At 43.8% G+C, this 144,179-nt stretch overlaps 1 long non-coding RNA gene across 1 annotated transcript; it reads left to right on the forward strand.

Annotated features, from left to right (window-relative positions):
• The first annotated feature begins 26,330 nt into the window (after positions 1-26,330).
• LOC115079840 lies at positions 26,331-85,689 on the forward strand. Its single transcript, XR_003853397.1, has 3 exons — positions 26,331-26,553; positions 51,601-51,843; positions 84,053-85,689. It is a non-coding gene; the product is annotated as an uncharacterized LOC115079840 (long non-coding RNA).
• The last annotated feature ends 58,490 nt before the right edge of the window (positions 85,690-144,179 follow it).

The raw sequence follows: 144,179 nt of genomic DNA on the forward strand, positions 1-144,179 counted from the left end.
ATTTACAAAAACAAAACCGCGACGATCCGATTCCCTCCCCCCCCCAGCCGAAATCGATCGTTAAGACGATCGATCACACGATTCACATCTCTACAAGGTACTGAGTACAGACTTGAGAGACACAGGCAAGGCAGGATACTGGACAGGAACTGGAACTAGTAGAGGCTGGGGCAAGTATGATACTGGTAAGACAAGGAGAGAATGGTAGGAATAGGTTGGACACAACAGGACCAAACAGAGACAGGACTGAACAAGAAAAACTAGGACAGGACAGGACAAGGACTATTTATTTATTTATTTGGATATTTTATTTACTGACGTTCCATGTACTGATCACAATGGTTTACAGCAGTAACATTCATAACTATTAATCCACAAATCTTCACAGTTTACATAGGTAATATTTATAAGCGTGGATTAACCTATTTCAAATGAAATTAACTGTTCCAATACATATTAAATTGCTTAAAGATCTAAGACTTAAGGCAAGTTATACAGGAAAATAATATAACAAATATCACATAATTGTTTCTACATTGTTTTTATGATTCTTATTTTCTCTCTTTATGTTTTACTCCTCATGCTTCAATTAATATTTCTTGTCTATCTTGTTATTGTAGTTTTATTATTCTAATGTTTTTAAGTTAGGTTATATGCATTTTGGAATAGCAGGCAAGACAATGAAGAGAAAAGATCACAGAAGGCTGGAGGCTTGAAGGCTGCTAGGCAGAAACCCAGATTCCACTAAGCAAGGAAAGGCCTAATTAGGCCACAAGATAAGGATCAAGGAACAAGAAGGCCCAGAAGCCACAAGGCAAGGTAAAGCCCATGTTGTGTCCCGCGGCCGTGGACGGCCACAGCTGCGGCCCCCTACCTTGCCTGCGGTGGCGACCCACCACGGCAGCTTCCGGGGAGGCTCCTGACTCTGTGCCCGTCGCCCCGGCATGGGTCGCCCCGGCATGGGTCGCCCGTCGCCCCGGCATGGGTCGCCCCGGCATGGGTCGCCCCATCCGGCGGCCATCCCAGCATGGGTTGCCGGGATGGCCGCCGGATGGGGAGCCGTCCCTGATCCTCCCTCGCGGTGGCCAGCAGTCTTTCCTCCGCGGAGGAAATCCAAGATGGCCCCCGACATCTTTAGGCGTGAGGCCACACCCCCTCATTAGATTTAAAGGGACCTGATCCCTTTAACTACCTACAGCTGTTCCCTATGAGCCAGAGCAGAGGAAGTATAAAAGGAGGCTTCCTCTGCTCATTCCTTTACTTGGCAATGTTCTTCGTAGTCAGGTCTGCTTGCTTCGGTGAGTTCTTGTACTTCAGATCCTTGTTCCTGGTTCCTGACTTCGGATTGGCTAGCGGTGATTCCTGGTGTGTGACTTCGGACTGGCAAGCGGCGATCCCTTGGTGTGTGATCTCGGACTGGCAAGCAACGACCCTCTGGCACTTGACCTTGGACTACTTCTGGACCACCGTCTCCAAGGGCCCACCTAAGTCCCAGCGGCCCGGGTCCCTACGGGCTCCTCCTGGGGGGACCGTGGGCTTCCAGGGGTGAAACTCCAGTTAGCCCTTGCATCGAACTCTTGACTCCTTGACCTCTCAAAGGGCCATCTAAGTTCAAGCAGTCCGGGTCCCTACGGGCTCCTCCTGGGGGGACTGTGGACTTCCAGTGGCGAAGACACAGTTCCGCTCCTCGAGGTCACGACTCTTCTTCTGCCTCCACGGTCGCCTCGTCTCCAGTGCCGAGGGTCAGCTGGTCGCATCTTCTGTCCTGCCTCGCCACCCGATGGGAGAACCTACGAATCCACTTCCTAAGGTACACCATCCTCCCGTCAGCCCAAGGGTTCACAACCTGAGCATAACAGCCCAGATAGTATACAAGACAAGGAGCAAGAGAGCAGATGGCCCAAAGGTCTCAAGGCAAGGTATGAGACTAGAGGGTCCAGACTATAGAGACAAGGGTGATGCCATGAAGAGGCATGGTGTTTCTGGCATGGCAGGGTTACATAGGGTTGAGACTTGGGCATAACAAGAGCAATGAAGAGAGGCTTAGCAAAGCTGGAGAAGAGGCTCGCTTAGGGTTTCTGCAGGCAAAGAGAAGTCATAGTAGACAGGACTAGTGCTCTGAGAGGTGAAATCGTGACAAATCTACAATGAAATTAAACACAGATACATAAATTATTCCTCTAACTTGCATAGAGATGTATAAAGTGAACTTGAAAATGGCGGCACCATCACAACACACAAACCATATCTCTTATAAACAGCTGCATTAGCATTTATAGTGACATTCTTGAGAGGTGTTTAAAATCATGAGAGGTCTAGAACGGGTAGATGTGAATCGGTTATTTACTCTTTCGGAGAATAAAAAGACTAGGGGGCACTCCATGAAGTTAGCATGTGGCACATTTAAAACTAATCGGAGAAAGTTCTTTTTTACTCAACGCACAATTAAACTCTGGAATTTGTTGCCAGAGGATGTGGTTAGTGCAGTTAGTATAGCGGTGTTTAAAAAAGATTGGATAAGTTCTTGGAGGAGAAGTCCATTACTTGCTATTAATTAAGTTGACTTAGAAAATAGCCACTGCTATTACTAGCAACGGTAACATAGAATAGACTTAGTTTCTGGGTATTTGCCAGGTTCTTATGGCCTGGATTGGCCACTGTTGGAAACAGGATGCTGGGCTTGATGGACCCTTGGTCTGACCCAGTATGGCATGTTCTTATGTTCTTATGACCAATCAAAATGTCACTAGAAGTAAAAGTTAACTAATAGGGAAACCTTATTTGTGGCTAATCAATAAGGATATCTTTAGGATATCAGACCAATAAATACACACAAAAGCATAGCTTAAAGGACAAAAATTCATAAAGAAAAATAAAAAAGCATAATTCCACCAAAGGGAATAAATAAAAACAGTAAACAATGTCCAATTTGCTTTCTTTATTTAAATCAAATGGATGGTTAGTATAAAGTTTATGAATCCAAGTTGTTCATGTTGACATAAAAGAAGGTCAAAGTCAACTTCTTATATTTTTTTTTAGGATTTCAGTTTTGAACCTTGAAGAAGACAGTTTATTCTGTCAAAACACTGGCTATGTTGGGCATTTTTTAAACTGTTTCCTCTCTCAAAAAGACGACAGCTGTTGCTTTTGCTTCATTATCGGCCACTGTGCAAGATAAGTAATTAGTTTTTGGTAACATTTTTATGTGCAGTTACATTTTGTTATAAATATTTTGTAGAGATGTGAAGGATTCGGTAAATGATGTGACATCTTAAGGATCCATTTTCAGTTGTGCCACTGAATATATCTGGCTATCTTAAAGTTTGCTGGTTATGTCTAACTGGATATTTATTTATTTATTAGCTTTTATATATCGACATTTGTGGGTACATTATGCCGGTTTACAATATAACTGAAGGAGGAAATTACAAAAAAACTAGAGATGTGCAATCGTTTATCACGAATTAGGCAATTGCAACGAAATTTCCTAATTTGTCGTGGTTCGGGGGCCCCGAAACCCGAAAAGGATTTTCCCCGAACTTCGGGGAAACTTCGTTTTTCGGGTTTGTGTGGGGAGAGGGGCACATTTTTTTTTTAATTAAAAACCACCCCAAACATTAAGATTAAGTATAATACAACCACCCTCCCCCCATCCTGATCCCTCCCCAAGACTTACTAACATCCCTGGGGGTCCAGCGGGGTCCCGGGTTCCATTTGTCCATCCGTGCCCGGTGTGCTACTGCAAGCCGTGCTCCTCAAAATGGTGCCGAATAGCCTCTGAACTACTATGTCACAGGGGCTACCGGTGGCATTGCTCAGTCCCTGTCACATGGCCATCGGCGCCATCTTGTGCTCATACCATGTGACAGGGGCTGACCAATGGCGCCGGTAGCCCCTGTGACATAGTATGGGCAAAGGCTATCGGCGCCATTTTGATTCCTGGCATCCGATGGCACGAGTGCAGGAGATCGCTCCCGGACCCCCGCTGGACCCCCAGGGACTTTTGGCCAGCTTGGGGGGGACCTCCTGACACCCCCCAAGGCTTGCCAATAATCCCTGGGGGTCCAGCTGGGGTCCGGGAGCGATTTCGTTGTCGGCTGCCAGGAATCAAAATGGCGCCGATAGCCTTTGCCCATACTATGTCACAGGGGCTACCGTCGCCATTGGTCAGCCCCTGTCACATGGTATGAGCACAAGATGGCGCCGATGGCCATGTGACAAGGGCTGACCAATGGTGCCGGTAGCCCCTGTGACATAGTAGTTCAGAGGCTATTCGGCACCATTTTGAGGAGCATGGCTTGCAGTAGCACACCGGGCACGGAGGGACAAATGGAACCCGGGACCCCGCTGGACCCCCAGGGATGTTAGTAAGTCTTGGGGAGGGATCGGGATGGTGGGGGGGGGGTTGTATGTAATGTATTAAAATGAATTTAAATGCTTGGGGGTGGGTTTTTTTTTAGCTTCGTTTTCCGCTTTGTTTTTTGGGCCGGTTTCGGGTTTCCTCATTTCGTTTTTCAAAAAAACTAAACGAGAAAACCCGAATTATACCACGAAGAATCCGAGTCAAAAAATGACCGGTAGAAAAAAACGAAGCACATCTCTGAAAAAAACCAAGGTGGGGGGAAGAGGGAGCAGATAGGAAGAAAGAAGGGGTGAGAGAAGAGAGGGAAAATAGGAAGAGGAGAAAAGGAACAGTATCTAATGGAAAACAGAGGAAACATAATATCTTGAGGAGAGCCATATGGCCTGACCAGAGTTAGCCAAATACCAGAGTTACTCACTTAACTTATGCAGCTAATGCTGCACTTCTTCAGATCACCTCTTCCCCGCTCATGGAATGTCACCTTCTTATCCCGCTAAATTCCAGCCAGATAACCAGGCTAGGATTTAGCCAGATAAGGGCTAAATATAGCTGGGTAAGCTACTGAGATGGATAACTATTATGCTATCTGTCTAAATAGCTTTTGAATATGGACATCTAATGTTTATGTCTGACCACTGCTTGTGGCCCATTGTGAGCGAGAGACTGTAGATTATACCTATTAAGCATACATTATTATCTGATACTGATCTTTTTTTTTTAATATGGTTCACTTACACCTCTAATCTTTTTGTATTTTTGTATATTATAGCAAACCATTCTCAATGCCACTAGTGATCTGTTTAAGATTCCATTATACCACGTGTACCAAAATGCAGATATGACAAAATGCACCTAGGGCAAGCATGAGCAGCACTGATAGTGTTATCACCAGGAATCATTTGGGGCAGAACCAGCAGCTTTTGAACCAGTGGCTGTGAGAGCAGCAGGCTGCAGCCATCCAGGGAGAGCCATGCCAGCTGTAGAGAACTGAGAAAGCAAAATAATCTCTATTCTCTATTCTGCACGTATTGGGGACAGGGATACATCCAACCAAGTCTGATTGGTCTAAAAGGAGACCCACCCTTGATAGCACACCTGTTTAAACCCCTAGTCAGCAGAGAGTCTCTGCTGTTAGAACAAATCCCTAATTCACTTGACTGGGTCTGTAAGTGCTGCTCTGAATCTGGTTGAGCTGTTTCGGATCTCACTCCTTGTTTGCCTGGTAAGAAAGCACTCTTGAGTCTTGAATAGTTTTGTTTCTCCTGCATACTATAAGACAGCAACTGATGTTATACTTGATACATGTTTCTTTAATTAAAGCTGTTTGAGAAGTATGCCTATTGTGTCTATTCCCTGATCAGATTGTGATGGATGGTGCTAGTTCCAACCCTAAAAATCCAACAGCTCAAGAGCATCAAGATTCTAGCCTAGCTTTGCTTGACTCTGACTGCAAAAAATAGCTAAAATGTATCACTGAAATGTGTTGTTGTTGTTGGTTTTTTATATATATACAAGTTAAATAACTTTTCCTGCCAGAGCAGAGAGAGAATATTACAGTTAGCAAGTGCTCAGCTGAGCTAAATATTTTTTGTTATTATTTTTATCTTGGTAATGGGAGTTTATGTGAGTCCAGTCAGAGCTTCAACCCTCTGCCCAACGGTGACCACACTCTGCATTCCATTTACCCAGCGATCCCGTGTTACTTCAGTTCTGGCATTTGCTGAAAGAGAAATAATTTAATACTGGTTTTCCCTTGAATTTAAAATTTAAGTTTTGTTTTTTAACATAGTTTTGGAGAATCAGCAGCAACAGATTCAGTTCCTGCTTCAGCAATTTCAGACACTACAAACTCAATATGATTAGATAACTCAGATATGACAACAGAAGTGTCAACAGCTAGAGACTGCACACATATTATTAGAAAGTAGCATCAACAGCTAGAAGTGGAATATACACTGTATTAACAGAAGTGCCACCAGCTAGAAGCTATGGTAAACATAAATTATCCATCTACTATTCCCTTGCCCCCAGAGTAGTTTGATGAAAGCAGGAGCCATTACCAAGGGTTTCTGCACTAGTGTGAGCTGCAGTTCAAACTATATCCAGAATTTTTTAAAGAAGAAGTGCTGTACTTCTTCCTGACCCCCCCAAGGCTTGCCAATAATCCCTGGGGGTCCAGCAGGGGTCCGGGAGCGATTTCGTTGTCGGCTGCCAGTAACCAAAATGGCGCCGATAGCCTTTGCCCATACTATGTCACAGAGGCTTTCGGCGCCATTGGTCAGCTCCTGTCACATGATAGGAGCACAAGATGGCGCCGATGGCCATGTGACAGGGGCTGACCAATAGCGCTGAAAGCCCCTGTGACATGGTAGTTCAGGCTATTCGGCACCATTTTGAGGCGCACGGCTTGCAGTATCGGGCACGGAGGGCAAATGGAACCCGGGACCCCGCTGGACCACCAGGGATCTTCGTAAGTCTTGGGGAGGGATCGGGATGGGGGGGTTGTATATATATACGAAAATGCTTCTAAATGTTTTTAAATGCTTGGGGTGGGTTTTTTTAAGCTTCGTTTACCGATTCGTTTTTCGGCCCGGTTTCGGATTTCCTTGTTTCGTTTTTCGAAAACACGAAACGAGAAAACCCGAATTGTACCACGAAGTATGCAAACCGAAAAATGACCCGGTAGAAAAAAACGAAGCACATCTCTACGGAAACTGGAGCTGTGCAGGACCTGAGAATAAAGCTCAGCAGGACTGGAGAATGAAACAAGACTGGGATCAGAGACAAGGGCAGATACAGAGACACAACAAGACAAGATTGACAAGGACAAGACTAGACAAACAGAGAACAACGAACACATATGCCTGAAGGAAGCAGGCTAAATAACAGGCCACAAGGGAAAACTAAGGATAAAGACTGAGAGACCGCAAGACAAAGCTAATCAGAAGGCTCGAAAGGCCACAGGGCAAGGCTAGAAGGCCCAGAGGTCAGAGACCAGTCCAAGGCAGGACAGGGCAAAGCAAGAGCTGAGGAGACTCCATGACAAGGCATTGGGCTGTGCAAGAGTTAGGGTTAAGTAGGCTGATTCATGGGATCATGGAGGCTATGACTGGAGTGAGAGTACATGTGTCTCCATGGGAATGTCTGGTGGCTGGGAGGCTGCATAACAGGCAGGATCCTAACATGAAGATTGTAAGCTCTTCTGCTGTGATGTGGTTGACGGAACCTAGTAGGTGAATTTACTAGCCCCTCATCGACAGCTGGTAAACATGCCCTGGTCTGGGACAAGCTGGAGCTTTGCCTATGCAAACTCCATTGCCTGTAGGTTGAGCCCTTATGTTCCGGGGGCTTACCTGAGGGCAGTCAGAGAGAAATTCCAGAAATGGGCTAAGGTCAGGACTGGCATCAATCAGAGAGGTACTGAATTCAGGCCGAGGGTCAGTGCTGGCAGCAAGTAGAGCATGGTCAGGGTCTGTAGCATAGGCCAAACACAGGACAGCAGGTGGTTGAACTGGGCAAGGCAAGGCTACACCAGGCAATTCTGGAAGGCTGGATGAGGCAAGGTTGAATGAGACAAGGCTGGAAGGTTGGATGAGGAAAGGCTGGAAGGCTTGACTTGCAACAATTGTCAATGAGGAAAACACTCCTGAACCTATGCAAATATACACTGCTCTTGGGAGCTTGGCTTGTGAGATGAGACTTAACAACCCCCAACTCTGACCCTGATTCCAATATCTGTGGTGTAGGAGTCTTGGACACATCATGGATTGGTGCCCTTACCCTTACCTTACCCTTGAAACAGCATACCTCTCTGAAAAGAGTAATCACAAACCATTGGTGAAATGTGGACCTGAACACCTTGTAAGAATACTGGAGTGGGAGAAAAAGTAAAGAGGATTGTCTATGCTGTGTAGTCCCAAGTGACTAAGGCATGACAACGGGGTTATGCCAAAAGGTCCGAACATATGGAACATACCTGTCGAGCTTGCATCTTTGAGATGAGGTGAATAATGAGACCTCTCATCTCTAAACTGAATAAACTGGACACAGTGGTAATGTCTGCAATATCTCAGCTGGTTGAAGTGGTCAGGTGCATATAAAGGGATATTTGTGCAGTATTTCAGAGGTTATAAGAAGGACTGCTTACGGGTTCTGAAGGAACTGCAGCAGAAGATATCATGTCAACAGAAAATTTCCAGGGTCCTATGTTTATAAGTAATGCCTTTGTCAAATAAAAGAAGAAAAGTCGCCAACAGTGGACAGATATGTATAGGGCATGTGATGAGGAACAAGCTAATTCTTGAAGAGGAGAAGATACAGCCATGAATCACCCCCAAAAAGCATCAAATACCAGAAGAAAAGAAAACAGAGAGGAAGAAACACCTGAGTACTGGACTCTTTGGATCAATATTTTGGAACTGAGGAGTTTAAGTTCACAGATACAGGATCTGAATTGACTCTGTCGGAGCCAGGCCTTCCCCATATTAAGTGTGTCATAAGGGCAACAGGGCCATCATTGAGGCCATTATCAATGGCACTGGCCTTGAGGGGTTAGACTTTCAAAAAGCTGATCCTGGTTTTTAACTGATATCTGTGATTAGCATCTTTCTTTGTTGTAGGAAATCTTGATGTGGTAAGAAATCTGGTATTAGAAAACTTTGATGTGATAAATCTAGTGTTTGGAAATATTGATGTGGTAAAAGCCTGATATTTTTCTAAAAAAAAACCCCAAAACATTTTGAGCCCAAAGGTGTGATCCATTGGGGTTCTCAGAGGTCATCCTTAAGGACTGTGAATACCGTTAGAACCAGTGGATCTAGAACCATTGGCGCTGGGATTGGTAGGTAACAACTCTGCAGGGCAAGTCATGCTGGCTGTGCAGAGCTAAGGAAGAAGTATCATTTCTATTCTTCAGGTATTGGGGGCTGGGATACACCCAGCCAAGTCTCATTGGCCCAAAAGGAGACCCACCCTTCATAGCACACCTGTTTAAACCCCTAGCCAGCAGAGTCCGTCTCTGGAACAAAAAACCGCTAATTCACTGGGCTGGGTCTGTAAGGATTGCTCTGAATCTGGTTGAGCTGTTTGGGATCTCACTCCTTGCTGGCCTGGTAAGGAAGTACTCATGAATGTTTTTTGTTTCTCCTGCATACAGTAAGACAGGATCTCATGTTATGTTTGATGCATATTTCTTTAAAGCTGTTTGTGAACTGTGCCTGTTGTGGCTATGATTTGATCAGGTCCTGACATTGTTTAGAAAGGGAAAACTGCTTGGACAACAGCTTCTACAGGGTCCTGTAAGCAGCTGGGACAACAGCTTCTATTTGCACTGTTCCTTTGGTTCAGGAGAAGAATAAGGCAGTGGAGTGACATCCTCAATGGAGTCCTGTGATTCACTGGTGGATCATCAAAAACATTGCACAACACTCTTTCCTGTTTCTGCTGATCTGTGTCTTCAGAATATCATTAGTAAGGGGATATAAAACACAAAACTATACACAGTACCTGAATGTAATATCCTTTGAAGTACCTGAAAGGCGGAATATAAAACACAAAACTATACATAATATATATATATAGAAAGACAGAGAGAGTATATAATAAATATAAAAAAACCAAATACTCCATCCACTCTGCCCAGCAAGTACCTTAAGGTAGTAACTGCCGCTCTGTGCAGGTTTACCCCCAAGCCTTATGGTAAGGGTAGTAACATCAATTAATTGGTAATAGAAAATTACAGATCAAGGTTAATCATATCATGGATTTTTAGAATCTGAGGATTTTTTTTAAACAGCCTCTCTTCTGTACTGGTGGTTTGAGTAATAGCGTCCAATCTCATCTCTCGGAGATAGAGGGAAGAAGCAGAGGTGAGATAATTAAAATGAATGCGTAATGTTGTATAATTTTACTCACTTAAATCAGATTTTGTTTAAAATTTTATTTTACTGTCATAAATATTTACAATATCAACCTGAAAGATGGTAAAAACCAAGGTAAAGAAGTTATGCATTTAACAAAGGTAAACTGAAAATTGCTTTAAATCTTTTGAACAGCTAAGATGCTATAGACCTTTTTAACAAGCTGTGTTATTATTAACTCTTACTATTAAATTATAATTCCTTCTAAAGAAGCAAAAAACATTAGGCACGGTTTCTCAGATAACAGTAAGTCCTATTTAAACTTGCTCTTTGTCCTATATTTTAAATAACTTCAATGACATTTCTGGAACTGATGCTTTGTGTTGCTTTCTGTCTTTCATGGATTATGGGAAATTCTGTCTTGTCACCTAAAAGTGAATTTTAACAGCTTGGCACGTGCCAAAACCAGGAGATAAGTGAGTATATTGGGCTGGCGCGCCGAGGGGAATTTAAAAGCTGCCAGGGTATGAGTATATCCCCCAGTACGCACACAAAAGAAAAAGTCCAAAAAAGGGACAGAGGATGGGTGTGGTCTGGGCAGAGTGTGGGCATTCTGAGATTTATGAATGAAACCGGCCTGTAGAAACTTACACCAACAGGTATGTGCTAGGGACTCCTACCCCATAAATGTAATTCTACTATGGATGGCGTATGAGTTCTAAAACAAAAAAAAAATATAGGCATGTCGGCAGGGTTTCAAGGGTTCGGGTTAAGAGAGGAAATGTAAGGCTATTAAATAGGGGGGTTAGAAAGTTCTATCACTTACCAGGGAAAACTGGGAATGAAGTGGTAAACTGGTAATTGTATCAGCATGCGTTTCTATTAAAGTCCCCCTACTTACACAGTAGAGGTGGCAATTGTGCACACAAGTGCATGCCCATATAAAATTATGCACACATCTACACACATTCAGCCTATTTTATACCGTGCATGCACATACTCATGTATGTTAGGTAACTATAATTTCTTCTCTTTTGTCTCTTTCTATATTTCCTGTGCGAGTCTGCCTATCTTCCTTCTTCTGTATTCAACCTAATAACTTATTTAAATGTCACTACACTCTAGCCAGAACTAACTTGTTATGAGCACAGACGTAGCTATCTGGTGCTGGGGTGCATTATCTTGTATGGGTTGCTAGTGTGAACCTTGAGACAGCATTGCTGTCAAGCCATGAGAGCTGTCTTTTCTTCTTTCCTTCTTTTCTTCCTCTTTTCTATTTGTTCCAGTAATTAAGTTCCTACTATCATGGCTTTAATAAATCAAAAAAGATACTATCTCCCTATCACCGTATATCTTCCAGGTACCACAATGTGATCTAGTATGTGTGCAGCCGGAACTTACCATGTACTGATAATCTAACAATTCAAATAAAAAGATTATTAATTTTACTTAGCCAAGTCTATTTTTCTTTTATCTTCTTGTGGGAAGAGAAAGTTATCTTGTTGCAGTAACTTTCTTTTCACTCATCCAGAAATGTTTCATTCCTTCTTTGTTCAGCATGGAGATTTTGTCTGAGTTTGGAATTATCCTTTTGAATTCTGGCTCTCTACCTGCCTTAGTCCAAACACCACCTTAATTATCAATGTGCTTTTCGTTTTCTGTTCATTAATCTGTAATACTGTGTTTGTTAAACAATTCCAGCTGAATCTTTTTAATGGACATATATCACCATTTCAATGGATTGGAAATCTTGAATACAGTCATTTCTCCAAATGATCTGGTTACGTTTTCCCTTTCTTCCTCCTGGCAAGAAAATTCACACTATTCTACAGCAGGCTTCAGCACTATGCCTTAGCTCATTAGACTTTTTGCAAGTTTATTTCAGGAATAAGTGGAAACAATTTGCTGGGACACAGTGAAGTAGGCTGAACTGATTTTCTGGGTGGACACAAGGTTAACATGGGTGGGACTCCAGGGGTGATCCGGGAATCTATAGACCGGTGATCCTGACTTCAGTGCTGGAAAAAATTGTGGAAACTGTTATAAAGAATAAAATCACAAAACATTTAAATAGAAATGGTTTAATGGGGCGCACAAGATGGCTACCCAAGTCTGAAGCTCTGTGAGCTCTCGCACTTATTTCCTGGAATACTCAGTTCTTTGGACATCTTTTTCTAACATACTGATTCTCCCATTTTTCTCACCTTATGGCCGCATCAAAACCGGGGAAAATAGAAGCTATCTTTGCGGCGGCTGCTGGAACAAAGTGATCTAAGCAAGACCCTCCGTTGCCAGATAAGGCCTCACAGTCAAAAAGCATGGCGTCAGCAGAAATGGTGTTAGCTGAACTGAAACAACTCAAAGACTTAATTCAACTGAATATCGATACTACCTCCGCTGTTCACAGTGATTTGCAATCTCTTGAATGGATGGGTTTCAAATGTGTCTAGATGACACTGAAACACAGGTTTCATCTCTCCTTCTCTCTACTGTGCCAGTTCCTCGATTAACAAAGGAAGTGGAACAATTGAAACAGGATGTGGAAGATCTCTCTAATAGAAACCGTCACAATAACATAAGAATCCTGGGGGTATCTGAAGGAAGTGAAGGTAATGATATCTTGCAATTTCTAATACAAATGATCCCTTCCAGCTTACAGCTCAAATTTGACCAGCATTTTGAACTGGAGAGGGCCCACAGAATACCATCGCGACCTCTCAAGAAATCCAGATATCCCAGGCCTATTATTTTTAAAGTACTGAGATATCCCCAAGCTCTCCTGATTTTTGTAGCAGCCAGAAGCAATGCGCCTCTTGCCTTTCAGGGTCATTCTATTATTTTTGTCCCTGATCTAGCGAAGACTACAGCTACAAAACATAAGGCTCTTCTGGCGCTGAGACCCCGTTTACAATCTTTAGAGGCAAAATATGGTTTGCTATATCCAGCAGAAATGAGGATCACATACAATAATCAAACTAAGTTGTTTCACAATCCGAGAGATCTGGAGGAGTTTCTGCTCTCTTTTGAACCAGCTGCTTCAATGATTATCGGAATCTTAAGAGGACTTTACTACCTTTTTTTAAGACATAACTGGACCCCACCAGTTTGCTATTATATTCCTCATATAGGGGCGGATTTTCAGCGCCCTGCTCGCCTAAATCCGCCCAAAACCGGGCGGATTTAGGCGAGCAGGGCCCTGCGCGCCGGTAAGCCTATTTTGGGGTAGATTTTCAGACGAGCGCGAACAGCCTACTTTTGTTTGCGCTCCAGGCGCAAACAAAAGTACGCTGGATTTTAGTAGATACGCGCGTATCCACTAAAATCCTGGATCGGCGCGCGCAAGGCTATCGATTTTGTATAGCCTGCGCGCGCCGAGCCGCGCTGCCTCCCCCCGTTCCCTCCAAGGCCGCTCCGAAATCGGAGCGGCCTTGGAGGGAACTTTCCTTTGCCCTCCCCTCACCTTCCCCTCCCTTCCCCTACCTAACCCACCCGCCCGGCCCTGTCTACACCCCCCCCTTACCTTTGTCGGGGGATTTACGCCTCCCGGAGGGAGACGTAAATCCCCGCGCGCCAGCGGGCCTGCTGCGCGCCGGGCGCGACCTGGGGGCAGGTACGGAGGGCGCGGCCACGCCCCCGGGCCGTAGCCACGCCCCGTACCCGCCCCCAAAATGCTGCCGACACGCCCCCGGAACGCCGCGACGACCGGGCCCGCCCCCCGACACGCCCCCCTCCGAGAACCCCGGGACTTACGCGAGTCCCGGGGCTCTGCGCGCGCCGGGAGGCCTATGTAAAATAGGCTTCCCGGCGCGCAGGGCCCTGCTCGCCTAAATCCGCCCGGTTTTGGGCGGATTTAGGCGAGCAGGGCTCTGAAAATCTACCCCTTTACATAGGCCTACCGGCGCGCGCAGACCCCGGGACTCGCGTACGTCCCGGGGTTTTCGGAGGGGGGCGTGTCGGGGGCGTGTCGGGGGGCGGGCCCGGTCGACGCGGCGTTTCGGGGGCGTGTCGGCCGCGTTTTGGGGGCGGGTACGGGCGTGGCTATGGCCCGGGGGCGTGGCCGCGCCCTCCGTACCCGCCCCCAGGTCGCGGCCCGGCGCGCAGCAGGCCCGCTGGCGCGCGGGGATTTACGTCTCCCTCCGGGAGGCGTAAATCCCCCGACAACGGTAGGGGGGGGGGGTGTAGACAGGGCCGGGTGGGTGGGTTAGGTAGGGGAAGGGAGGGTAAGGTGAGGGGAGGGCAAAGGAAAGTTCCCTCCGAGGCCGCTCCAATTTCGGAGCGGCCTTGGAGGGAACGGGGGGAGGCAGCGCGGCTCGGCGCGCGCAGGCTATACAAAATCGATAGCCTTGCGCGCGCCGATCCAGGATTTTAGTGGATACGCGCGGCTCCGCGCGTATCTACTAAAATCCAGCGTACTTTTGCTTGAGTCTGATGCGCAAGCAAAAGTAGGCTGTTCGCGCGCCTCTTAAAATCTACCCCATAGTTCTCAAATTGGGATCATGAGAGACCCTGGCAGTCTGTGGTCTCTTAGTACATGCTATGTCTTTTTTTATCCTAGGGAGATACTACTTTGTTTTTCTTTTTCAATTTTTTCATCAAAATCAGGCCATTTTTGTTTTTTTCCTTCCTTTGCATACTGGCTAATTAAGCTTCTTGTCAAGGAGCGAGGGATTCGGGATGCCTTTGGTCTGCCCTGAGGCTCTTTTTGTATTTTTATTTTGGCAACACATGTTATGGCAATGGTCAAGCCTTATTATGCATTTCTCGAGATATAATTTTCCAATCCCTCTTGTCTATTTTGCAGATATCTTATTCATAACTGATTCATTTTAATTGCCTGTATATAACATGTCTATTACTACTGTTGTTGTTTTAATGTTATTTGTTATTAGTATTTATTCAATTTTCTCTAAGTTCATTTTCCTGTTCCATGTAAGACTCACATGTTAAGTCACTCCAATGTTATATGTAAACCGAAATGATTAGCAACATTGTTGCTAGAATTTCGGTATATAAAAAAATGTTAAATAAATAAATATATCTTGACTTTCTCTCTGGCACTTTTTTTACGTTCTAGGTCCTTTTTTTTTCTATCCCATGCTATGGACTCTTCATCTATTTCTTATTATTTATTTATTTATTTATTTATAGATTCTTTTATACCGCGGTACGTATAGACATACATCACCTCAGTTTACAGTGAAACAATAAATTAGCAACAGGCTTTACATGTAACAGTTATTAACATGATATTTACTGGCGGAGGACAAGCCCAGCCACCATGATGATTTGTGCCTTCCTTTATTTTTATGGTGTCCAACATCACTTCATTCAAGATAGTATCCTTAAACGTCAATGGCTTTTCGCACCCTATTAAATGCAAAAAGGTTCTTAATTATCTGCATACTTTACAAGCGGATATTGCTCTCATTCAGGAGACTCACCTTTCTACTTCTGAAACCCTTAAGCTTCAGCGCACTGGGTGGGACAAGTTTTTTTTAGCCAAGCCGTGCATGAAAAAAGAAGCACGCCATTTTGATTCACAAAGATCTAAATGCAAAGATATCTTACCACTCTGCCGATATTGAAGGCAGATGGAATATTATTCAACTCTCCATTCACAATGAGCCCTTCACTATTATCAACCTATATGCACCAAATATAGACAATCCTGTCTTCTTTCAAGACGTATTTGCACAGCTGCAAGAATTGGATTCTTCTCAATGCATTATCGTTGAAGACTTTAACCAACCTCTGGATCCTGTATTAGATAAAACAACAGAGGCTTGCCTGACTATTTCCAAATCTACTTGCACCCTACAGCATCTTACCACTACGCTTGGTCTTTCAGACCCTTGGTGCTTATTAAATCCCACAGGAAAAGACTACACTTTTTTTTCATCGACGCATTCTTCGTATTCACGCATTGATTTTTTTTTAACTTCCAATTCCTTAATCTCTAAGATAACCTCTGCAACGATTTTCCCCATCCTAACATCAGATCATGCAACTATCACTCTCACCTGCAATCTCACTCACTCAATTAGTATCAACAGACAATGGGGTTCAATCCGACGCTTCTTGCGGAATCTGAATTCTCCACTATGATTGAACAGAAGATCTTGGAATATTTTCAATTTAATGCCACTGATGATATTTTGGCTACTTCTTTAAGGGACGCTTTCAAGGCTACAATACGTGGAGAGATTATCAGCTATTCCATTTGAAGGCGTAAATTTCAAAAATCAGAATTGAATACTCTCCAAATACTCATAGAAACATAGAAACATAGAAATGACGGCAGAAGAAGACCAAACGGCCCATCCAGTCTGCCCAGCAAGCTTCACATTTTTTTCTCATACTTATCTGTTTCTCTTAGCTCTTTGGTTCTATTTCCCTTCCACCCCCACCATTAATGTAGAGAGCAGTGATGGAGCTGCAACCAAGTGAAATATCAAGCTTGATTAGTTAGGGGTAGTAGGGGTAGTACTCGTCACTTCTCTTGAACAGGAACACATCAAATCTCCTTCTCCTTCTTCTTTGTCTACATTGGTCAAAGCCTGATATCAATATAATCTTCTCAGCTCCCAAGTTAATCTTTACACCTGTCACTCCAAAGCGCAATACTACACTGGCAATTATAAATGCGGTCACTTATTATCCTCTTACCTTAAAAAGAAATCTAAGAAAAAATGCATCGTCAAGATCTTGTCCTCTTCTAATGAGCTGCTGACTAATGAAGCTTACATCCTGCATCCTTTCCGAGACTTCTATGCTACTTTATATCAGTCGTAAGTTTCTTTCTCTCAAACCTCGCTGCAAAATGTTTTCTCTACCATAGTTCATCCTACTTTGACACCTGATCAGATGGATACATTGGATGAACTGATTTCTTCTGGGGAAATTGCAAATGCTATTTCTTCTCTTGCTCCTAAGATAGCTCCTGGACCTGATGGATTTACCTCAAACTTTTATCAGGCATTCAAGAAGACCCTTGTTTCTCATTTACATGATTATTCATTTTTCTTCTTTTCTTTCTCAAGGTGCCTCTCCTTCTTCTTTCATGCAAGCTTGTATAGTTGTGCTTCCAAAGCCAGGTAGAGATGAGACACATCCAGCTAATTATAGACCAATTTCTTTATTGAATACTGATTATAAGATATTCACTAAAATTCTGGCTACTAGACTCTCCCAAGTTTTAGGTATATTGATTAATCCGGATCAATCTGGATTCATCAAACATCACCTTATAGCCAATAATACCCGTCTCTTTTTGCATATCCAACAGGCTGTCTTTTCTGCTCCAGCTCCGGCAGTTGCAGTCTCTTTGGATGTGGAAAAAGCTTTCGACCGGTTGAGTGGCCTTTTCTATTTGCTACCCTTCAGTGGTATGGTCTCGTTCCAAAATTTGTAGCTTGGATACAATTTTTATATACTTCTCCCACAGCTTTTCTTTATATTAATCAACAGATGTCTCCCTCTTTTCCATTATATAGGGGGCACTCGTCAAGGCTGCCCTCTTTTCCCGCTTCTATTTAATCTGGCTTTGGAACCATTGCTTTCGGCTATAAGACAAACTGCTATCAATCAAGGTATACAAATCGGTTCCGAAATTTTTAAGTTATCTGCATATGCTGATGTTGTCCTTCTGTTCTTACTGGATCCTTCCAAGTCACCCACATATATTTGACCTCATTTCAGCTTATTCTTCTATATCTGGATATAAGATTAATTGACATAAAACTGAACTCCTTCTCCTGAACTATTCCACCTCTACAACTGACCTCACACAATTCCCTATCCAGAAAGTGACACATGGCTTGAAATATCTAGGGATCAGATTTTTTACAGATCCAGCGGTAACAATAGCTCATGGTGAATCCAATATTTTGCAAAACTTAAAAGATCTAATATTAAAATGGTCACCCCCATATCTCACCTGGTGAGGCAAATTAGACACTATAAAAATGGTCCTTGCGCCCAAAATCACTCTGTCCATGCTACCCATTTTTTTTCTCTACAGATTTTTACAAGCAGATTGATAGATTGCTAGTTAAATTTCTTTGGCAAAATAAAGCATCCCAAATTGCCCTCTCTAAATTAAAAGCTGCCAGAAATAGAGGTGGAATTAATTTTCCTGACTTCTAAGCTTATCATCAGGCATTTATTTTGCAACAAGGATATCATTATTTTAAGGTAGACCAGATACATAAAGAACAACCTCATTGGGTATCAATAGAATAATATTGTATAGCTCCCTTTCCACAGTATTGTTTCCCCGGTATGACTCTTCCATCTCGGATTTCTGCCAATCTCAAATTAAGGTCCTTGCACAGAGCTTTCACAGAATTGGACTTGCTTAAACCAGCTCACACTCCTTCTTGGCACATGTCAAACCTAGCTCCTATTTGGTACAATCCTTTAATTATGATTGGGGGTCATCCCCTTCATTGGCCCTTATGGCAAGGGAAGAATATTTGGTTACTATCCTCTGTCCTACCATCCTGCCACTATTTGCCATTCAATCAAATGAAAGCTTTCTTCAATTTACCTATTACTCAATTTTATGCCTGGTAACAGCTAAGGACTGCCTTGTAAGATACTGTCTTATCTCAATTTTCTCTTGATAAGTCCCCTTATCTTTTGACCTTTTATCAAGAATATGGGAACAAAGGTCATCTTGCCTCTCACCTATACAAGCTCATTAAAAGCTTTTCAGTACAGCTCCCTATGCAGTCTTTACAGCCGGTATGGTACTTAGATCTTGGTCTGGAACCTATTCTTCCATGTGGGAATATATATGGATGACTTCTATTCGCATCTCGCTCTCTTCCAGTTTGTTACAGACTTCCTTTTTTATCACGCACAGAGCAGTTTGGACTCCTTGGAAGCTTCACAGGGCGGGTCTCATATCTTCCCATGCTTGCTGGTCCTGTTCAGCTGCCAAGGCCACACTGAGTCATGTGCTCTTCTCTTGCCCTTATGTGAATAGATTTTGGCAACAGCTCTGGGCTACAGCCTCCTTAATTTTGAAGTTGGTTAAGACCATTTCTTACTCAATATTAATATTAAAAAGAACTGATCAATCCATACAACTTCCCCTCCCTCATCATAAATTACTAGATGTTTTCTTAACAATTACCCAACATAATATCATGTCCAACTGGAAGTGTAGCGAGTTGCTATCTGAACATATATGGTGGAATACTGTATGTTTATATTCTAAATATGAGAAGGCAATGGCAATTAAATTTGGTAAAGCTTGTGTGTCTGAGGGAGTCTGTGAAAGAAAGCAGGAACTTATGTGTGTGTGTGTGTGTGTGTGTGTGTGTGTGTGTGTGAGGGAAGGAGGAAGGAAAGAAACCAGAAGAAAAAGAACTAGAAGATAGACCCTAAAAAGGAATTAGCAAATAACCGATAAGGAAAAAGTGGGAAAAAAGAGACTGGGACCAACTAATTAGAAAAATACAAACATCAGACAACAAAGGTAAAAAAAATATATTGGAGATTTTAGCAATTAGAATATGCCATCTTAGGGAATGTGCATTTCTTATTTTGCCCTTTCTTCAATATTCCACTGTTCAGAGATAGTTTCTCAGGCTTTCTATTTTAGTTTTGTCTGCATGTTTCTGTTTCTAATTTGGAGTCTCTTATTTCTTTATTAGGTAAGGATCAGTCTCTGTTTTGCCTGTGTGTGATGTATTAATGTTTTAGGGCCTGGTGTAGTATTTGCATTGCTGCATTTTTATAAGGTTGCTGTTATTTGAATCCTGAGAATCAATGCTTTGACTGTATGATATAGCAAGGTTCTAGATATCTCCTTTTTTGCAGGAGTTTGTGCTATTTCACAAAATGTTTAGCAATAGAGGAATATCTTTTGCTGAGGTGACACCAGAATTTGAATTTTATTTTTCATGTTGGTTGTTAGGGATGTGAATCGTTTTTTGATGATTTAAAATATCGTCCGATATATTTTAAATTGTCAAAAATCGTTAGAGCCGCGATACAATAACAATTCCCCCGATTTATCGTCAAAAAATTGTAAATCGGGGGAAGGGGGAGGGCGGGAAAACCTGCACACTAAAACTACCCTAAAACCCACCCCGACCCTTTAAAATAAATCCCCCACCCTCCCGAACCCCCCCAAAATGCCTTAAATTATCTGGGGTCCAGAGGGAGGGTCCCGGTGTGATCTTTTACTCTCGGGCCGCCGGCGCCATTTTGTTTTTTTGTCCCCCGATGTCAGGAGCATAGGAGATCGCTCCCGGACCCCCGCTGGACCCCCAGGGACTTTTGGCCAGCTTGGGGGGGCCTCCTGACCCCCCCAAGCTGGCCAAAAGTCATTGCCGTGGCTCAGTCTGGTTTAATTTCACAATGCGCATTAGCTCTGCTCCGGCCGTCCCAACTCCCTCCCCCCCTTCCCCGGCGGTGGACGGACTGGCTCGGTGACTCTTCTACCCTTTCCTCCTCCTATGTGTAACTGTCTGGCAGTCCTTACTCCCTCCCCCTTCCCCAGCGGCGGAGGAACGGGCTGAGTCGTTTCTTGGAGCGGCGACACATCTGCCCTTTCCTCCTCCCCTCTGTGACACCCAGCATGTAGCGCAGAGCTCTATGGTCCGCACATGCACGGTAGAGCTGCTCTCTATTGCGCATTTGCGGTCCATCGGTCAGAGCCCATTTATATTGTAGATAGCGTGTGTTGCTTTTATGTCCAACAGATGGCGCTGTTTTTTCCAAAAAGCATGTTTTTACCTGTCACAGGTGTGACATCTATATAATATAGGTATATAAAAACACACGAGTATTCGAATGCAATGTTGTATCAAAATTTCAAAGCAATCGGTGAAGAACTTTCGGAGATTTAAGATTTTGAACAAACAAACAAACATTTACATTTTTATTTATATAGATTAGTTGGATCTGTATGTTTTCTTTGCTTTTTACATGATATACTTGAGCATTTATAAACTGCAATAAATATAAATTAAATTAATACAGATTAATAAGGAATTTTTAATGCTGGAAAGTGCTTGAAATAATTAAGGTAAAATGTTTTAAAGTTTCATGCATGATGCATAATGGCTGTTGCAAACTACTTAGAAAGCCATTGTAGGGTGCAGTATATGGCTTTATTTATTAATAAGAATACAACTAGTAGAACTCAGATCTACATAAGATTTGCCATACTGGGTCAGACCAAGAATCCATCAAAACCAGTATCCTGTTTCCAACAGTGGCCAATCCAAGTGCCTGGCAAGTACCCAAGCATTAAATAAATCTCAATCTACTATTGCTTATTAATTAATAGCAGTTTATTGATTTTTCCTCTAGGAAACTATCCAAACATGTTGTAAACCCATTTCCACTAACTGTTGTAGCCACATCCTCTGGCAATTAATTCCAGAGCTTAACCTTGCGCTGAGTGAAAATGAATTTTCTTTGATTTGTTTTAAATGAGCTACTTGCTAACTTCATGGAGTGCCCCCTAGTCCTTATATTATCTGAGAGAGTAAATAACCAATTTACATTAACACTTTCAAGCCCTTTCATGATTTTGTAGACATATATCATATCCCCCCCACAGTTGTTTCTTCGCCAAACTGAACAGCCCTAACTTCCTTAGCCTTACCTCATAGGACAGCTGATCAATGGCACTTATCATTTTGGTTGATCATCTCTGCACTTTCTCCAGTGCAAGTATATCGTTATTGAGATGCGGTGATCAGAATTGCTCTCAGTATTCAAGATGGAGCGATATAGAGGAATTATGACATTCATCACTTTATTTGCCATTCCCTTCTTAATTCCTATCATTCTGTTTGCTTTTTTGACTGCTGCAGCACACTGAGCCGATGATTTCAATGTATTTTCCACTATGACGCCTAGATCTCTTTCCTGGGTGGTAACTCCTAAGACAGAATCTAACATTGTGTAACTACAGCAAGGTTTATTTTTCCCTGTATGCATCCCTCTGCACTTGTCCACATTAAATTTCATCTGCTATTTGGAAACTAGGGATGTGCAGAGCAAAATTTTATGTTCATATTTTTTATGTCCGAAAGGGGGTCCCACTTGCGGCCAATATGGACATAAAAAAAATCCAATGAGTTGGGTATATGTACATATGTGCAAAAAAAAAATTTAAACCCCCTCACCCTCCTTAATCCCCCCCCCAGACTTACCACAACTCCCTGGTGATCGAGCGAGGAGTGAGGACGTCATTTCTGCAATCCTTGGCGAGAAGCATGTGACGTCGGTGGCACGTCGAGTGACGCGGCGTCACGTGATTCCCAGCAAGTTCGCGCCGGACGGCTCGTTCGGCCCAAAAAGAACTTTTGGCCAGCTTGGGGGGGTCAGGAGGCCCCCCCAAGCTGGCCAAAAGTTCTTTTTGGGCCGAACGAGCCGTCCGGCGCGAACTCGCCGGGAATCACGTGGCGCCGCGTCACTCAGACGCGACGTCACATGATTCCCGGCAAGTTCGCGCCGGACGGCTCGTTCGGCCCAAAAAGAACTTTTGGCCAGCTTGGGGGGGCCTCCTGACCCCCTCAAGCTGGCCAAAAGTTCTTTTTGGGCCGAACGAGCTGTCCGGCGCGAACGAGCCGGGAATCACGTGACGCCGGCGTCACTCGACGTGCCGCCGACGTCACATGCTTCTCGCCAAGGATTGCAGAAATGGCGTCCTCACTCCTCGCTCCATCACCAGGGAGTTGTGGTAAGTCGGGGGGGGGGATTAAGGAGGGTGAGGGGGTTTATATTTTTATTTTGGCTCAACAATCGCGATTTCCCACATATCGAACATATCTATGTTCGATATGTGGGAAATCCGATCGTTTATGTCGAATCAATTTTTTAAGTAAAAAAAAAATATGAGTTGCGTTTTACTAATGCGGTCAATCCGAATGCACACCCCTATTGGAAACCCAATCTTCCAGTCTCACAATGTACTCCTGCAATTCTTAACAATCCGCTTGAGATTTAACTACTCTGCATAATTTTGTGTCATCTGCAAATTTGATCACCTCACTCATTGTACCCCTTTTCTTGATAATTTATAAATATATTAAAAAGTACCAGTCCAAATACAGATCCCTGAGGCAATCCACTGTTTACCTTTTTCCATTGTGAAAACAGACCATTTAATCCTATTCTCTCTTTCCTGTCTTTTAACCAGCTTGCAATTCACAAAAGGATATCACCTCCTATCTCATGCCTTTTTAGTTTCCTTTGAAGCCTCTTATGTTGGAATTTGCCTTCTGAAAATCCAAATACACCACATCTACTGGTTCACCTTTGTCGACATGTTTATTCACCCCTTTAAAATATGTAGATTTGTGAGGCAATACTTCCCATGAGTAAATCCATGCTGGCTGTGTCCCATTAAACCATTTTATTTTTTAGTTGAAATGTAATCGTTGGATGTAATTGTATATTTGTTTAATTGTTCAATCTGTTTGATGTAATTTTCTGATCCTTGTTCTGTGTAAACCGAAGTGGTATGCACTAGTGCATGAACTCCGGTATATAAAAGCCTTTAAATAAATAAATAAATATTTTTATTGAGATTGTACAATTTACAAAAATAAACAACAGGCCAACCGAATAATCAACAAATACACAGTACATAGCATGTGATCTGTCATTACAATGCACATAGTCAGACAATAAGAATATGATAGGAAAGAATACGAGAGCAAGGAAAGACAGAAGAGAAAAACTAGAAAAGAGGTAGAAGAAAGAGAGAAAATAAAAAGGAAAGAAAATAAGAAAGAAAAGGGGAGTTATACATGCAAATGAGTAACACATCATCTGAGGAATGAGCACAGTCCACAATAGCAGAATAGTTATAACAAAGCTATATAGTCGTCTAAAGGCTTCCACACCTGTGGCCATTTAGTAAGTTAAGACTTAAGATTATGATTTTGAATTGTATGAAGAAGATAGAAATATAAATTCTGTGATAATAGTGTAACGATAATTGATTGTAATTTTAATGATGTAAATGGATGAAAAAGTATGAATGTGATAGTTTTTATTTGTTTAGATAGGGATTTGTGTATTTATATGAATACACATTGTTGTATTTAACATTATATTTTCTCTATGAGTAGGGTCACTACCATACACTCACACACAAGCTCTCACTCTTACATGCTCTACCACAAACATAATCTCTCACTCTCATTCCCTGGCTCCCAGTTTCACACACACACAGATGCATACCCAGTTTCCCATTCTTATACACACACACCCAAGCACCCATTCTTACCCACAGACTGATGTACACTCAGGTTCCCAATCTCATTCACATATACACATGCCCAGGCTCCCATTCTCACCCCCCACACACCCCCAGGTTCCCATTCTAATCCACATACACACCCAGATTCCCATTCTCACCCACACACACACATACCCAGGCTCTCATTCTCACTCATTCCCTGGCTCCCAGTTTCACACACACACAGATGCATACCCAGGTTCCCATTCTTATACACACATTCTTATACATAAATTCTTATACACAGCTCCTATTCCATTCTTACCCACAGACTGATGCACACTCAGGTTCTCAATCTCATTCACATATACACATGCCCAGGCTCCCATTCTCACCCCCCACATACCCCCATGTTCCCATTCTAATCCACATACACACCCGGATTCCCATTCTCACCCACACACACACATACCCAGGCTCTCGTTCTCACTCACATATGCACCCAGGCTCTCATTCTCACCCAAACACCCCCCCCCCAAGCTCCTATTCTAATCCACCCACAGACACACAAGGTCTTTTCATTAGGCATAGCCAAACTCCTACTTCTGCTGCTGCGGGGCTGGGATCCCACGAAAGCTTTATAGCACCAGTCCTCTTCTTCACCATCGTGGGATGGGTTCCCATGACGGCCTTGCTGCTCTAGTCTTTTTCTTTGCTTTCACAGGTATGGCATTGCATCTCCAGTCTTTGGCGGGATGGGATCCAGTAATATCATTGCTGCTCTGAGGTCAGACAGTCATGGTTGAGTGGGCCTACCCAGGCCCAGCCTTAGCTATGCCACTGCTGGGACGTACATCCCTTGTGATTTCTTAATGTATAATCCCCTCAAAAAGAATGTCATTTATTTATTTATTTATTTATTTATAGATTCTTTTATACCGCGGTACGTATAGACATACATCACCTCGGTTTACAGTGAAACAATAAATTAGCAACAGGCTTTACATGTAACAGTTTAAAAAACAGTCATATTCTCAACTTTTGTTTTTAATTTTGTTGTGAAAATGTTCACATTCAGTTTTTAAATTCCGAGTCCCACCAGAATAGAACAGGTACATTCCACATCCCTGAACATTGAATTATTTTTTAAGTATACATTCACTTCTTCCTTACTTTTGTCTCTGCATTTTTTTATTTTAAAAATCCCATTCACTGTCTTACTTACTCATACTTTAACAATATTACTCTTACTGGATTCCTCTATGAACTCCGCAAAGTGGTATGAGTCTGGCCATTAATATTGCTTAATTAGAAATGTAGGGAAGTGTTGTTTTTTCTACCTAAAAGGAGTGTATCAATTGATTGGAGAGGTTCTGAGAGGAAATTAGTGAGAGAGGTTTGGGGTTCCCCCCCCATGTGGTCACAGCAAATGGTGTGACTTAGCTGTTTATCATCCCAAAGCACCATCTGTCTTCATGGGTTTTTAGTTACAGTTACAAGCTGATAGGAGCCCTCTGTCTCCTGCTTGCTAATTTTTCCTGATTTATGGGAAAGGAGTAAGAAAGTCTTCCCATTTAGGGGACAGCCACCTGCTGACTCTTTTGTCCAGCCTTTAAGCTTGCTTTTGACTTTTTAAATACATCTTTGAGAATCCCCTGTGAGAGCCGATCCCCCTTGCCGCAGTAGATTGGGCCATCCCTGTATTTGAGGATGGACTTAGGGTAATGAAGACTTGCAGCGTGCTGTATCTCCTTCAGAGGAGAGACCTGACAGTGGCCTGATACAGAAGAAACATATTTTGCATTATTTCCTCCTGTTTGGTGGGAAGGGAGTTTTATTCCACCCTTCCTGCTTCTTGATTGATTTTTCCTTTTTTTGGATTCAAAGAATGTCTTTGTTCCACTGGGATTCAGTAACCAAACCACTGGGAGAGTGGAGTCTTTCATTCTGAAAGAAACAGAGCTGTGGAGGAATTCATCTGGAGGAGGGGATCCCGTCCAAGGACAACTACAGGAAGGAAACTAAAGGATACAATATAAAGAGCGGGAAGTACTAAAGATACAGTTTTCGATTGGTGGAGGACGGAACTAACTTCAGTCTGATAATTCTGGAGAATTGTGAGTAATTGGGAAGAAGAAGGAATTCAGTGAAAATAAAGTGCTAGCAATTAAAGTAGACTTTGCTAAAGAAGTGGAGTCATAAGCTTATTAAATCTGTCTGCTGCTTTATTATTTATTGACTTTGATTGAAATCCGAATTGGAGCTGTAAATATTATCAAGTCATTTATTTATTTATGTATTTAGACATTTTATGTACTGCTGTTCCAAGTGAAGATCACAATGGTTTACATCATGATATCAATATTATAGGTACCAATTACATTCACTTGATGTGTTCATATATGAAACATTTTAGGTGAAAAACACATAGATTGACTAAGGCGACCGAGGGAGGAGAGATATAAAGGGATGAGGAAGCACTTATAATAAAAGGTGCTAGCAACAAAAGATGCTGGAGGGATATAAAGAAGGGGGTTTAGAGAAGATGTTTCCAATATATTTATTTAGGTTGGAAAGAAAGTGTTGATGAGTTCTTTAGTTGGGTTCATCGAATCAACTATCAGTAGAGGATTTGGAAACCACTACTCTTCTCATGTATGTTTATTAGAATTGATAGCTACCAGTGTTGTGCACAAGGGATGGAAATGGTTTATTGCAAAAGGGAACTGGGTATAAGAACTATTGTTTATCCCCGCACTGGAATCTTGGGACTCAGAGGGTGAAGCAGGGACTGAGATGCAGTGAAGGAGTGCAGTGCAGAAAGAGTCTGTCCCTTTTCTTTTTCCTATGTGTCTTTGGGTAGAAGTAAAAGGATCCGTCCGGCCCAGGGGTTAAAGAAATTTTAAATATGGCTTATAAACTTTCAGGGAACACAGACATGTCACAGCCTCCAGAATCCCTCTACTAACCTGTTCACTAATAAACACCATGGCTCTAGGCCCGAAGCTGTTTAGGTGCAGCAAAACTTGTACCTGTGAAAATGCAAATCACAGAGGACCCATCACAGAGGACCCAATGATATACATGGAACTCTTGTGCTGCCTGTGATTGATTCTTCCCCTTTTATCCCATAGACTTCTATTGACTTAAGTCACTTCCTGTGTCTCATCATCAGACTTTAGTTTCTAAAACATTTTAAAACCCTCATTTTGAAATAAAAATTACAGAAGGGTCTTACCTGATGCTTCCTCTTATCTAGCCTGGCGTTCGTTTAATTACTTTTTTTCTGGCTTCCTCCATGGTCATTTCAGTTGATGAAACCCTGTGGTGACATCACTTCCTGTCCCTTCTCACTGCCACACTCAAGCTGATTCAAAGAAAATAACAACAGCCATAGCCTTCCCAATGCTCTTATTTTTTCCCTGGAGCCTTGTTATCATTTTAAACTAGAAGCAGGTACTGACTCTCACTTGCAATGCTTCTCTCCCCTCCTCTTGCTGCCTCCATCTTTTTACAATGGGCTGCATGGACTTTCCTCACTTTCACTTCCAGCCCTCCATATGTTTCCAGACTTCAGGCAGCAATCAAAGAGATTAAAATATTACAGGCACAGTGGGAGGCTGCCTTTGTCTCAACCTAGCTTGATGGACTTGCTACCTGTGTAACATCAAGTTAGGTTGAGAGAACATTGTACAAATCTCATCTTTGTGTGAGTTTCCTCACTCTGAAAGACATCAAATCTTCACAAGAGAGCACTGTTCTGTTCATACATCTTACTCTGCATGTCAAAGTGGCCCCTAACCCCTACACTACTACTTAAATCTCAACTCGAGTTATTAGGTGGGTCTCCTATTACTCTCTCTCTCTCTCTCTCCCTCTCTCTCTCTTCAAACACTGTGATAAATAGACTATTATCATAAAACACACCCCTCTTCCTTTTGCATGCAATAGGTTTTTCATTTTTTCATTTCATAAAATTTATTGATCGCCTAACACAAAGTAGGCCTAGGCGATGAACAAAAATACATACATAGTAAAAACAATAATAAACATACACTTCAGACAAAAATGTGTGTTTCATAGAAACTGGAGAAAAGTACTACCAAATACTGGTATCTATGTCCCTAGATCAAGTTGTTTATTCGTCAGTTGACATTAACGAGAACTCATAGCAATTACTCTACTCACATTATTCTCATTTTTCTAATAACCATGTTCTCACATTCTTTTCTCTGATAACTGAATTACAAATACTTCAGGCTATTACATATCATAAGCACGATGAAGTTTGATGAATCTAGCCCTACGTTATCTGGATAACTTTAGAATTTCCTCAGAGCAGGTCTAAAGTGATCCTGCCTTGTGTGGCCAGATAACTTATCGCTTAACCAGATATCTTCAAAATATATCTGATTAAGTGGCACTATGAAGGTTTTTTTTTTTTTAAAGTGTGACCATGGGGTCTTCCAGCCCAATTTCCACTCCTTCCACCATAAAACTTTAAAAATATTGCTCATTGAGCGCCCCCCCCCCTCCCAAACCTTCTGAAGGGCTTGCCCCCCTCCTGCAACCTTTTCCTACTCCATCCATTCAACCCGCCCACACAATACTTGAATCATGCTCTTGTTTGCTGGCCCGGGATCATAGTGCGCTGTGATCCCAGGTGTCTCCAGGGTTTCTTTGGGCAGCTGTGCTAGACGCGTAAGCTTCAGCATGCCACCTAACCAGATGTCTTTTGATATTTTACCAGGTTAGAAGCTTGGGTTTCCTCTTGGACTCCAGACTTGCCTCTAAGCTGCATTCTTCCAGTTGCACTAATCTCAATTATTGCAATGCTATATGCGTCGGATGACCCAAGAAACTCAACCACCACCTACAGCTTATTTAAAACACCGCTGCCAGAAAATATGGCCATATCACCTCTCTCCTCAAAGCCCTACGCTGGCTCCCTATACATTACCTAGTAGGGATGTGAATTGTTTTTTGACGATTTAAAACAATCATCAGATATATTTTAAATCGTCAAAAATTGTTAGAGCCGCGATACAATAGCAATTCCCCCGATTTATCGTCAAAAAATCGTAAATCAGGGGAGGGCAGGAAAACCGGCACACCAAAACAACCCTAAAACCCACCCTGACCCTTTAAAACAAATCCCCCCCCCTCCCGAAGCCGACATAGTGAGGGCAAAATGGCGCGGGCCGTATTGCCAATATTCAAAATGGTGCCGGCGCTACTTTTGCCCTCACTATGTTGACCTAGTGAGGGCAAAAGTAGCGCCGGCGCCATTTTGAATATTGGCAATACGGCCCGCGTGCAGGAGGTCGCTCCCGGACCCCCGCTGGACTTTTGGCAAGTCTTGTGGGGGTTAGGAGGCCACCCCAAGCTGGCCAAAAGTCCCTGAGGGTCTAGCGGGGGTCCGGGAGCGATCTCCTGCACTCGTGACGTCGGGTGACAGGAGCCAAAATGGCGCCGGCGCTACCTTTGCCCTGTCATATGGTAAGGGCAAAGGGCCACCGGCGCCATTTCTATTAACGCAGCCGTGGCCCGAGAGTGGTAGATCGCGCTGGGACTCCCCCCACTGGACCCCAGGTAATGTAAAACATTTTGGGGGGCTTCAGGAGGGTGGGGGAGGGTTTTAGGGTTGTTTTGGTGTGCCGGTTTTCCCGCCCTCCCCGATTTACAATTTTTTTACGATTTGTTACCCAAAAAAACCATGACGATCAGATTTCCCTCCCCCCCCAGCCAAAATTGATCGTTAAGACGATCGATCACACGATTCACATCCCTATTACCTAGCAGTGTTCAAAATCCAGATCTTAAATACAAGGCCCTCAAAGATCCAGCACCTGCCTATCTGCACAACCATCTCTCTACCTATACACTCACACCCACTCTCTGTACTCACTACCTCAACTGCCCCTGAAACTCACAACCACCAGGAAAAGAATATTCACAGGCTCAGCCCTTACCCTCTGGAACTCACTTCCATGTGAAATCAAATATGCTCCAGATCTGCTCACATTCAGGAAATCCCTGAAAATCTGGTTGTGTATATAAGCTAGGGATGTGCAGAGCAAAATTTTATGTTCATATTTTTTATGTCCGAAAGGGGGTCCCACTTGCGGCCAATATGGACATAAAAAAAATCCAATGAGTTGGGTATATGTACATATGTGCAAAAAAAAAATTTAAACCCCCTCACCCTCCTTAATCCCCCCCCAGACTTACCACAACTCCCTGGTGATCGAGCGAGGAGTGAGGACGTCATTTCTGCAATCCTTGGCGAGAAGCATGTGACGTCGGCGGCACGTCGAGTGACGCGGCGTCACGTGATTCCCGGCGAGTTCGCGCCGGACGGCTCATTCGGCCCAAAAAGAACTTTTGGCCAGCTTGGGGGGGCCTCCTGACCCCCTCAAGCTGGCCAAAAGTTCTTTTTGGGCCGAACGAGCCGTCCGGCGCGAACGAGCCGGGAATCACGTGACGCCGACGTCACGTGATTCCCGGCAAGTTCACGCCGGACGGCTCGTTCGGCCCAAAAAGAACTTTTGGCCAGCTTGGGGGGGGGCCTCCTGACCCCCTCAAGCTGGCCAAAAGTTCTTTTTGGGCCGAACGAGCCGTCCGGCGCGAACTTGCCGGGAATCACGTGACGTCGCGTCTGAGTGACGCGGCGCCACGTGATTCCCGGCTCGTTCACGCCGGACGGCTCGTTCGGCCCAAAAAGAACTTTTGGCCAGCTTGGGGGGGCCTCCTGACCCCCCCAAGCTGGCCAAAAGTTCTTTTTGGGCCGAACGAGCCGTCCGGCGCGAACGAGCCGGGAATCACGTGACGCCGGCGTCACTCGACGTGCCGCCGACGTCACATGCTTCTCGCCAAGGATTGCAGAAATGGCGTCCTCACGCCTCGCTCCATCACCAGGGAGTTGTGGTAAGTCGGGGGGGGGGATTAAGGAGGGTGAGGGGGTTTATATTTTTATTTTGGCTCAACAATCGCGATTTCCCACATATCGAACATATCTATGTTCGATATGTGGGAAATCCGATCGTTTATGTCGAATCAATTTTTTAAGTAAAAAAAAAATATGAGTTGCGTTTTACTAATGCGGTCAATCCGAATGCACACCCCTAATATAAGCCTATGGATTACAGCCATCCCTGAAACTCCTGGAGAGATCACTGTTCCTTACCCCTCCATCAGAATCCATATAATCCCGCTCTGCATTGCTATCAGATTTTGAACTGAATATTATAATCTGCTTTCCTAAGTTTGGTTATTGATTGATGTATTGTATTCTATTGCTAAATTTTTTACTGTACTTATTACCTGCTGCACATGCTATTCTTTGAGGATCAGTCCTTGTTCAATTTAATTTACTTCCCAAACCCTCAGAGTAGAAAAGTGTGATCATAAACAAATGGATGATGGTAAACCTAATCAAATAATCAAAAACTGGCTGATTTAGGTTTAAAGTTATCAGCTACATTTAGCTAGATATATCATTAATAAGGGATATTCAGTGTGATGTTTATCCCACTAATTATCTGGGTCAAGTTATCCAGTTAACTGTAATCGATAACTTGTCTGCTCACTGCCTTCTGAATATTGGGCTCTAACAAGCATGTCTGCTTTATGTATATGAATCCAGTCCACAGAACTTGTGTATTGTAACACTAAAATCTGTATGGGTTAATTTTCCTTGTCACAAAGCATTAGTTAAAGTGCCCCCAGGGCCCATCAAGGTCTCTCAGAGTCCTTCCCAAGGCCTCCCCAGGACTTCATGAAGTCTTGCACCTCGAGGAGCATAAGGCCTCGAGGAGCATTAGGTCTCCCTAATGCTCCTCGAGGCTCCCTCAAGGCTTCCACAGGTCTCCCCTAGGCTAACAAAAAAAAAAGCTGTTGACCCAGTAATCTGGGCCCTCTATGACACCCCAGCCCTCCCAAGACGTTGGCAGCGCATGGATCACCAGTGACCTCTCTTATTCCAGGGGCTCTAAGAACCCCCCCAAAAAAATTGCTGGAGTCTGGGTTCTCCTCAGACTGCCCTGAAAAATATTGCTGGAGGCAATGAAAGCCCCAGCCCCCACTTACCCCTTTCACTAGGGTCCAGATTATTGAAAGCAGTAGGAGGGCTGCCCTGTCACCTCCCGTCGATCCAAGATCCCTGTAAAAAGGGGGCCAGCAGTTGCCAGAGATGTCAAAATGGTGCTGGTCTCAAGGTTCCCAGTGCCATATTTTTGTACAGCTATACAAACAGATGGCTGTAAAACAGAATTGACCAGCCAGCCTTGAAACAGAAGCCATTTTGACATCACCATGGCACCAGTCACAAAGTGGCATTTCTCTAGCCCCCTTCATTAATCAGGATCCCAAGAAGGGGGAAAGGGGTAACAAGGGGCTGGAGGGGGATCAGAGGGGACATGAAACCTGACAACCCCCCCACCACAAATAATTAAAAAATAAAAATTTGGGGGAGGGGCAGGGGCTGAACAGCCCTATTATGTATTTTATTTATTATGCATGGACATTTCATATTCTGCCTTTTGCCAACGTTCATCTCAAGGTGGATTACAATAAATTTAAATGAACCGAGGCATTAGGACAGCTTACAGTCAAATCTGAATTTGCACTGAGAGTAGTATTGGGATCCCGCACAGGAAACCCATTTCTTTATAGCTTGGAATCCAAGTTGCTTATAACACAACAGAGCTTGAAACACATCAGTGGGAGGATGGAGAGCAAAATGTTTATAAACATGAAACCTCCATCGTGCGTTACTGCTCAATTATTCCTGCTCCAACCCAAAAGAAGAGAAAGTTTTAGATTCATAAACCCTATCCATAAATGTAATCAATAATGTAACTCGGTAATTATGGAAGATCCTAGCTGAATGCCATAAAAGAAAACTACTTGTTGAGTTCACAAATGCGTGTGTGTCTGTTGCAGCTCTGGACTTGGTTTAATACACCCAATAATTTAATTAGATAACTAGGGAAGATATTAGTTGGACAATGTAAAAAAAAAGAACCCCATTTGTCAATTACAGTAACAAGGTATCACAACAGTTATAAATATAGCAGGAGGAGGTGCAGGGAATCAAAGCTTTGATGGAAAACATCCAAACAATTCTCAGGAGAAAGTCAACTTGAGAGAGGAAAAAAAAAAATTCTTCAAAGAAAAATGATGAAAGGCTTGTGATAATTTGTGTAGTATTCTGAATCGGCTCTGTGCTCTTCCATTTCCTTATCACAGCACATCAAAGGGAAATGGAGTCCAAATGATGATGGATTTAAGACCATTTGTATGATCACAAATAACTTTTAAAATTCATGTCTGCTCTGTCTACACAGCATAATTAAATAGCCCTGTGTATTCTTTCCACTCTCTATTGTTTTTAATGTCTGTTTTCAGGATGCATTCCTCTGTCCAGGTGGCCTAGGTGGAAACTCATCACAGAGTATCATTTGCAGAGAACAAAATGTACTTTTGCCTCCCACACATTGGCTAGAAAGAACCAAAGTACTGAGATTATCACAATTTTTGGGTGGGCTCAATTGATGGCAAAAATCAGCTATTCAAATTGTCAAAGAGCCTTCCAGAATTGCATGTGTAATAAACCCATTAACATTTTAATCAAGAAGAAAACTACTGTAATAGCATCAAATTGGCCATGTAATTAAAACAGCAAAATCTGATATATGTTATTCTTTGATATAACAGCCCTAATTCTGTAATAGATTTCAGAAAGTTGACTTCTATTCTGGCATCCTGACAAAAGAACAGAATTCATAGCAAGTGCCTGCTTAATTTCCATTTTTCAAACCTAATTTCAATTTTTATTGCTCCGTTTAAATATACTAATTAAAGTGCTATTAGGGCTTGTAAAGCTTTACTGAAGAAAATAAAAAAAAAAATGAAATTATGTATATTTCATTAGATACATTTCTTATTTAGGAACATTGTATTCCTGTTCTTTAAGCTTGAATTCTTATTAAGCAAACTGTAAATCACTCTTACTTCATTAGCTTAGTCTTTGGGGAAAACCCACTTTAATATTTTAAATGTGTACTGCTAAAATTACTTGATATTTCCCTGAAAGATGATTAAAAAAAAAAAGAATTGGAGTTGAAGTTTGAAACAATTCATTGGTAATAAAGTCTGGCAAATCAAAAACATCCTATTGCTTTAGGCAGTAATAGATGTTACTTGCAGCATGTTTTTGACAGAGACTGGGGCAAGTATTTTGAAATGCAAATCCCAAGAACTCTAAATGAAATTGGCATGTGCTGTATTAACACTACCTTAGAAAGTACTTTCCAAAGAAGTTGTGCTGTAAACATGCTGATTCAAGACACATACCTGGATAACTTTAAACCTAACCTATTCCAATATAAATGGTTTAGTTTTAAAGTTATCCAAGTTAACTTAGGCCTGGATTTTCTAAGGTCGCAGAGCTTAGAGAATCCGGCGGTAATGGGGGGCAGGGGGCAAAGTGGGGGGCGGGCCTACGAAAGCCGGTAGCGATCACATCTCCGCGGTGCGATTGCTGCTGACTTTTGCACCCAATAGCGCCATCGTAAAAAGTGGTGGTATTGGCCACCAGCGAAGTTTCCGCCACATCTGCCCCGACGATGCCCCGACTCTTCCTCTTCCGGGACCGACTCCGCCCCAATCTATCTATTGCACGCGAAAAGTCCCTTTTGCCAGCTTTCCGATTATGGACCACAGAGGGAACCATTTTCAAAGGATTAGGCTCCTAGTGGTTAATTTTTAAAGAGTTTAGGCTCAGAATTTTGGGAGTTAGGCTCCCGTATTGGCTCTTTTGAAAATATACCAGGGCTGAGTACCTAAACTTAGGATTCTAGGGGTCAATTTTCAAAGGATTTAGGATTCTTAGTTTTGGAGCTAGGTCCCTAAATTGACCCTTTTCAGTAGGAACAGGGGTGGAGTTAAGGCAGAGGAACAAAGAGGGTCATTCATCAATTCATGTTAGGGCCTCATGGCATGATAAAAGAGGTCTAACACGCAACCTTTGTCCCATCGCACATTTGTATGCAAATATTATAATGAGTATGCAAAAGCTTGCTTTTATGCCAATGAGGGACTCCTACCGCATGTCGCAAAAGTTTAATGCACACTAACGTGGGATTTAACATCAGAAATAACACATTTATTTTTTTTGGCAGTAGAGGATAAAAAAATTTTTTATTGCTGGATAGCCACCATAATTGCGCGTCATGGATAATATGGTGGCTATTATCCTGAGTGATAAAACAAGGGCTTTTCTCACACACCTACACAGCCCCGCTTGGCCAAATAAAATAACCTTTTCTTACCTGCCCTGACTGCCTAAATATTCTATATAAGTGGAAAGTGTACTAGTTGTGAGAAGCTGGTGCTTCACTGGCCTACTTATGTGATGGAGGCGGGAATTGTGCGCACATGTATGCACATTTGAAATAGGGCACACATGTACATGCTTAGCGCCTGATACCATGTGCGCATATACTCACCTATACTATAATGGCGGCTGTGTTGTATTACTTAGGTGCATACAGACTTAGATGGTGAGCCTACTGGGGACAGGAAAATACACAGAGTACCTGAATGTAATCCACTTTGAAGTGTCTGAAAAGCAGAATATAAATAAACAAGCACACAAATAAATAAATAAATATCCATGCATGGTATCAGATAGCCTGAAAGCGGGTACTTAGGCACCCTATTTGAAATGTACGTGCACACGTATGTGCAAATAACTCTTCTATCACATAATTGGGGTGGAGGGTGTTAGAGATGGGGTAGGAAGTCATGTGGATTTGTTCTGAGCTGCAAGGCTGTGGGGGGGGGGGGTTGAATGGAAAGAAGAAGGTGAAAATGGCAAATGTTTTATTGTTTTTCTGATTTGCCTCTGGAATGCATAAGAGACTCTGCACTAACAGTTGGTAACTTTTATTAATAAAATGTTTTACACTAAAAGGGACTCGCTAACGTCATTGCAAGTTTCACCAGTTTGTTCCCACTTCACCCAGGCTAGGGATAGGACTTCCAAATCTACCTAGTTTATTTGTCTTCCATTCACCCTGTTAGACCCAATCTATAATAGTCCACTGACTAGTCTAGATTTTTTTTATGACTTGCACACCATCCATAGCAATAGTAAAGTTAAGAGGCAGGGGATCCTGGTGTGAACTTGTGCTCCTAAGTATAATCACGAATATCTATTGGCCTTTACCCACACGCCTACCCCCCACCTCTTTTTCAATACTTTTCACATGTGCATGTAGCGGTAGATATGCGTGTACGTAGGCAGCTTTGAAAAACCACTCTAAGTGTGCCAGCCTTACTTGTGTGCGTATCTCCAGTTTTGATGCGCAACACGCTAATGCATCGCACACCGGAATATTTATTTATTTATTTATTTATCGAGTTTTATATACCGTCATTCGGTTTTGCCATCATAACGGTTTACAAAATACGAAGGTTACAAGGTTAAGGGGGGATAACAAGGGTTTCAAAAAGGTTCAAACTATAGTTAACAAAGGGGTATCATTTACAAGTTAGTTACTGTTCCATTTTATGATTCAATTCTTAGTTATAATACATAGTCGTGATGAGTCTCATTTTTTTCTTCAGGTTAGATTGGAGGGGGTTGGCGTTATGTTGTTCATTGGGTGAGTTGGTATGCTTTGTTGAACATCCATGTTTTTAGATCTTTTTTGAAGGTTTTTAGGTTTTCTTGAGTTCTGAGTTCAGTTGGGAGGGAGTTCCAGAGTTTTGGGCTACTCAGGGAGATTGCTCTCTTTTGGGTTGAGGTGAGTTGATTGGAAAGCATAGATGGTGTTTTTAGAAGTCCATTATTTGTTGATCTGAGGTTTCTGTTTGGGGAATATAGTTTTATAGTGGAGCTTAGCCAGTTTTCTTGTTTATCATATATAATTTTGTGTAGACTGGACAGTACTTTGTATTCAATCCTGATTCTTATTGGTAGCCAGTGTAGTGATATAAGTGTTGGAGTGATGTGGTCATGCTTTTTAGATCTAATGAGGATTCTTGCAGCTGCGTTCTGTAGGATTTGGAGTGGGCAGATACTGCATCTCACAGCACAAACAATTATCACGGGTTACGATTTTTACCTATGCGATGTGGAATAGGGATGTGAATCATTTTTAAACAATTAAAATTATCGTCAGATAATTTTAAAATCATCCTAAATCGTTAGAGTGCATGATACAATACAAATGCCCCCAATTTATCATCAGGGGCATTTGTATTGTATCGTTAAATAGGGCATGGGAATTATTTGGGGGAGGGTGGGAAAACCGGCACACCAAAACAACCCCTAAACCCACCCCGACCCTTTAAAACCAATTCCTTACCCTCCCCCACCCTCCCAAACCCCCCAAAAATGTTAAATTACCTGGTGGTCCAGTGGGGGAGGTCCCGGCGCGATCTCCCTCTCTCGGGCCATCGGTGCCATTTTGGCTGCCACTAATTAAAATGGCGCCGATGGCCCGATAAATAAAAAAAACCCACTACCCTTTACATCGACCCCCCTTAGCCTCCCCCACCCTCCCGACCCCCCCCCCCCCCCAAACCTTTTAAATTTACCTGGTGGTCCGGGGGGGGGCGCGGGGAATGATCTCCCGCTCTCAGGCCATCAGCTGCCACTCATAAAGATGGCGCCGATGGCCCTTTGCCCTTACCATGTGACAGGTTATCCATGCCATTGGCTGGCCCCTGTCACATGGTAGGAGCGCCGGCCATCTTTACTCATCAGCCCCTATTATATAGTATAATAGGGGCTGATGAGTAAAGATGGCCGGCGCCATCTTTAAAGATGGCGCCGGCCATCCAGTGCTCCTACCATGTGACAGGGGCCGGCCAATGGCATGGATAACCTGTCACATGGTAAGGGCAAAGGGCCATCGGCGCCATTGTTTTTTAGTGCAGCTGATGCCTGGAAATGGGAAATCGCTCCCCAAGGCCCCCCTGGACCACCAGGTAAATTTAAAAGGTTTTGGGGGGGTCGGGAGGGTGGGTCGATTTAAAGGGTCAGGTGGGGGGTTTTTTTAACGGCGTGGGCCTCCTTAAAAAAAAATTAGCGATGTGAATTGGAATCGGAAACGATTCCAATTCACATATCTTAACAATAAGATTTCCCCACCCCCCCAGCCAAACCTGATCGTTAAGACGATCTGGCACACGATTCACATCTCTAATGTTGAATGTCAAAAATTTTCCTAGCCATGCCCCTTTTTTATTGCAGCCGCTAACGTACCATATTATTGTAATAAATTTAGCAATTTGATGAATCTAGGCCAAAATTTGGTGCTTAGCACTGATTATCAGAAAATAGCAGGCATAAATTTAGGAGTTTTAGAACCCTACATTTATGAAAATTTTCAGTTGAAAACTTAGGCTCTTAAATTCACCTGAAAATAGGTGCCTGAATTTACTGGGTGATGCATTAAGCTGTGGTAACCCAGTAACAAAGTAATGATGATGACAGAAAAGGATAAGATTGTCCATCAAGTCTGTCCAGCAAGCTTCTTATGGTAGTATCTTCCTGTCTATGCAGGATACCCCTATGTTTCTCTCAAGGACAGTATCTGACTTTCCTTGCAGTTACCCCCAAGTCTTATGATAAGGGAAGTAGTATTTACAATTAAAACCAGACAACTATCAAACCCATAACAATTTACTGCTAGTAATATTTTTATTGAGTGAGGAGCTTTTTTGATACTTCAGACAATGCTGCTTGACATTCTTTACTTTGGGAATTGGACATAGAAGCCAACCTGTGCTTTTTCCCTTATGTCTGCATGTCAGTACCCCAGATCGTAAAAGTCATGGCCCATGTTAATTGTTGTCTATAACACATTCCCCTCACCCCCACTTTCAAAATAGGCAGTGATGTTCTAGTTGCGTCAAAAGCATCAAGGCTATTGATTGAGGCCGGGTAGTAATCCCCATGCATTCTGTTAAGAGTAGTAACTGCCATTCCATTCAGGTTACCCCCATGCAACCTCTTCTTTATTTCCATTCTCTAGCCATTAGGGATCCACACTGTTTATCCCATGGCCCTTTAAATTTGTTGACTGTTTTCTTCTACTCTACCTCCTCAGGAAGGGCATTCCAAGCATCTATCACCCTATCTGTGAAGAAATATTTCCAAATGTTGGTTCTGATTCATCCCCCTGAAGTTTAATTTCCTGATGCTTAGTTCTACTGTTTTCTTTTTGATGGAAAAGGTTTGAAGTTTGTGCATCATTAAAACCTTTCAGGTATCTGAAGGTCTGTACATTATCTTCCAGGGTATACATATTTAGATTCTTCAAACTCCTCTCATGTCTTCCCATACAGACCACACACCATTTTGGTGGCCCTTTACTGGACCACCTTCATTCTGTCTCTATCCTCTATGCTCTAACATGCATTTAATAATGTATATTCCACAATATATTTTATATATCACTCGACAGACCACTATCGCAGCAATATCAAATTATATGCGATAATTTGCATTGCTCTGCCTAATTTACCTCCCTTATTGTAATAACAAGATTTCTATGTATAAGTAATCCAAATGCATGCAAATAAGTCATTAATAGTCAATATAAATATTTTATTGAGGCGGACGTTCTTCAAGCAGACAGTATTGCTTTTCAAAAATTGAAGAAAGAAGATGTTCTTCTTCTTTATAACATAAATATAACAAGAAAAATATTCTTGTTATATTTATTACCATGTTATAATGTAAAATATTCTTATATCTATTTAATACCATGTTATAATGTAAAATAGGGCTGTTACCACCCTATTCCTTTAGTTATCTGGAAACCGATGTGATATCTCGATCGAATGTCGGTATACAAAATAAATAAATAAATAAATAAATGTTGGAAAGCCGGCTCCTAGGCCTCTAGGCCCAGCCATGGTATCAGGACTAGGTCTAGGTTTTGGCGACGGACCAGGTGTCAGGCTGGGTCTCGGTGCTAGGCCTGTTATGGTTTAGTGGTGTTTGAGTGGATTCTTGGGTACTGTGGAAAATGACCACACCCACGGGGAGGAGCTCTGTGGGGAACCACAGTACTGGGCTAGACTCAGGATGCACAAACACAGAATTAGATATTTTATTGTACAGCTTGATGTATACCACCAGAGGTGGCAGTAGTGAGTTGATCCAGAGGTAGCAGTCTCGGGACCCTCGGCAGAGGGAACCCGTCTCACCCCGTTGGTATATGGGGATTCTGGTGTAGGTTTCCCAGCAAGGCAATGCTGTAGATGAGGCAGACTGAGAGTTAGATTACTCACTAGATGGCAGCTATAGGTTGGTGATTCCTCCAGGAAGAAGTAGATGGTACAGGCACTGAGGCAGGGAGAGAAGGCCAATAAAGAGTGAGTACCTGATCCCAGTAAGGCACCTGAAATAAAGCAGAGGGCTCCAGAGGAGCGGGTACCCAGGTTAGAAAATACCCCGAAGGGCAGAGAGAGAGCTTCCAGTGGCAGCACGGAAGCAGCAGAGTAGCTTACACCGGATGAGTCCAATCCTTGCTAACTCAATGAGCTAGCAAACAAGTACAGGCTAAATACTTGGATTGCGTGACGTTACTTGAGGGGGATGCCCCCAAGGTTCGCGCTATAGCTGGAATAAAGACGTGGGTAGCACATGCGCTCGCACCCTAAGAGGCCCTTGGGAGAAACATGAAGGTAGGCAACGCCATAGTCGTTCCAGGGACACCATAGAGAGCAGCTAGCAGACATGGCAGTAGCCATCTTCCCAAGGCTAGGGGGAAGAGCTGAGAAAAAGGTGAGGCACAAGGGTCGAAGCCATCTGAGACCGACGGATGCAACAAGGCCTAGGCATCAGCAATGGGACTTGGCCTGGAATCTTTTGAGTTGTGGTTAACCTGAGGTTGCTGGTGATTATCAAAGAAAGAATAATGCCTATCTAGTCTACCCATCCACATCAACTGCTCATCTTTACTATCCCTACCACTCCTTCAGAGATCCGCTGTACCTGTGCCATACTTCTTAAAATAAGATACTGTTCTTGTCTCTACCACCTCCATCATAAGGCTGTTGCATACATCCACTACTCTCTTTGTAAAAAAATATTTACTTAGATTATTCTGAGTCTACCCACTTTTATCCTCATCCCACCAACTTTCTCTATACTACCCTCTCCTTGCTCCCATCCCCCTATAAGTCACAGTTCACAGACTTTTCACCCTTAATCTACCCTCAGCTGAGTCTCAAATCCTGGAATCACAGCTGTAGTTTCTTTCCACATGCTGCCTACAATGTGTGTGTTCCAGACTTACCTCTCCCTTACCTGCAGGCTTACTGAAGGGGGGTGTCTAGAGTAGTAGAGAGGACCAGAATGTTTTATTGTTTCCTTGGAGACTCAGAAATCAATGCAAATTTCCTGAGTCTTTGGGCGAATGAAGTATTCCTAGGTGTGGGCCTCAGGTTGGGCCCCAGCACTGGGCCTAGGCCTAGACCTTGGTGATGGGACCCATTCCCCAGTGCTGAGACTCAGCCTAGGTCTTAAGGATAGGACCTGGCCTTGGACAGGGCCCCAGTCCTGGACAAAGTCCTAGGTCTCCACTATGGGCCAAGCCTCATGGCGGACCCCAGTGCCAGATATAGTCCTATGTATCATTGACAGACCTAGGTCTCCGCACTGTGCCTAGTTTAGGCCTTGATAATGGAAGAAGGCCATGGTCTGTCCTGCCAGAGGCTTAATTTTTAATTTTTTTCTAAAAACACAAATTAAAAAATCACCAAAAATGTTCAGGTGTTTTCAGAGGAGTGTATTTTCAGTTTGTTCCATTGAGAATAAACCGAAAATGGCCTTATTTGTTGAATTTTACACATTTTGTTTCAAATGAATACATATCCCTCATGTAAACCTTTCAAAAGCTGAAGCTTAATGAGATGCAGAGCTGATACATGGTAAAAGATCCACACTAAAAAGAGCACACATCATTTACCATGTACATCCTGCAGATTTAAATCCTCCTTCCTAACTGACCAAAATTGCAAGATCCATTTAGCATAGAAGAGCCCACCCCCCAGAATAGCACATGACCTTTCTGATCCAAATTCCCTCTCCTTAAAAAGCCAACAAAGGCTATCTAGGTAGCATTCCATGGAAGAAGAATCCACCAAAAAAACGACAGCTTTTCCAGGCCCTCCCCATCCAAAGTCACCATTGTATTTGAACAGTGCTGCGTATGTCATATAGCACTATAGAAGTTTGTAGTAATAGTAGTAGTAATTCATTGGAACTGGCCCCCAAAATATTCACCGGCTGAAGAGATGATATGAACCTTCTTCGGTACCATAGCACACCTCCTGTTGCTGCCCCTTCTCCTCCACCACCAACTGTCAACTCCATGCTTTCCACCTTGCTGTGTAATATGCCTGGAATATTAAGTTGGTGCTTCATGCTCCCTCACTGGTTATAGAAATGTATGGCCATACTACAAAAGTATGCTTTCTGTGCCAGCAGAAGTGCTAAAGGGACATCACTTTAATGTCCTCCGCAGATGGACGGCATTATTTTTCAAACACTGATGCAGGTGAGAGCAACTGGCCCTTGCTCCTGCCCCCGACACTTGAGCTGGAAAGCAGGAAAGAGGGGCTGAGATGGGAACTCTCCAGCTTTGGCACTTGTCAAGGAATTGACTCCAGACCAACCCCAGACCTAGACCTCCATGTTGGGCCTGGCCCAGGTCTAGACCTAGGTGTTGAGCTTGGCCTGAGGCCAGGACTTGTTGCTGGTCCTGGCCCATTTTTAGGCCCAGCTATGGGAAGGTGTTTGGTCTGGAAAGGCCAGCCAAGGCTGCCAGAGGCCCATGTTTTTTTGTTTTGCGATTTGTTTGTTGTTTTTTTAATGCATTTTTCAGTTTGGCTAAAGAAACGAACTGGAAAAAAAAATAACAGAATAAAAATGAAAAAGAAAAAACAAACCAAATTGAACATTTTGGGGCTGCACATCCCTAATAAATACTATCATATTTTAACTTCTATTTTGAAAAAGGCTAAAAAAAATTTGAACATCAGGACCAATGATTATATTGGGGCACAAGTATTGGCATAGTTAAATACAAGTGCCAGTTTGTTCATGTATGAGTTTCCCATTCATCTAGTTATTTAAATATAATAGCACTTTGGGAGCTATCATCAGGGGTGGGTTTTTTTTGTTTTTTTTATACAAGTTATTTTGTGGACTTTATCCATCTGATAACAGATGAGAAACAATAGGTACTTTAGTAAATATGGCCTTCTGTGGATATGGGAAAAGAAAGCCTAGGTAATCAAGCTCTTTCTCTAGTCATATTAATATTTTTCTTCTGCATTGACCTTTTCTCTCTTCAATATACTGGGAGTGAGCCTTATTTCTCCAATTTACCTTGTCTAGTCTATCACAGCAATCATTCTTTTTTTTTTTTTTTCCCTTTGTTCTTTTCTTGTTTTGTTTTTGCATGCAATTGAAATTCCAGCATTGTTGTTTCTCACTCATTTGCGTAAAGGTATTGAATTAAAAAAAAAAATCAGTTACAAAAGGATGCAGCTTTTCTTTTTGTATTCAATAGCTTTAAAATATTGGTTAAGTTCATGTGGATCCAGTCAGGCAAGCATCGGTGGTACACGTGTCTTTCGATTAGAAGTGAAATGGTAAATGGGATGAACTAAGATAGATATGGAGGAACACCAACTGATCCTGGCATCCTATTACAAGCCTCAAGATGTCTTAATTCATTAACATATTATTTCAGCCTGCCAAAGCTTGAAATGAGATGCAGTGCGCAGCCCGTGCATTTATCACTGTGAGGGACACCTCCTGCCATCACTTGTTAGGTAGAGTGCACTCGTAGCCCTTAGAAGTCCAGTCTTATTATAGGACTCAATCTGTTTCTACTAGCAACCTTTGCAGTGACAGCATTGTCTCCATCTGTGCCCTCACGAGAGAGTGTAAATCTTAGCATTTAAAAGTTCTGAAATATTTTGCAGATGGAATGTATTTCGTTTCATAGGGATTGTTCCAGCTGGTGCACTGCAACCTAGTGTAAACTGCTACCAGCAAGATGGGCCTTGCCTTCAGCAGGACTGTAAAAAATCAAATCTCAGCAATTCATCACCCCTTATAACTACAGGAGTTTCATGACATGTTAGTGCAGACTATTGTCCTGGAAACTTTTTATGTGCAGTACATTAAGGGCCTGATTTGCTCAGGCCTTTTTCCTGTCCTGTGTAAATGGAAATACGATTTAGTAAATCAGACCCTAAGTTTGTCTTTTGAAGTCCCTTGCGCGAGTATTCCTTTCAGTGGGAGGAACAAAGGTTATTTTCACACTGTTCCAAGTTTTCCAAAGTTTTGGATTCCAAACACCTTAGCAATTTTTATTCTAGGAATTCATACCTCATGCTATATGCATCTTCATGTATGCTAAACTAAACAACAAGTCAATGTGGTTTCATACATAATGGGGCAAGGAAAAATTAGCGTGCACTAAATTAAGATAAAACTAATAAAACAACAGGAATAAAAGACAAAAATGAAACAAAAAGTCCCTAAAATGCTTTGCTTGCACACCCTAGTCATTTTCACTGATCTGCCTAGGGCTAAAGTTTGCAAATACAAAGTTCACACAAACAACTGGACACATTTTCACAGTGTGCTTATGCGCACAAGTCTGTTTTGAAAATTTGAGGATATGTATGGAAGCAGTGCCAGCATGCACGCCTGCTAACAAGCAAGGATAAATGTGTTTCTGTAGATTTATGTGCCACTTTTGGAAACTGAAAGTATGTATGTTAATGTTTTCCTCACCCTAACTCCATCCCCATAACACTGCTTTGTAAAGCCTGTAGAAGCATGCACAAAGCCAACTTATGCACAAGCCTTTATGTGCACTGAGCCCTGACTGATTTCAAAAAAATGCCACTTATACACATGAAAGAGGGCTTTATGTACATAAATCACTTAGAAAATGAAGCCTTTAATAAATAATATGATTTGAATTAACACATTGATAATATGGGGGAGGTGTAGTTACTGTAAGTGTCTGGGGTAGTCAAGAAAGCAAAATGTCAATTCAGATGTGGGTCTCCTTTTCATAAACAACCCCTGACAACAACAAGAGATCAATGAGCCCAAATGTCCAGAGAAACATTTTGCAGGACCCTGATCATCTGCTTGCAAATGAGACAGCCTCTCCGCCCCAGTGTATCTCCACACACATTAAGAATAACTTCCTATGTGAAACAGGCTTTCCCTGAATTAGTGTACACCCCAACGCCATAAGACAATTTCTACCAAACCTATCTTTATTAGGGATGTACAGGGAAAATTAGTTTGTTTTAGTTTGTTAATTTAATTTTGGGGGTACCACAATTCGTTACATTAGTTTCAACCTTCAGAAATGTTTTAATTAATTTGTTTTACTTGTTATTTGCTTTATGGTGAAGTCAATGGGGGAAGACCACTGTAACAGAAAATTGTGCCAGGGACTCGGCCCAAGTCTGCGTCTCATTATTGAGGCCTAGGTAGTGATGTCTGGATCGAGGCCAGGTCCCAGTCACCAAAGCCTGGGCTGGAGTCCAATGCGGTGAGAGTTCTATTTCTAAGGCTTGTAACAGCGGGGGCCAAGACGAGGGTGAGCCCTGTCACTGAAGTCTGGGACTGAGTCTAGAACAGATGCCAGGGCCTCAACATGGGCCAGTTACCAAATATTGAGTCTAAGACCCGATCACAGGGCCCAGCTGAGGACAAGTGCCTGGGCCTGACTCAAGACTGGGTCCCAGTTTCCAAGGCCAAGGAGATAAAGCCTAGTCGCTAGTCTGAAGCTGGGACCCAGCCTAGCCAAGGTACCATCTCTGAGGCTTGGGCCTGGGCCTAGGACTGAGCCTAGCAGAAGTGCCCAGCTGAGTCCAGGTTCCAGTCGCTGAGTTTGAAGCCTAAAGGCCTAAGGGCAGGAATTGGCCTAAGGCCAGGTCTCAGTCATAGAGGCCCAGGTCTAGGCTACATCCTAATGAGTCCAGGTCTCGGTCACTGAGCATGGGACCTAGGGTCTTGGCAAGACCATAAGCATGGCAAGGTTGCCGAGACTCAGACTTATGCCTAAGTCTAAATACAATGCTGTGGATTGGCCAGAGGTTGTATCTCGAGGGTTGAGGCCCGGGCCTAGGCACAGATTTGACACCAGGGGCTGGATATGACCAAGCCTTATCCAGACCACAATGTTGGACCCTGGCTTAAGTCTTGTGCCTAGTCCTGAGATTCTGTGACAGGCTCTGACGTTGGGCTGGATCCCTGGGATGGGACTAGGCTGAGGCCTGGTCCCATAGAAGACCCTTTTTCTTTTTTCGCATAACATATATTCCGAAAATTTTTCAGGTATATTTTTCCAAGGCTAATGTTTGGTTCACATGAACAGAAAATAGCCTCAACTGATTTGTCATTTGTTCAAAATTGAATGCACAGCCCTAATCCTTATAATGTCATCTCCAAGAAGACTGAGGCAGGAGTGAGTAAACTAAGGGCAAGCACTCTCCAGAGCACTTCTGGTAACTGGTTCCCTCTTGGTAACTACTCAAATTGAGAGATCTAACCACACACTCCTTCACTGAAAAAGAAGAGCAATATACCCTTGCCTTTACCCAATGCTTATCTTAGGGGCTGATACATAATGATCCCGTTGAAAGCGGGCACTGAGATTTAGTTGTATCAAGATAGAAAATCCTATAAAACATTTTATTCTAATAAATCATTTAATTAATCTCTGTCCTTAGAAATAAAATTTGCATAAGATTGATTTACCCTGCCACTCATCTTCTGAACCATACTTTGGAAAACAGAGGGGAGATATTTGAGTTGTCCCAAAAATATTCTTTCATAAAAGGTTGCGTTCAGGAGATATTCAGGTCTGACAAAAATATATTCTGCAGGGTTCAGAAAGGAGTTAAAATAAAAATACCATAGACATTATGGGGTCCACTTAGCAAGATAGAGTTAAAATAGGCAAAATATAAATGTTTTAAATAAATAAATATGGGGTCAATATTCAAAAAATGTATCTGGCTAAAATCAGGTTTAAGCTAGTTAAACCTAGTTGGCTAAAAACACACTCCTGCTGACCGACTCAATATATCTAGTCCAAATCACAAATCAAACAAATTCAGTGAATCTAAAAAGGGATGAGGTGAGCGGCAATTCTAGTTGGTGTTTGAATGCTGTTGGTTAGTATGATATTCAGCCCTAACTGGCTAGAAGGGCAGCTCTGGTCAGCCAGATTACAGCCCAAAATCTTCAGTCTCTTATTTGGCCTTCACAACCTCCTTCTCCCTGAAGTTCCAATGTAATAATTATCTGCTTCTGTCTGCCTTTCTGATCTCTTTTTTTCTTTTTGTAACTCTTTATTTAAAAAAACATTTCGGGCATACAATAAAAGGAGCAACTCTCTGCATAGGGCATCATCAAAACATATCAGTTTGCAGTACAGTAATATACATCAACATATAGCACAAATCTCAACACAAACAAAAGTCGTTTTCTGCAGTATTCCAAATAAGGACTCCCAACTATGCTCATATTTGTGGAGACTGTTGTTTAAATCATATCAATATTTTTCAATATCAGCAATTTCATGCATCTTATTATGCCAGCAATCCAATGAGGGGTTCATTTCCGTTCTGATTTCTTAAACAAAGTTATCCCCATCAACTTCCCACAGATCTTATTGCTGATTCTCCCTTCCATTCCCTTTGCTGCTGAGTTTTTTTTATTTTTTTTAATGAACCTTCAATCCTCCAGTGTCAGGTTTTCAAGCTGCACAGGTGCGTTTGTCAAGAGTCAGAAAGAATCTGGATTTACATTTTTTAACTTTTGAGATTTAATTATTCACCTTTCCCAAACCCAAGCTCAAAGTGAGTTACAGTTCAGGTGCTGTAGTTATTCTGAGGTGGTATGTAGTATTTCAGCCTTAGTCTTCTGCTTTCAAAGCCATGACTGCCATATAATCTACTCCGACAATCTCCAAAAGAATCTTCACAATGTAGTACATCTTTTTCTCGGTCTCACTAGTTCCAGGTCAAAACACTTTATTGATTGATTGATTGATTGATTGAAATCACTTATGATCCTCTACCTTCAGCAAAATGATGGGTGTGGAGTACAAACAAAATATATAATATCATTCAGCACACACATAATATAAAACAACAAAAAAATAAAAACAATAACATCATCTTGCATACACCTGGTTCTTTTTCCTAAAACAATAATAATCCTCTTCCATTCTTAACTGAACATCTAAAGTGTTCCACAAAGAAAGTCCTACAAATGGAAAAAAAAACTTTTTTTTCTTGTTTCCTGTGTTCAATATTTCTTAAAATTAGGCACATTAAGTAAATTTTTGCCTCGAGAGCTACATCTGCTTTGATTAGATCACCTAAAGGATATCCATCCACATTAAAGGCCTTAAAAACTAATGTTAACAAAGAGGTAACCAATGTAATGTTTTAAATGCTGGGGTAATATTGTTTGCTCATGATAACCCACTCCCGTCAGCATCTGTGTTGCCCTGTTTTGTACAAGCCATAAAATCCACACAACACTTTAGGCAACCCAACAAATAAAGTATTGCAACAGTCTTATAGTCCACAGCATGTAAATCGGGCCTCTAAATAAGTGGTTTCAGTTATTGCCCCCATGTAAGATTAACAAACCCTTGCAACATGTGGTTTCACGATTGAACCTGTATCTAAAAAGTTCCCCCAAACTGCAAGCGGCTGAAACAATAGGAGGCACATGATCTTGAACTGAATTGTAGTGCCAGCCTTCAAATCTAAGCATTGTCTGCTTAGTAAAAGTACTACAGTGTTGCCAACCTGCCCTACTTCTAAAATGTACTTTACTGTGAAAAGAACTGTGATCATGCACTGTATATATATATATATATATTTATTTATTTTTTTGGCAATTATCACAATGACATTCCGATGTTGAGATGACTAGAATTAGTAAGTTCCAAGCAGAACGTTTTTTTTTTTTTTTACAAAGGATGACTGACTTCCCTTGATGGCTTGTTACTCCCATCTTAATGAAATGCAGCATTCTTTTGGTCCTCTTCACTACTGCAGTGCTCTGACTTTCATATTTCAATTTGCAGTTCATTATCACTCTGATGCCCCCTTTCCTGCTCTGTGCTGGTTGAATCCATTAAAACATTTTTTTTTTTTTGGTTGGGTTTTTTTTTTTTAATGTAGTTTAAGAAAAATGAAATGAAAAGATGAATGGATAATTTTCTTTTAGAACAACTGTAATATCTCCAAATTAATAGTTATCTGATGATTAGAGAGACATATTTCTTTTAATTTATTTCCTTCCTTTGCTGGGCAGGCAAATCCACTGCACTACAATGAGAGTCATTATTCAGTGTTAAGTCAATGTACATTGATTTGCCATTTCCAATTTATATATGTAAAATACTCTGAAATAACACCATATTAGTACTGCAGCATTGCTGCTACAGCAAAGATTTGTAGGCATGCATGCTGAATGTCCTCATAAAGTGCTGTTACAGAACTGGAACCTTTTACCATTGGGTTAAAACCAGAACAATAAAAACCCTAACAGCAGGACACCACCTAACTGCTACTAATATGCTTTTGTTAGGTAACGTACATAGGACTTACCTACCATGAAATAGAAAGCAATGACCAGTTTGCAAAACCACGATCAGCTGGCCTTGCTTCAGGGTCCTTTTTAGCTAAGTTCAAGGCTGGGGGGGCAAAGCCCACTCTGCCACCATTAACATGCTGGTGGGCTGGCATTTGCTTACCCTTCCTACTGGGTAGTCCAGCAGGGTTGGGGTAGAAATCCCTAGCCTTGAGGTTCCACGGCTGTTTATTTGTGAAGAGATGGGGTATGTGCACTGATTGGCAGTGCTGATAGGGTGTGGGGTGTAGATTGGACTGCAAGGGAGAGAAGTTTGGCGACTTTTCCTTCAAATGTCCGTTGGAAGCCGTTGCTTTCTCCCTCTCAGCGGTGCAGGGCTCGTTTGGCACACCTTGCATGTGTTTACCTTTTTTATGTTTTTTTCTGTGTCCATGGTACGGTCCTGGGGGGTGGGGGGGGGAGGCAAAGACAGAGGGCCTGCAGTAGGCATTGAGGGGCAGGAATTCCATTTGTCAGGTGAGATGAAGCGGTCATGGAGAGGCAAGTGGGGTGTGGAGCAGGCCCATTGGTGGCGAGTGAGGTAAATTCAGGGGTAGATGGGCTGATTCTGCATTTGGGTGTAGAGGAAGGTTTGGTGGTGACAGCAAGAGTGAGAGTGCATGGGGGCTAGGAGTTTTCGGTGTGCACGATGCTGGGGAGTGTGCGAGCGGGGTGAAGGCTCAGTTGAATGGTGTCGTGGGTGCGTCAAGTGCAGCAACAATTCTGGGGCCTAGTGCTCGGGCCGTGGGAGAAGCCAGTGCTGTCATCAGTCGGGATGATGAAGATAGGCGATCTGTTGGAACTGGCGAGCATGCAGAGTAGAGATGAGATAGTTGTCCCAGTGGAGTACACTGCTGTAACGGGCGAGTGGGTCCGAGGTGGCGCGTTGGAGGAATTAAAAGATGTAAGGGGAAGATCAGGGAGTTGAGCTTTCATGCTGGACAGAGAAGACAGCTGGTGGGCACCTCGGGGAGACCCAAATCCAATGGAGCTGCTCCATTGGATTTGGGTTCCTTTTTGGGGTCCGAGCACTAGGAATGACTTCCAGGGAATCGGGAGTTTTATGGTACTAACTGCTAATTATGTAGGGTGTGTGGTATCAGCCCAATTGGCCTGAATGGTAGGGTAGCTGGGTCTTCTCTCAGGCTGGCAGGGGTTTCCTGGGGGGAGCTCTGGGTCAGCCTCAGGGATGAGTGGTAGTGGGAGGTTGGATTGGGATAGTTTGGGGAGGGGGTTTGGGGATGTGGGGTTTTGGAAGGAGGTCAGCAGGGCTGAAGTAGGTTCCTTGTATGGGGATGTGTGATGTTAGCCCATGGGAGGTTGGGGGGGAGGTGGGATGCAGGGTGGGGAGAGGATGTTAATCAGAGCAAAGTTTCATGGCAGGCACAGGCTCAGATGCAGGAGTTCATGGTGCTGGTATGTTTTCTTCTCCCAGGTTCCAGTGAAGTCAGTGAACATCCAGGTACCTCCCAGCAGGAAGCTTTGTGGATCTTGGATTTCCCTGCAGGCACTGCAGTAGGTTCCAATAGAGCTGACCAACAGCAGAACTTGTGAACGGCATGGATTTCAGAAGGCTCGAATGCAACTGACTGGCATCAGAGCATGTGGATGAAGAGCTGCAGGAATCAGCATAATATCATTGGCAGTAGAGACTGGGCTGAGCAGAGGTCAACGGAGGGTGAGAATTCCAGGGGTACTGGTAAGGCCACACAAGGGGGTGGAGGGCACAGGGTAGAGCAGTGGCACAAGGGGGTGTGGATGTACATGGGAGCAAGGGGGCAGCAGATGGGATGGAAAAGTTCCAGGGTGGCATAAGTCATCATCTCCTTCCTCACTGTCGGGCTCTGTGAAGCTTCGACCAGCAGAGTGGAGAGCTGAAGGGGAGGTCCGGACTAGGATATGGGGCCCTCTGCTTTAGAAGTGCTGACAGCGTTGCGGGAAGGCAAGGCATTCCCAAGGGTTTGCAGAGGAGGATCAAGAAGCACATATATAATGATATTTTTCAGCTTTTGGAATATAGGAGGGGAAAAGAAGGGGAAGAAGAAGGATAAGGATAGCATGGCTCCTAAGAAGTTTCCCAGGAATGTGGTGAATTGGGTCTGATGTTGTCTTCGGCTAGTGATTGTGGTGGGGCATTTCGATCCCACACAATATGGGTCTTTGTTAGCATACACTGACAACATTTTAGGCACGTTTAAGGACTATGAGGGGTGGGCTTTGTTGAAATACGACAAGCGGTTTCATGATAAAATGGAGGGGAATTGCTTTATGATGTGGAGCACACATAATATCAATCTGCGGTTAACACAGATGACAAACAAAGGGCATAATGGGGGTAGTAAGGTGGACAGGGGGTGGGAACAGGGAGGTTCCTTTCGAGAAAAACAGGGAAGTTCCTTTCGGAACCTGGGGGATTTGGGAAATCAGGAACCCCTGTTAGGTTATATATGGGTGGTGCAGATGTGTGGTGGAGATTCTTATTTCCCAGCTGTAAGTTCCGGCATGCCTGTTCTGTATGCGGAGGGTGGCACCTGGCTACCAAGTGCGTATATGTTCAGCCAGGTGTGTGGGGGAGAGGAGCTGTTATTATTACGTGTGTTTTAGTGGATCCTTGGGTGCTCTGGAGATGGCCACGCCCATGGGGAGGAGCCCCGTGAGGAGCCACAGCACTGGGCTAGACTCTATATACAAAACACCGGAATTGAACTATTTTATTATACAGCTTGAAGATAGCCACCAGGTGGCAGTGGTGAGTTGTAGTCTCAGGGACCTCGGCAGAGGGAGCCCTTCTCTCCTAGGTGATGTCAGGAGGTTCCGCAGCAAGGGTTACTGTGGATGAGATAGATGAGATATTAGAGTACTCACTCGGTGTTAGCTGTTATGGATGCGATTCCACCAGATAGTTGTCGTAGGTACAGGCACTGAGGCAGGGAGAGCAGGCCCTCGAGGAATGAGTACCTGTTCCCTGAATGGCACCTGAAAATAGAACAGAGGGCCCCTGAGGAGCGGGTACCCAAGTTAGTAGTAAAACCCCGAAGGGCAACAGGGAAGCGGCAGAGTAGCGCAGACAGGAACAGTTGAGTCTATTCGAGCCTTTGCCAACTCAATGAGCTAGCAATCTTGAGAAGTAGATATACCTGGATTGGCGTGACGTCAGATGAGAGAACACCCTTGAGGTTCGCGCCTCTGGGCGTACTTAGACGTGGGTTGCGCGTGTGCGCGCACCCTAGCAGGTACCTGGGAGGAGCAATGGCATACGGCTGCACCATAGCCATTCCGGGGATGCCAGAGAAGTCGGCTTGATGATGCTGCAGTAGCCATCTTGTCCAGGTAAGCGGGAGGAGACGAGATAGGGGTGCAACAAGCGGGGTGAAGCCATCGAAGACCGACGGATGCAACAGTACCCCCGTTCAAAGGGCATCCACATATTGACCTACCAGGTCTAGGTTTTTGCAAATGTAGATGATGGAAATCCTGTAGCATCTTCTTATCCAAGATATTGGACATAGGAGTCCAAGAGTTGTTTTCTGGGCCAAAACCATCCCAAGACAGGAGGTATTCCAATACTCTGCCTTGTTTTCTTACATCGAGAACTGCGTCAACTTTGTATTCCATGTCTTCTTCTGCATCTACTGGAGTAGAGTTGGGTATCTCGTTGCAAAATTCACTGAGTATCACTGGTTTCAATAGTGAGACATGGAATGCATTGTGGATCTTTAGAGTAGCTGGTAGCTTCAGACTGTAGGTGAGGTTGCCCAGTCATCAGAGAATGGGAAATGGCCCAGCGAAGCGAGGAGCAAAACGAGCTGAAGGATGTTTGAGTCTTAAATGTTTTGTTGAAAGCCAGACCTTGTCATCAGGCTTGAAGTCTGGAGCCTTGCAGTGATGAGCATCGTATCCTTTATTGGCTCGTATTCCTGCTTTCATAAGCATCTCTTTAGTCTGAGTCCAGAGTTGAAGGATATCTGTAGCAGTTGTTTGAGCTGCTGGGGACGACACTGATAAGGGAAGTGGCAGTGGTGATAGCGGTAGTCATCCGTAGACCACTTCAAATGGTGTTGATCCAGTGGATGTTGCTGGATGAGAGTTTATGGCAAATTCTGCCCAAGTTCACTCCAATCATTTATTTATTTTATTTATTTAAAATTTTTATATACCGGCATTCATGTTGCAAACACATCATGCCGGTTTACATATAACAGGGGTGTACAGTAAACAATTAAATAACCTATTTGTGTAGAAGGAAGCAGTTACAAATAACAAGGTAATAGAACTGGGAGGAGAGAAGAAAAGAAAGAGAATAACATTAGGTATAGGTATTTACATTAGTAATAACATTTTTACATGTGGAAGTGGTAGAATCTGGCTGAATAGAATTAATCGGTGTCCGGGAAAGCTGTCGGGTGTTCATGTAGGCATGAATGAGCTGTTTAAGTGACCTGTTCATCTTTTATGTTTGGCCTTTGGACTGAGGATGATATGCCAATGTAAAGTCAAGGGCTATATCGAACTTTTTGCATAATGCCTTCCAGAAGTTAGCTGTGAACTGAACTCCACGATCGGAGACTATATGCTTAGGGCAGGCAGAAGATGTGCGTGATGAATAATCAGGCGAGTTCCATGGTGGTGGGTAAGCCTGGGAGAGCCAAAAAATGTGCCATCTTCGAGAACCTGTCAACAATTACCCAAATGGTGTTGTTCCCTCCTGATAATGGTAAATCTACCACAAAGTCAGTGGCAATATGTATCCATGGTTCTTCAGCGACCGGTAAGGGTTGGAGGAGACCCCATGGATATCCTGGTGGCATATTCTGTTTAGTGCAGTTTGTGCAGGAAGCAATGTAGGTGAATGTGTCCTCTTTCATGGTGGGCCACCAATAAAAGGTTTGCAGCTTAGACAACGCCCTTCATTGCCCAGGGTATCCTGAGAGTTTGGAGTCATGTGCCCAAGCCAATAGCTTTTTCCTGAGGTTCTTGGGTATGATTGTCTTTCCTGCAGGCACCAAATGGGTAGCTGCCAATATGACCTTCTCGGGGTCAATGATGTGTTGCGGCTCTTCGGGTACATCCTCGGAGAGGAAGGAGCGTAAAAGAGCATCAGCTCTGATATTCTTGTCTCCTGGACAATACTTGAGAATGAAGTTGAATCTGTTGAAATACAGCGACCATCTTGCTTGTCTCTGGTTCAGGCGCTGTGCGTGGCAGAGATACTCCAAGTTCTTATGGTCTGTGAAGACTGTTACTTGAAGTTGCGCTCCTTTGAGCCAAGGGCGCCATTCTTCGAATGCCATCTTTATAGCCAAAAGTTCCTTGTTTCCAACTCTGTAATTTCTCTCGGCAGGAGAAAAGCGACGGGAGAAAAATGAGCATGGATGTGGGACCTTAGAATCACCAACCTGGCTTAGTACTGCCCCTACGCCAAGGTCTGAGGCATCAACCTCTACGATGAAAGGTTTTGAGGGGTCTGGATGTTGAAGACATGGCTTGGTTGAAAAGGCATCCTTCAGCTTTTGGAATGCAGCAATCGCTTCGGGAGACCAATTAGCCACGTTGGCACATTTTCTTGTCATAGCGGTCAGCGGTACTGTGAATGAGAAGTAATTCTTGATGAAGGTCCTGTTGGTGAAACCTAAGAAGCATCTGAGAGCCTTTAACCCAGTGGGTTGTGCCCATTTCTTGATACTCTCCAGCTTCTGTGGGTTCATTTGAAAACCTTCTTTGGAGACAATGTAGCCTAGGAAAGCCACTAATTCCTTATGAAATTCACATTTAGACAGCTTAGCGTATAGATGGTTCTCATGAAGCCTCTGTAGTACTCTCTTGACATCTTCTTGGTGAGTGGTGATGTCTTCTGAGAAGATTAAGATGTCATCTAAGTAGATAACACATTTATAGAGGAGATCTCGGAAGATGTCGTTCATTAAATTTTGAAAGACGGCCGGAGCATTGCATAGGCCGAACGGCATCACTAAGTACTCGAAGTGGCCATCTCAAGTGTTGAAGGCCATCTTCCATTCATCGCCAGCTTTAACGTGAAGCAGGTTGTTTGCTCCTTTCAGATCCAGTTTTGAAAAGATCTGGGCTCCTTGTAGTCTATCAAAAGGTTCTGAAATTAGAGGCAAGGGATAACGGTCCTTAATAGTTATTTCGTTAAGGCCTCTGTAATCTATACAAGGACACAATGTGCCATCCTTTTTCCCACAAAGAAGAAGCCTGCACCCACAAGAGACTTAGACCGTCTAATGAAGCCCTTGTTGAGATTCTCCTGAATGTATTCAGACATGGCTTTGTTCTCTACCACAGACAAGGGGTACACTCTGCCCTTGGGTGGCTCCATATTCAGCTTAAGACGAATGGCGCTGTCATAGGGTCTGTGAGGCGGAAGTATATCTGCAGCTTCTTTTGAAAAGACATCTTGAAAAGATGTGTATTGAGGTGGCAAGCCCAGCATTACTGGTTGGTAGGCATACAAGGTAATGGCTTAACCTCAGTCAGGCATTGCTTATGGCAGTAGGGACCCCAACTTGACAGTTCCAGAGTGACCCAATCAAATTGGGGCATATGCTGTTGTATCCACGGTAATCCCAGTACTATGTGGTGCATAGCCTTCTCTAAAATAAAGAAGGATATGGTCTCCGTATGGAGAGCACCAGTATGTAGACACACTGGTTCGGTACACAGTGTTACTTCTCCTGGCAAGGGTTCTCCAAGATGGATGAAAGAAGTAGAGGAGGCGACAAAGTGGAAGTGGGGATCCTAAGATGTTCCACTAGTCATTTAAGAATAAAGTTATCTCCTTCCCCTGAGTCCACTAGGGCAAGAGTCTGGTACTGTAGAGGACCACAGATGAGAGATACAGGAAGAGAGAGTGGAGGAGAAGGAGTGGTGAGACCTAAGAGAACCCTCATGCACCCAACCGGTAAGAACCAACACTGCTGATCCTTACCCACCTCTGTCTCCCCTTCCTGCTTGGTGGCACCGTGGACCTGCTTTAAAGCTGTGCTGCGGCTTGGCCTCTCACTGGGGTAGGCTGGATGTGCAGGATGTACAGTGCCGGGGGTCTTTGGATGTGTTAGGAGGAGCAGGGAGTGCTAGGGCTGTGGCCGCCAGTGGACTTCACACGGTGGCTTTGGAGCCAAGCACCCCTCTCTGTGCACCAGAATGGCATGGACACGGCGCTGCACCTGAGCCTCCAGCTCTAAATGCAGGACCTGTTCTGCCTGCTCGGTCGAGAGGAGCAACATCAGAGTGAGCAGATACCGGAGTGCCACCCGATCTCCTCATCCGCCACTCCATACTTCTGCCGAGCCCGCTCTACCTCCTCACTGGGAAGGAGCTGAGGAGCACCAACAACCTTGTGACTGCCCTCTTCATCTCGGGGGACTGATGTTGGAGCCCTGGCAGTGGGGCGAACTGCATGGGGGTGAACTGCTCTGTCTCGTGCTGGCAAGATTTGGATCCAGGTAGAGCTGAGTGTGAAGGAGGAGGGGGTTCTTGAGCTCAGTGGCAGGACAAATCAGGGATTTGGCAGTGCAGGATTGCCAGCACAAGCCCTCAGTTCTAGCTGTCCAGTTACCAGGTGTCTGTGCCTGAGAACGAGCTGGCTGTCACCCAGGTTATCTCCCTAAGGGCGGTTGTCCCTGATGAAGGAGAGGTGGGCCAGCTGGAGTACTTTATGGATGCACTTTTTGATGGCTGGTACAGTCACTACTTTCTCAATTGGGAGATAGGCAGTATGAGCACTGTGTAGGCCCTGGACTGGGAGGCTATGAACTCGCACATGCTTTGGGTGAGTTCTGTGGATGAATCTGCCACCTACCTCACGGTCTTGGGCACCAGCCTGTGTTCGAGCAGACTGAGTACCGTGAGACCATCCAGGAGAACAATTTGGTGGGCTATGAGGTCTTGACCATCAGGGCCACCGATGGTGATGCCCCTTTCATTGTCAACATGCTTTACTGGCTGTTCAACAGGGATAGGGACAATGCTGTTTTTGAGATCAACTCCAGGTTGGGGGTAGTGAGAACAAGAGCACCTGTAAACCGCGAGTCTGAAGCAAAATACCAATTGATTGTGGAGGCCATTGAGCAGAGCAAAGATCCTGGTGCCAAGGGTGCCACCGCCACTATGGAGGATGAAATGACAACTATCCACAGTTCAGTAAAAAAAAATAAAGGTACTTAGCACAGGTCCCTAAAAATGTGCCTGTGAACACTCAGATCCTTCAGGTGCTGGCCTCTGACAGGGAACGGGGCAACAACGCTGTCATCCATTATAGCATTGTCAGTGGTAACATCAAAGGTTAATTCTACATCCATTCTTTCACTGGTAACATTGATGTTATCAACCAACTGGATTATGAGATGATCAGGGAATACACCTTGGGGATCAAGCTCCGAGTTGGTAGTCGGCCCCACGCTTATCAACAAAACTGGTGTGGCGCAGGTGCAGGTGGTGGGCGTAAATGACAATTCCCCCATTTTTGTGAACTTACCCTTCCAAGGCCACAGCCCTTGAATATGTGCCTGTTGGCTATTTCTGTTATCCATATCCAAGCTAATGATACCGATGCTGGGGACAATGCCATATAGAGTACCAGCTGGTGGTCATCTCATCTAACTGTCCTTTCCAGATCAATAACAACACAGGCTGGATTACAGTGTCTCAGGAGCGGGACCATGAGACTATGGAACACTAAAGCTGTAGTGTGGAGGCCAATGTGGCCATCACTGTGTTGATTTTGAATGACAACAATCCTACCTTCACTGAGAGGTATACCACCTGCGTCTGAATGAGGATGTAGCAAAGGGTAGCAGTGTGCTGACCCTCACTGCTGTGGTCAGGGATGTAAACAGATCACCAGTGGCATCACTTGGAATCACTTTGCCATCAACAGCCAGAGTACTGGAGGCTTGATCATGCTTATCTTGCCCCTGGATTATAAGCAGGAGAGACAGTGCTCACTCTCACTGATTCTGATGGTACTCTCTCTGACACCATGCAGGTCTTTGTGAATGTCACTGATGCCAATACTAACTGGCCATTCTTTCAGAGCTCTCACTACACAGTGAGTGTATGTGAAGACAAGTCAGTTGGCACATCCATTGTAACCATCAGTGTCACTGATGAGCATATGGGGGAGAATGCCAGGATAACTTATATTATGGAGGACAACATTCCACAGTTGCGCATTGATCCATACACAGGCACCAACACCACCCTCTTAGAACTGGACTATGAGAACCAGGCCTCATACATCATGTCTATGACAGCAAGAGATAATGATATCCCTCAAAATAAGATACTACTTATGTGGAAATTCTGATCCTTAACACCAATGAGAATTTTTTTAGTTTCTGCGAGACCGCTACCAGGGCTCAGTGTTTGATGATGTGCTCCCATCCTTACACTAGTATGACCAAATATCTTTGGGACTATGTCCTCAATGAAAGAGGATGAAAAAGGTTGATGGAGATGGAGATTTCTACATTGAGCCCACTTCAGGCATCAGCAGAGCTTTTCACAGTTTGGACTGTGAGAATGTACCTCCGTACAACCTGAGGGCCTATGCAATGGATGGGGGCAGCCTGGTCCTGACGGCTCTGGTAGATGTGTATATCACTGTTCTGGACATCAATGACAGTCCACCTGTCTTGAGAGGGATGATGTGGTCATCTATGTGGAAGAAAACAGCTATGTTGGGTCCATCACTGATAGAATTTCATCCACTGACTCCGATGAAGGACTAATGGTTAGATCATGTACCAAATTGTTGAAGGCAATAGCCCTGAAATATTCCAGCTAGATCTGTTTAATGGTGATCTGACAGCATTGGTAGACTTGGACTATGAAACTAGGACAGAGTATGTGATTGTAGTTCAGGCCACTTCTACCCCCCTGGGGAGTAGGGCCACACTCCACTTCTGCCTACTTGACAGGAATGGCAATGATCCTGTACTGTAAGATTTTGAAATAATTTTTAACAACTATGTGACCAATAAATACAACAGTTTCCCTTCTGGGGTCATTGGGAAGATAAGCCTATGACCCAGATGTCTCCATGCTCTTCTTTACTCCTTTGCTCAGGGGAATGAGCTGAATATCCTTTTATGGGATTCTGCTACAGAGAAATTGAAGCCAAGCTGAGATCTGGACAACAGACCCTTGGAGAGTGTCAATTTCAGTGATCCCTGCTCAGAAAGCTGGCACCACAAGCAGAGCTAATCTGTAGAGAGGTCCCAGAATAGCTATGGTCCTTCTGAACCAGACAGCACATGAAATGTAGTGAGGATCGCTTACTCCATCCAAATGAAATGCTTATATATGCAACTGCAACAGAGTGAAGGTATTCCTCATTTCGAATGGCTGGTCAGGTCACCAGGTTCAAGAGGATCTTGTGATTGGCTACACAGTGCATGCCAGGCAGTGGGGACTGTCCAGGAGCATGGTTTATTCGCACCTAGCTGCTTTAGCATTCTTCTTAAAACTGAAAATGGGCTGCACAGAGTAGTATTTTGCTGTAAAGGTGTAATCAATCTGTTAGCGATGTGCTAGGGAGATAGCAATCTGTTATATATCTGCTGCTTGAGTTAACAATCTATTATGGAGGAGATGCTTGATGCTTGATGGGAGGAGCAATCAGATAGGCGGAGCAATCTGTAGAGAAAGCTCTGTGAGGCGGGCTCCTGGAAAGGGAGGAGTCAGCAATCTGATATCCTTTTGGGTGGATCCCTGGGCTGATGGCAGATGACAACGCTCCCGGGAGGATACCCCGAGAGGGACCACCAGCTAGGCTAGAGCATGGAGACAGACACACATTAGTTCTTTTATTAAACAGGTTTTTGAAACCACCAGAAGTGGCAGTAGTGAGCTGATATGCCCGGCAGGGCTGTAGTCCCTCAGGTACTGGAACAACGATCCCAGGATGGCTGAGCTGTTGAGAAACTGTAGAAAGTGAGTAGGCAGAGTAGGCAGAGTTCATGAATAGAACTAGATGACAAAACTCACGTAAGGTCTCAAGTAAGCTCAGGAGCTGGAAAGGATTAGGCCCTCGAGGAGCGAGTACCTGGTTCCAGGTAAAGGTCTGAGAGAGCGATGGTAACTCACATTTGTTTGTAACAGTGATAGCTTCCAGGCAGTAGAGAATCTTCAGAGTGTCCAGGAACATGGGCTCTCGAGGAGCCAGTACCGGTTCCTATCTGTAATCTGAAAATAAAGAAAAGAGCGAGTCCCCCGAGGAATAAGTCCGAGGAGGCAGAGTAGTTTGGAACGAATCCCTTTGCGTTTCCTTGCTAACTCGATTTGTTAGCGTTTTCAAAGACTTTTAAATATTGGAAGCAGATGACGTGATCTCAGGGGAACGCCCCTGAGGTTCGCACCCTTGCTGGTACAAGAGTCGGCACGCGTACCTTAGGCATCAGGACAAGATGGCAGAGTTGCAGCGTCAAGCCGGTCCGGGGACAGCGGAGGTAGATGGCATGGTAATGCCGTGGTAGCCAGCTGTCCATCAGACCCCGAGGGAGTCGCCACAGAGGTAAAGAGGGTGGAGTGAGGGCGTCGAGCAGCAACGGACGCAACACAAGGGGAGTGATGCTGGGCTAGGCCAGGGAGTCCTTACCTTGGCATGACATGTGGAGACCGCTGACCCATGACCTCCTGTTACTGCTTTGTCATTTTCTGCCTGTGGTAGCAGCAGATGAGTTTGAGATTACTCTTTTCTAGGTTGCCTTCATGCTAGCATTCTTTGGAGCCTTGAGCATTCGTGAGTTTACAGCGCCATTGTGGAATACATCACAACTATGGGGCTTACTGCTGGAGGTCGTCAGTGTTTTGAACGACATGCTATGCCTAAGACTGAGACAGTCCAAGACTTATCAAGGGCTTACTGCGGGAGGACATCAGCATGTTGATCAGCATGCTATTCTTAAGATTGAGACAGTCCAAGACTGATCAAGGAGCATGGGGTCATCTCACCAATTTGTCATCGGTTTAAGGTCTAGAACCATGCCCGGTTGCAGCTGTGACTCTATGCTTAACTCTACACACAAAAAGGGGGATAGCTTGTTCTTACTTCACTGGGATAAAGCCTCATTAAGCAGATACCAGTTTTTAGCAGTCTTCAAGAACATTTTGGCAATAGCAGGGCTTCATAGTGAAAGTTTCGGCACTCACTCATTGGAGCTGCTTCTAGTGCTGTCAATGCCTGTCTCCCACAGGCTGTCATAGAGCAGATGGGTTGATGGTGGTCCAGAGCTTTTGCGTCATGCATTGGGCTGGGTGATGGTTCCCCCCACACTCACATTGGGTCTGGCATATACCAAAGCTTAAGTTCTTCTTTCACTTGCAGCTGCCATCCGTCGTGATGGTGATGGGATCATTGGCCACTCATTCATCACGCATGCACGTAAAAGCACTGCAAGTGGGAAATTTGGCCACAATCTTGGGTTATTGTGAAAAGGCTGGACCATCAAGTGGCTGGCTCAAGGAGGCTTGCGTTGGTAACAAATCTGGCCCATGCAACAGAGGCTGGGTCAAGGAAGCATATGTTAGTACCAACTTTGGCCTATGTTGAAGTCGAGAGGAGTGGATCTTGCACCTCCAGACCTTATTATCATACACCTTGGTGGTAAAGGATGGTTATCATTTGAGGCTCGAACGGAATGATGTGCAGTGTGCAAAATTGTATGCTCCGGATGGAGTGCATTTTTCAAACATGGGAAAGGATTTGCTTCTGCAGGATATTCAGAGGTAGTTAATGGGTGGATACATGAGCTATAGCCGTTTGTATAAGGAAAGCCCATCCTGCATGGACAGAAGGTTATTTCTTGGCCCGCACATGATGGGGCCCCTGTGGCAGTGGCAATCAAGTCCAGGAAGGCTATTGCAACATGGGAGGCCTTAGAAGGAAGCAGGTAGGTGCTGGTAAGGAGGAGAGGGGTGGCCTTGTGGCCACCACTTGGCATTTGGTCATGGATGATGAATGTCAGGCTCAGGGAATTGGGCCTTGACAAATCGATGGCAAGGCACGTTTGAGAGGGGCTCTGGTGGGTCCTTCTGTGTGGCGGCCGGCCCAGAACCCTCTGGTGATGGCAGTCAAAATGCCTGTCCAGAGCTCACTATGAGTGAGACCCTTCAGTTCCACTTGGGCAGAAGGAATCTGAGATATCAGCACCTGTCCGATGGTTGAGAATAGGCCATGGTGGCATGAATCGGCACCTAAATTAGACTACCTGTTAGGGTACTCTAATAAATGAATGTGGCCATTTCACCCAAGTTAAGATTAATGTTTTCCTTGTGTGTGTGGTGATGTGGTATCCAGTCAGGATGGGTGGGGGTGAGGTAGAACCATGGGTGTGCGGGCTGCCTGGTTAATGGCAAGAATCAGTACTGCTGGAAGATATTCCTTGAGCAGAGCTGTAAGCTAAAGCTATTTTGGAGGAAGGAGAACAGGATACTAAGGAGTATTTCACTGAGTACCCATTGCAGGCACCCGGAAGCTAAGCCATGACAGAGTTGTACCGCTCCAGCCCAGGAGACCAGAGAGCTAATCCTCTACAGTGGGAAAATAAGTTCACGTAACTGACTAACTAAATAATCCTAAATAAAACTCCTCCTCCTCCCTCACTCGTGCCTGCAGCTTTATAGACCTAAAGATTAAGCTATTGTCTAAGCTTACTATATTCGCTCCTTATGTTAAACTTTGTTATGTTAAACTTAGTTATGTTATAATTTATTATGTTAAGCCTATTCTTTTGCTCTCTACTCTCCCTCTCTTTAAACCCTTGTTCATTGTAACTGTATCTTCCTAGTTAATTGGTTACCCCTTGTTTCAATGTAAACCGGTACGATAAGACACTAGTCTTGAGTATCGGTATATTAAAAGAATTTTAAATAAATAAATAAATAAATAAATAAACAAATGCTGCTCAGAAAGTCTCAGGGAGCCTAGGAAAATTATTGAAAGCAAAGAAGCAGCTACAAGAAAAGCTGGCCCAGCATCTAGGATATGAGAGTATATCACATATTAAGAAAATCAGAGAATGGATAACTTATCTGGCTAACTTTAATCAGCATAAATGTCTGGCTCATTTGGGTATATGTAACCAGATAACTCTGAAATGTAACTATGTTTGAATATTCCTGATTTGGTTTGAAAATTATCCAGATCCATGTTCTCGGATAACTTTATCCTAAACTGGTCATATTCAAAAGAATTAGCCAGTTAGGTAGTAACTGAAGGAAGACAAAGCAGCTGTGAGGATCTGCCTGCCTGATCCCTTACCCCCCACCCCAACGCCAGTGACAGTAAAGTCGGGCCTTGCACCTGATCCCCCTATCATGCCTCCCTCCACCTACGATTTCTCCAAATAATGCTTCCTCTGGGTCTTCTCCTCACCTCCCCTCCTGCCACCTACTCCACCCCACTCCTCCTGTTCCACCCTCAGCCACAAATCATGTGTGGATAGTAAGAGGTAATGACCAAAATAAACATTAAATAGCAGAAAAATAGAAATAAAAGTAAGTGTCATACATTTCCAACAAGAAATGGCATACAATCATGGTTAAGATCTGCAAGGACCTTATACTTCAGAAGAAAGCTTTTAATCTTCACTATGCTATTGAACCCATATAAAATAAGGATGAGCATTCATTAAAAATGAAATGGCAAAATGCAACAAAATGCCATTTTTGGTTCATTCCAAATGAGACAAAATGAAAAAAGCCTCCCACAATAATACTCCAAAATGTCTTGGTATTTTTATTTTCATACATTAAAAAAAAAAAGGTTCTCCTCTAATGAGACAGGCCTCAGCCAAGGCTGGGCCTAGACCTAGGCTCGAAGTTGGGTCCCATCTCCAAGGCCTAGACTGAACACCAAGGCCTGGCCTGAGGCCAGACACCATTGCCAAGGCCTAGACCCAATTCTGGGGACTGGCCTAAGTCTGTGTCCTATAACTGAGACCCAGGCCCAGGCCCAGGCTCAATGCCAGGCTTTCAGGTCTGGTTCCAACCACTAGGACCAAATCTGAAACTGGGGCCCAGTCCATCACAGAGTAATGGGCAAAGGCCCAGTCCTGATGCTGGGGCCAGGCCCAAGGCTGGGTCCTAAAACAGAGGCCCAAGCAAAAACCCAACTCTGATGCCTGTGCTCGTCTAAGACCAGGTCCCATTGCTGGTGCTCAGAACAAGACCCAGGCCCTTGTCTAGGGATTAGGCCTAAGCCTATGGCCAGGCCCATACCCAAGTTTGGGTCCTAGCCTCAGACTCAGGTCTGAGGCTAGGACCAGGTCGTAAGAACATAAGACTTGCCATACTGTATCATACCAAAGGTCCTTCAAGCTCAGTATTCTGTTTCCAGCAATGGCCAATCCAGTTCACAAGTACCTGGCAGGATCCCAAAGTTAGATAGATTCCAAGCTGTTTATTCCAGAGATAAGCAGCAGATTTCTGCAACTCCACCTTCTTAATGGTTTATGGACTGTTTGCCAGGAATTTGTCCAATCTTTTTTAAACACAGCTACATTAACAGCTTTCATCAGATCCTTTTGCGATGAATTCCAGAGCTTAATTGTGCATTGATTAATAAAATATTTTCTTCTATTACCATAGCTTTTGTATTACCTAGTAACTTTTGTGTCCCCTAATCTTTGTGTTTTTTTTAAAAAGTAAACAACCAATTAATGTTTACTCATTGCATTCCACTGATCTTATAAACCTTTTCATATAAATTTAATTTATTTATCCATTTTATATACCATCATTCCAAATGAAGATCACAACAGTTTACATCATGACATAAATATTATAGGTAGCCAATTACATTCACTTGGGGGTAGATTTACAAAAAATGCGCGTTTGCGTACTTTTGTTGGCGCACCAGTCGCAAACTAAAGTACGCTGGATTTTAGCAGATACGCGCGTAGCCACGCATATCTGCTAAAATCCAGGATCGGCGCGCGCAAGGCTGCCGATTTTGTGCAGCCGGCGCGCGCCGAGCTGCGCAGCCTGCCTCCGTTCCCTCTGAGGCCGCTCCGAAATCGGAGCGGCCTTGGAGGGAACTCGCTTTCGCCCTCCCCTCACCTTCCCCTCCCTTCCTCTATCTAACCCACCCCCCCCGGCCTTATCTAAAACCCCCCTACCTTTGTCCGGGGATTTACGCCTCCCGGAGGGAGAAGTAAATACCCGCGCGCCGAGACGCGACCCGGGGGCGGTTCCGGAGGGCGCGGCCACGCCCCTGGACCGCCCCGGGCTGAAACCACGCCCCCGGGCCCGCCCCCGAAATGCCGCGTCCCGCCCCAAAACGCCGCATCGATCGGCCCCGCCTCCGACACGCCCCCGACAAAAAACCCCGGGACTTACGCGAGTCCCGGGGCTCTGCGCGCGCCAGCAGGCCTATGGAAAATAGGCGCGCCGGCGCGCAAGGCCCTGCTCGCGTAAATCCGGGCGGATTTACGCGAGCAGGGCTTTTAAAATCCGCCCCTTGATTTGTTCATATGTCATATCTCCAAACTGAAAAATCCTAACCTCTTTAGCCTTTCCTCATAGGGGAATTTTTCCTCCTCTTTATCATTTTAGTCTCCCTTATCTGTACCTTTTCTAATTCTGCTATATCTTTTTTGAGATGTGGTGACCAGCTCTGCACACAATATTCAAGATCAGGACTCACCATGAAGCGATACATGGTCTCACAATGTCCTCTTCCATGTAACATCCTCTTCAAATGATGCTGTCCACTGGAAGGACATGCCACAGTGACAACACTGTAGTGCCTTCCTCCCGAGTGGATCAACAATATTGAAGTACAGCCATACATTTCAATGGCTGTTCATCAAAATAGTGCCATCCACTCGGGAGGAAGGCATTGCAGAGATTTCATTTTGGCATTTCCTTCCTGTGGATGGTATCATTTGAAGAGGACACCAGACAGAAAGGAACATTGTGAGGCCTGATCCTAGGCTTTGGACCTGAACTTGGGTTTAGGTCAAGGCTTTGCCCTTCATGACAGGATTCAGCCATGGCTGGACCCTGGTGTCTGGCCCAGGCTAGGCCCAGGCCTTGGTGACAGGATCCATCCTCAGGCCAGGCCTTAGTATGAGACCTAGACCTAATACTTATCAACAGTTCCCAGCCTTAGACTAGGCCCCTGTGTCGGGCCTAAGCTTTGGTGACCACAGTCTCCAATGTATTGGGCCTAAGAACCATGCCTAGGCCTCGGTTCCAAGACTCAGCCTCAGATCAGGGCCCTTAAGCCATGCTTCAGCACCACTCCCTTTTTTAAATTTTACAGTGAACACAACAGGGTCTAAGGATTGCTTCCCCTTTTGACTTCAGTAGAAATTGAGAAACAAATGGAACACATTTTTTTGTTGTTGTTGTTTTTTACGGACCAAAGATAGGCAAACTACTAATCAAATGGGCAAACTGAAATATAAATATGCTTTTGCACATTCCTAGTATAGAATATAGCAAATGTTTTCTGGCCCTTTCTGACAGTGAAATTACAAAGAGATTCCACACTAAATAAATTTCCCTATCAGTTTATAATCCACTTCCCAAGTTGACATCAATTCTAATTCCATCAAATGGTGCATCTGATTTTTTCCACATTGTTAATTCTATTGAAGTCTTTTCTAATCACACTACAATCATGTTAATTCTATTGGTGTCTTTTCTAATCACATTGCATTCAAGCACACTTACCAGAGAAAAAGGTTTACACCATTCCCCATTCAAAATAATATTTTCAGCATAATTCAACCATGTGTAAATAAAGGGACTTCAGAATGCATAAACCAGTAGGTTTTACAATATCATTCATTACTTCATCCCAAAATATTGAAATAAATGAGTAAGACCATGTACAATAAATATAAGAACATAGGGGGTCATTTACTAGACGGATCGCACGCGATACCAAGATGGGGCGGAGTCAGCCCCGGAAGAGGAGTCGTTGGGGTGTCACCGGGGCCGACTCCGCGAAGACGCTGTGGACAATGAAAAGGTAAGGGCCTTTTCGTGTCCTATTTCGCACCCAATAGCTACACCTTCTATGGTGGCACTATTGGGTGCGAAACCAGGTGCGATCGCTACCAGCTAGCGCGACCGCCCCCCGTTTCAGCCCCCCACCCCTCATTACTTAAAGTATCGCAGACCTGCGATACTTTAGAAAATGAGGCCCATAATGGGGTAACAGATTATAGGAATGCGCTTCAGGACAGTATATCTGCTTTGCATGCATCAGCAGGGTAAACATGGATTTTGTATGCAATTTAAATTGCATCTGTCTGAGAGGGGAAGGGGGACACTCTCTGCCAAGGCTTTCAACTGAGTAAAACCTCTTCACAAAAGATTGGTTGAAATCTCAAAATCAATACCTAAATGTAATCCACTTTGAAGTGGCAAAAAGTAGAACATAAATCAAATCAATAAATAAATAAATAGAACCTTCCATTTAGCTAGAAAATTGGACAGTATATTCGAAGGTTCCATCTCTGAGAGATCATTACTTTGAAAGGGCATTCCAAAAAAGTGCCTCTCTTCTCTTCAGTAATGGAATCAATGTCATGCTTTACTTGCAGGACGGTATAGAATTCTCTGATATGCTACTGAAAATTGGATTTAAGTCATTCAAATGTATGAAGAAAGCCAAAGCCTGACATAAAAAAAAATCTCATAATGCATCTTATTCCATTCTTCTCCATTTGTCAAGGACTTTACATTGCAGCCCTGGAACAAAGTTGAGACTCCCCTGTGTTGGCAAAATCCCGATTTACGATTTACACGATATTTAAAAAAACAAAACCGCGACGATCCGATTCCCTCACCCCCCAGCCGAAATCGATCATTAAGACGATCGATCACATGATTCACATCTCTACTAGAAACACATTATAACCAGTTATATGGCTCCAAAATCAAACAAAATACACTTGACAACTTCAGGCCGAATCTCCCACACCACCCACCCCCAAAAAATAATTCAAAACAATGCAAGGGAAGTGCCCAATCCTCCCTACCTCCAGCCCAAAACATGTAAAATAAAGCAGAGGACACTGGTAACCCAAGGCTGCCAACCCATTCTTCCATAGTTTTAAATGTGAATCTCAGTCCCCCTTTAATACCCTCCTCCCCACCCACCTGCAACCTCCAATACAAGCCCTCCACCCCCAGACAGCATGGACCTCTCCCAGATCACTGAATCCCCTACCAGGAGCATGGTAAACTTCCACCCATTCCCAGCCCCCTCCAGCATTGATCTGACTGCATTGCTGAAAGTGTACTACTCAAGTGATTAATCAAAGCAAAACAGGGGCACGTGCAAGAAAAAGTACATTTGTATATTTCTGAAAAATAATATTTTATATCATTTAAGACATGCAAGAGACTTCAGTCTAAATTTTTTTATAATAGTTATTATCACAATCTTACAATTTAATGTGTTTTACAAATATGTATTCAACAAATATTACACGATTACCATTGAGGGATCATCATGGAAACACCCCTGCACAGGTCATGAATATCACAAAAGATCTATAACAACATGTAATTCATCATGGGTTGTTTATCTCATACAATGTCCTTGCCCACTTCTATACGTGGGACGCACCAACAGAAAAATCAAAACTCGACTCTACGAACACCGCAGTCGTTTTAATACAGTCAATCTTGAGGCACCTATGGTCAGTCACTGCACACAGGCAGGTCATACTTTCGATCAACTTCAGTGGACCATTTTGGAGCAAGTATCCCCCAACCCCCGTGGTGGAGATTTAAATTCAACTTTAAATTACCGTGAACGATGGTGGATCTACACCCTAGCCACTCAATCTCCTCAAGGCCTCAACGACACTGTTGAATGGTCTTCGCTCATCTAGCAGTCTAATTAAGTGTCTTAAAATCAATTAGCTTATCAATTGGTCCCGCTCTTTTCGGTAGGTACAAAAGCGATTTCAGCAAGATGGCGGATCCTGCTGTTCAGATATAGCTGCAGCCACGTAGCAGAACCCAGTTGGCAGTCTCGGGAATTGTATGTTTTGTGCAGCAAATAACTCATATTATGATGGTTAGGGATGTGAATCGTTTTAGGACGATTAAAATTATCGTCCGATAATTTTAATATCGTCTTAAACCGTTATGGAACACAATACAATAGAGATTCTAACAATTTATCGTTATAAATCGTTAGAATCGTGAGCCGGCACACTAAAACCCCCTAAAACCCACCCCCGACCCTTTAAATTAAATCCCCCACCCTCCTGAACCCCCCCCCCAATGACTTAAATAACCTGCGGGTCCAGCGGCGGTCCGGAACGGCAGCGGTCCGGAACGGGCTCCTGCTACTGAATCTTGTTGTCTTCAGCCGGCACCATTTTCCAAAATGGCGCCGAAAAATGGCGGCGGCCATAGACGAACACGATTGGATGGCAGGAGGTCCTTCCGGACCCCCGCTGGACTTTTGGCAAGTCTTGTGGGGGTCAGGAGGCCCCCCCCAAGCTGGCCAAAAGTTCCTGGAGGTCCATACGGAAAATGGCGCCGGCCATACGCGTATGGCCGGCGCCATTTTCCGTACGAAAACGATTCGCGGCGGGAAATCACTCCCTGACCCCCGCTGGACCTCCAGGAACTTTTGGCCAGCTTGGGGGGGGGCCTCCTGACCCCCACAAGACTTGCCAAAAGTCCAGCGGGGGTCCGGAAGGACCTCCTGCCGTCCAATCGTGTTTGTCTATGGCCGCCGCCATTTTTCGGCGCCATTTTGGAAAATGGCGCCGGCTGAAGACAACAAGATTCAGTAGCAGGAGCCCGTTCCGGACCGCTGCCGTTCCGGACCGCCGCTGGACCCGCAGGTTATTTAAGTCATTTGGGGGGGGGGGGGTTCGGGAGGGTGGGGGATTTAATTTAAAGGGTCGGGGGTGGGTTTTAGGGGGTTTTAATGTGCCGGTTTTGCGATTTTACGTTTTTTTTGATTTTTCACGATTTTTCACGATATTTTACCCCCCCCAAACGGCAACAATACGATTCCCTCCCTCTCCCAGCCGAAATCGATCGTTAAGACGATCGAGGACACGATTCACATCCCTAATGATGGTAATCACCAGGTTTCTTGAAGCGTTTTCTGTTTCATTACAGATTTGGTAATTGCAGCCCCTGAAGAAGGTTCACAGAAATACGAGCCATGTCGGGCCAACACCAGTGCGATATCCCTGCTGCAAACCTCGCTACGATAAGTCTAAACTTTACTGCCTTTAAAATTGACATAAGTGTGTCGAAATATAATGCTAGCTAAAAATATGGGAGATCAACTTCAAAGAGACCAATAATCATAACGCAGTGACGGTCTCAAACACACTAAATGACCGCACAGTAACTGAGTGGCATATCGGGGCTATTCCAGACAAAGCCCGCCACTACATATGAGGTCTCCCTAAGCATTAAATTTAAACTATTTCAAGACTACAGGGCATCAGCATCCCATTATTATGATGATATATTGAAAATTATAGGGGTACAAAATAAAGCATTTTGTGATTTGCAATGACATGTTCATTTGAGGTAATTGCGGTTTTAAACATAAGGGTGGAAAATAGAAAGGTAGAGTTTTTTACATAAGGGTAGAGATCAGAAGTAATGGTTTTCTGGATATTGGTAGTGCTTGAAAGTAGGTTGTAGGTGAGTAATGAATTTAATCAGAGTCTGGGAAGGCTTGTTTGAAAAGCCACGTTTTGAGTCTTTTCCTGAATGTTGGGAGGTAAGGTTCCTGCCTTATCTCCATTGGGATAGAGTTCCAAAGAGGAGGTCCTGCTGTGGAGAATGCTCTTTCTCTGAACGTTATGTGATGGGTGGTTTTGGAATGAGGTACCTGAAGAGAATCTTTATAGTGCTCTCTTATGGGTCTGGAGGATGTGAGTTTTTTGAAAGGGATTTGAAGGTTGAGCGGAGCGATTTGTTCGATGGCTTTGAATATTGTGGTGATGGACTTATATAGTATTCTATAATGAATCGGCAGCCAGTGTAGGTCTTTGAGAATTGGGGTGATGTGATCTCTTTTCCGAGTATTTGTCAGAATTCTTGGTTAAGTGATTAAAGCCGTATTAGAAGATAAGATCAAATATCTCTCCTGAACTATAGCATTAAAAATGCTTTTTAATGTAGTCGCTATTTGACTTAAGAGCAACCTGTATAACTGAGCTGAAACCATTGAACCCTGTGGATTTATAATTCTTTATCTCTCCAATGTTTCTGTTAATTTTTTCTTCAATTATTGTAGAATTACGTTCTTCTAAATCTTTAGAATCTCTTGATAGATCAAAGTTTTCAGAAAAGGGCTTACTTACCACAGAGTAATCAGAGGTTTCAGAATACAGACTGGAAAAATATTACCAGCACATTTCTAATTTGGGAGCTGGAGGTATAATTGACTCCATTCATATCTTTAATTATGACAACAAAATTGAGGGCTAATTTCAGCCACTGTGGGGCTCAGCTAATTAGCCAGATTACATATCCAGCTAATTAGCAGGGTATATTGAAGCAGTGCGGCTACCCTAAAGTTAGCTGGCTATGGGCCTCATTTTCCAATAACGCAGTGGTAACGCATGAGGGGGCGTGTCCCATGCAAATAAGGCATGTTTCCTGCAGCGGGAAAACATTGTGCACCTGTCTAGGGCATAGGCACTATAGCAAGTCTCTCTCTCTCTCTCTCTCTCTCTCTCTCTCTGGCACACAATAACTGTTTCCTGCTTTACATATACTCTGCCCCCTGAATTATGCATTTGCAAATTGTGTTAACTCCTTGGAAAATGACCCCCTATGTGACAAATTAAGCCATTTTTGTTTCATTCATGGTCCCCCCAAATGAATGGAGGGCATCAATGAAAATGATAAGTTCCCTCTCCATTCAGTTTTGTTTCTCATTCTGTTCTATAGGAAATGTAAAACTGCAGGTGCCAGCATGGTTGGTTTTTTTTTCTGTTCGCATAGCAACCTGCAAGTGATGTCACAGTTTCCCATTCATATCTACTACAAAGGATAAATAGGCATATAATGGAGTAAAAAAGCTTTCAGAAAATCAATCTATACTCCATAAAAAAAATTCAAAAAATATAAAGGTGAAATTTAAAAGCCCGGTGCACGCATTAGTTAGAGGATGTGTGAATAAGTCGGGCTTGTGTGCGCCAAGCAGATTTTAAAAGCCACCCAGGTACATGGTTATCTCCCACAGCATGCACATCTCCAAAGATTTCAAAAAGGGGTGAGGCATGGGCTTGGTCTGGGATTTTAGGGTGTTAACCAGAGAGGTATGTGTGTATACATCTGTGCCCCAGTGCACGCCAAATCCCCTGCCGCGTACATAAGAACATAAGACCATGCCATACTGGGTCAGACCAAGGGTCCATCAAGCCCAGCATCCTGTTTCCAACAGTGGCCAATCCAGGCCACAAGAACCTGGCAAGTACCCAGAAACTAAGTCTATTCCATGTTACCGTTGCTAGTAATAGCAGTTGATATTTTCTAAGTCAACTTAATTAAATTTATTTCTGCTATTGTGCAGGTATAAGTTATGAACTAAAGAAAACTAAGCAGATCTGCGAAGTTTTAAGGATTGGGGCTAGCTGGAGGATGTGAAGGGAGGCTATTAGAATGGGGGCTTTTTTAAGACCTATCTGTTAACTGAGTCAACTGGGGATGAACTGATAAAACTAGGAATGGTGAAAGCATGTACCCCTTTAAAAATCCCGTGTTATGCGGTAGAAGTGGGATTTGTGTGCCCATTCGCATACCCACTTAAAATTCAGCCACATCCCTTGGAGGTGGAAGAGGAAGGAGATTATCTGGCATCGCTGTTGCCATCATTTCCTGCACAGCTGAAACCAGGGATAGAGAAAGCAAGCCTGCCCTGACGGAGCTACAGGGAACTTCCGGGGCCTGACGTCATCAGGGAGGAGTCAGTGGAGAGCTCCTCAAAACCCGACCCTCTTGTGGCACGCAGCCGACGCTGGCGCGCCACCCACGTCGTGCACGGCTTTGCCCGGGACTTTTGGCCAGTGGTGATATATTTAGATCTCCTCCGCCTGCAATAGTAATTATTTTAATTTTTCTTTTTCATATTAGTATATCTTTCTCCGAAGCCTCCAAGCAGGAATCAAAATATTTAAATACAGGTAGTTGAAAACTTTCAAATGTCCTTGTTATTAATTTCCTTTGGTATTTAAGAATGCCACACACAAAAAGGAAGGGGAAACTGAGAGAGGTGACTATTACATCCTCCCCAGTGAACCCCTTCCAGTCAAAAATTGAAAGTTTTTTCAACACAGTCCCTGGAAATACTCCCGTTGTAGGAGGCACTGTTGTATCCAATACTGAGCTTGATGTGGATTCACCAGCCTCAGTCACTTCATTGAGTCCGGAAGTGCTGAATACTCCTTTCTCTCAATGTGGAGATAGACCATCTCCACTTAGAGTAATTGAGTCCAACCTTGAAATATCTGGGGAAGAGGTTCTACAAGAAGGAGTTGGAGCAGGACCTTGTAAACGAAGTGAAGGAGAAATCTCTGAAACACGTAAAGATCTGATCGGTGTTGGAGTCCCAGATTTAGCTGCCATTGTACCGTGCCCAATAAAGTGGAAAAGCCTTCAGTAATTATGCTTGATAATGTCTGGACTGCGATAATGACCCTAGAAAAATCTATATCCACTTTGACTAACATAGTAACAGATGTGCATAAAAGGATGTTGAAAATGGAACAACAGAATGAGACACAGAGTATACAAATGAAAGAACTGGATCAGAAGGTAGAACAAATAGAAAAAATACAAAGTGGACTAATACAAGGGGAAATAGTTCAGCAGAAAAAGCTGGAAAGAATTGAAAATGAATTGAGGAACTTGAATTTGAAATGGCGCGGGCCATCCAGTGCTCCTACCATGTGACACGGGCCGGCCAATGGCACGGATACCCTGTTATATGGTAAGGGCAAAGGGCCATCGGCACCATTTTGATTAGTGGCAGCTGACAACCCGGGAGCGGGAGATCTCTCCTGGGACCCCCACTGGACCACCAGGTACCTGTAAAATGTTTTTTGGGGGGTCGGAAGGGTGGGGAAAGCTAAGGGATTAGTTTTAAAGGGTCAGGGTGGATTTTTTGTTTATCGGCTCGGGCGCAGCCCATAAACAAAACTGCGATCGGGCTGGACGAAAAAAAAAACACGATGTGAATTGGAACCGGAATCCGAACCGATTCTGATTCCGGTTCCGATTCACATCTCTACTAAGAATCTGATTTGGGACATGGTAGGTGAATAAGGGTATTTGCATAATAGTAAATAGCAGGGTAAATTTTATTCCAGTTTAAGTAAACATTAATTTTCTTTGAAGTATGTTCAATCTAAAATTTTGATTCTTGCCTATATTCATTGTAATAGGATGTTTAATAATGGGACAAATTCAAAGTTTAATATTATTTCCTAAGAATTAAATGACACAATGTTTCCTTTTTTTCTTATTGTTAAGTATTTTGGTTTTAGAAGTATTGTAAAGTTAGACATCCACAATGTATTATGGCAATGTTTTGTCATGAATTATAAAAATCAATAAAGTTTAAATTAAAAAAAAAAAATTCAGCCACATCCCACATGTGCATGCAAATGTGTGCTCACATGCCAGTTGAAGGTTACTGTCATATTTTATAACAAAAATGCTTATCAAAAACTTACCTTTACATTTATCTTTTGTATTTTTACGTATAGAAATATAGCATAACATTCTAGGGACGAGCATTCATTTTTTGATGAATTAAAATATCGCACGATATTTCCTAATTCATTATGTATTGGGGGTCCCCGAAAATGATAGGAAAACCCCACAAAATTTTGTGTGGTTTTCTTATTGTTTTTTTTTTTTTTTGGGGGGGGGAGAAAGGGCACACAGAAAAAAAAACCAAACCAAACCCACCTCAACCCTTCAGATCTAATTATTTACAATCCCCCCAACCTCCTGACCCCCCCAAAACTTGTCTAAAGTCCCTGGTGGTCCAGTGGGAGTCCCGGCAGCAATGTCCCCCTCTCGGACCATTGGCTGCCACTAAACAAAATGGCATTGATGGCCCTTTGCCCTTACCATGTGACAAGGGCTATCAGTGCCATTGGCCAGCCCCTGTCACATGGTAGGTGCAATGGATGACCCATGACATTTTTTAAGATGGTGCCAGCCAGCCATTGCTCCTACCATGTGACAGGGGCCGGCCAATGGCACCGATAGACCCTGAAACATGGTAAGGGCAAAGGGCCACCGGTGCCATTTTGTTTACTGGCAGCTGACAGCCCGAGAGCGGGAGATCATTCCTGGGACCCCCGCTGGACCACCAGGGACTTTAGGCTAGTTTTGGGGGGGTAGGGAGGGTGGGGGATTATAAATAATTAAATCTGAAGGATCGGGGTGGGGATTTTTTTTCCAGATCGGGACAGCCGGAAAAAAAAAATGGTCAGAACCATGGGAAACGAAATTTCCCGCGGTTCTACAAAAACGAAACTTGAAACGATTGCCGGTATGATACCCATCTCTACAACATTATATTCTCTTTGTAGTTTCATATACTTATATTTGAACACAATCTAGTACATATAACACATTTAATTCATTCACAACAATATTATCCAACTGCAATGTTTTTAATGTCCCACTGTCAACCAGTGTTTCCAATATCACAATGTTATCCAACTCTAATGTTCCTAATTGTCCACAGTTGTCCAACGTTGACAATGTTTCGCAGAAAACATGGCTGTATCAGGGATTCAGAAGAGCATTCAACAAAATGCAGTCTTTATCTTTTAATCCTTGTATATCTTTTCAATTTCTTTAACATGACCATTGATAATGTTGAAAATATACGGCCCGATTTTAAAAGGGTTACGCGCATAAGTTATGCGCGTAACCATTTTAAAACCCCCCTGCACGCGCTGAGCCTAATTTGCATAGGCTTGGCGGCGCGCGCAAGCCCCGGGATGCGCGTAAGTCCCGGGGCTTCACTGGGGCAGGGCGTGTCGGGGGGCGTGTCGGGGCCGACGCATCTTTCGGGTCGTTCCGGGAGGCGTATCAGGGGCATGGTGCCTGCCTGGGGGCATTTCGGGGGTGTGGCTGAGGCCTCCAAAACAGGTCCTGGGCCAGGGAATTGCATGCCAGCAGGCTGCTGGCGTGCGCGAGTTACGCCTTCTTCTGCTTCTGGCAGGCGTAACTTTTAAAACACAGGTAGGGGGGGTTTAGATAGGGCCGAGGGGGTGGGTTAGGTAGGGGAAGGGAGGGCAAGGTGCAGGGGGTGGAAGGAAAGTTCCCTCCGAGGCTGCTCCGATTTCAGAGCAGCCTCAGAGGGAATGGGCAGCGCGCGCAGGGCTCGGCTCGCACAAGGTGCACAAATGTGCACCCCCATGCACGCGCCGACCCCGGATTTTATAAGATATGCACAGCTACGCGCGTATCTTATAAAATCTCGCTTACTTTTGTTTGCGCCTGGTGTGCGAACAAAAGTACGCGTGGGCATAGATTTATAAAATCTACCCCATAGCCTTTAAGTCTGCAAAGACCATAAATACAGTCAAAATAAAACACTATTTTTAATAAATATTACCCAAAAATCATATTTCTTAGATATAAATTATTATTCTAACATCACTTATTTTCTAATTTTCTCCATTACAAATCTGAAACATAATATAAATATGAATTGATAAACACTTTAAACCCCTTTATGTTTTCTATGATCTAATAATTTTATGGAACTTACCTCAAGCTGCTTCTTTTTTAAAACATCATGTTGTTCAAAGTGGTGTAACCTCTACCACTCCATAGTGGTAGAGGTTACACTCCATTTATTTATTTAATGCCTTTTCTTTCTTTTTTTTATTATTTCTTTCTTTATTTTACATTCATTTGTCAAGTAACAAACTTGGGGGTGGATTTATCAAAATGCGGTAAGTACCGCATGTGATAGCAAAAGGGGTGTGTTTTATGCTAATATAGCCAGCGCAAATTGTGATACCATTTCCGATTCTGCATTCAACCACTGGGGGACCATTTTTAAGGATCCCAGGAGAGAGAGAGAGAGAGAGAGAGAGAGAGTAGAGGTAGAGAGTCCATCAAGCTAGGTTGAGAGAACCTTGCCCAAATCTCATCTTGGAGTGAGTTTCCTCACTCCGAAGGCCAGCAAATCTTCACAAGAGACCACTGTTCTGTTCGTAGGTGTCACGCAGAATGTCAAAGTGGCCCCTAACCCCCTACACTCTTACCTAATCCCCACCTCGAGTTACTAGGTGGGCCTACCATAGGGATACAAATACCTGCCTATGGGCCATGACATTACAGCCAGTATCTCTCTCTAGGGGTGTGCATTCGGATTGACCGCATTAGTGAAACGCAACTCTTTTTTTTTTTTTTACTTAAAAAATTGATTCAACATAAACGATCGGATTTCCCACATATCGAACATAGATATGTTCGATATGTGGGAAATCGCGATTGTTGAGCCAAAATAAAAATATAAACCCCCTCACCCTCCTTAATCCCCCCCCCCCGACTTACCACAACTCCCTGGTGATGGAGCGGAGTGAGGACGCCATTTCTGCAATCCTTGGCGAGAAGCATGTGACGTCGGCGGCACGTCGAGTGACGCCGGCGTCACGTGATTCCCGGCTCGTTCGCGCCGGACGGCTCGTTCGGCCAAAAAGAACTTTTGGCCAGCTTGAGGGGGTCAGGAGGCCCCCCCAAGCTGGCCAAAAGTTCTTTTTGGGCCGAACGAGCCGTCCGGCGCAAACTTGCCGGGAATCACGTGACGTCGCGTCTGAGTGACGCGGCGCCACGTGATTCCCGGCGAGTTCGCGCCGGACGGCTCGTTCGGCCCAAAAAGAACTTTTGGCCAGCTTGGGGGGGCCTCCTGACCCCCTCAAGCTGGCCAAAAGTTCTTTTTGGGCCGAACGAGCCGTCCGGCACGAACTTGCCGGGAATCACGTGACGCCGCGTCACTCGACGTGCCACCGACGTCACATGCTTCTCGCCAAGGATTGCAGAAATGACGTCCTCACTCCTCGCTCGATCACCAGGGAGTTGTGGTAAGTCTGGGGGGGGGATTAAGGAGGGTGAGGGGGTTTAAATTTTTTTTTTGCACATATGTACATATACCCAACTCATTGGATTTTTTTTATGTCCATATTGGCCGCAAGTGGGACCCCCCTTTCGGACATAAAAAATATGAACATATAATTTTGCTCTGCACATCCCTATCTCTCTCTCTCTCTCTCTCTCTCTCTCTCTCTCTCTCTCAAGCTGTCAATTCAGACATCATAAATGGCAATGAAACCTTACCTCACAGCAGCTAATGCATTTGAAAGAGGTGTAGTTAAAATCAGCATTACAGCTAATCTACCCCTAACTCCTCCTATTTTCAGAATTTGCATCGCACCATACAATATGGTATTTTCACATGCATTAACAGGGCTTTATGCATGCAAAAACACCTTATCACATGTTGAAAAATGACCCCCTTGAATTGAAAAAGCAAAATATCACAATTTAACAATTCCATACCTAAAACAAAATATTTGAGCTTGGAAACCCAAACTCACAAATAATTTCCACACATATCCAGAAATGGAATATAATCAAAATATACATATATAGCTTTGCCCAAGCCCACAATATGATCCAAGACTTTCTCAATCCCAAAGGAAAAAAATTACCGTATTATTGGTAATAGCTGGGAAAATACATTCTATTCTTAAAGGTACCTAGACATAGTTATGGTGTTACTGGGCTCACATTAACAGAAGAACTTAATACAATTTTCTTTTTATTAGATAAAAAAGCAATTAATTGAGATGGTTGATAGAAAAGGAAGGATACTCCCTGATGTTTAACAAGGCATTTACACGGATATTTTAACATGAATAGTGAACCTATCTCAAATACTTGTGGTCTTAACATTAAAAATTGTTGTCTCCTTTTCTGTGTGTTTTTCAATAAATCAGGAAATATTTGCACTTTATGCTTTAAAAAAGCTCACTATGATGTTGAAAATACCGCTTAAAAATCCATTCCTTATCTGTATCTAATAGGAAAGTTATTACCACTGTCGAAGTTTCAGCCGTTTCTTCATCAGATTGTTCTAATATAGCTGATAAGTCCATTTTAGGGGCCTCCCTTGGTGTCAATACTTGAAAATTATTATCTATGTGACCTTTTTTCTTTGGTGGTATGTAGTAAGCTTTCACAATTATGGGGTAGCGTTTCTTCAGTAATCTTTAAAACTGCAATCATGTATCTCCTCCACATATCCTTCGGGGCAACATATGATATCTTAGGAAAATTTATACATCTCAAATTTTTTGCACGAAACTGATTTTCTAAATTCTCCAACTTAGGGCCTTATTTTCCAATATCGCATTGGTAACGCATTAGGGGGCGTTACCAATGCAAATGAGGCTTCTTTCGTGCAGTGGGGAAACATCGTGTGCGGCGATGTTTTCACCATTCGCGAAAACATTAGCGCCGCACGCGATGTTTTCCCACTGCACGATGATTCTTTCAGGGTTTTATCGCGGTGCATGATATTTGCCAGTTTCATGTATCGCGGTGCACTTTTGGAGATAGTCCCAGACGAGAGAGAGAGAGAGAGAGAGAGAGAGAGAGAGAGAGAGAGAGAGAGAGAGAGAGAGAGAGAGAGAGAGAGAGAGAGAGAGAGAGGAGAGAAACTTACTATAGTGCCTATGCCCTACATAGGTATTTGAATCCCTATGGGAGGGCTACCTACTAACTCGGGGTGGGGATTAGGTATGAGTGTCGGGGGTTGGGGGCCACTTTTGCATTCCACATGAGACCTACTGACAGAACAGTGGTCTCTAGTGCAGATTTGCTGGCCGTCGGAGTGAGGACGCTCACTCCAAGCGGAGATTTGGCCAACATTTTCTCCACCTAGCATGTTGTTGCCCAGGTAGAGTGGTCCATCAAGCTAGGTGGAGAGAACGTTGCCCAAACCACTTCTTGGTGTGAGCGTCCTCACTCCGACGGCCAGCAATCTGCACTAGAGACCACTGTTCTGTCAGTAGGGTCTCATGTGGAATGCAAAAGTGGCCCCCAACCCCCGACACTCATACCTAATCCCCACCCCGAGTTAGTAGGTAGCCCTCCCATAGGGATTCAAATACCTATGTAGGGCATAGGCACTATAGTAAGGTGCTCTCCTCTCTCTCTCTCTCTCTCGTCTCTCTCTCTCTCTCTCTCTCTCTCTCTCTCTCTCTCTCTCTCTCTCTCTCTCTCTCTCTCTCTCTCTCTCTCTCTCCCTCCCTCCCCTGTCTGGGACTATCTCCAAAAAGTGCACCGCGATACATGAAACTGGCAAATATCATGCACCGCGATAAAACCGAAAGAAGCCTCATTTGCATTGGTAACGCCCCCTAATGCGTTACCAATGCGATATTGGAAAATAAGGCCCTAAGTTGGAGACTTTGATTTTCTTTCATTAATTCCTGTTGAAGATTGATACCACTCTGGATTTTCACCTCAGAGGCTTGCAAAAGCTGTTTGCTCTCCACAAGCCCCAATTCCACTTTATCAACTTGATTCTCTAAAATCGTTACAGTTCCAGTAAGATTAGTTACTTTAGTTGTAATATTAGTGTTTAATGTTTGAATAGCCTCCCAGATAGTTTCCAATGAGAAAGCTTGAGGCCTTACCAGTTCTTGAAATGATTCAAATTTCTGTACAAGTCCTCCTTTCTGTTGGAGCTGTTCCTCTCTCATTGTGTCTAATCCCGACTCCCTTTCAGAGTGGCTTTGAGGTGAGTCACTTCCCCCTGCAAACACCAGCTCTGGAGAAGGGTTCCACGATGCACCCATTCCTGGTGCCTCCGTTTCCCCTCGGTGCTGCTGGTCGTGTCTCATCGTGGGATTTTTGGGTGGTGACCTTTCCTCCGGGGACAATGATGTACAAAGTTCAGGACCGAGTTCAGGCACCTTTTCCCCCCGAACTTCGGTCAGCGAACCCACAACCGGAGCAGCTCTTTCCCGGCAGATGTGAGCGTCCATCGGGCCCACTACAGGCTGGGTCTGGGGAGGCTCCGATGCTTGACTCTCCCTTGCCCTCCTTTTTCGGGCCGAATGCGGCATGATCAAGAATTCAATTACGAAGGTAGGAGAGACGCTCACACACATCTTACCCGAACACCATCTTGGATCTCTAATGGCTTTTCTATACCGATATTAGTAGATACATCATATCGGTTTACATCAAAATGCAGGTAGAAAAATTACATCAAACAGGGACTGGCAGTGGACTATAGGAATGTAACAAGAGTAAATATAATATACAGAAAAGCAGGAAATCCAACTGAGAATAAGTTAACATATTAGAAAATGGGTATTGATTTGGAGGCATAATATAAGCAATGGATAGAGGGAGCTGGGGTTCTATTTAAATATTAACCCTCTGAGGCCTCTCCGATTTCGCGTATCTATTAAAATCCGTGTATCTATTAAAATCCGGCATACTTTTGTTTGCGCCTGGTGCGCGAACAAAAGTACTTAAGAACATGCCATACTGGGTCAGACCAAAGGTCCATCAAGCCCAGCATCCTGTTTCCAACAGTGGCCAATCCAGGCCATAAGAACCTGGCAAGTACCCAAAAACTAAGTCTATTCCATATTACCGTTGTTAGTAATAGCAGTGGCTATTTTCTAAGTCAACTTAATTAATAGCAGGTAATGGACTTCTCCTCCAAGAACGTATCCAATCCTTTTTTAAACACAGTTATACTAACTGCATTAACCACATCCTCTGGCAAAAAGTTCCAGAGTTTAATTATGCGTTGAGTAAAAAAGATACACAGATTTTAATAGATATGCGAAATCGGAGCGGCCTCGGAGGGAACTTTCCTTCCACCCCCCCACACCTTCCCCTCCCTTCCCCTACTTAACCCCACCCCTCCAGCCCTATCTACCCCCCCACCTTTGTTTTAAAAGTTACGCTTGCCTAACTCACGCGCGCAGGCCGGCTGGCTGGCGCGCAATTCCCTGGCCCAGGAGCTGTTTCGGAGGCCTTGGCCATGCCCCCGAAACGCCCCTGGGCCGGAACCACACCTGTGTCTCCGCCCCCGAATGACGCGCCGCCGCGACACGCCTCCCAACACGCCTCCCCCCCCCCCCCCCCAGGAAAGCCCCGGGGCTTATGCGCGTCCCGGCGTTTGCGCGCGCAGGGGGGTTGTGGTAGGTTTTGGGGGATTACGCGCATAACCTATGCGCGTAACCCTTTTAAAATCTACCCCTAAATGAAGTTATCATAAGTGCCATATTCACAAAACTGGTTGCATCCCTTTGTGGGCAAGAGCCAGATGACTGTAAGAGCACATTATTTTCTGATACGATTTCCCATAAATATTTTGATATTATTTAAATGAAGAGAGTGTGAGAGATTGTTTCCTCTAATACTGTGGTTTGTTTTTTGTATGCTTACATAGAAAGGATTTATAAGCCTGAGGAGAGAAATATTTTTTGAGTTCACTAGTCTGGAGATCCCATCTTCCACTCAAAGCAGCAGAGGAGCAGGAAAGCCACTGCAAAGGGGGTCCACCTCCCAAGTTAACTCCTCAGGACTTTCCCCTCAATGAGGCAGCAGGTCAGCAGTCCCCACCCCCATAACAGTCCGCTAGAAAGAAGAATGAAAATCTTTTGCATCACTGTCCCAGGACAAGAAGAAAGCAGCATCAAATGTGATAATGTAGATCATCAGGGAAATGATTGCCCTAGTGATACCTTATTCCATATTGTAGTGGCAATAAAGGAGTTGATTGAGGGCTGGTGCTAGGCTGGAAACAAATGACCATTTCTGTATTTGTGTTGTTGTTGTTACAGAAAGAGGGAGGAACACATCCAGAGAAGTGGGAGATGGTGCTTCCAGGGGATCTAATGCTTTGCACAATTGCCGCACTTGAAAATAAGAAACTCACTGAGGACCAAGGAAGGCAGCTGCTTTGTCCTGCGGAAACTGATAAAGATGTGTGAAACAATAGTGGGACATTTTATCCAGAGCATAAAGGGTGGGAAGCAGCTTGTATGCCAACTTAATCAGAATGTAGGCACCAGTTACAAAGTTTATTGTAGTAAGATACACCCATTCATGAGTTGTTTTTGAAAACTGAGCTTGGTGTGGATTATCCCCTGTTTCATTGGGATCGGTTACACAAGACATAGGCAGTCAAGTCTTAAACCCCTTCAAAGATGTGATGAACAACCTGAATTCAACAACAGCCATCCTGAGTGAGGTTACTGTCATAATCATATCCAGGAGGAGCAGTTATAGGGCTTCTGGGAGGAACAGAGACTAACAGCAGTGTTGGTGCTCATGAAATAGTTGTAGTTAGAACTGCAAAATTAGCTAATACCCCTCATCCAGCTGGATCCTTATATGCTGGATGTACTGTGTGACCTGACCAATGGGTGAAAGGGATTATAGGCATCTAGTTTGGCATTTTTGTGGCTGATGCCCAGCCTTCTCCTCCTGCCCTGCATCTCTCTTGGCTCCAAGCCTTGTTGTGTTGTTGTTCCACAGTTGCTTCCAGGCCTAGAAGCAACTAGTTATACTGGGGTTATACTGGGGTGTTTTGGCCCCAAAAAGAAAAAGATAAACAAGAGGAAAACCTTTTTCCCTACTCCTCTCAGGATACCTTGGGATCTTGAGCTTTGCTGCTGTTGCTGCAGCTGCCACCCTGCCTTGTCTGCTTATGATGAATTGCCTCATTTCTGATTCAATACCTGTTATTAGGCTACTGTTACTTTCCAACCTGCTCTGCCTGTCTTTCCTCTCTCTTGGTTCAATGCCTTGCTAAATTGATGCCAGTCCTTTTGATGTCTTACTCTGCACTCTGTGCTTTGGGGTTTTGATGCAATAACTCTTGCTGTTTTAGGCCTCACTCAAGGTCTGGAGTGTTGATGCCATTTCCTTTGCTCTCTTTTTCCTCACTCAGTGTCAGTATTGATGCCACTCCTCTTTCCTCAATCTGTACTCTGCACCTAGCAGTTTATATGCCATTCCTCCTGATGTGTTATGCCTAACTTAGTGTCCTTTAGGTATTCATGCCACTATGCTTACTGCCATAACCTATCTCTCTGCCTTAGAATGTTAAAGTCACTCTTCTTTCTGTCATACACCTCATTCTATGCCTTGGGGTTTTCATGCCTCTTTTTGTACTGCTTTCCTCTCTTTGGGGTCCTTGACGTCTTTATACCACTGTTTGCTCTATTTTGCCCCTTTCATGTTGGCTTGAGATCATCCTTAGCTAATAGGTATGTATAGATCACCAACCCAAGCAGTGCAGGTAAAATTGATATATACTTTTTAAAGTGTTTGCAATAAAACTGTTTTAAAAACACAGCTTGTGCATGTAAAAAGTTAGTCATTGAAGAAAATTCTTTGTGAAACTATTCACTTAATTGCACTATTATATGGTATTCACATTTTAATTATATTAGGTAGACCTTCATTGGTGAAAGAATGCAGAGTCAAATACTGCAGCATTTTGACTAAATTTCGCCTGCACCAGGTATTTGTTTTCTAAGTTGTTAATGTCAGATGAAACGTATCATGCTGTATCTATGCAAAATAAATGCATGGAATGCCCTCCTGTAGGAGAGAGTGAGGGAAAGAACAGTAAAATAATTCAAAGGGCTATGGGGAAAACATAGATGATCCCTGCTAACTAGGGAATGGAAATGAAAAATTGGGGTAACCTTTCTACTGCACATAGAGATAGTAACTTTTAAATGGGTGTGTTGGCACACATGTACAAATGTGTGTTGGCACACACCCAGAGACACAGCAATTTTATAACATGCCATGCACATATGTGTGTATGTTATAAAATAGCCTAGGTGCATGTAGGTGTGCACCCAGTTTTTACAAGTGGGTGCACACAGCCACATAAAGGCAGGTTTGATCCACGCAAGTGGAGGAGTTTTATAACAGTTGTGCTTCTATGCTATGAGCAGTTTCACTAATTTGTCCAAGTCTAGAGCTAGGTTCTCCAATCTTCCTTGGTTCTTTAGCCTGCACTCCCCCAGTTACCCCAGACTCTTTAACCCCTTCAGGGATGCTTATATTTTATTTTTTTTATTTACACCTCCTCCATAGCAGAAATAAACGTTTGCGGCACTGGATCTGGGAGTGCACTAAGACATATAGGCACTTGCATTCACATCTCTTGGCCCTGCCCAAGAATTCCTATGCCTCACCCACACCATTCCACTGTTTTGTTCAAAATGAGATATTCCTGTATCGGATGATATACGCGCATGGAGGCAGCTTTAAAATCGAGTGGACACGTGCATATCTTACATGTGTACATATCTTACGATTTTGGTGAACGCCCAGCTTTTTAAATTCACCGTAAAGTTTATATTGTGACTCGGGGGTAGCATGTATGGAGCAGAAGCTGATATTACCCTAAAAGAGAAGAATCTTGCTGGAAAGACTGAATGGACCTTTTCGATTTTCATTTGCCATCATTTGCTATGTTACTATGTTAAATATTTTAACCACCCCATCCTTTTCCATGTTGGATGTCACAGAACAACATTGGTCCACCTACTCTTCTTCCATGTTCAATCTCATTAAGATGGGGTTCTTGCAACATTGGTACCTGAGAGTTATAGAAATAAAAATAGAACATGACAGAATATAAAGACCAAGGCTTGCTTTGTTCCAGGAAACACATTTTTAGGCTTGTCATTTGAATAGTGTTGTTGCTTTCTGAAATTCAAATGCAATCACTGAAGAAAGAACCAAAGCACACCTGTGACTATATATTTTTATAATTCATATTCTTAATATTACCATTAAATTGTTTATATGTTTTACTTATTTTTACTTATTTTTTAATGTTTTATTTCTATTAATTTATAGTGTATATTTTTATTCTCTATAATTTTGTGCAAATGGTTCTTTTGTGTTTTAGAGATCACTGGCCCCTAATTAGGAACTTCTGAATTACCTTTATCACTTTATCAGTTGTATTTCCATTCTTGCCTACATGCTTTTTCTGCTTAAATATGTACTTCACAAACTTGTTCTTATGGTTTTTTTTTCCTTTTTTTGGTAAAGAAAGGTGTTCCCATTATTTATAATTGTTTTATATATTCTTTGTTTTATTGATATACCAATTGTTCAGACCGTTTGATTTATTTTATTTGTATTACATATTTTTTAAATTCATTTTTATTTAGAAATAAATTCATAATGGTAGAAAGCATAATATATATATGCAACAATAATGTCCAATACACTGGTCACTTAAAATATTCTTAATGATTACACTCTAGTTTTCCTTAGTACTTCAACAATTTTATGTTTGTTATTTTTTGTTTTTATTTTTTATTAATTTTTATTTTTATTAAAATATTAATATGATTTTACCATCCAATCATCAATCAATTCATACAGACATAAAATGTCTACTGTCATTTAAGAAAGGGAAAACCTCAGACAGCTCACACATCAAGATCTCTTTTTCATTTTCTTGATGTTTCACATTTCTTGATGTTTCACTCTCCCTCCTTACTCCCCCTCACTAGCATTTAACTATACATATGTACACTTGCCTCCTCATACTGTAAATAAGCCCTCATATGCTAATTCCTCAAATGTACATGCCTCGTTTACTTTGTTTATAAGTTATTTTGCATATTTAACCCTCACTTGAATGCAAAAAGTTGTAATTCTGCTCGTTGACTCTCCTCCTTTGTATTTCGCATATTACCCAGTTGGCCCTTCCCTTGTTCATTGTAATTTCCTTTCTCAGTTACTTGTAAACCGACATGATGTGTCCTACGAATGCCGGTATAAAAAAAGTGTTAAATAAATAAATAAAAATGCAAATCTTATAACTGCCATCACTAGTAATAAACATTTTCAGCCCTTTTATTATTTTCATATATTTAATGTAAATACTTTTGATGATTTTTCAATCTCTATAGTCAAGATTGGAAAACTTTAAAAAGGACATGTGTCCATGCTGTGAAGGGTGGTGTGGGTGTGTACCCTGCTGTGACATAGTTGACACAGCCTCGTAGGCAAACACCAGCAGCTGGTGAACATGATCTGCAGCAAGACAGACTGGAGCTTCACCTCTACCAGCTACCTCCCATACAGTTTGAGTCCTTGGGTTCTGGCAGCCAGCAGGTCTTAGGCTGTCCATAGGATGGTGGCTAGAACAAGAGTCCAAGGTTGGGCAGGAGGCAGACAAGGGTAGTCAGGTCCAGGCAAGATGTCAAGTCCAGGCATCAGGCAATCGTGGTCAGGTCCAGACAAGAGGTCAGATCCGGGAGTCAGGCCAAGTGTGGATGAGGACACATGGAAAATACTGGATGAGATGGGCAATACAAGGCAATGCTGGACCAGGAAGCTTGGACAAGGCAAGGCTGGATGAGGCAACGTTGGATGAAGAATCAGGAATGCAGGACACAGGAACCAGGAACTCAAAGGCAACACACACTGCTAAGGGAGGAAATCTGTTGCTGAGGCAAGCTAGTACTGCGAGGCACTTGCTTAAATAGACAGTTCAGCTTGATGTCATAGGAGGGCACCACTCAGCATTTCCCACCACAGGGATTGTGTAATGTATGCAGATGTGTGCGCACGTGCCTAAGGGACTGTGGCGGGAAGAGAGGCTGGGCGGCGCTCAGACAGCCGGATGTGTCCCACCACCTAGGGGGTGAGTGAGGTAGCTCGCAGAGCCCTTCCAATGAGCCGCTAAATGTAACTCATGCCATTCCCAGTTTCACCAGTTCATCTACCAGTTTCCCTATTTAATAGCTAGGTCCTCCAAACCTCCCCTAGTTTGATAGTCTGCACTCCCGCCACCCCCCCCCCCCCCACCACCAGTTACCCCAGACCTTTTCAACCCATCAGAAACTGCTTTCTTTTTATTTTTCAACTTGCACCTTGTCCACAGCAGAAGTAAACTTATGAGGCAGGGGATCTGGGCACACACCCAGGCATGTATTTACCCGCACTTCTCTTGACTATGCCCTGAAATATTGATGCCCCACCCAGTCCATGCCCGCACCACACCTTTTTTTTTTTAACTTTTGAAATGTGCATGCAACGGGGATATATGTGCATCTGGGCTTCTTTTAAAATTCGGTGGACACATGCAAGCCCGACTTGTGCATATGTCTCCTGATTTCGGTGCACTGCAGGCTTTTAAAATCCACCTTTAACAATTCATTTTGAGTGACCAATGTGTTGGACATTGTAGTTGCTTATATATATGTCTGGTAATTTATCAACCAAGCATAATATTAGAACTCATAACTCATTGCATAAGAAGAGCATGTAGACAGCAATGTCAGATTAGAAAGACACATAAAACATATTCTGATAGTAATTTTCAAAAAAGCATAAGACAATAAAGGATTCTATTTTGAAATTAGTTGTAAAATTTTCACCTGTATTGCCGAGACATGGCCATGTCAGGTTTTGTATTATAATATGATATTGCATAAACTCTGTTTTTATTTTGCCTGTGTGTATTATATTGATTAATTTATTATGTATTCAAAATGCAGTAATTTATATATATATATCTTCTTTACTGCTTTTTTTTTGTATAGTTCACTATCATTGGCTTTAGCAGTATATTCATTGATTTGCCCACCACTCAGATTAGATTAACGGGTTTTTGGTTATCTGTTTCTGCCCTGTCCATACTTCTTTGGAATGGGACTTTATCAGCTGCTCCTCCCGTCTCTCAGAACCTTCTGTCTCTGTAAATTTTCACAGAAAAAAAAAATATTTAGCTGTGCGCTTGGTCAAATAAGTTCTTAATTATTTACTATTTTACCAAACTGATAGCCCAGTTGCTTTCCTACATCATGTCATATAGGAAATCTGGGTGTGACAGCCAAATCTTCCTTATGGGGTTTGAGGGCAAGGCATAAATGTGAAAAACAATAACCCTGACAAATGAGAATGAGAGCTTGTGGGGCCTCTCTCGTCTCCTGCTTCATGGCTTCCCTCCTACTCTTCTCTTTCCTGCACTCTTTCCTTGCTCCTCTCCCCAGCATCTATGACTGTGGGCAATGTTAGGTCATACTGTAACTAGGATGGAGGTTCACATGTGCAGGATCAGTCAGGACCAAAAGAAAAATAAAGTATAAAAATAAACCCCCTAAGACATTGTGCCCAGCTCAAGCAGATACAGAACTCATTTTTATGTGATTCAGATTCCACTTTTTCGGACCCTTCAAACACGTGGGCACCAACGACATAGGAAAATGTGGGAGGCAGGTTCTGGAAGCCAAATTTAGGCTCTTAGGTAGAAAGCTTAAATCCAGAACCTCCAGGGTAGCATTCTCTGAAATGCTCCCTGTTCCACGCGCAGGTCACCAGAGGCAGGCAGAGCTCCGGAGTCTCAATGCGTGGATGAGACGATGGTGCAAGGAAGAGGGATTCAGTTTTGTTAGGAACTGGGGAACCTTTTGGGGAAGGGGGAGTCTCTTCTGAAGGGATGGGCTCCACCTTAACCAGGGTGGAACCAGACTGCTGGCGCTAACCTTTAAAAAGGAGATAGAGCAGCTTTTAAACTAGGACAAAGGGGAAAGCCGACAGTCGCTCAGCAGCGCATGGTTCGGAGAGACGTATCTTTAAAGGATACTAATGATGCATTAGAATTAGGGCATCCCGACAGTGAGGTTCCAATAATTAGAAAAGTAGTCCAAGTGCCTGTAACTAAAAACTCACCTGAGCTAAAAAATTCTAACTTATCCCTATCAATTAAAAAGCAGAATAAAAATACAATCAAAAAACAAACTTTGAAATGTTTGTATGCTAATGCCAGAAGTCTAAGAAGTAAGATGGGAGAATTAGAATGTATAGCAGTAAATGATGACATAGACTTAATTGGCATCTCAGAGACATGGTGGAAAGAGGATAACCAATGGGAAAGTGCTATACCGGGGTACAAATTATATCGCAATGACAGAGAGGAGCAGTCGGGAGGAGGTGTGGCGCTTTATGTCCGGGATGGCATAGAGTCCAACAGGATAAACATCCTGCATGAGACTAAATACAAAATTGAATCTTTATGGGTAGAAATCCCTTGTGTATCAGGGAAGACTACAGTGATAGGGGTATACTACCGTCCACCTGGTCAAGATGGTGAGATGGACAGTGAAATGCTAAGAGAAATTAGGGAAGCTAACCAAATTGGTAGTGCAGTAATAATGGGGAGACTTCAATTACCTCAATATAGACTGGGTAAATTTATCATCGGGTCACGCTAGAGAGATAACGTTCCTGGATGGAATAAATGATAGCTTTATGGAGCAATTGGTTCAGGAACCGACGAGAGAGGGAGCAATTTTAGATCTAATTCTCAGTGGAGCACAGGACTTGGTGAGAGAGGTAACGGTGGTGGGGCCGCTTGGCAATAGTGATCATAATATGATCAAATTTGATTTAATGACTGGAAAAGGAACAGTGTGCAAATCCAAGGCTCTCGTGCTAAACTTTCAAAAGGGAAACTTTGATAAAATGAGAAAAATTGTTAGAAAAAAACTGAAAGGAGCAGCTACAAAAGTAAAAAATGTCCAAGAGGCGTGGTCATTGTTAAAAAATACCATTCTAGAAGCACAGTCCAGATGTATTCCACACATTAAGAAAGGTGGAAAGAAGGCAAAACGATTACCGGCATGGTTAAAAGGGGAGGTGAAAGAAGCTATTTTAGCCAAAAGATCTTCATTCAAAAATTGGAAGAAGGATCCAACAGAAGAAAATAGGATAAAGCATAAACATTGGCAAGTTAAATGTAAGACATTGATAAGACAGGCTAAGAGAGAATTTGAAAAGAAGTTGGCTGTAGAGGCAAAAACTCACAGTAAAAACTTTTTTAAATGTATCCGAGGCGGAGAGCCTGTAAGGGAGTCAGTTGGACCGTTAGATGATCGAGGGGTTAGAGGGGCGCTTAGAGAAGATGGGGCCATCGCGGAAGGATTGGGTGATTTATTTGCTTCGGTGTTTACTGAGGAGGATGTTGGGGAGGTACCCGTAATGGAGAAGGTTTTCATGGGTGATGATTCAGATGGACTGAATCAGGTCACGGTGAACCTGGAGGATGTGGTAGGCCTGATTGACAAACTGAGAGTAGTAAATCACCTGGACCGGATGGTATACACCCCAGAGTTCTGAAGGAACTAAAAAATGAAATTTCAGACCTATTAGTAAAAATTTGTAACCTATCATTAAAATCATCCATTGTACCTGAAGACTGGAGGATAGCAAATGTAACCCCAATATTTAAAAAGGGCTCCAGGGGCGATCCGGGAAACTACAGACTGGTTAGCCTGACTTCAGTGCCAGGAAAAATAGTGGAAAGTGTTCTAAACATCAAAATCACAGAACATATAGAAAGACATGGTTTAATGGAATATAGTCAGCATGGCTTTACCCAGGGCAAGTCTTGCCTCACAAATCTGCTTCACTTTTTTGAAGGAGTTAATAAACATGTGGATAAAGGTGAACCGGTAGATATAGTATACTTGGATTTTCAGAAAGCGTTTGACAAATTTCCTCATGAGAGGCTTCTAGGAAAAGTAAAAAGTCATGGGATAGGTGGCGATGTCCTTTCGTGGATTGCAAACTGGCTAAAAGACAGGAAACAGAGAGTAGGATTAAATGGGCAATTTTCTCAGTGGAAGGGAGTGGACAGTGGAGTGCCTCAGGGATCTGTATTGGGACCCTTACTGTTCAATATATTTATAAATGATCTAGAAAGAAATACGACGAGTGAGATAATCAAATTTGCAGATGACACAAAATTGTGCAGAGTAGTTAAATCACAAGCAGATTGTGATAAATTGCAGGAAGACCTTGTGAGACTGGAAAATTGGGCATCCAAATGGCAGATGAAATTTAATGTGGATAAGTGCAAGGTGATGCATATAGGGAAAAATAACCCATGCTATAATTACACGATGTTGGGTTCCATATTAGGTGCTACAACCCAAGAAAGAGATCTAGGTGTCATAGTGGATAACACATTGAAATTGTCGGTTCAGTGTGCTGTGGCAGTCAAAAAAGCAAACAGAAAGTTGGGAATTATTAGAAAAGTAATGATGAATAAAACGGAAAATGTCATAATGCCTCTGTATCGCTCCATGGTGAGACCGCACCTTGAATACTGTGTACAATTCTGGTCGCCGCATCTCAAAAAAGATTTAATTGCGATGGAGAAGGTACAGAGAAGGGCTACCAAAATGATAAGGGGAATGGAACAGCTCCCCTATGAGGAAAGACTAAAGAGGTTAGGACTTTTCAGCTTGGAGAAGAGACAACTGAGGGGGGATATGATAGAGGTGTTTAAAATCATGAGAGGTCTAGAACGGGTAGATGTGAATCGGTTATTTACTCTTTCGGATAGTAGAAGGACTAGGGGACACTCCATGAAGTTAGCATGGGGCACATTTAAAACTAATCGGAGAAAGTTCTTTTTTACTCAACGCACAATTAAACTCTGGAATTTGTTGCCAGAGAATGTGGTTCGTGCAGTTAGTATAGCTGTGTTTAAAAAAGCATTGGATAAGTTCTTGGAGGAGAAGTCCATTACCTGCTATTAAGTTCACTTAGAGAACAGCCACTGCCATTAGCAATGGTTACATGGAATAGACTTAGTTTTTGGGTACTTGCCAGGTTCTTATGGCCTGGATTGGCCACTGTTGGAAACAGGATGCTGGGCTTGATGGACCCTTGGTCTGACCCAGTATGGCATTTTCTTATGTTCTTATGTTCTTATTAAATTCAGCTGCAATCGGTGTTTTCCAATCCCCAGCAGGTTTATCATCTAAATTTGTACCTGAAGAATTGGAGGGGGGGAAGTTACTTACCTAAGGTCACAAGGAGCATCAGCAGGATTCAAAGCCTGGTTTTTGTAACCCACTGATCTAACCTCTGGGTTACTCCTCCACTTGGGAGTCAGGAGAGAAAAGTAGCCAAGTAAACATATTGTCTAAATACACATATGGTAAACTAATACAGCAGAATACAAAGAGTGTTGATATTGAGTGACTGCCAATGTGTATCCTGAGCCCTGCAAAGCTGTAAATAAAAAATCTGCTGAAGGGATTAGAGCTACGGCCCTTTAGGGTCGCTGTTTCTTTTTTTTTAATCACATCCTCTGTAAAACTTAGCAACATCTCCTGCACATAAATACTCACATCTGATATATTTACACTTCATTAGGGACCCATGCAAAGAATCACTCTGATCCATACACCTTACAGGAGATGATGGATAATGAGACAAACTAAGGATGATTCCCAGGCACATACTAGCTGAAAAAACATCATATAGTGCATATAAAAATAAAGACAACATTCTTTTCATTCAGTGCTAAATTAAAGTTTAAGCTCGATAACATTTGTATTTTGTTGGGGGAGGGGGAAGGGATTTATCTTTCAAATACATTTTAATTATATCTAGCCAATATATTTTAGGGATGTGCTATGATTTTAAAATGACAGGAAAGAATCAACAATATTAGTTATATACAATATGGGATGAAATTTCAAAAGTGGCGCAGGGTTTGTGCATGTAAAATTGGCACCTGTATGTAGAAGTAGCTTTTGTGCGTGGTAAACTAATTTTCAGAAGGTCAAAAATATGCACTAATTTACCATTTCTTGCAAACTTATGTTCCAGTACAGAAGAGGGCATTTCAATAGCATTCCAGGGCAGGATTTGGAAGTACGCACACAAGAATTTTGCAAGCTGTATACACAGGGACGGTAACTTTTTGCGTCGACCGGCACCCAGGGATGTGGGAATTTTATAACTTGCACATGTACTTGCACACATTTTTTAAAAATAGCCTGGCTGCTCACACATGTGCGCCAAATTTTAAGTGAGTGCATGCATGGACGAGCAAATACCACTTCTACCATGTAAGACGAGGGATTTTAAAAGTGGCGCTCACCCATGCCAATGTCAGTTTTCCAGTTTGTCTACCAGTTCACCCAGTTAACAGAGAGGTCTTCCAAAGTCCTCTGATTTGATAGCTTACCCCTCCTTCCCCAGTTACCGCAGACCATTTAAACCCCTCAGAAATGCTAAATCCTTTTATTCAATAACTTACACATCATCCATAGCAGAAGTAAAGTTACGTGGCGGAGGACCTCAGCATGTACCAGTATGTGTAAGTATTTTCATGCACAACTCTTGGCCAGGCCCTAAAATGCCCATGCCCAATCCAGACCATGCCCAATCCCTGTCCATTTTTGGAAAATTTTAAAAATGTGTGTGCAGTGGGTTTTACGCTCATATCTGGATGCTTTTTAAAATACTGTCAGACTTCTTCATGCATCCCCTATTTCATGTGCATGCCAGGCTTTTAAAATTCACCTTAAAACTTCATGCTTTAAAACCAGCTATTTAAATTGTGAAAGTCAAATCACACTGTGAGGTTGATTATCAAACTAGGGTGTGTGCGCACATATATATGAGCATCAGCACGCAAGCGAGGATATGCTAAGAATTTTTAATCATGTGAGTGCTGACACGCATAATGGTGAAATTTAAAAGCCCAACATGCGCATCAATCAGGGGATGCAGAAATATTTATTTATTTATTTATTTATTTATTTATTTATTTAAAGTCTTTTCTATACCATCGCTAAGTTATATACCATCGCAATGGTTTATATGTAGGCACATAAGTAAGTTTGGAGTAAGCGTACTATAGTACATTCTAACAGGTGCCATTAATTTTCGGTTACGTTAAATCATAAAAATACATACAAATGTTTAGTGATGTAGGTTCTGGCCAGGTGTACCTAGAAGGTACAGGTAAAAAAAAAAATAATTTACTGTGTTATTTTATTACATTCATTTTGTACTCAATTTGTTAAAATATTGTAATGCACATTTATGCGAATAGTGCTGAGTGCCAGTGCTCTTCTGTTTATTCCAGTGTATTTTCTATTCTCCGGTCTCTTTATAAAAGGCTTGGTTAAAAAGCCATGTCTTTAGACTTCTCTTGAATGTTTTGGGGTCTCTCTGTAATCTGATCTCCAAAGGCATTGTGTTCCAGAGTGTGGGTCCTGCTAAAGACAATGCCCTTTCTCTTACCTGGGTTAGTCTCGCTGTCTTGACTGAGGGAATGGTTGAGAGCTTTGTTTGCTGAACAAAGGTTCCTGAGTGGTACGTGTACCCGTAGTGCAGTGTTTAGCCAATCCGATTTTTCATCATGTATTAGTTTATATATGGTGCATAGTGCTTTGTATTTTATTCTTTGTGCTATGGGTAGCCAGTAGAGATGTGAATCGTGTCCTCGATCGTCTTAATGATCGATTTCGGCTGGGAGGGGGAGGGAATCGTATTGTTGCCGTTTGGGTGTGTAAAGTATCGTGAAAATCGTTAAAATCGTGAGCCGGCACACTAAAACCCCCTAAAACCCACCCCCGACCTTTAAATTAAATCCCCCACCCTCCCGAACCCCCCCAAATGCCTTAAATTACCTGGGGGTCCAGCGGCACACTAAAACACGGCAACTAAAACCCCCTAAAACCCACCCCGACCCTTTAAATTAAATCCCCCCCAAATGCCTTAAATTACCTGGGGGTCCGTAGCGGCGGTCCACAGCTTAAATTACCTCTGTAGCGGTGGTCCGTAGCTAAATCGGGGGAAGGGGGAGAGCATGAAAACTGGCACACTAAACCGTGTAGTCTTCAGCCGGCGCCATTTTGCAAAATGGCCGCCGCAAAATGGCGGCGGCCATAGACCAAAACGATTCGATGCAGGAGGTCGTTCCGGATCCCCGCTGGACTTTTGGCAAGTCTTGTGGGGGTCAGGAGGCCCCCCCAAGCTGGCCAAAAGTTCCTGGGGGTCCAGCGGGGGTCAAGGAGCGATTTCCTGCCGCAAATTGTTTTCCGTACAGAAAATGGCGCCGGCAGGAGATCGACTGAAGGAGGTCGTTCAGCGAGGGTTCCTGACCCCCGCTGAACAACCTCCTGCAGTCGATCTCCTGCCGGTGCTATTTTCCGTACGGAAAACGATTCGCGGCAGGAAATCGCTCCTTGACCCCCGCTGGACCCCCAGGAACTTTTGGCCAGTTTGGGGGGGCCTCCTGACCCCCACAAGACTTGCCAAAAGTCCAGCGGGGGTCCGAAACGACCTCCTGAGTCGAATCGTTTTGGTCTATGGCCGCCGCCATTTTGCGGCGGCCATTTTGCAAAATGGCGCCGGCTGAAGACTACACGGTTTAGTGTGCCGGTTTTCCTGCTCTCCCCCTTCCCCCGATTTAGCTACGGACCGCCGCTACGGAGGTAATTTAAGCTGTGGACCGCCGCTACGGACCCCCAGGTAATTTAAGGCATTGGGGGGGGGGGGTTCGGGAGGGGGAGGGATTTAATTTAAAGGGTCGGGGGTGGGTTTTAGGGAATTGGTATTGTATCGTGGCCCTAATGATTTTGACGATTTAAAATATATCGGACGATATTTTAAATCGTCAAAAAACGATTCACATCCCTAGTAGCCGGTGAAGTTCGGCCAGACTTTGTTATATGGTCTCTTCTTCTTTTTCCAGTTAGTATTCTTGCTGCTGTGTTTGTAGAACTTGAAGTGGTCTTATTGTTGTATTTGGGAATCCTAGAAAAAGTGCATTACAGTAATCAGTACTGGTGAAAACTAGTGCCTGAGCACTATTCTGAAATCTGCAGGAGTTAGTAACGGTTTAAGTTTTCTGAGGATCATGAGTTTAGCATAGCCTTCTTTTATTTTAGCGATATGTGTTGTTTTAGATTAATTTTGGGGTCCATTATTATTCCAAGGTTCCTTACTTTTTCCGCTAGTTCTATTTTCTGGTTGTTTTTAAGTATAATTGTGGTTTGAATTATTTTGATAATTTTTCTTTCTAAGTGTAGAAATTCCGTTTTTTCAATATTGATCACTAGTTCCATTCAGTTTAATAGTTGTTTTATGATGTCTAGGTACATGTTAGCTAGGCTTAATGTTTTTTTCTATTTTGTCGTCGATTGGTAGAATTAATTGAATATCATCTGCATAAATGTAATGTATGATTCCTAATCCTGCTAGTAGATGGCATAATGGAAGCATGTATATTTATTTATTTATTTATTTATTTATTTAAAATTTTTATATACCGGCATTCATGATACAATCACATCATGCCGGTTTACATAGAACAGGGGTGTACAAAGAACAAATGAGTAACCTATTAGTGAGGAGGAAGCAGTTACAAATAACAAGGTACTAGAACTGGGAGTAGAGAAGAAAGGGAGAGGATAACATTAGATAAAGATATTTACATTAAATTAACATTTTTACAATGGGAGGTAGTTCAACAGGCTGCAGGGTTAATCAGTGTCCGGGAATGCTTTTTTGAACAGCCAGGTCTTAAGTCTTTTCCTGAAGATTGGGAGGCTGGGTTCTTGTCTGAGGTCTGGTGGGATGGAGTTCCATAAAAGGGGGCCGGCTGTTGAGAAGGCCCGATCTCGTAGAGTGATGTGTTTAGTAGTTTTGGCTGGGGGTACTTGGAGGGATCCTCTGAGTGCGTCTCTGGTTGGTCTGGAGGAGTTATACTTTTGGAAAGGGATTTGTAAGTCGAGTGGGGAGTGTTGATGAATGGTTTTATGTATTATGGAAAGAGATTTGTAGAGGATTCTAAAATGAATCGGCAACCAATGGAGATCTTTTAGGATTGGAGTAATATGGTCCTTCCTCCTGGAATTTGTCAGTAATCTTGCCGTAGCGTTTTGTAACATCTGTAGGGGTTTAGTGTAGGAGGAGGGTAGGCCCAGAAGGATAGAGTTACAGTAGTCGATCTTAGAGAAAATGACAGCTTGAAGGATGGTTCTGAAATCTTGAGTGTGGAAGAGTGGTCTAATTCTTTTCAGAACTTGAAGTTTATAGAAACAGTCTTTGGTGGTTCTGTTGATGGAAGCTTTAAGGTTCATCCGGTTGTCTATTAACACTCCTAGATCTTTCACATGTGTAGTAGTGGGGGTGGTTGGAAGATTAGAGATGGAGTTGTTGTTATCTGAGGAGATGAATAGTAGTTCTGTTTTACAGGAGTTTAGTACTAGGTTTAGGTTAGATAGGAGGCGTTTAATTTCGAAGAGACAGTTTTCCCAGTGATTCAGTGTTTTTGTGTAAGACTCTTTAATGGGTATTACGATTTGGATGTCGTCAGCGTAAAGGAAATGTTTGAGGTTGAGGTTGGAGAGGAGTTGGCAGATTGGTAAGAGGTAGATGTTAAAGAGGGTAGGTGACAGGGAGGAGCCCTGAGGGACTCCTATGGGAGCGTCCATTCTTGAAGATTCTTTGTCCTGTATCTTAACCTTGAAGCCTCTGTTGGAAAGAAAAGATTTAAACCATGAGAGTGCGGTGTTTGAGATGCCTATAGAAGCCAGAATGGAAATGAGAGTGTAATGGTTGACCGTATCAAAGGCAGCTGATAGGTCTAGTAGAATCAGGAGGAAGGATTGGCCTTTGTCAAGGCCCATTAAGATGAAATCAGACATAGAGATGAGGAGGGACTCTGTGCTCAATGATTTGCGAAATCCGTATTGTGATGGGAATAGGATTTTATTTTCTTCAATGTAGTCGGAGAGTTGAGTGTTGACAACTTTTTCTAGAATCTTGGCTATAAATGGGAGATTGGCGATGGGTCAGAAGTTGTTAGGGTCTTTGGGGTCCAAGTTGGGTTTTTTAAGTAGAGGTTTGATGGAGGCCAATTTGAGGTCGTCAGGATATAGACCTTGGGTGAGTGAGCAATTTATGATGTCCGTTAAAGATTTTGCGATGGAGTCAGGGATAGCCAGGAGCAGTTTGGTGGGGATGGTATCCAAAGGATGGGAGGAAGGTTTCATTCTTCTTAAAAGAGTTTGTAACTCTAAGATAGAGATGGGTTCAAGTGTTTCCAGACCATTGTTATTGATGGATGACTGTTGAAGAGACTGGTACAAAGTGGGGTTGGTGGGCATTGTGGGCAGTTGTATTAAAAGGCTGTTTTAATATGTTAAATATGTTAATATGTTAATATGTTAATATGTTAAAAAGGGCTGCGGACAAGGCTGATCCCTGCGGTACACCTGTTTCAAGATTGAATTTGTCTGATAGTGTGTTGTTGATCTGAACTTGAAAGAACCTATTTTTTAGATATGAGCTGAACCAGTTTATTGTTTTGTTGTGTAGTCCAATCTCTTCTAGTCTTTTTAGTATAATTTTATGGTTTACTGTGTCAAAGGATGCTGATAAGTTTAACATTATTAGAATGTATTGTTTTCCACTATCAAAACCTCTTAGGATGTTGTCTGTAAGTGAGAGGAGTAGTGTTTTTGTACTGTAGTGTTTGCGAAATCCATGTTGTGACGAATATAGTAAGTTATTGTTATCAAGGTGTTCCGCTAGTTGTTTCTGTACCGTTTTTTCTATTAATTTGGCTAATAAGGGTAGATTTGAGACTGGACGTTTTAAAAGCTGCCCAAGTATGAGCATGTCTCCCGCTGCATGCACAAATAAAAAGTTCCAAAAACAGAGGTGGGGCATGGGTGTTCCTTGATTTTCAGCTTCAAATTAGCACGTAAACACTTATGCACAGCGCATGCCAGAGTCCTCTGCTGCATAACTTTACTTCTGCTAGGGATGACGTATAATATAGAATATCAAGATAAATATACAAATTGGTGGGGTTTTAATGGTCGGGACCAACAGAAGGAAGGGAGGTATTAAACTGGAGGGGTTTGGAAGGCCTATCCCTTATCTGGGCAAGCTGGGAATGAACTGGTAAAACTGATAATAGTGGTACACATGTCTTTTAAAATTCCCCACTTATGCAGTAGGCGTGGCATTTGTGCACAAAGGTGCACATCCACTTAAAATTGCGCACACATGTGCACACAGTAAGGCTATTTTATAACATGTGCACATATGCGTGCGTATGATAGAAAATGGCTGCACACCTGGGCGCAGATCGACGAACATTCGCACATTTGCACCTGCACGCCTGTTTCAAAGTTACCATCATATGTTTTCAAATGCACCATCCACATGTAAGTAGGCTTCTAATTTAAAGTGGTTACTCGAGCACAGCTAGCACACGCATTTCTTCAATAGGACCATGTCGGGTTTTACACACATATGTCAGCAAATTGTAAAACATACTCATGTGAGGCACATTCCCAGTTTTATCATTAGTCCATAAGTTGTCCAGGTAATAGTGAGGGCTTTCAGACCCTCTGGTTCTTCATCCTGCATGCTGCCCAGTTCTCCCAGATGCCTCACCCTGTCCTATAAGTTCTAAAACTTGAGATCTACAGTCTTGCTCCTCATCAGGAGCAGCAATAAAGTTATGCAGAGATCCAGCATACACACACTGAGGGTTTTTGTTTTTAAAATTAGGATTTAAGTGAGTAAGGTTGGCATCACCATAAATTGCCCATGACTCACCCATGCTCTGCCCCTCTTCCACCTTCGTATTCCTCACACACACATGGGTACATACGCATGTAGTTTGCAGCTTTTTTAATCTCTATTGTTCATGCATGGCCCGCATATGTGGGCATTTTTGCACAAGCAAAGCTTTTAAAATCAACCTGTATGTATACAGTTTTTGGGTGAGGGATCTGAGTGATGTGATAGAGAGTCTGGGTGCAGTCTGCATTTGATATCATTGATCACCATCTAATCCTTGACACGCCGTACTCATTTGGATTTAAAGACTTCAGTCATGGTTTTTTTCTTATCCCTCCCATTGTACTTTTATGGTATCCTCTGAAGGATCTTCCTCCACTGCTCCTCTTCTATAGGTCAGTTTACCTCAATATTCTGTCCCTGGTCCTCTTTTCTTTACTGTCTATACTTCTTCCCTTAACACTATGATCTCATCCCACAGTTTTCAGTACTGTTAGGATGATTAGTCCCAGATATATTTACTTGTTTATTTATTTAAAGTTTTTCTAGACTGACATTCATTGGGAACATCATAGTGGTTTACACAGAACATAACTACAGCTTTACAATGAACAGTGCTGAAACAAGTAACAGCAAGGAGAGGGTTGACTAAAATAAGGGAGGAACTGCGTACAAAATTGAATAAATACGGTAAATGAATAACATGGTATATAGGAGAAAAATAGTATTTACATATTAGCAAGGCGCAGGAAAAATTGCTCAGAGATATGACATGGTTACGGAGGAATTGAAGAGGCCTTGCAGGAAAGGGGAAGAGGCTAGGGGGAAAGGCTGGAGCGTTGCAGAGAAAGGAAGATAAGTAGCAGGGTTAATGCTGGGCGCATGTAAGAGTGGGTCAAGAGAATGCCTGTATGAAAAGCCAAGTTTTTAGCTTTTGTTTGAATTTTTTCAAACAATGTTCTTGGCGTAGGTCACTAGGCATAGAGTTCCATAATGTATGCCCTGCAATGGATAGTGCACGCTCTTTAGTGGATGTGTGGTGAGTAAGCTTAGGTGAGGGAGTGTGTAGAATTGTTAAGTAGCGGGATCAGGTGTGTCTGTTGGTGTTGTAGAAAGTAAGGGAGTTATTGAGCCAGTGCATATTTTGGTTGTGTAAGGATTTGTGAATGATGGTGAGAGTTTTATATTGGATTTGATGTGGGATTGGGAGCCAGTGTAGATCTTTGAGAATAAGGGTGATATGCTTGTTTCTGCGAGTGCTAATGAGAAATATGGGCGTGGCGTTCTGGAGCATTTGGAGGGGGGGTAATAGTGTTTTTGGGAAGGCCGAGAAGTAGGGTGTTGCAAGTAGGTCGATTTTTGAGAAAATAGTGGATTGGAGTACTGTACGGAAGTCGTTGAAGTGAAGGAGGGGTTTTAGCTTTTTTAGGGTTTGTAGTTTGAAATAACATTCTTTCATTGTGGTGTTAATAAAAATTTTTAGGTTGAGTTGATTGTCAATGATGACGCCTAGGTTTCTTGCGTGTTTGTGTGAAGGAGATTGTGGGAGGGAGGGTGTTGTGTTTGGGAAGGGGTGAAGGGGTTGTGTTGGGGTGTAATTATCATGAATTATGTTTTGGATGTGTTGAGTGTGAGGTTGAGGTTAGTGAGGAGGTTGTTGATTGCAGAGAGAGAGGTTTCCCAGGTTTTGAGAGCTTTAGGTAGGGAGTCAGTGATAGGAATGACAATTTGTACGTCATACGCATATATGAAGTGTGTGAGAGGTGGCAGAGTGGCAGAAGGTAGATGTTGAAAAGGGTAGAGGATAATGAGGAGCCTTGAGGAACACCTTGTGGTAGGTCAATTGATTTGGAGAGATGGTTACCTATTCTAACTTTATATTGTCTATTTTTTAGATAGGATTTGAACCAGTGGAGAGGTGTACCTGAGATACCAATTTCATAGAGCCGATCAAGTAGGATATTATGGCTTATGGTGTCAAAGGCCAAGGATATGTCTAGCAGTGCAAGTATGTACGAGTGGCCTTTGTCCAATCTGAGGAGGTAGTCTGTGAGTGAGATGAGGAGGGTTTCCATACTGAAATACTTACGGAAGCCAAATTGTGATGGGAAAAGAATATAATTTCTTTCCAGATAGCCAGTTAGTTGTAGGTTTACTACTTTTTCCAGAATTTTTGAAAGGAATGGTAGGTTAGAAATTCGGTGGTAGTTGGTCAGTTCTGTAGGGTCAAGCTTAGGTTTCTTTAGAATAGGTTTGACTAAAGCTTGTTTTAGTGAGGTAGGACATGACCAAGGATGATTGACCGATTGATGATGTCAGCTAAGGGTTGTGATATTGTGTTAGGGATGGAGAGGAGGTATTTAATGGGAATTGTGTCAGATGGGTGTGTGGAGGATTTCATTTTCCTAAGGAGTGATTCGATTTCGGAGGGAGCAATAGTCTCAAAAGAGTTTAGGGAGGCATGTGGTTTTTTTTGGGAGGACTTTAGAGGGTCCTTATACACAAAAAAATAAACAATAACAAAATGGACTGGCTAAACAACACTATCCAACCATACACCACACAAAGGAATCTCAGATCCTCCAACACAGGTCTCCTCTCCATCCCAAATCTCAAAAATGCTCACCTCAATGCAACACGCAAACGAGCCATTACAATAGCTGGCCCTACCCTATGGAACTCCCTCCCCACACATCTCAGACACGAACCCACACCACAAGTCTTTAAAAAACAGCTAAAAACATGGCTGTTCTTGAAAGCCTTCCCTCCGGATTCCCAACCTCGACAAATCCCAACTATCTCTCCGGACTCCCAACCTCCTCAAATGCATGTCCTTGAAAACCTGCCCACTTGACCCTTACATGCACTACCGCATATCACCCCCTCACAACCACCCCCTCCTTTTCCCCCCCTATTCCTATTCACCCCTACCCCATTCCCACTCCCTCCCTCTCACACCATAGCCCCTGACACCAGATCTAATCGTAACCAAGTCAAACTGTATATATTGTATATAGAATATATGCTACAAATTATACTCCCATTCATTTGTATTCATATGTTACAATGTTTTTTACTTCAATAGTTTAATCAATTGTTATCTTGTTAAATGTAAAATAGGGCAGATCTCGCCCTATTCATCCTGTTACCTGGAAACCGATGTGATATCTCGATCGAATGTCGGTATACAAAAGAAATAAATAATAAATAAATAATAATGAGGCTATGGGAAAATGTGTCATGATTTTTGCTATTTTATCGTGGAAAAATTGAGCTAGGTCTTCGCATTTTGTTGTGGCTTCTTCATCGGGCATTGGTGTGGGGGAGTTTTGGTTAGGTCTGAGACGTAAGCGAATAAGGCTTTGGAGTTGTAATGTAAGTTATGGATTCGTTGGGCGTGAAAGTCTTGCTTGGTTTTAAGGATATTCTCATGGTAGATGTGTAGGCCATATTTGTATTTAGCAAGTTGTGTAAGGGAGGGGTCTTTGCGCCAAATCCTTTCCTGTTTTCTAAGGTTGCATTTCAGTGTTTTTAATTCTGGAGTGTACCAGGGTTTTTTGGTATTAAGAGAGGGGTTTATATTTTTAAAATGTAATGGGCAGAGTTTATCAGCAATATTGTTAGTGAGGTGATTCCAGGTTGAGAGTGCAGAGTCTGCATCAGTTAGAGCCAGTTTATCGAGGTCATTGGTAAGGGCTGTGATAAGGTCATCTCTGGTACAGGGCTTTCTGAAGTGTATGGTGTTGTATTTAGTGTTTGTGACAGGGATTGTGGTTTTCTTTATTGTAAAGTTTGCTTTAATGAGTGAATGGTCAAATCAGGGTACTGGGGTGCAAGAGGAAGTGTCTGTGAGGATAAGCTTGTTTGTAACGATGAGATCTAGGGTGTGACCTGCTCTGTATGTTAGACCGGGTAATATTTGGTTGAATCCCATCACCTGGAGTGAGGCCAGAAGTGCATCACATGTGGGTGAAAATGGGATGGAATCTATATGTAGATTGAAATCCCAAGAATAATAGCTGGTATGTCCATTGATATGTTTTCTGCTATGTACTCAATGAGGGGGGATGAGTTTGTGTCAAGGAGACCTGGAGGGGTATAGACTAAGCAGATTTGTAGTTGCGGGGATTTAAAAAGCCCAATTTCGAATTTAGGAGCAGAGCAAATAGCTTGGGGTATCAGTTTAAGGTCCTTTTTTGCAGCTAGTAGGAGATCTCCTCCTCTTTGTTTGGGTCTTGGTATGGGGAATATGTCATATGTGTGCAACGGGAGTTGGTTTAGTAGTACTGTGTCAGTTTCTTTGAGCCATGCCTCTGTTATGGCACAGATATCAGGTTTATCATCCAGAAGTATGACGTTGAGTATGGGGTTTTTTTTGACAATGGATTGGGAGTTGAAGAGGATGAGGGTGAAAGCTGTGAGGCCGATGAGTTGTGTGAGCAGGGTAAGCATGATTGGTAGCAGATAACTGTGGTGGGTATTAGGGTGTGAAATGTGGAGTATATAGCATTTGGGATAGTAATGCTTGATTGCAGGTATGAGTGTGCAGGTGAGAGAATGGTACTAAGTGGGAGATTTGAAAGGGGAAGTTAAAGAAAAACCATAGATAGGAGGTGGACTGTGAGATAGGGAGTTGGAGAGAGTGGACTGGATGTATGTCAGGGTGGAATAGGGTGGGGGGAGGTAGAACTGAGAAGTAATTAGTAGTGCTGTGAAATTTCATCACAAATTCAGTACCAAATTTCAGCTTACGTCTGACATCACCACCTGGATATCCTGCCGCCCCCTTAAATTTATTATGGCTAAGGTGAAACGTCTTCCCCCAAAACACTTACCTTCTTCCCTATTTTTCTGTTTCCATGGCCCATAACCTTGGGATCACCTTTGATGCTTCTTTCTCCCTTTCTAAGTACATCCAAACACTGCCCATGTGTGTTGGTACTACCTCTCTTGACCAGAAATTTCATCACACTTGCAGTCACAGATTTCAACCTATATGTCTGACATCATCACCTGGATGCTCCTCCACCTTAAACTTAACAAGGCCAAGATGGAACATTTGGTCTTCCCCTCAAAATCGCTACCCCTATTCCCTCTTTTTCTGTCTCTGAGCATGGTACTCTCTCTCATCCTCCCATTTCTCTAGGTCCATAAACTTGGAGTTCAATTTGATGACTCACTTTCCTTTTTTATGCACATCCAAAACACTGCTAATGTATGTTGGTTCTTCCTTTACTAACATTACTAAAATCCATCCCTTCCTTTCTTATTTATTTAAGATATTTATTAGGGATGTGCAGAGCAAAATTTTATGTTCATATTTTTTATGTCCGAAAGGGGGTCCCACTTGCGGCCAATATGGACATAAAAAAAATCCAATGAGTTGGGTATATGTACATATGTGCAAAAAAAAAAATTAAACCCCCTCACCCTCCTTAATCCCCCCCCCAGACTTACCACAACTCCCTGGTGATCGAGCGAGGAGTGAGGACGTCATTTCTGCAATCCTTGGCGAGAAGCATGTGACGTCGGTGGCACGTCGAGTGACGCGGCGTCACGTGATTCCCGGCTCGTTCGCGCCGGACGGCTCGTTCAGCCCAAAAAGAACTTTTGGCCAGCTTGGGGGGGCCTCCTGACCCCCCCAAGCTGGCCAAAAGTTCTTTTTGGGCCGAACGAGCCGTCCGGCGCGAACGAGCCGGGAATCACGTGACGCCGGCGTCACTCGACGTGCCGCCGACGTCACATGCTTCTCGCCAAGGATTGCAGAAATGGCGTCCTCACTCCTCGCTCCATCACCAGGGAGTTGTGGTAAGTCGGGGGGGGGGGGATTAAGGAGGGTGAGGGGGTTTATATTTTTATTTTGGCTCAACAATCGCGATTTCCCACATATCGAACATATCTATGTTCGATATGTGGGAAATCCGATCGTTTATGTCGAATCAATTTTTTAAGTAAAAAAAAAATATGAGTTGCGTTTTACTAATGCGGTCAATCCGAATGCACACCCCTAATATTTATATCCTGCATCTTCAACAGTTCAGGGCGGGTTCCAATTTGTACATACATAAAATAGTCAAAAAATGGATGAGCACAGCCATTTAAATCAGTAGACACATAAAAGAAATATCGTGGCTGCTAACAGTACAAGGCTACCAATATTTTAGTTTTTAGATTGTTTTACATATTTTATAGTTAATTTTATGATTCTTTTATGTTGAGCTTTATACTATTTGTCTTAACATCTAATTCATTTCTTATTCTGTGTAGTTTTAGCTGTTACTATTTTATGAATTATTGTATTTCTTATAATATTATAATCTTGTAAACCGGTGTGATGGTTTGTCTGATATATCGGTATATAAACAACAATAAACTAAACTAAACTAAACTGTGTCATCTGCAATATTGATTCAGGAGCTTCCCTATAGGCTGCAAAAGCCTCATTAAAGAAGTAAGTATTTAAAGCTATTTTGAATGCCCTGGGTTCTCTGACAAGGTGCATGAACATGGGTAGTGAATTCCATGCCTTTTAGCCTGATGTTGAGAAGGTCCTTTCTCTCATTTTTTTAAGATGTGCCATTCTGAAAGAGGGGACTTCAAGTGAATGCTGGCTGGATAACCTGATATTACGTGATGGAGTATAAATATTTAGCATGGCAACAATCCAAGTGGATGAAGTGTTATACAGTAGCTTATGAATAATGACAGCCATTTTATATTTGATTCGCCAACATATCAGGAGCCAATATAGAGAGCGTAAAATGAGAGTTATGTGATTGTGAATTCTAAAACCAGTCAGTAATCTTGCAGCAGAATTCAGAGCAATTTGCATGGATCTGAGAGAACAAATAGACAAATCTAAGAGCAGTAAGTTTCAGTTATTGATTCCAAAGAAGACTGAAGATTGGAAAATGGTGCGAAAGTCAGAATGATTGAGAAGTGGCATTAAATGGCATAGTAAACACAGTTTTACTAAAGAGGTGCGAACTATAGATTTAATGTGGGATTTCATAGAGTGAGCTGGATCTAGGATTATACTGAAGTTTCGTATTTCAGGCAGTATCGGTATATGCTGATTATTGAATACCAGGGTAGATGGTAAATTTTCCATGGGATACCGTAACAAGATAACGATTTTGGATTTGGCAACATTTAGTGTTAATCTATTATGGAGAAACCAACAGTGCATGGTGAATAGACATAGGCAAATAAATTGAATAGTCAGGTCCCATGATGACTTCAACAGAAACATGAACTGGATATCATCAACATATACTTTATAATGGACCCCAAAGTTAGAGAGCATGATAAACACTCATCCATTTTTATCATGTCTCACTTAGACTACTGCAACATGCCCCTTTGCTTGCTTCCCACTGAATCATTCTTCTGTAATGCAATTTATTAAAAAATAAACTGCATCACTCACCTTTCTTCATCATTATTATGACCATGTAACTATTCTTCTTAATTTGCTACATTGGCTTCTTGTTTGCTTCCATGTATGAATGAAGCTTCTCTTACTTGACTATAAATGCATTCACTCCACAGCTCCTCATTACTTATTTTCTCTCTCCCTACACCCAGGGCCAGTCTTGGACATTTTGGGGCACCTGACCAAAAACGTTTGGGGCCCTTATCATTTATAACTACCATCATTAAATAAATTTGTTTTATTTTCTGTGGCATAAATTAATATAGTACAACACAGCTGACAGTACTCACGCAGATGCAGAAACCATAACCCTCTTTCAGGCCTACCTCTCTATAGATGTTTCCTCTCTTCACAATTCAAGCTATGGTAAAAACTACAGACTTAAGTAAATATAAAGTCACTGAAACAAGGCTAATTCGCTCTACAAAATCCAGGAAAATTGCATATTAGTAAATGACAATAACAGCAACAATGAGGTATTTGAAAAACCATCAGTCTGTCAAAATAAGGAATGGTAGTAATAGTCCTAGGCCTACAATTAGGTTAAGCAGATTAGGTTAAGCAAATGTCAATCTAGACTATTTAAACTGAATTCCACAAACTCGATTAGACACCAATTCATTTACCACTTTGTTGTAGTCAGTTTTATGACCTATTTCCTGTTTAATTGCTATAATAGACAAGTCCCTTAAATGGTCTTGGCTCAGGCTAGATCCTAAATAGCTGTTTACAAGTTTAAGTTTAGAAAAGCTGCATTCTTGTGAAGCAACTGAAAAGGGCATTGCCAACAAAATTCAAAGTCTAATTGCAATATTGGGGTAGATTTCACAAAAACTGTTAGACACAAAAAATTGCAAGAATTCAGCTGCATTTTTTAACACTGTCTAGTGTCTAATAAAAATAAGCATATGATTGCAAAGCTCATCAAACTTAATTCCATCCACATTAAATTATTTAGATTTGAATTAGTAAGAGCAACTTGTAAGTCACTTGTTCATTTTTACAGCTTATGAAAGAACATTTGTTTCAGATCACAGAAGTCATACAATAAGTCAGATATCTCATTATATTCTACAAGCATGGAATACCTATCTTCCAGTTTTTGTAATGCCACATCAACTAAGTGATAAAATAATTCAGTTTTAAACCTTTCCTTTTCTTCACTTATCAGTTCATTGAATCCTTGTAATCAAACTGGCACTTTCGAGTCAATGACTTTTGGCTGGAAACAATGCAGGGATTTTTAACTCTGCTGCTACTTTTTTTGCCTCAGTGATAGCTTTATTAAAGCCATCTCACGTAAACACAGTAACAGGAGGTGGATCCTTGGGCTGAGGTGGGGTTGACACAATCCGTAGGCAAGGGCCTACGGGTCCCCACTGTCAGCAGGTAGAGTGGGCTGAAGCTGGAGGCCACTGGAGCTTCACCTATACCAGCCCATGTTCCCCTCAGGTTGAACCTTCAGGTGCCGGGGCCAGCAATACTTAGGTGGGCCTCAAGGTTAAGTACAGGTAGTAGATGGTTCAGCCCAGAGACAGCAGCCAGCAGACGGCGTGGTCCAATCCTGGACGGGATATGAAACAGGAACTCAAGTACCAAGGAACAAGAAAGAACTGAAGGTGCCTGAACAAAGGGAGGCCGAAGCCTTACTAGTCCATGTCCAGAAGATAGGGACAGAGGATTCACTATCAAGCTTGAATGGAAGCTGGTGGCACTTGGAAGGTGTAGCAAGCAATGTGGAAATCTGGACTCAAGAAAGTCTGAAGCGAAGTAATTCGTAGCAATGGTCAAGGCACAGAGAAGGCAGGCATGGTCAGATGTATCAATGGTCAAGGCACAGAGAAGGCAGGCGTGGTCAAATGGAGCAATGAATAAGGCACGAGAAGGCAGGCATGGTCAGACATAGCAATGGTCAGGTTTGGAGAAGGCAGGTAAGGTCAGGCATAGTGATGGTCAGAACCAGGAAGTCAATCAGCACACAGACGAGACGAACATGGATCAGGAACCAAGATCTTGGAGAAACAGGAACGCGAAGCAAGGTTCATGGAGAAGCAACGAGTATGAGGAAACCTGGAACAGGAGACCAAGGAGACCTGTTGCAAAGGCAATGCGTCACTGCGAGGTCTGAGCACTTAAGTGCTGAGAGTACTGACGTCAGCATCCGGGTCCGCGGCCAAGTTCCCGCCGCGGGTCCTTTAAAGGTTTCACTGGTGCGCATGTGCGTGCCTAGGGCGGAGCAGGGCGCCGCCTGCGGCGTCTCTCCGTGAACCCCACAGAGAGGCCCGATGGATGGAGGCATCCTGCATGGAGGTCCTGGGAAGCGAGCAGGGCCGGAGGTGCTGGAAGAAGTCTGAGGTTGGGACTGGTGGCCCACTATCGCCAGTGATGAGGAGCTAGAGCCAGAAGCTAGAAATAAGCTAGGAGCAGTGTATACCTAAGTAAAAAGTTTGAAAAGTTCTGCTCAGTTACTCACCTTGGAAAGGTGTTGAGGTAGTGTGATTTGGTTTGAATAGGTACCAACATTTGTTAATCAAGAGAGCAGTGAGTCACTCTGGCTGACTAACTGAAGTTAGACTGTTAGGATTTCCCAACCCTCCCACCCCTAGCTCATCCTTTAATTTATAGGCAGGTGACACTTTCACAAAAAACAAAAACAAAAACAAAAACTTTATTTAGAGTTTGATCAGACCCCGGTAGGCCACTACCAGACATATAGTGAATTCACTAATACATTTAAAGGATGTTAGACACATTCTTACTCCCATAGCAACCTAAAACTTAACTAGGAACTGATCAAAATTGAGATGAAGGCAGCAGTCCAGCAGCAAGAGGGGGGCTTCCCAATCTTTTGCATCGAGTGTCACATGTATGATTTTTTACCCACTGGTGAGAAGTTGTACATGTGCATGCGATGCAAAGAGCTCCTGGCGCTCAGAGAATGAGTCCGATCTCTGGAGGCTAGAATGGCAAACCTGGAGGAGCTGAGGCAGACATAGAGGTATATAGATGAGACCTTCAGGGACATAGTAGCCAAGTCCCAACTTCAGACTGGCAGCCCTGGTGCTGCCTTGGAGGAAGAAGGTCTCGTGATTGGAGAGCATCAACCGGGTGCAGCAGGAAAGGATCCTGTAGCAAGGACCTGCTCTCCAGGAGATGCATTGTCTTTTCGCACTGAGGATATCTCCCCAACGCCTACTGCCCAGGAGGGAAGGGTTAGGTCAGCCATCATAGTTGGTGATTCGATTATTAGGAATGTAAATAGCTGGGTGGCTGGTGGGCGTGAGGATCGCCTAGTAACATGCCTATCTGGTGCGAAGGTGGCGGACCTCACGTGTCACCTAGATAGGATTTTAGACAGTGCTGGGGAGGAGCCGGCTGTCGTGGTACATGTGGGCACCAACGACATAGGAAAATGTGGGAGGGAGGTTCTGGAAGCCAAATTTAGACTCTTAGGTAGAAAGCTTAAATCAAGAACCTCTAGGGTAGAATTATCTGAAATGCTCCCTGTTCCACGCACAGGACATCAGAGGCAGGCAGAGCTCCGGAGTCTCAATGCGTGGATGAGACAATGGTGCAAGGAAGAGGGATTCAGTTTTGTTAGGAACTGGGGAACCTTTTGGGGAAGGGGGAGTCTCTTCCAAAGGGATGGGCTCCATCTTAACCAGGGTGAAACCAGACTGCTGGTGCTAACCTTTAAAAAGGAGATAGAGCAGCTTTTAAACTAGAACAAATGGGAAAGCTGATAGTCGCTCAGCAGCGCATGATTCGGAGAGAGATATCTTCAAAGGATATTAATGATGCATTAGAATTAGGGCATCCCGACAGTGAGGTTCCAATAATAACAAAAGTAGTCCAAGTGCATGTAACTAAAAACTCACCTGAGCTAAACAATTCTGACTTATCCCTATCAATTAAAAAGCAGAATGAAAATACAAACAAAAAACAAACTTTGAAATGTTTGCATGCTAATGCCATAAACCTAAGAAGTAAGATGGGAGAATTAGAATGTATAGCAGTGAATGATGACATAGACTTAATTGGCATCTCAGAGACATGGTGGAAGGAGGATAAACAATGGGACAGTGATATACCGGGGTACAAATTATATCATAATGACAGAGAGGAGCACCCGGGAGGCAGTGTGGTGCTTTATGTCCGGGATGGCATAGAGTCCAACAGGATAAACATCCTGCATGAGACTAAATGCAAAATTGAATCTTTATGGGTAGAAATCCCTTGTGTGTCGGGGAAGACTATAGTGATAGGAGTATACTACAGTCCACCTGGTCAAGATAGTGAGACGGACAGTGAAATGCTAAGAGAAATTAGGGAAGCTAACCAAATTGGTAGTGCAGTAATAATGGGAGGCTTCAATTACCTTAATATTGACTAGGTAAATGTATCATCGGGATACGCTAGAGAGATAACATTCCTGGATGGAATAAATGATAGCTTTATGGAGCAATTGGTTCAGGAACCAATGATAGAGGGAGCAATTTTAGATCCTATTCTCAGTGGAGCACAGGACTTGGTGAGAGAGGTAACGGTGGTGGGGCCGCATGGCAATAGTGATCATAATATGATCAAATTTGCATTAATGATTAGAAGAGGAACAGTATGCAAATCCACGGCTCTCGTGCTAAACTTTCAAAAGGGAAACATTGATAAAATGAGAAAAATTGTTAGAAAAAAACTGAAAGGAGCAGCTAGAAAAGTTAAAAATGTGCAAGATGCATGGTCATTGTTAAAAAATACCATTCTAGAAGCACAGTCCAGATGTATTTCATACATTAAGAAAGGTGGAAAGAAGGCAAAACGATTACCGGCATGGTTAAAAGGGGAGGTGAAAGAAGCTATTTTAGCCAAAAGATCTTCATTCAAAAATTGGAAGAAGGATCCAACAGAAGAAAATAGGATAATGCATAAACCTTGGCAAGTTAAATGTAAGTCATTGATAAGACAGGCTAAGAGAGAATTTGAAAAGAAGTTGGCCGTAGAGGCAAAAACTCACAGTAAAAACTTTTAAAAAAATATCCGAAGCAGAAAGCCTGTGAGGGAGTCAGTCGAACCATTAGATGATCGAGGGGTTAAAGGGGCACCTAGAGAAGATAAGGCCATCACGGAAAGAGTAAATTATTTCTTTGCTTCGGTGTTTACTGAAGAGGATGTTGGGGAGGTACCCGTACCGGACAAGGTTTTCATGGGTAATGATTCAGATGGACTGAATCAAATCACGGTGAACCTAGACGATGTGGTAGACCTGATTGACAAACTGAAGAGTAGTAAATCACCTGGACCAGATGGTGTACACCCCAGATTTCTGAAGGAACTAAAAAATGAAATTTCAGACCTATTAGTAAAAATTTGTAACCTATCATTAAAATCATCCATTGTACCTGAAGACTGGAAGATAGCTAATGTAACCCCAATATTTAAAAAGGGCTCCAGGGGCGATCCAGGAAACTACAGACCGGTTAGCATGACTTCAGTGCCAGGAAAAATAGTGGAAAGTGTTCTAAACATCAAAATCACAGAACATATAGAAAGACATGGTTTAATGGAACAAAGTCAGCATGGCTTTACCCAAGGCAAGTCTTGCCTCACAAATCTGCTTCACTTTTTTGAAGGAGTTTATAAACATGTGGATAAAGGTGAACTGGTAGATGTAGTATACTTGGATTTTCAGAAGGTGTTTGACAAAATTCCTCATGAGAGGCTTCTAGGAAAAGTAAAAAGTCATGGGATAGGTGGCGATATCCTTTTGTGGATTGCAAACTGGAAACAGACAGGAAACAGAGAGTAGGATTAAATGGACAATCTTCTCAGTGGAAGGGAGTGGGCAGTGGAGTGCCTCAGGGATCTGTATTGGGACCCTTACCTTTCAATATATTTATAAATGATCTGGAAAGAAATACGACGAGTGAGATAATCAAATTTGCAGATGATACAAAATTGTTCAGAGTAGTTAAATCACAAACAGATTGTGATAAATTGCAGGAAGACCTTGTGAGACTGGAAAATTGAGCATCAAAATGGCAGATGAAATTTAATGTGGATAAGTGCAAAGTGATGCATATAGGGAAAAATATCCCAAGCTATAGGTACACAATGTTAGGTTCCATATTAGGTGCTACTACCCAAGAAAGAGATCTAGGCGTCATAGTGGATAACTCATTGAAATCATCGGTTCAGTGTGCTGCAGCAGTTAAAAAAGCAAACGGAATGTTGGGAATTATTAGAAAGGGAATGGTGAATAAAACGGAAAATGTCATAATGCCTCTGTATGGCTCCATGGTGAGACTGCACCTTGAATACTGTGTACAATTCTGGTCGCCACATCTCAAAAAAGATATAATTGCAATGGAGAAGGTACAGAGAAGGGCTACCAAAATGATAAGGGGAATGGAACAGCTCCCCTATGAGGAAAGACTAAAGAGGTTAGGACTTTTCAGCTTGGAGAAGAGACGGCTGAGGGGGGATATGATAGAAGTGTTTAAAGTCATGAGAGGTCTAGAATGGGTAGACATGAATCGGTTATTTACTCTTTCAGATAATAGAAAGACTAGGGGGCACTCCATGAAGTTAGCATGTGGCACATTTAAAACTAATCGGAGAAAGTTCTTTTTTAATCAAAGCACAATTAAAAAAGGACTGGATAAGTTCTTGGAGGAGAAGTCCATTACCTGCTATTAAGTTGACTTAGAAAATAGCCACTGCTTTTACTAGCAACGGAAACATGGAATAGACTTAGTTTTTGGGTACTTGCCAGGTTCTTATAGCCTGGATTGGCCACTGTTGGAAACAGAATGCTGGGCTTGATGGACCCTTGGTCTGACCCAGTATGGCATGTTCTTATGTTCTTAAGCTTGTATAGAGAGTTGAGAGGACTGCACCACAGGGTGCTGCGGGCGGCGAGCATAACAGTACCTCCCCCTTTATGCCCCTCTCCTGGAGGTTGGGGTTTGCCAGGATGGGCATGATGGAAACTTGAGAGGATGATCTTATCTAAGATGTTGCGAGCAGGCTCCAATGAATTTTCCTCGAGTCCATAACCCTCCCAAGAAAGGAGGTACTCCCATCGGCAGCCTCTATGGCAGATGTCTAGAACTTTATGGACTTTATACGTCGTATCAGTCTCTCCCACCAATGCAGGTGGCTCAGGGACCTTCCGGGTAGGCCAGGATAACACTACCGGCTTAAGCAAAGAAACATGAAAGGTATTATGTATACCCAAGGAAGGAGACAACCGGAGCTGGTAGTCATAGGTCCGATGCGTCGGGTAATCAGGAATGGTCCAATAAATCTTGGAGCAAATCTCTGCGAAGGAATTTGGAGTCTAATATACTTAGTACTCAACCAGACTTTCTGCCAGGAAGAAATTCAGGAGCTGTGTGGTGTTGACTGTCAGCAGTCTTCTTGGCCAGGAAAGAAGTCTGGCGCAGGTGAATATTCGTCTGTTCCCACAATGACTTAAGGGTATCCACAGTAGCCTGTGCTACAGGAGACTGCATGGAGAGAGGTATGGGTAATGGTGGTCGAGGTTGTTTCCCATAGATTATAGAGAATAGTAGGGATGTGCATTCTTTTTTGCCAAATTGGAAAATTTCAAAGAAATACATCATTATTAAGATGGCGCCAGCCGTCCATTGCTCCTACCATGTAACAGAAGCCAGCCAATGACACCGATAGCCCCTGTCACATGCTAAGAGCAAAAGGCCACTGGCACCATTTTGTTTACTGGCAGCTGACGGCCCGAGAGCGGGAGATTGCTCCTGGGATCCCGCTGGACCACCAGGGTCTTTAGGCAAGTTTTGGGAGGGGTCGGGAGGGCAGGGGATTGTAATAACTTAAATCTGAAGGGTTGGGGTGTTTTTTGTTTTTTTTCGGATCGGGACAGCGGAAAAAAAAATCAGCCCAAACCGTGGGAAACAAAATTTCCCATGGTGGGCCAATAACAAAGGCCAAACCAAAGGTTCGGCCGAAGCATATCTCTACTGAGCTCAGGTAGAGTAAATATATCAAAATATAAAAATAAAAAAAGAAGGGGAGATAATTTCAGGGATTCTTCTCCTTCTGGTCTCCGAGCCTTGGCATGCTGATCCAACATCCATTCCCATCTGTGGAGGAGCTTTGGGAATTGTGGTAGCTTGACAGGTTGAGCAGCCTTTTTGGCTTGGCCTCATTCTCAGGTTTTCCTCAGACACTGTGTGGTAGGCTGTGGCAGTGTTTGCACACTTTTTTACATGCATGTCTGCCGCAAAACAGTGTCTGACGTCATTTTGCACTTGAATGCCCAGGTGTGCACTCAGGTGGGTGCTTAGGTGGGTGTCTACCTAGATTGCATATTGGGCACATACATTTTAGGCATCTGTAGTGTGCGCTTATTGAATACAGCTTGTTTTAGGCACCCTGTCCAGGTTCGCTTGTGTAGGCATGCAGCTGGGCGCACAATTGTCATATGCCTTTGGAAGCATGCTACTAGTAGGTATTTATCCATGGTGCCAGTATCAAAGAAGCCTAAGTGCCTTATCCTGACCTTTACCATATTCAGTCTTCACAGCCTGGTATTCCCTCTAACTAGTGTCAACATTGCTTGGAGGCTCAGGCAGAGTAGTCTCCAACTGATTTTGCTGAGCCCAGCCATTCCCAGTATAATGCGAAATGGAAATGGAGGGGGACCTGTCATAGGTTTTGCCTGATCTTTGGGCTTCTCTAAGTGGTTTGTCAGCAGGGAAAGGCAACTCAGTGGGTGCTAGACTAATGCCCCCTGGTTTTGGTATGGATCCCTCTGCCTTTTCTTGGGTGGAATTTTTCAAAGGCTACATTCCTTTATTCAGGCACAGTTGGCAGACCCAGCCAAACCTAAAGGTTCAGGATCACAGGTTGTGGAACCTTGCATACCTGGTGCTGTTGGTGTCAGAGTACATCTAGACCTGATGCAGACCATGCTGATAGGAAACCAGATGGCATGGATGATAAAGATGAACCTTACTTCCTGGATGTGTAAATTCCTCTGGGGTTGGAGCTGTATAGAAAAATGTTGCATTTCTTTCATGGAGATGAGTTACCGGCTCACACAATGTAAGGTTATTCACTTCTTCAGTTGCAGGAGAGATCTGAAGTCTTTGAGCATCAATGCCCTGATGCAGGACAGTCCAGAAGGCAAGCTTGTATATGCGTTTGCCCCGTGGCCCATGTTGGGCAAAATGATTCAGAGGATCAAGAGTACATGGGGATGCTGCTTCTGGTGGTGCCAGATTGGCCCAGGAGGCCATGGTATGCAGATCTGCAGAGGCTCCTGGTGGACCCTCTCTGATTACCAGTTTACAGGGAGCAGCTAAAGTCGAGTTTGTCTTATAGTATGGCCTTGAGAGGATTCGGTTGCTGAAGTGTGGATACTCTACTGTCATGATTTGCAACTTGCTTCAAGTGCAAAAGTTCTCCACTTTCTTATATTTTGGTTTGGAGAGTGTTTGAGGCCTGATGTGAGGAATGAGGGATTCATCCTCATTTGGTTAAAATCTCGCTCATTTTGAATTTTTTGCAGGATGGACTGATTAAGGGCTTGGCAGGTGGTGGCTCTTGCCTGTTTCCGAGTCCAGGTGAATTGTGAACCCTTGTCAGCCCATCCGGATGTGGCCCGGTTCTTGAATGCGGTGAAGTATCTTCATCCTCCCTTGCAGTTCCTGGTACCCTTGTGGAGTCTTAATCTGGTTCTGGATTTTCTGGTGGGCCACATCTTTTGACCTCTGTGTAGCTTCCCCTTGAGGTTACTTACTTTGAAGATAGTGTTTCTTGTGGCAATTTGTTATTCCCATAGAATTTTGAACAGCAAGCCTTGTCTTGCCAGGAACCATTTCTGCGAGTGTCTCTAGGGGCGGTAGAGTTACAAACTGTTTTGTCCTTTTTGCCGAAGGTGGTCTCGGATTCTCACTTGAATCAATTTCTCTGCCAACACTGAACAGGGAGAGAGATATAGACCTTGGATATCATGAGGTATTTGAAGGTTTCTAAACTTCTCAGGACAACGGACTGGCTGTTTATACTCCATAGTAAACATTAGGGATGTGAATCGGGCTTCGGATGATTGAAAATATCGTTGATATTTTCAAAATTGTCAGAAATTAGGGCTCCCCCATAATGATAGGAAAACCCCACGATATTGTTGGTGGGGGTTCTCTTTTCATTATGCTCCAGATAATATAAGCACCAGCACATGTACCAAACCTCAAATGCTGTGCCTGACCATCCACACCCAGGCCATACGTCCCTACAAGGGCTTGACCTCAAACGCTGTGCCTGACCATCAACTGTCCAGGCCTTATGTGCCTACAAGTGTTTGACCTCGATTGCTCTGCCTGTCCGTCCAGGATTTATATCCCTAGGTGGGATTGACCTCTGTCCTCGACTGCTTTGCCTGTCAGTCCAGGCCTTATGTCCCTAGGGGCGAACCCGTTCTAAGGAGCCCTTTCCTGCACAAAGGAAAGGGAACACTCTCCTGGGCCAGCCTGTCTTGCCCCTATCAAAATCACAGGGACCTGACTACCTCAGCTCTGCCAGCCTGTCTTTCCCATATCAAAATTACAGGGACCAGACTACCTCTGCTCTGCCAGCCTTTCTTGCCCCTATCAGCTTTCTGCCACTCTGCCTTGCTGCCATACACCAGACAACTCACTCAACTCGTTGTGGTGTTCTTGCCACTTTCATGGTTCCTCAGTGTGTTGGTGCTAGTCTTTCTGCTTGCTATGTTCTCCCTTCATTGTGCTATAGGATGTTGATGCCACTTGTCTTGCCGCTTTGCCTGTCGTGCTGCCTTCGAGGGTTCATGCATCTGTTATCGGTGCTCTCTTTTGAAGCTGTGGTGTGTTTTTGACACTCTCACTGCTGCTTTGTGCCTCTGTTAATGCACTCTATCCACTTCTGGTACCCCTTTGCACCTTTACAGTGCCTTAGGTTATTCATGCCACTTTGCCACAGTCTAAGTACCTTGGAGCTGTTTTCCTGTTCTGATGATTGCTCCCCAGAAGTTTCATCAAAATTGATAATAAAACCCCAATTCTGCAGCCAAACATAGGCTGAAAATCCTTCCCCCATTGACTTTAATGGGAACCGGAAAACAAATTCACGCATTAATGTGTCCGGACGCCATATGTCCGAATGCAACGGAAATGACCCCCGACGAATACGTATCACGATTGCAACAAAAAATTTCCGGCTGCACATCCCTATGCTACTTGGGGAAAATCAGCATAGGGTGAAAGATTCACCATTTTACTAGTTGTGCCATAGATTGTCAATATAATTAGGTACTTTCTTTTTCAGTTTTTATTTTATATTTCCCATTAATTTATCAGTGTCTATTACAACAAGAACAAAAATGCTCCCTGGATAAATGAGTCATATTTTTCCACTGACCTCTTGCTGGAACAAATGCTGATAAATTCCCCAAGGAAATAAAATGACAACTGAAAACAAAGGTCCCTGCCAAAATTATATCTTATTAAGACTAACGTCTTAAAAGGTAAAGGATGGGGGTCCAGAGAAAATGAGGTTGTTCAGTCAAACTTTATGTACTTAAGCCAAGCAGAAGGACTAGAAGGATACAGGAAGAAAGAAGAAGTCCAGGCCTATGCATGAATCTGAAATAATATATACCGGATTGATTTGTATTGTATACAGGAATTCCGGTATATAAAAATTAAAAATAAAATAAATAAATAATATAAATAAATATACATATAATAACACTAACATGCCTGTCATAGTCCTCATGACCCCCTGCCATGTGCTGGAAAGCTGATGTGGGTACAATGACAAACATTAGGGTTTCCAGTGGGGGACACATAGACACAGAAAGAGGGCTTTCATACGCTCTGCTTTCCTTATTAAAGCAGGCTGAAAAGGAAGTGGAAGCTGTTGAAATTAAAAATGATTCTAACATGGGTCCTTTTTCAGCGCTGCATTTCCCCTAAAAATCTGTTCATGTCTTATTTTTGTCTGTTTGTCTGTGCACACATTATCTCCTGAACCAATTCAACCTGTAGCGACCACATTTTTCAGAACAGGTAGAGCAACATAAAAGCTGGAAACTGAAATAAAGTTTTTTTTTTCTCAGCAAACTGAAAGGATCTGGCACAAAATTGAAAAGCTGAAATACTTTTAGGGAACAAAAAAAAAAAAGCTCATAGGAATTGCTCTGCAATTCTTTTCTTGCTTTTTTTTTTTTTTTAATTTTTATTTTTAACAAAACTTATCATAGACAATCTGCCATGTGGCACTTTTCTGCTTTGCCATAGAGGGGAACAAAAACATTAAAACATTTAAGCCAGGCAACAAAACCACAGGAGGTGAAAGTTCCCCAGGGACTCGCAAAAAGATGAATTAAATGAATCTGAAGGTAAGGCAGATGAGCTGTCTGGAGTCAACTGTTTAGTTAAACTCCTGCTCTGAATGTTTATGGCTCTATAAATGACAAGTATCCTGCCTGGAGGGCTGTGCCGAAGCATTTTCAGTCTTGTAAATTGATAAATGCACATTTACAGACTGTGAATATGCATTTTCCACAGTATTGTACTCCGTTTATTCAAGCTGGTAGCAACAGTTATAATGAAAACTCTGTCATTAGCAGCGTTCTTTTTTTTTTCCCTTTTACTTTGAATTTCTATTTGTTTTTTTTTTTTTGTCTTGTTGCATATTTTTGCAACATACAGCCATCTGTTTCTAAAATCTTGATGGCATTGTGTTCTTAAGCGCAGGAAACATAAGCGAGTGGGCTGCCAACTTTCCTTTCCAGCTCCTTCTTGCAAGAGTTTCAGTAAGAGAACGCATACACGAGCAATTTGTGTTAAAAGCAAGTTCTTAGAATGCAGGCACTTATGTGAAAATGCTTAAGAGCTCAAATACATTTTATGCTCACAGTACATCAAGCGTTATTTCTTTTGGGGAGGGGGTTTGCAGTTACATATGATTTATCCAAGGATGTTTATCTGGAAACATAGACACATGATGGCAGAGAAAAATCATACACCTTATCTAGTCTGCACATCCCCAACAACTACTCAGCTTAACAATCCCTTCCACTCCCTCAGCCATGCTCTGTGTTTATCTGTATATACCATTTCCACCACGTCTACTGGGAGGCTGTTCCTGGCAATTGAAAACCAAAAACAAGTAATAACTCGCCCACCAAAAAACACAACTAAATTGCACAGTGCAGAGTAAAACAATTTATTTGAAAATCATTCTTACAATACAAAAATGTAATAATAATGGCAAGGCAACAATACCATGGAATTGCATGCCTAATGAAACCATACCAGGATCATCTTTTGTCTACTTTATCCCTAATTATTTTTTTTATCAATTTTTAAATAAAAGTGCTCCTTAGAAATCCATTTCAAACAATTTAAATAAGTGATGCAGAAACATACAAAAACAGCTATTTAACTTCAATGTCATTTCAGATTTGTCTAGCCCAGTCATGCCAGTGGCTAAGCCAATGGGTCAGTAAGGTATTGCATTGCATTTTGGGCATGAACCTCTGCCTTAGCTACTGCTAGAAGGGGATGAGGGTGTGGGCTAACTCTGCTGCTAGAAGGGGATGAGGGTGTGGGCTGACTCTGCTGCTTTTGAACCACTGCACACTGCTTGGAAGGGGTCCCCTGACTGATACAGCCATCATCCCCAGATGGCAGTAATCTTGTTGGGTGTTGCCTCTTCATATGATCGTTCATGCCAAAATTAGATAGATGTTCCATTTGCTTGCCTCTGCTAATATCCATGACACAGTAATTACACCGAGCAAAACACGGGTCTTCCGTCACTTTAAAGTGGCTCCAGATCGCAGATGTCTTTCATGATCCTCCCCTCTCTAAAGCCTTGGGGGTGGAAGCTGCCACTGGAGCTGAGGTAGTAGGTGCATCCTGAGAAGCAATGCCAGGGGTGGCCTCAGTCACCCTCTGTGCCTGTGCTGACTGATCTTCCTTCTCCTCCTCATCACTTTCATCTCTCCCCTACTGCACTGAAGTGGAGGCTAAGACCGAACTAACTGATCCTCCTGAAGATTCTTCACCTATTACTTCTTCCGTTTCTGATGAGAATTCCACACAAGAAGATTCTTCATCTGAATCAGAAGGAAACAGTGACTGTGCTACCTTGTCAACGCTGTGGGGTAGATTTTCAGAAAGCGCGATTTGGCGTACTTTTGTTGGCGCATCAGGCGCAAACAAAAGTACGCTGGATTTTAGTAGATACGCGCGTAGCTGCGCGTATCCGCTAAAATCCAGGATTGGTGCGCGCAAGGCTACTGATTCTGTATAGCCGGCGTGCGCCGAGCTGCGCAGCCTACCTCCGTTCCCTCCGAGGCCACTCCAAAATCGGAGCGGCCTCGGAGAGAATTCTCTAACGCCCTCCCCTCACCTTCCCCTCCCTTCCTCTACCTAACCCACCAGCCCGGCCCTGTCTAAACCCCCCCCCTTACCTTTGTCGGGGGATTTACGCCTCCCAGAGGGAGACGTAAATCCCCGTGTGCCAGCGGGCCGCTAGCACGCCGGGACGCGACCTGGGGCGGGTCCGGAGGGCGCAGCCATGCCCCTGGACCACCCCGGGCCGTAACCACGCCCCCGGGCCCGCCCCCAAAATGCTCCCGACATTCCCCGAAAACGCCGCACGGATCGGGCCCGCCCCCGACACGCCCCCCTCTGAAAACCCCGGGACTTACGCGAATCCCGGGGCTCTGTGCGCACCGGTATGCCTATGTAAAATAGGCGCACCGGCGCGCAGGGCCCTGCTCGCCTAAATCCGCCTGGATTTAGGCGGATTTAGGCGAGCAGGGCTCTTAAAATCCGCCCCTAAGTGTTAGTCGAGACTTCTGTCCCCCTGCTGCTTTCGGGTGTCTACATTTTGTCTGGAATGACTTTTCCTCCCCTTCCCTCACTTCCAAAACTACAGGGCCAGAAACATGTGGTGGCGATGGCGATGCATCATGGTCAGATTTCATTTTTTTCAGGATGGAACTGCCAGCCCCTACAAAGAGATTAGATTGTGACAGGTGCCTTTTTAACTGTACTGGTGGTGTTGCACTACTGTCTTTTGAAGTGCCTCCTCTGCCAGACCCAATTACTTGTCTACATCTAGCTTTCCCTGACATTATGAATTTAATGTCACTGAGTAGTGCCTACCACTGCCCACTATCACGGTGCCTGGCTGTGCACTAATGTGTGTGGTGTGCACACAGACACTGCTTGCTTGTAAGCACTAAAGAGCCAGACTCCATGGGCACCTGACTGCACAGACCTACCCAATAATAAGGTTCAGTCTGTTAAAAATATCCACTGCCCACTATCATGGTGCCTGGCTCTGCACTAATGTGTGTGGTGTGCACACATACACTGCTTGCTTGTAAGCACAAAAGAGCCAGACTCCATGGGCACCTGACTGCACAGACCCACCCAATAATAAGGTTCAGTATGTTAAACTAACTACTACCCACTGAATCCCAGTGCACAGAGAGACTAAGTGACTTCAATTAAAAAACCTCAGTTTAAAAAAGCTGGTTTTTTTGTCACTCCAGAAAAATGGAAGAAAACAATATATCTCTCCCAGCCAGCCACAACACCCTAATGGTGTGTGCTAGCTGCTTCTCTTCCTGCACAGTGACTCAGTCAAATCACCTAAATAAACAGCTTGAAAGATACAGACCTAGCTGGTACTGGCACTGCAGCAAAATAAAGAATAATTTGTTTTTTCTTTCCCTTTACTAACTAGTCTATCTCTCAGTACAGCCTCCTCTTACACCAAGCCCACCTCCCCACAGCATTGCTGGAAATAAAATGTGTGGCTCTCCTCATGCTGATCTTTATATAGTGCTGGCTCATCAATAAAATCCACAGAGAGCACTGAATGACAGCGCGATTGGCTGCATTCAGTGCATGTCACAAAATTTCAGTGCGGATATGCTGCATTCCGGTATCCATGCCGACTTGTCTGACCCTTTCCTGTGAGTCACTGTGACACAGGGTGACTCACAGGAGCCTTTTCAGGTAGAATTCCCATGGCTAGGGATGATGATAATGATTTTTTTTATTTCTAGTCCGTCCTTGGTGCCATTTCAGAGTCGATTGCCTATGAGTACTGAAGTATTTCACCATCCCCAGAGGGCCTACAGAGGGTGAAATGGCTTGGCCAAGGTCATCAGGCACCTGCTACAGAATGGATATCTGGTGTAGTTGACATTAAGGGAAGATATGACCTCCTTGAAAAATGAGTTTTGTAAAATTTACAAGAGGTAGAACAGCATCTCTCTAATCTGAAGGATCTGAATACTACACAATCTCCAGAATTTCCCTAAGTAGATATGAAATTGCAAGAGCTAACCACATAAAAAACACCACTGCAGGAGAAAGAATACACAGATTATAGGCATTACGTTAGGCTCTGTGACTGAAGGCCTAGACAAGCTGATTCACAACATCGTCATGAGCCATTTGAGGGAAAGGGTATGCAGAATAGGAGTGTGGTCATCATAAGCCTCTTGGACCAGTGACCAATGGACAGCAAAGACCTGGGCAGATTACTGTAATGTTTCTGAGCTATGGGGCCAAAGAGGAGATTATGAAAGCAGCTTGAGGTAAAAGAACACCAGCGTGGCGAGGGAAATACATTTTTCTATTTCAGAATCTAGGTCAAGGAATTAACCAACAGCAAATGCGTTTTTCTAGCAAAAAATAATGTCAGATCCTCAGGGTGCTTTGCCCTGGTGTCATTGAAATTTGAAAGGCAAAAGAAGAAACGTCACTGTGAAAATCCATCTGAAATATTTGAAATCCTGGGGGCGGAGGGAAGAGTAGAGGATTCGTGACCTAAAGCGCAAAGAGATTATGGAGGCCCACAGGAAACATTAAATCGGCAGACACCATAAACAGCCTGAAGAGGGCTCAAAGGCATTCGCATCCCGGGATGAAAGTCTGGATATTCCACTGACTCACTGTTTGGGTTGCAATGGGCGGAGACATGTACCCTGCTGAGTCATTGTTTATGGGTCTTCTCACAATTGACAAGGTATGAGATGATACTCTGGCCTTACCTGAAGTTCAGTCAGTGCCTGAGAAATGTTCCTGGATTTAGTAGGTTACAAATTCATTTTGGCAGGAAAGTCAGTATTTTTCTGAGAAAGCTAATTGGAGTGAAAGAGAGGTGATGAGTTATGTGTTCAGGGGAGCTGGGGCCATCATGGGAAAAAGATTGGATCCTGGAGTTCAGTTCTGTTGGGGATTGGATGGATTGAATATAATATACCTTAATGTGAATAGCATTAACAATCTGCACAAATGACCAAAATTGTTGGTGGTGTATTTGAATTTACTTCATATAGATATAGCTTTTTCACAGGAAGGTCACCTGCCAGCCAGCAAGTCATCAAATTAAAACAAAGGCAGGTAGGACATACGCAGCACGATTTAAAAAAGATCTAGGTCCCTGATTTTATGAGTTAGATGCCTCAAGCTGCTTATTGAAACTCCTAAACTCTGGAATTTGTTGCCAGAGGATGTCGTTAGTGCAGTGAGGGGTAGATTTTCAAAGCCCTGCTTGCCTAAATCCGCCCAAAACCGGGCGGATTTAGGCGAGCAGGGCCCTGCGCGCCGGGAAGCCTATTTTACATAGGCCTCCCGGCGCGCGCAGAGCCCCGGGACTCCCGTAAGTCCCGGGGTTCTCGGAGGGGGGCGTGTCGGGGGCGTGTCAGGGGGCGGGCCCGGTCGTCGCGGCGTTCCGGGGGCGTGTCGGCAGCGTTTTGGGGGCGGGTACGGGGCATGGCTACGGCCCGGGGGCGTGGCCGCGCCCTCCGTACCCGCCCCCAGGTCGCGGCCCGGCGCGCAGCAGGCCCGCTGGCGCGCGGGGATTTACGTCTCCCTCCGGGAGGCGTAAATCCCCCGACAAAGGTAAGGGGGGGGTCTAGACAGGGCTGGGCGGGTGGGTTAGGTAGGGGAAGGGAGGGGAAGGTGAGGGGAGGGCAAAGGAAAGTTCCCTCCAAGGCCGCTCCGATTTCGGAGCGGCCTTGGAGGGAACGGGGGGAGGCAGCGCGGCTCGGCGCGCGCAGGCTATACAAAATCGATAGCCTTGCGCGCGCCGATCCAGGATTTTAGTGGATACGCGCGGCTCCGCGCGTATCTACTAAAATCCAGCGTACTTTTGCTTGAGTCTGATGCGCAAGCAAAAGTAGGCTGATCGCGCTTCTTTTAAAATCTACCCCTTAGTGTAGCTGTGTTTAAAAAAGGATTGGATAAGTTCTTGGAGGAGAAGTCCATTACCTGCTATTGATTATTTGACTTAGAAAATAGCCACTGCTATTACTAGTATCAGTAGCATGGGATAGACTTAGATTTTGGGTACTTGCCAGGTTCTTATGGCCTGGATTGGCCACTGTTGGAAACAGGATGCTGGGCTTGATGGACCCTTGGTCTGATCCAGTATGGCATGTTCTTATGTTCTTAAGAGAAATTAGGGAAGCTAACCAAATTGGTAGTGCAGTAATAATGGGAGATTTCAATTACCCCATTAGGACATAGAACTGACAGTTATATGGAGCGATAGGTTCAGGAACTGATGAGAGAGGGAGAAATTTTAGATCTAATTCTCAGTGGAGCACAGAATTTGGTGAGAGAGGTAAAGGTGATATGGCCGCTTGATAATAGTAATCATAATATGATGAAATTTGAATTAATGACTGGAAGGGGGACAGTAAGCAAATCCATGGCTCTAGTGCTAAACTTTCAAAAGAAAAAGGAGCAGCTACAAAGTTAAAAAGGGTGCAAGAGGCATGGACATTGTTAAAAAATATCCTAGAAACACGGTCCAGATGTATTCCACACGTTAATAAAGGTGGAAGGAAGGCAAAACAATTACAGGTGTGGTTAAATGTGAGGTGAAAGAAGCTGTTTTCGCCAAAAGATCTTCATCCAAAGATTGGAAGAAGGATCCAACAGAAGAAAATAGGATAAAGCAAAAGCATTGGCAAGTTAAATGTAAGACACTGATAAGACAGGCTAAGAGAGAATTTGAAAAGAAGTTGGTTGTAGAGGCAAATTCTCACAGTAAATCTTTTTAAAATGTATCCAATGCAAAAAGCCTGTGAGGGAGTCAGTTGGACCGTTAGATGATCGATGGATTAAAGAGGCACTTAGAGAAGATAAGGCCATCATAGAAAGATTAAACAATTTCTTTGCTTCAGTGTTACTGAAGAGGATGTTGGGAAGATACCAGTTCAAGAGAAAGTTTTCATGGGAAATGATTCAAATGGACTGAAGATGTGGTGGACCTGATTGACAAACTGAAAAGTAGTAAATCACCTGGACTGGATGGTATATACCCCAGGGTTCTGAAGTAACTCAAAAATGAAACTTCAGATCTATAAATAAAATATAATACAGCAAACTGATAAACTAAAAAGTAACAAATCACCAGGACTGGATAACATCCACCTCAGAGTTCTGAAAGAACAAAAAATGATATTGAAGACTTACTTGCAATCTCTAACTCCTTATTCAAATCAGCTTCCATTCCTAAGGATTCTCCCTGTATCATCTTATGGCAACCTTATTCTGTCATAAATTTTGCAGCCATTTCTAAATAAAGACATCTGATTTTCCTTTATTATTATTTTGTTATATACTGACATTCATCTCAATTGAGATATCATACTGGCTTACATTCAGGTACTGTAGGTATTTCTCTATCCCCAGAGGGCTTACCATCTAAGTTTTTTTGTACCTGAGGCAATGTAGGGTAAAGTGACTTGCCCAAGGTCACAAGGAGCAACAGCAGGACTTGAACCTTGGTCTCCTGGTTTATAGTCCACTGCTCTAACCACTAGGCTATTCCTTCTCCCCTCCTGAATTTTGGATGGACAATACTTGATTGTGTACAACTTACTCATTTACCTGGACCCACAACGTCAGGCCATCACTGATGTCATAACGCAGACTGCTGGAGGAGTGCAGCAGCATGGTGATAGGCTGGATACAACAGAGAATGTGTTCGAGTTAGGTGGGCCACCAAAAAAGGTGCCATAGTTTGCCAACCCTTTGACTAAAAATAGAGAATAGAGAATAAGACCGAATAGTCACTTCTCTCAATGGAGAAAATAAATAGCTCAGTGCTCCAGGGATCTGTTCTGTGACTATTGTGTATATATTTATAAATGATCTGGAAAGGGAGTGATGAGTGAGATCATCAAATTCACAAATGACACAAAATTATTCTGTTGCAAGATCACAAACTGATTGTTGAAGAGGATCTAGTGAGACTGGAGGATTAGGCATCTAAATGGCAGATGAAATTTAATATGGACAAGTACAAAGTGATGTGTGTGTATATATATATATATATATATATATATATATAAGGAAAATAATTCAAACTATAGTAATATGATCAATGGGTTCTATATTATGTCATGCATATTGATTGTGCATATCCTGAAAACCAGTCTGGCTGTGGGGTCTCCATAACAGGTTTAGGAGGCCCTACTTTAATTCAATTCTGAACTTATAAAAAAAAGGAAGAGACTACACTGGATATGCTGAAATCCACTTCTGATTTTGACAAGCTCTATGGACAAAACATCAGATATACCTTTGCCTTGGATCTTGGTGAAATGTATTGATTTTTCTGGAATATACTGTAAACAGGATGAAATCTGTTTGGTAGATTAAACCAAGCAACATATTCTTCAGTGTTGCTATATACTGGTACATATTTGCCAACTCAACTGTTCGGTAAGATGATTTCAGTCTCTTTTTCAAGTTTCTACATTGAAGGACTCTGTTTTAGTCTAAATTTTCTATGAATATTAATAGATATTCAGGAAACAGAGACTGCTATAAACTATCTAAACAGCAGTGGGACACACATGCTATTTACTTTGCCCAGCAGTCATTTCAGACCTGAAGACTGGAGGGTGGCCAATGTAACCCCAATATTTAAAAAGAGCTCCAAGGGTGATCCGGGAAACTATAGACCAGTGAGACTGACTTGTGCTGGGAAAAGTCATGGAAACTAGAGATGTGAATCGTGTGATCGATCATCTTAACGATCGATTTCGGCTGGGGGGGGGGAGGGAATCGGATCGTCGCAGTTTTGTTTTTTTAAATATCGTGTAAATCGTAAATCAGGGGAGGGTGGGAAAACCAGCTCACTAAAACAACCCTAAAACCCACCCCAACCCTTTAAAATAAATCCTCCACCCTCCCGTACCCCCCCCAAATGTCTTAAATTACCTGGGGTCTAGTGGGGGGGTCCCGGTGTGATCTTCCACTCTCGGGCACACTAAAACAACCCTAAAACCCACCCCGACCCTTTAAAATAAATCCCCCACCCTCCCAAACCCCCCCAAAATGTCTTAAATTACCTAGGGTCCAGTGGGGGGGTCCCGGTGTGATGTTCCACTCTCGGGCCACGGGTGCGTTGATAAGAATGGCTCCGGCGCTACCTTTGCCTTGTCATATGACAGGGCAAAGGTAGCGCCGGCGCCATTTTGGTTCCTGTCCCCTGACATCACAAGCATAGGAGATCGCTCCCGGACCCCCGCTGGACCCCCAGGGACTTTTGGCCAGCTTGGGGGGGGGGCCTCCTGACCCCCACAAGACTTGCCAAAAGTCCAGCGGGGGTCCAGGAACGACCTCCTGCACTCGAATCGTGTTGCCGTAATGCAAAATGGCGCCGGCCATATGGCCAAACAGCCGGCGCCATTTTGCAGTACGGCAATATGGCCATACGGCTGGCGCCATTTTGCAATACTCGTTGCAAAATGACGCCATTTCTATCAACGCACCCGTGGCCCAAGAGTGGAACATCACACCGGGACCCCCTCACTGGACCCCAGGTAATTTAAGACATTTTCGGGGGCTTCGGGAGGTTGGGGGATTTATTTTAAAGGGTCGGGGTGGGTTTTAGGGTTATTTTAGTGTGCCGGTTTTCCCGCCCTACCCCTTTCCCGCCCCCTTCCCCCGATTTATGATTTTTGACGATAAATCGGGGGAATTCCTATTATATATCGCCTTTAACGATTTTTGACGATTTAAAATATATCGGACGATATTTTAAATCGTCAAAAAACGATTCACATCCCTAAAACTATTCTAAAGATCAAAATCATAGAGCATATAGAAAGACATGGTTTAATGAAACACAAAAAACATAAGATTTACCCAAGGGAAGTCTTGCCTAACAAATCTGCTTCATTTTTTTGAAGGGGTTAATAAACATGAGGATATAGGTGAAACAGGTAATATAATGTATTTGGATTTTCATGAGAGGCTTCTAAGAAAACTCAAAAATCATGGATTAGGTGGCAGTGTCTTTTCGTGGATTGCAAACTGATTTAAAGACAGGAAATAGAGGGTAGGATTAAATGGGCAAGCTTCTTAGTGGAAAAAGGTAAACAGTGGAGTAGGGATGTGCATTCATTTAGAACAAATTAGTAAATTTCAACGAAATTGCCTAATCCGTCCTGTTTGGGAGACCTAAATCCCGTACCAGAGTTTTTCCCGAACTTCAGGAAAAAATTTGTTTTTGGGTTAGCGCAGGGAGGAGGGGCTCATTAATTTAAAAAAAACACCAAACCCAACCCAACCCTTCAAATTTACTTAATTACAACCCCCCCCCCCACCATCCCGATCCCCCCCAAAAAAAAAACTTACTGAAAGCCCTAGTAGTCCAGCGGGGGTCCTGGAGTGATCTTCTGCTCTCGAGCCATTGGGCCTGCCAGGAATCAAAATGGCGCCGGTGGCCCTTTGCCCTTACTGTGTGACAGGGGCTACTGGTGCCATTGGTCGGCCCCTGTCACATGGTAGGAGCAATGGACGGCAGTCTTTGGCCTCTGATGAGAGGACTATCGTGATAGATGGGCTAGTCAGGAGGGGGAAGAGCACAACCCTGGACAGTTGCAAATGAAGTTCATGGTATTATAGCTCCAATAAAGGCAGACTAATTGAGTTGGCAATGCCCTCCACTCTCTCCCAAAAAAAAAAAGACCAAGAAAGAGAAAACATCACTAGTAATCACTGATCCTGCCACCTGACACTATGAATCAGACGTGTGGAGTATTCAATCAATAAAACTCTCTGCAGCCCCCTAGTTAGAGGCCAGCTTAATAAGCACAGGGAAAGCGTGCACTTTCCAAAGCTGGAAGTAGCACAGAATTTCATTCAAGATGCCTGCTTCAAGACTTCATTTAAAATTATCAGGGGCATATTATCTGGGTACACAACAAGAAGCAATTATTGGTTTAATTAGCCTGCATTCACCATGTCGCCCTTTTTCCCTTTGTTCGATTGCCAGGCAATTTTCTGAAATCATCAAGCAAGGGAACTATAATTCCACTTTGACCTAATCTCTATAGCTCGTTCCTATCACAGAAGAATATTTTAAAGTTAAAGTTATTTATGACTGTCCTCTATAGCAGCTAAGTCCATTCAGTAGAACACATTAAAGCCCCCCCCCCCAAAAAAAAAAAAAATGCACATTTAAATGCTTTGCTGCTTTCTGCAATTTGCTCTTTATATCACTGGTAAGAATATTTTCTGTCCAAGGTAAGCTTATGGACTGCTCAGGTTACATGAGACAGTTATAGGAGGAAAGTATAGACTTGGGGAGGGTTACTTTCCAGCAGTCCGCTTAAGAAAGTTGGCAGCAAGGCACAAAAGTTAACTTTAATTTTCAAAGTGGACATACAATCATGAGTTGTCTTTGAAAATGATCCTAAACAGCACAGAGAAATTCAGGCCCACAAAGTTCCATCTGCTCTGGGCAGGGAGTAACTTCTGTAGGTTAACCGATGTGCATACATTTTAATATAAAATAATATATGCATAAGTCCTTATTCTGCCGCTCCAGAACACTTGTCTTTTATGCCCATAAAAGAATGCATGAATATGGCATGCATGCATACTTTTCTGAATACAAACCCCGGGCAAATATATGCAAAACCATTTATGCACAAAAACCCAAAATTTTATTGAGTTTCAAGGGAGAAATGTGTAATAATCAGTACTGCAAAACAGAGAGCAGTAGGTAAGACATTCAAAAACCAGCTGAGTGGGTATGGTAATAACAGGTTATTTCAAGCAGGTTATCTTAAGAGACCTTTTCATCTGAATATAAGCAGCTAGATATTCAGCTGAAAATTCAGGTAAAGCTAATCAATTAGTGCGGAAAGTCAGCACCGATCAGCTAAGGTCAAAGAAAACCTGCCCCAATCCCCCCTTCCCTCCTGCTCTCACTACATTTAATAAAAATATGCCCACCAGCCCATCCCCTTTTCTGCCATCTTGAAGGAATCTCATATTTATTTATTTATTTATTTATTATTTATTATTTATTTAAGGCTTTTTTATACCGAATTTCTTGATACAGATCAAATCAACTCGGTTTACATAGAACAAAGTTTTAACAATAACATAGCCAACAAACAAATTAATATGAGAGATATTGGCGGAGGCAAAAGTTTCATTGTAACAAGGGTGAGCAACTGGGGGTTGGAAAAGAAGAGGAAGGGAAATACAATAGGATACTATATACAGAGAGCGTGAGGGTGGATAGGAAAGCCTATCTCTAAGATTACCTCTGAAAATTATGACATTTATGTGAATTAATGATTGATTATGTGAAGCGTAACGAAACAGTACATTAAAGTTCAGTGATATAAATTTTGGTCTAGGCGCAGGGAAAGGCTCGACCGAATAACCATGTCTTGAGTTTCTTTTTAAAGGTCAGAAGGCAGGTTTCCTGTCGGAGGTCCGGGGGCAAGGCATTCCAGATGGAGGGACCTGCTGTTGAAAATGCCCAATCTCTGATGTTTAATCTGTGTACCACTTTATTCGGGGGGGACGTGTAGTGATCCCTTATAAGCGTCCCTTATTGGTCTGACCGTAGTGTGTAGTTTGAGCGGGTGTAGCAGGTCAAGAGGGGTCTGATGGTATATGCATTTGTGAATAATTGTGAGTGATTTGTGGAGTATTCTAAAGTTAACTGGGAGCCAGTGTAGATCTTTTAATATAGGTGTGATGTGCTCTCTCCGATTGGTGTTGGTTAGGATTCTCGCTGCTGCATTTTGAAGCAATTGGAGGGGTTTTATTGTAGTGGCGGGCAGACCTTGCAGAATAGAATTGCAATAATCGACCTTAGAGAAAAGGATGGCTTGGAGAACAGATCTGAAGTCATGGTGGTATAGTAGAGGTTTAAGTTTTTTGAGCACCTGTAATTTATAAAAGCACTCCTTGGTAGTATGGTTTACAAATTTCTTTAAGCTCAAATGGTTGTCAATGATGACTCCGAGGTCTCTAGTGTGAGAGGTTTGGATGTTAGTGCAAGGCTGTTGTTGGGGTTGACTGACTTCTGGAGTGATAAGCAGTTCTGTCTTGGCGGTGTTAAGCACCAAGTTAAGATCTGTAAGGTGACGGTTGATCGTTTGTAAGTGAGAATCCCATAGCTTGATTGCAGAATCCAAGGAGCCAGTGATGGGGATCAAAATTTGAACATCATCTGCATACATATAGAACTTCAGTTTTAGTGTTGTGAGTAGTTGGCAGAGGGGGAGCAGATAGATATTAAACAGAGTGGGAGATAAAGAGGAGCCCTGGGGGACTCTGAATGGAGAATTGGTGCGGGGAGATTCCTTGTTATTGATTTTAACCTTATAGCCTCTATTACTTAGGAATGAGTTAAACCGAGGGTGGATCCTGTGATTCCTATATCTGATAGGCGGTTTAAAAGAAAGGCATGGTTTACTGTGTCAAACGCTGCAGAGATATCGAGGAGAGCTAGCAGGAAGGAGCGACCTTTTTCAAGGCTCAGGTATGCCTGAACTAAAAGTGAGATGAGGAGGGATTCAGTGCTATGTTCTTTCCGGAATCCGTATTGCGATGGATGGAGAATTTTATTTTCTTCCAGGTAATTTGATAATTGATTATTTACCACTTTCTCCATGATCTTGGCTAAGAATGGCAGGTTAGATATAGGTCGATAATTATTAGGGTTGTCCGGGTCCAGGTTCGGTTTTTTAAGTATAGTTTTAAGGGTGGCCAATTTGAGAGCATCCGGGAAGATTCCCTGTGAGAGAGAGCAGTTGATGATATCTGCTAGATGTTTGGAAATGGACTCCGGTACTTGAAGCAGTAATTTGGATGGAATTTGGTCTAGCGGGTGAGTGGAGGGTTTCATTCTTTTTAGCAGGGTTTCAACCTCTGTAGTGTAAGTGGGCTCAAAAGAATCCAACACTGCATCCAAGTTGTGGCGGTAGGCAGGAACTGAAGATGGTGTGTTAGGGTTAGAGGGTAATCTAGCCAGAGTATTGGAAATTTTATTCTGGAAGAAGATGGCCAGATCATTGGCTTTTGATTGGTCTAGATCATCCGGGATTGATGAGGTGGTGGATTTAGTGAGATCTGAGACGTAAGTGAAGAGCGCTTTGGCTTCGAAAATCATATAATGGATACAGTGGGCGTAGAAGTCTCTCTTAGATGTAGAGTCACAGTTCTGTAGAAGTGGAGCGCGGTTTTGTATATGGCTAGAGAATGGGGGTTGGGGGAGATCCGCCATAACTTTTCTTTCTGTCTCAGGCTTTGTTTTAACGAGCGGAGCTCCTTTGTGAACCACGGTTGTTTGTTTTTCTGAGTAGGGTTGATATTCTTTGACGAAGTTGGGCATAGATTATTTGCTATGGTTTCTGTGATATTTTGCCAGGAGAATATGGCTGTATTGGGGTTTGAAAGATCCATATTGGGAAGTTCTTTGGTCAGTGAATTGCTGAGGGCTTCTGATGGGCAGGATTTTCTATAGTGCAGGGTGGTGAGCGGAGGGGGGGGGGGGGGGGGGGGCGGGAGGTATCGTTGTCATTTTGAGAATGGATGTAATCATAAAGTGGTCTGACCATGGTACTGGGAGGCATAAAGGTGGTGAGAGTTTTATGAGGCTGGCATTTGTGAAGATAAGGTCAAGTGTATGACCTGCCTTATGTGTGGGTTGGTTGATGAGTTGAGTGAAGCCCATGTCCGTGAGGGAGGATAGAAGTGCTTTGCAGTTAGAAGATAAAAGATTAGCGTCGATGTGTATATTAAAGTCCCCAAGAATGATAGCTGGTGAATCCAATACAAAAGGCCTAATACCATACAGGCCTAATACCATACAGGCTCCAAATGTCTTTTTTGCAGGGTTTTCCCACTGGCATCACAGCATTGCATATAAATATTATTGTAAGATATATTTTCACATCAAAAGAGTATACTTTGAATTTCCATTTTTTATGAAAAATCTGTTATTCGTGCATAATTTTGTGTGTGGTGAGAGCTGGGGGAATGGGGTTGTGTAAGGGTATAAGGTTTGCCGCACACCAAATACCCTTGCACTGGGCCTGAAAGACAGCCATGCAAAGACCTTCACCATTCACCTATTATCCACTTCTCCAGCATGGGGAAGGGTGGGAAGCAGATGGTATGGACCATTGTAAGGGGGCACTTTCATTTGGGGTGAGTTTTTGGGAGGTGATTTGGGGTTAGGGGGGTGTTGTTACAGACACATTCAGAGGTATCCATTGTAAAATTCACATCATTAAAGAATTTTCGACCTTATAAGTGATAAAAATTCTAAAAAGAGGAGTTGATTTGTACACTGCAGACTCTGCTAGCTGCATTGCACAAATCAACTCCATGTGAATTGTACAGTGGATACCTCTGAATGTGCCTGTATCAATGCCCTCCTAACCCCAAACCACCTCCCAAAAACTCAGTCCGAATGAAAATGCCCTCTTACAATAGAGTATCAGAGTGAACCCTAAGAAAAGTCTCTCTCTCTCTCTCTCTTCTCTCCAGGGATATATGAGGACTAGGTTATAAAATAGCACATTTTTGTGCACAGCAAGATGCATGCACCCAGTTTATGGACTTCTCCTCCGAAAATCTTGTCCAAACCATCTTTAAACCCAGCTACACTAATTGCCTTATAAAAATATCATCCAGGAATGAATTCCAGAGCTTAATTGTGCATTGAATGAAAAATAACTTTCTCTGATTTGTTTTAAATGTGCTACTTGCTAACTCATGGAATGCCCCCAAGTCCACATTTCCAAATTTACCCATTCTAGTCCTCTCAAGATTTTATAGCTCTCTATCATATCCCCCCCTAAACTATCTCTTCTCCAAGGGGAGCTATTCCGTCTCCTTAATCATTTTGGTCACCCTTCTCTGTACCTTTATTAGTGCAACTATACAATTTTTGAGATAAGGCGACCAGAATTGCAAACAGTACTCAAGCTGTGGTCTCACCATGAAGCAATATGGGGCATTATGACATTCTCCATTTTATTCACCATTTCTGTCCTAATAATTCCTAACATTCTGTTCACATTTTTGACCGCTAAGGCACACTGAACCAATGATTTTGAAGTAATATCAACTTTGTTACCCGGATCTTTTTCCTGCGAGATAGCTCCTAATGTGGAACCTAACATCATGTAACTACAGTATGGGTTATTTTTTCCTATATGCATCACCTTGCATATCTCCATATTAAATTTCATGTGCCATTTGGATGCCCACTCTTCCAATCTCAAAAGGTCCTCCTGAAATTTAGCATAATCTGCTTGTGGTTTGATAACTCTGAATAATTTTGTGTCATCTGCAAATTTGATCACTTCACTCTTTGTTCCCTTTTCCAGATCATTTATTAATATATTAAAAAGTACCAGTGCCAGTACAGATCCCTGAGGCACTCCACTGTTTACCTTTTTCTGCTGTGAAAATGGACCATTAATCCTACTCTCTGTTTCGTATCTTTTAATCAGTTTGTAGTTCAGAAAAGACATTGCCTCTTGCCCCATGACTTTTTAATTTTTTTCGGAGACTCTCATAGTGGACTTGTCAAACACCTTTTGAAAATCCAAATACACTATATCTACTGGCTTGTTGCGGTCTCGGTCGCCACGCTGGCGCCCGAGGCCTTACCTTCCTCCCGAGTCCCGGGGAGCAGCCGCGTGCTGCCGCGTTCCGCGGCCTCAGGACCCCGGCCGCTGCTTTCCGGGGAGCTGCCGCGTTCCGCGGGCCTGCAGGGCCTTCGGGCGCCATGCGCCGGCTCTCACGCTGCCGCTGGCGTGCCCTCACGGCCAGTCCCGCCCCCAGGCGCACGCGCGCGACTGTCCTCCACTTTTAAAGGGACCAGCGCGGGAAAACCCGGCTCCTCCCTTCTATGACGTCAGACGCGGCAGGGCTATTTAAGCCCTGCAGTCCCTTCCCTTCTTTGCCTTGCAACGAGGTTCACTACTTCCTGTAGTTCTCAGTTGCGTTCCTGGATTGCCTGTTACCTGCCTGACTCCGCTTTGCCTGACTCCGCTTTGCCTGTTACCTGCCTTGACATCGGATTGCCTGACTTCGCCTGCCTACTGCCTGCCTTGACCACGGTTTGCCTGACTCCGCTTGCCTGCTGCCTGCCTTGACCACGGATTGCCTGACTCCGCCTGCCTGCTACCTGCCTTGACCACGGATTGCCTGACTTCGCCTGCCTACTGCCTGCCTTGACCACGGTTTGCCTGACTCCGCCTGCCTGCTACCTGCCTTGACTCCGGTTCGTTAGGTTCGACCTGCTTGTCTTCAGCCTGCCTTGACCTCGGTCCGTGTTCCCGTCCTCTGCTTGCTCGCTGCCTGCCCAGACTCCAGACCGGACTCCACTCCTGGGTTTCTTCGCTCTCACCTAAGTCCCAGCGGTCCGGGTCCCTACGGGCTTCTCCTGGGGGGATCTCGGACTTCCAGGGCGAAGTCTCCTAAGTCCTAGCAACCCGGGCTCCCACAGCTCCTCTGGAGGAGTCTCGGGTTTCCAGGTGAAGATCCTCTTGCCCAGTGGGAGTTCTGCCTACCGACTGTTCCCTCGGTCCGGTCGGCCCAAGGATCCACATCCGGGTTTTCGCCAGCACAACAGTTTGCAAGGCCATGGATCCGGCAGACCTCGCCGGGCTACAGGCCATTCCGGGTTTGGCCCAGCGGTTGGTGCAGCAACAACAAGTCCTGGATTCCCTGGCTGCTACAGTAGAGCGGCTGGCGTCTCGCATGGATACCGAGCCGCCCGCGCCCGTTCCAGTACCGGCACCTGTTCCTGCACCACTGGTAACCCTTCAGACCCCTACGCAGCTCCCAGCGCCCTCTCGCTATGCCGGGGATGCCAAAGCGTGTCGAGGGTTTTTAAATCAGTGTTATGTGCACTTTGCACTACTGCCTAACCAGTTTCCTACTGATGGTACCAAGGTGGCGTACATTTTTGCCCTTCTGGACGGACGGGCCCTGAATTGGGCTTCCCCCATGTGGGAGAATAATGATCCTGCACTGGGGGACTTGAATCGCTTTGTGGAAGAGTTCAAAGCGGCCTTCGATGAGCCAGCACGACAGGCTTCCGCTACCTCAGAGTTACTTCAGCTCCGGCAAGGGTCACGGACTTTGGCAGACTACGCATTGGAGTTTCGCACCCTTGCCCACGAGGTAGGCTGGCAGGATGAGGCTCTCCGGGGTGTGTTCCTGGAAGGCTTAGCCGGTTGTATTAAGGACGAACTAGCGGCTCGGGACCTGCCGGAGACCCTGAGTTCCCTGATTGACTTAGCGGGTCGTATTGATCGGCGTTTGCAGCAGAGGGCGAAAGAGGGGCGCCCTTTCCGACGTTCGACGTCCGTGATTCCCAGGTCCTCGAATTCGGGTTCGAGTTCGGGGTCACGAGGAGCTACTTCTTCACCTACAACTGCCGCCGACGAGCCCATGCAAGTGGGTCGTTCGTCTTTATCTCCCGAAGAAAGGCAGCGACGCCGGGACTTGAGACTGTGCCTGTACTGTGGAGGAAAGGGCCATTACCTTGCCCAGTGTAAAGAACGGGCGGAAAACTCCCGCGCCTAGGTGTAAAGGAGGAGTGTCCCCTAGGCTGCCTTAGTCCTGCTCCTCAATGTACTATGCCAGTAACCTTGGATTATCCAGGTGGTTCTTTCCTCACGCAAGCCCTTGTTGACTCAGGGGCTGGAGGCAACTTCATTACTAAAGACTTGGTGCAACAGTTGAATCTCCCTACGCGACCTAGGACTCCTGCCTTGCGGATAACCTCTATTCAGGGTACTCCTTTATCAGGGTGCATCTCCACTGAGACCGTCCCGTTAATTTTGCAGACGGGCTTGTTACACACAGAAGAGATTTCCTTGCTAGTGTTGGAGAGAGCAGTACATCCGGTGGTTCTCGGGTTACCCTGGCTTCAGAAACACTCTCCTGTGATTCGCTGGAAAGATTTTCTGATTACCCAGTGGAGTTCGGAGTGTTTCCAATCTTGCCTCCAAGTGAAAAGATTCCAACGGATTCCGCTGGCCCACACCGTACCGGTACTACCGGCTCCGTATGCTGACTTTCAGGATGTTTTTTCCAAGGAAAAAGCGGAATTGTTACCGCAACACCGACCTTTTGACTGTGCAATAGAGTTGCTTCCGGGTACTACTCCCCCACGGGGACGAGTTTATCCCTTGTCTCAGCCAGAGACCCGGGCCATGTCCGAATATATCACTGAGAATCTGGCTAAAGGCTTCATACGCCCTTCCAAGTCCCCCGCCGGAGCAGGTTTCTTTTTTGTTGCCAAAAAAGACGGAGGCTTGCGGCCTTGCATTGATTACCGTGGGCTCAATGCTGTCACCAAGAAGAACCGGTACCCGCTTCCCCTCATTCCGGAGTTGTTGGACAGACTCCAAGGAGCACAAGTCTTCACGAAATTGGATCTCCGCGGCGCTTATAATCTGGTTCGAATCCGTCCCGGGGACGAATGGAAGACGGCGTTCAACACCCGGGACGGCCATTATGAATATCTAGTAATGCCGTTTGGACTGTGCAATGCTCCTGCTGTTTTTCAGCACTTAATGAATGAGATTCTGCGTGACTTATTGCATTCCTGCGTGATCGTCTATTTGGACGACGTTCTCATACACTCCCCGGATCTTGCCTCCCATCGGCAACATGTGAGACAAGTACTCCAGATCTTACGAGACCACCATTTGTATGCCAAGTTCGAAAAATGTCTCTTTGAACAAGAGTCGTTACCCTTCCTCGGGTTTATAGTGTCTTCTACATGTTTCCGGATGGACCCCAGCAAGGTAACCGCCATCAGGAAGTGGCCCCGACCTGAGGGGTTGAAAGCATTACAACGCTTTTTGGGGTTTGCTAACTTCTATAGACACTTTATTCCTCAGTACTCCCGCTTGGTGGCTCCTTTAACCGCACTAACTCGGAAAGGGGCAAACACTCGCCTCTGGCCTGAGGGAGCTTGTGAGGCTTTCAAACTATTAAAGGAGGCATTCCTCCAGGATACCTGTTTACGCCACCCAGATCCAACACGGCCCTTCTTTGTTGAGGTCGATGCCTCTAACATTGCTGTGGGAGCGGTCCTCTCACAGGTCTCTAACTCCGGACATCTCCTACCCTGCTCCTATTTTTCTAAGAAGTTCTCCCCTGCCGAGTGCAATTACGGCATTGGGGATAAGGAGTTGCTGGCGGTCAAACTTGCGCTGGAGGAATGGAGACAGTGGTTGGAAGGCTCCCTCCATCCGGTTACAATTTATACAGATCACAAAAACCTGGAGTTCCTTAACCAGGCCCAACGTCTTAATCTTCGACAAGCACGATGGTCCCTTTTCTTTAACCGTTTTAATTTCATTCTGAAGTACCGACCCGCGTTGAAGAATGTACGGGCCGATGCACTCTCCCGTTATGAGCTTCAGGAGGAGAAGGAAGACCTCCCACAACACATCATAGATCCCGCTAAAATCCAGTTAGCTAGCACCACAGTTTCCACTCTTGGACGAGTGGTGGTTTCCCACAAAGACCGCAGAAGGGTGTTAGCTTGGGCCCATGACTCACTTTCAGGGGGTCACGCCGGCAGGGAGAGGACGCTCGACCTGCTTAGCCGCTATTATTGGTGGCCTCGAATGCGACAAGACGTCCGAGTATATGTTGACTCATGCCCAGTATGTGCCCGGCAAAAACCGCCCAGTGGTCGGCCCTGGGGCCTCTTGCAGCCGCTGCCTATTCCCGTGGAACCATGGTCCCACATAGCCACGGACTTTGTAGTGGATCTGCCCCCCTCGGAGGGCAATACGGTGATTTGGGTAACTGTAGACCGTTTTTCTAAGATGATTCGCCTGGTACCCTTGCCTAAGCTGCCCTCTGCACCTGAACTCGCACTCCTGTTCACTACCCACGTCTTCCGGGCTCACGGTCTACCACAGAGTATCGTATCGGATCGAGGGCCGCAGTTCACGGCTCGTTTTTGGCGTGCCCTTTGCAGAAAATTTGGGGTCCAATTAAACTTATCCACGGCCTTTCACCCCTAGACTAATGGTCAGACAGAGCGCACGAACCGCACTCTTAAAACCTTCCTTCGCAGTTTTATCTCCGAAAAAGGGAATAACTGGACTTCTCTCCTGCCTTGGGCAGAGTTCGCCTACAACAACCATATCCATGCTGCCACTGGACAAACCCCTTTCCAGATTGTGTATGGACGTCACCCAAGGCCTCCTTTGCCGCTTCCGATTTCCATTCCATCACCTGCTGCCTTAGCCACAGCACGGCAAGTACATCATCTCTGGAAGAGGATTCAACTCAAACTGACCACCGCAGCAAAAAGGTCCCAGCAGTATACCAACCGTCATCGACGACCAGCGCCAGTTTTTCTGCCAGGTACCAAGGTGTGGTTAAGCACTCGGAACCTCCAACTACCTAACCGCTCTCGTAAGTTGGCCCCTCGATACTGCGGGCCTTTTCAGGTTGCGGAGCGTATTGGTACCGTTTCCTACAGACTTCGCCTTCCGTCTTCACTTCGCATCCACAACATGTTCCACGTATCCTTGCTGAAACCAGTGGTACTGTCCCGGTACCATCATCCTTCCACGGATGCGCTATCCTCCTCTACATCTTCAGAGACTACGTATCAGGTACGAGAAGTCCTGGACGTTCGCTTCCATGCCCGTCGCTGGGAATACCTACTGGCATGGGAGGGGTGTGGCTCCGAGGAGGACTCTTGGGAGCCAGCTCGAAACATCTTGGACAAATCATTGCTCACTCAATTTCATTTGGACCATCCCGGGAAACCTGGTCCTCGGCGGAGGGGGCGTAAGAAGGGGGGTACTGTTGCGGTCTCGGTCGCCACGCTGGCGCCCGAGGCCTTACCTTCCTCCCGAGTCCCGGGGAGCTGCCGCGTGCTGCCGCGTTCCGCGGCCTCAGGACCCCGGCCGCTGCTTTCCGGGGAGCTGCCGCGTTCCGCGGGCCTGCAGGGCCTTCGGGCGCCATGCGCCGGCTCTCACGCTGCCGCTGGCGTGCCCTCACGGCCAGTCCCGCCCCCAGGCGCGCGCGCGCGACTGTCCTCCACTTTTAAAGGGACCAGCGCGGGAAAACCTGGCTCCTCCCTTCTATGACGTCAGACGCGGCAGGGCTATTTAAGCCCTGCAGTCCCTTCCCTTCTTTGCCTTGCAACGAGGTTCACTACTTCCTGTAGTTCTCAGTTGCGTTCCTGGATTGCCTGTTACCTGCCTGACTCCGCTTTGCCTGACTCCGCTTTGCCTGTTACCTGCCTTGACATCGGATTGCCTGACTTCGCCTGCCTACTGCCTGCCTTGACTACGGTTTGCCTGACTCCGCTTGCCTGCTGCCTGCCTTGACCACGGATTGCCTGACTCCGCCTGCCTGCTACCTGCCTTGACTCCGGTTCGTTAGGTTCGACCTGCTTGTCTTCAGCCTGCCTTGACCTCGGTCCGTGTTCCCGTCCTCTGCTTGCTCGCTGCCTGCCCAGACTCCAGACCGGACTCCACTCCTGGGTTTCTTCGCTCTCACCTAAGTCCCAGCGGTCCGGGTCCCTACGGGCTTCTCCTGGGGGGATCTCGGACTTCCAGGGCGAAGTCTCCTAAGTCCTAGCAACCCGGGCTCCCACAGCTCCTCTGGAGGAGTCTCGGGTTTCCAGGTGAAGATCCTCTTGCCCAGTGGGAGTTCTGCCTACCGACTGTTCCCTCGGTCCGGTCGGCCCAAGGATCCACATCCGGGTTTTCGCCAGCACAACATGGCTCACCTTAATTCTCATGCTTA

Source organism: Rhinatrema bivittatum, chromosome 1 (genome assembly GCF_901001135.1).
Source record: "Rhinatrema bivittatum chromosome 1, aRhiBiv1.1, whole genome shotgun sequence".
NCBI lineage: Eukaryota > Metazoa > Chordata > Amphibia > Gymnophiona > Rhinatrematidae > Rhinatrema > Rhinatrema bivittatum.